Below are 140,042 nucleotides of genomic sequence, written 5' to 3' on the forward strand. Positions count from 1 at the left end.
GGATCAGCATGGTTTGTTGGCAAAACTCATATAGCTGATGACGGTGTATGACGCTCCAATGAAAAGCATAGAAGGAGCGTAGAAAAAGATTAACAAGTACTTCCGGAAATGGTTGGAAATCCCTCCAAGTTTTACATCAGGAGGCCTGTATATGAGATAAAGGCATCTCCAACTTCCTCTGTCATCCTTGGTACTGTGCAAAGTCATAATGACATACAGAGACTGCCAGGACAAACAAGGTAGACATGCAGGCATCCTCACAAAATCAGGACCCACTTGGGCAGCTGGCCCAGTTGTTGCACAAGTTGAAAGTATACTGAAGCTCCATGACATCATCGAAACTCCATTAACAGGAAGACAGAGTCTTGGGACTTCCCACTCTAAGCAATGTACAAAGGCAGGAACTGAAGAGCCATGATCCAGTACGATGTACAAAGCCTGGAGGAGGAAGGGCGAAACAGTGGAGCTCGCATCCTAGGGAGCATGGACCAAGAGGAAGATCAGATAGGGAGATCTAAGGCAATTGGAAGCGCTCCTCATCTCTTTCCTGCTAAGATCGGTTTATAACACACTTCCAACACCATCTACTTTGCACAAGTGGGGCTTAAGAGAGCCCTTTTTGCAAGCTTTGTGGAGAAAGGGGTACCATGACGCACATCTTGTCAAGGTGTAAAGTAGCTCTTATCCAAGTAAGATACAAGTGGTGCCACAATAAGGCGCTCACGATTTTTGCTTACACCTTGAAGCAGGAGCGATGCAAGAAACAGCAACTGCACAGGAAAACAATGCCGTCTATCAAATTTGTTTGAAAAGGATAAAAGCCTTTAACCACTATAACGAGAAGCAACCTGCCACAGAAGGTCCAATCATGGCAAATAAAGGTACAACTGGCGGAAGACTCCAAATTTCTTCCGGTTGTCCAGATGACCCTAAGGCTAGATGTTGTAATGTGGTTCAAGGAGGCAAAGTAGATCCTCCTCATCGATTTGACAGTTCCATGGAAAGAGGGTTGTAAAGAGGGGCCTGAAAGAAAGAGCGCTAAATATCAGGACCTCTTGGATGACAGAAGGGGGAAGGATGGCTTGGTTGTTCCCAGTCAAAGTTGGTTGTAAAGGATTTCCCGCCCATTCAGTGTTGAGGATGCCCACAGCCATGGGAATGACAGATAGGGAAAGGAAAATACTAGCTCGCAGGATGGGAGGGTAAGCAGAAAGAGCCTCTTGTCGGTTATGGAGGAGGAGGTTTGCTGGAAGCCAGGGGGAAAAGATGGGCAGTGATTTGCCAGCACGACAATGGCAGGGTGTTGTGGTTCAGGTTTGAAATACTTCATGATCTTGGTAATCACCAGATAACAACCATACCTCCTGGCCAGAGCTACCCTCGCCAAAAGTGAATAAAGTATAGGCAAAATTTGGATGTATTGACAACTTTAAATATATCCAAGGACAGTTTAAAGGTGGGTTCCTTGTTGTCTTCAAACATTTATTTGCACATTATTTTACAATTTAATAATAATAATAAATTATGGTTTATAAAGGTTGTATGAAGACCTTTAATCAAGAGACGTGCAATGACGGCATTGTCATGACAGGAAATCACAGAACTAACACTTATGACTCAACAGAATGCAATGTATCTAAACAGCCCAGGTGGTACATGTCAAATTCCTTGTAACGTAAGTACTCTTTCATCCTCGGTGGAAGAGGGAGGTAGCAGATGAAAAGAGGTGCTTTCAAACGTAGTCGGGTAAAGTGCTCTCGAATTTGCAGCCGGCACAGATGCTTCAGGCTCCGTGCATTTTCTAAGGAACAATCAGATCAGAAGGTTCAGCTGAAGACAATCATGGAAAATAAGAGCGAAGGTTGCAACTATAGGAGTGCAAACTTTGGATGAGACAGATCTGCGGCCATTGCTTCTGCTCCCGTAAGACTTCCCTCAGTTTGGCGCAGAACAAGACATGGTCAGCGTAGTCAAGCATGATTCTCACCACCTGAGCCGATAAGTGCTTGAGCCAAGACACGGTTATCACCTCACAGAACTAAGGAAAGAAGAAAAAAATCACTTGCGTTAGGACAACTGAAGTGGGTGTTTCCTCTGCAAAAGCAGTCTCCAAACTTCAATTTTCAGAGTTCAACCGACTGATTAATTTGCTTTCAGATAACAATCTAATATGTTCTGTAACCAAGTTTAGAACTCAAAAGTCATTAACCATTGACATAAAGCCAATTAGCTCTCAAAATAAAACCACATCATTGAAGATGGTGTATTTATTTTTGAGGAGCCCTTGAAAAGTTGAAAGTGGAATATGTTCTCTATTCAGTATGTGTTAAAAATTTCCAACCTAGTTCAAAGAGATTTTGATTTTTTCCCCATGCGCCTATCTGCTTTTATCTTACTTTTAGCACCACTTTTTAGACAGGCAACACATCAGGGAGAAGAAAAGGGGAGAACAGGGGTTGACAGTGATTTCATTCGTTTTTTTTTTTTGTTTTGTTTTTGTTAGTCTCGCCTGAAAATGGTGAAAGGAAGAAAAGGCCAGTTTCAAATACAGTCCAACCACCAACCTGAACGCCCAAAAAGATGGAAAAAAGAAGAGTAATTAGTATTTGAGAAATGAGCTGTCTAAGGCTGTGATCATGGCTTTAAGCCAGGAGATGGTGACAGAGATTAGCAAAATTTCCAATTCTGGATAGCACAGTTTTTGTCTTAGTGTCATCAGTTTAATGGACATTGGCTTCCCCTCCTCCTGGTCAAAGGAATGCTCAAATAATCGCTTATGGGTAGTGCCTGTCGAGCAAATAAGCCCAGCACAACATTGACTTCCAAGTAACTCAGAACTTTGGAATGGATGGAACGACTGCGTCCCCTTTTGGACAGTTCCCGAACGTACCAATTCACCATGTTCCATAATGAAATCTGAGAACATGAAGTTTTGAATTCAATTAAAAAATCCAAGGCTATGTATTGATAAAATAATGTTCTTACCGTACGTAATTTTGTTGATTAGAGGAGCATTTTGGAGTACAGAAGGTTATGCAAAATTTCTCACTCAATGGCTTTCTCACAAGTTTAGCAATTTCTAGATCGCTACTTGATACTGGGAGTATCTAAGACTACATCTTTGGAGGCATGCAATGGATAAGCAAGTATCATATATACTAGACTGTGCCTATAGCAATATGATCTGATCAAGTGTCACTGGTTCATGTGAATTTCCCTTCGGGGATGAACAAAGTATCTATCTATCTATCTATTAAAAGGAGAGCTGATTGATAGTTCTCCCTCATTCTACCTGAACTTTGATTACTGCCCTGCATGGTGGGAGCTTGATGTGACTGCAGGCTTACACTGTAGTCTTGAGTCTAGCACATGGGCCATACGGTGTGATTAATAGAAGTACGAGAGCAAATCTTTCCCCAACGACATGTAAGAGGACGGTTTCAAATTTAACATCATGTTTGCTGCTTCCTGGGAATGAGCGTTTTTTTTTTTTGACCAAAGGAATCTCCCCAAATTGACGAGCATTGTAGCGGGAGAATTTCTTTTTGCGTAAGTAACTTTCAGCGGTTGAAAACATAATCCCCGGCGCCCCCTTCCTTTTTTTCCATATCATTAATTCTCTTTGTTAATAAATTGTGTGTGTTATTTCCATCGGCCTGGTTTATTGAATCACTTTTCCTGGGATTTTAATTCATTTCAGAACTCAACCAGTCCGAGCCGACCAATTAACTTGATTTGAGGGACCAAGGTTGAAGCAATCCCAAATTTTCCTTATTGTATTTTTGAGGAGGGAGGGTAATTTTGTCTCTGACAATTCCCCAACAATTGGGGCGGCCAAAGATCTTATCTTAAATTTTGATTTTTTTTTAATGTAGAAAAAATGTTTTTGTGATGTCATTCACATTTACAACTAGATGCTACTTGTATGTGATCTCCTATAACATTTATGCATCTTCTTTGTGATCACAAGTGTACCGCATGTGCAGGAGAGGACACATGACGTCACACGGAATGCACTCAGTGTTTACGGAAGTACACATGGTTGCTAAGAGTGTAGCCTATCCAGCAATTTTAAAGTTATTGTACTACAGGAGGCTGAACAGAGTTGTCCCTCCAAATATTAATTTGAGTAAAATAAATAAAACTGGCCTTTTGTGATTTTCTATATTTGTTTTTTGATCTTGTGTTTGTGTGCTCTACTGGGTGATGAAAGACTGGTAAATAGTCTAAGAAATTCCTCCCCTTCGAGATGCCCTATCAATGCCTCGTGCCCAAGCGCACTTACAACACTGATGGCGGTTTGTGCCTCTGATAGCGGTGGGTACTTTCGATTTTCTTTTTTTTTTGTCTTATTTTATTCATTCACTATTTCAAAATAATGTTTTATGACGTAGCTTTTAAGACTGGCGTGGTTTTCTGTGGTAGCTTTCTTGCATGGTGTTTGTTGACTACAGCAATCACACAGTGTATGTATGCATGACAAATATCATCAGTAAAGTTCTGTTTGCAATAATTCTGAGGTTTAGTGTTTCTGGTTTTACTTGATTTTGAAGAAATATTGCTGCTGTCAGGTCAGCCTAACGTAGGATGTCTCAAGAGGATTTGCTGGTTGGTGGTTGGAGACTGCTGCTTTCTCTTAATTTTGACTGATCTCACCACCATATCTTTGATGTCTGATGTTGTCCAAGTTCCCGAGTCATGGCTGCTGTCACCATATGGACAGTCAAAGCAACGCTTGACATCGTAACCGTAGTTCAGAATCATTCTCAGCATGACTTCATCCTTAAATGCATACTGCAGCGCTGAGGGAAAGTGTGTAGTGTTGACTCGAGAGTAGTAGTTCACGTTTGCCCCGAACTTCAGCAGGGTGTTAATGAGCTCATAGTTGCCCTGACTCATCGCCACTTGCAAACAACTAATGGGGTCCTGGTTGACCATGGCCCCCGCCTCCAGCAACAGACGAGTACACTGAAGATCATTGTTGGATACGGCAAAAAAAAGGGCGGATTTGCGTTCGTCATTATAGTTGCGACGTACTTTGGGGTGTAGCATTTGATTTGGATCAAAGTCTGCTTTGAGCAGCAACTCCAAGCAATGAGCTTGTCCTCCGGCAGCTGCAGAGTGAAGAGGACTCATGCCGCTCTCCTTTATTGCAGACAGTTTAGTCACTGGAATGAGCCGCTGCAATGACCTGCAAGAGAACAAGGGATATGTGAACAAAGTACTGGATTCAACTGAAAATGCAAAAACACGATAGAACACACAGTATGTGACCGTGGTATGCCACACGGTGAAGCGGCAGGTGGCCACTGTACAAAGGAATATTTGCATCAGCTCCATGGTCCAATAGCAATGAGATTATGTCAGGGTTTCCTGATGCTGCTGCCTCAAACAAGATACTGCCAGATTCTGATTCACAATTGACATTAGCTCCTGCAAGAAAAAAAAAATAAACATAAGCCTTGCCTAATCCCAATTAAGTATTATCTCATCTCATTATCTCTCATCTCATTAGCTGCACTGCTTATCCTCAGTAGGGTCGCGGGGGTGCTGGAGCCCATCCCAGCAATCATCGGGCAGTGGGCAGGGGACACCCTGAACTGGTTGCCAGCCAATCGCAGGGCACACGGGGACGGACAACTCACTCTCTCATTCGCACCTAGGGACAATTTGGACCGGTCAATTCACCTGAAATGCATGTTTTTGGAATGTGGGAGGAAACCGGAGTGCCCGGAGGAAACCCACAAGCACGGGAAGAACACACAAACTCCGCACAGGAAGTCTGGAGCTGGATTTGAACCCACACAGGAGGTTCCCAAGACATGAACTGTGCCGCGCATGCGCTAACCACTGCGCCGCCGTGCTTATAGTCAGTTGTAAATCTGTCTAGTGAACCAGTGGTCGCCAGCATTGTCTTTACGTCGGACGGTTAGTGTCTGACTTTATTGTCGCGGCCAGGCCTAATAGTAACATTAGTACCAATAACAATAATAATAATGACACTAATAATAATGATAAGAAGAAAAAGAAGCCTAAATCCACTGTGTAATCAAGAGACCACTCGGGATCTAGATGACATAGGAAAAGGCATTCAATTTTAATCCCATCTTCACTCTATTTTGACAGCTCCCGTGTTATTTTCGATTGTTCTCAGTTATTTTCGATTGTTCTCAGCTTAGGGATGCTGCTGGAAAAGTGAATTTCCCTTCGGGGATGAATAAAGTATCTATCTATCTATCTATCTATCTATCTATCTATCTACTGCACCATATTGAGCAACGTTGTTTTGACTAAACTCTTTCCCATAACAGCTCCATTACCACATTGTACCTTGTGGCAAAAATAGATAGTGTGATGAAGGGATAAAATCGAATGCCTTTTCCTTCATCACCCTCAGTTCCAGCAGCCTAGTGGTTATGCTTTTTCGCTTTCTCCACCATTATTTTTGTTCAATTCGTGTTGCAAATAGTGCTGAGCAAACTTTGTCGGTGCTATTTGTTGTCATTGCTTAATTACGGTGATGCGCTACCGAAAAACCTCAGTATATCATCACCCAAGTTTTTGGAGTGAACAAAATATGTATGATTACGAATAAGTACGGAAAGTGAAAATACGGCATTACTTTTTTCCTTTCTGTGTGGCCCCGGTACCAACCGACCCACAGCCCGGTGGTGACCGACCACTGTTTGAAACCATACTATTAAGAATTCTGTTACTAATGCAAAGGCTCTCAATTACCAGTACCAAGGACGTAGGTTTGGTCTTGGCATTGGTGGAAACATAGGTCTCACTTCAAATAGGGGAAAGGAACAGCCAATCGCGTTGGTTCTATGCATCAGCACTTCAGCATAGAATGTGATCCAACCCTGTGCGTTGCTAGGTAAATAAGATGCCGAACAATCGATCTTATTTTCCGTGATCACATAAAATTGGAGGGGACAAACAAATGATTGCTCAATTTTGGTGGTGAAACATCACTTCCGTCCTTGTCAAATCTACGCCTTTGGCCAGTACCAATTTCAAACGTATCAAATTAATTTTCACAATTTAGATATTTGTATTATAAAATGGAAACTGCTCAAAGTTTACTTGTTATCTTGTACCTTTAAGCAACAAGTCTTCCATCACATTCAAATTCCCATTCTGTGCAGCCAGAGCAAGTGGGGTTTTATTTTTTATGTCACGCGTATTTGGGTTAGCACCAGACTCAAGGAGTAGAAAGACAAAGTTCTCCAAGCCCAGGAAGGCAGCTTCATGCAGCGCTGTTCTGCTCAGTGGGCCGAGCTGATCCACTCGCGCATTGTAGTGAATCAATAGTGTTGCCAGGTCATACTGGTCGTTCAGGATTGCTGAAATAAGAAGCATCAGATGAACAAAAAATATTTTGATAAAGAAATGTGTGAGTGGGCTTACCTGCCATTAATGGGGAATCTTGCTCATCATCCTGAAGATTGGGGTCACAACCATTCTGCAAAAAGAAGGTGGCGTTCTGTCTTCGGCCATAAACTACAGATAAGAACAACGGTGTCTCCCCTTTAAATGTGCGGCACTGCGCAGCGCCAAAGGCTGAAGCTGGAACCAAAGTAACAGTTGATCCTAATACTACAAATGTGTGAGGTTCAGACCAAGATAAAACCCATCATTACCTGAAAAAACCATCTTGAGTATGTGTATGCTCTCCTGCACAGCAGCTGCATGCAAAGGGATCCACCCATGTTCGTTGACTCGAGATAAAGCCTCTGGTTTTTCGGTTAATTGTTTTAGTGCATTCTCATCACCTGAAAAGACATTCATGCCATACATGGCACATTATAATGCAGAAGAAAGGGTATTATTATTAACCTTTAATGCAAACACTATTTTTATTCGTCCATTTCTAGGTAATAATTCACCCTTGTCAAAGGTAGTGTCCAGAACTTGAAATGTTACTACTCTCTGCTGCCATCTCTAGGCTTAAAGTTATGATCACAGCCTCATTCAGCTTTTTCCTTAAGTACTAATAGTACTAATAAACGCTTCTTTTTTCATGTTTTTGGGGGTTTGTATTTTTTAACACATAGTCAAATGAGAAAATGTTCAACTTTCAATTGTTTAAAGACAACTTAAACAATGCACCTTACGCTTAAGGCATTGAATAATTTAAGTCAAGTAACGTTTTACTTTTTACAATTTCTAGTTTTCACAACATAATTCTCCAAATTACAATTTTCCAAAGGCGCATTTTGAATAAAACTATGGTGATTAAATCTTTATTATTCTTAAACATCTAAAACAAGTTACCTTCAGTGACAATGACTAGGACTTAGATAATTGGAACCACGTGCCAAGCCATTGAAAATCTAAACTCACCAATGAACCAACCTCGCTAAAAACTTGTTGGATTTATGTGATCTCTGTGTCGTGTTCTTGACTAAGGGAGCCATGCATCCTCTTACTTCACTGTCAAAGGTTTTTCCACATCTGCAATTTTGTTTACATGATGTACTCGGCCATTCATCATGCTGATTGGCTATAAGCTCAAAAGTATGGATTGTTTTACGCTTTACTGTATCTTCGGCGGCCAGGAATACTTGTTTCCAACGTGACAGTTGCACCGCCAGACAGGCAACTGGATCCTCTTTGCGTACCACACTGATTTTAATTCAAAAATACAACCTCAGAACCTAGGCAGCACGGCGGCGCAGTGGTTAGCGCTTGTGCGGCACAGTTCATGTCATGGGAACCTGTCGTGGGTTCAAATCCAGCTCCAGACTTTCTGTGTGGAGTTTGTATGTTCTCCCCATGCTTGCATTTCAAAAACATGCATTTCAGGTGAATTGGCCGGTCCAAATTGTCCCTAGGTGTGAATGAGCGAATTAGTTGTCCATCCCCGTGTGCCCTGCGATTGGCTGGCAACCAGTTCAGGGTGTCCCCTGCCCACTGCCCGAAGATGGCTGGGATGGGCTCCAGCCCCTCCGCGACCCTAATGAGGATAAGCGGTACGGCTAATGAGATGAGAACCTCAGAACTTCAGTAAAAAAATCAGTCTGAAACGTAACAGTGTCAATAAAAAAAACATACAATTATCCATCCATCCACCGCTTATCTTCATCCCAGCCATCTTTGAGCAGTGGGCAGGGGACACCCTCAACTAGTTGCCAGCCAGTCGCAGGGAAATAAAACGACAATAGGTAAGAAATAAGGAAAACATCTTTTCTTTGTGTGTGTATAATGGCACCCAACAACCCACCGCCTGGTACAGGTAAGCGGCCCGGTGGTTAGCCAACAACTTATGACTCAAGCTGGGTCTTACATGACGCCAAAACTTTCACCACAACTTTGGAAAATGGGGGCAGACTGATTCGAATGGTCAGCGCAGCCTGTTGTTTAGAAAGGTTCTGGCAGAGGGTATAGGCTTTTTAAAGGTTTATCTCTTTTCTTTTACATCTTTAGAAAAAGGAACAGGAAGCATGTTAGCCTCTATAGCATTACCATACGTCATTTTCCATCAGTTGGGATTGCATGCATTTACTTCTCGACCATTTAAGATGGTCTAGACATTACCCAAAACCTCAACAGGTTAGAAATGTGTATCTTACCCTCTGCAATGGCTTTGAATATATCATCAGGGTCTTTGGTAACTTTTGGATGACTGCAGCAGGGAAATAAGGAGTAAGGGTCTTTAGATTTAAGATTATACACGGTTAACATTTACTGTTGCATCACCAGTCACCTTAGTTTCAGTCCTTTTAGCTTTCTGTATTCAATAAGACTTTCTTCGGTTATAGATTGGATTGTTTTGTCCTCATCTGAGTCATCTTCGGATTCAAAAATGTCATCTTTTGCTTCTGTGTTCATCTTTTTGTGAAGGGAGACATAAGGAGATTATAAAAGAATTAGGCACAGAACATGTAGTGTTCCTCCCCACAATAATGCAGTATGTTGTAAAATTATACACGTGCCGGGAGGTTTGAGAAATTTTTTCTCAAAGTTGACCGATTTGCCTCATATCCTCTAAAGCTGTAACGTCACCGGATGAAAAGAAAGACTCATATCAATGGTGGTTCCCGTTGAAAAACAGACAGTGAAAGAAAACAGCAATTGCATAGAGCTCATTTCTGCTTGGAGGAATTGGAATTTTGCTTACCGTGTGACAGGGGGACTTCTGACTGTTTTGTCTGGGTTGTGTGCTTTGATCAGCAAAAAAAAAAGGAAAGTGCGTCAAATGTATGTACAGTGTATGTTTCATTTCATGACTTCTACAGCAACTTTTTTTAAACATCGGGCCGATTAGGAGGTTGGGCACAGAAAGAAGCCTACCTCACTCGTATGGTTTCTCCTTCGAGCACAACTTGAAAATGATTTGTTGTTTAAAACTTTTTTTACAAGCTGTGACACAAAATTTACAACGAATTAAACTGGAAGCATTAACATTATTAAGTCTTGAGCAATAATAAAACTTCAGGTTGCTCTATACATTTTTATTTTGTGTTTACCTTCAGTTGAACGGCTGTAGTCTTCTGGGGCTTTAACAGTAGTGTAGTTGGACACCCTGAGACTAACACACTACAGCTATTTCTAGCTCGTCGACTATAAATAAGTTTGTGGTGCCTGTCATGCGGATTGCTACAAGATTTAATCCAAAACTGATATTTCAGATTACTTAACCAAAAAGCAAAATTTCGGGGATTGTTACTTTGTCAACGTACTAAAGCATTTTAGGTCAATCCTAATATTCAAATAGACTGCACAATAGACAAATAGTCTGTTGCAGTGTTTTTCAATCCTTTTTGAACCAAGGCACACTTTTACAGTGGGACCCCGCCACTTCGCGGTTTGACGTTCGCGGATTCAGAGCTTCGCGATCTGTAATGGTAATATATATATATATATATATATACATTTTTTTTTTGGAAGGGGCGTCACTATTTTGCAGATGTTCACTTTTTGCGGGAATCCCCCTCGGACGACGACCCTAGCTCGGCGCGCCGTTCTCGTTTCCCGGGGTTGTGCCCAAATCAGACTCCCGTACAGAATCCTCCCCCCCTCGCGCAAATGCGCATTCTGCTGCGCTTCCGACAAAGGCGATCGTATTCTATATAATACGCTTATTGAAACCATAAAGCGAGCTAATTAAAATAATTGGGCGATCATAGTCTATATAATGCGTTTATTTAAACAATAAAGCGCGATCGTATTCTACAAAATGCGTTTGTTAACGCGGATGAAAAAGTCACCAACGTCACGTCTCTACGGCTCTACATGGCGCTACACGGCCCTCGATGGCTCCGGGCGACGGATAGGGCCGCGGGAGAAAGGGGTAGGGGGGACCTGTGGGGTTAGGGGCCGGTGAAGCGGAAGCCGCACCAAAACCGCGCGCCGGTGTTGTGCCCAAATCCGACTCCCGTACAAAATCCTCCCCCTTCGCGTGAACACGCATTATGCTGCGCTTCCGACAGGCCGGTGTTGTGCCGAGAAATGCATCCCTGCCGAGATTTGCATCCCCTCGCTACTATAACCATTTTTACTTCGTTTTATCTCACTTTTGTATCATTTTTCGGGAATGTGATGGCGAAGATATAACCAAAACCACTTCGTCTTGCATTTGTTGGGAATGTATACAATTTAAACCATTCTGTCTTTGTATTTGTTGTGAATGTAATCGAACGGTAATGCACACCGTATATAAATCACTTTTGAGAACTGTTATGCACTCTACCATAAAGCTTATTATACTGAAATAAGCTTTATGCTAGAGTGCATAACAGTTTTTTTGAGAAGAAAAAGGCTAAATAAACATGTTACCTGCTCAAAAGTGATTTATATACGGTGTGCATTACCGTTCGATTACATTTACAACAAATACAAAGACGGAATGGTTTAGGTGCAATCTTAAGTCGCTTTGTTAAACAAACTAAGTCATTAAATGTACCATGCTAACTCATGAGCAGATAACTAGTATATAAAAAGTATATAAAAATCTACTGCCACCTACTGATATGGATGAATATTACAGTTCTTTGTCCGAAGAAAGCAAAAATACTGAATAATGGCCTCGTTTTTTTTTTGAAAGATAAAATTGGGCAAATTTCAGCGGGACACTAGACAACGTCTCACGGCACACTAGTGTGCCCTGGCACACTGGTTGAAAAACATTTTGCAGTATAGGACAAAAGTCACAAAACTGATTGCCAGCCAATCGCAGGGCAGACGGGGACAGACAACTCACTCGCTCATTCACACTTAGGGACAATTTGGACCGGCCGATTCACCTGAAATGCATGTCTTTGGAATGTGGGAGGAAACCGGAGTGCCCGGAGGAAACCCAAGCAAGCACGGGGAGAACATACAAACTCCGCACAGGAAGGCCGGTAGCTGGATTCGAACCGACGCAGGAGGTTCCCATGACTTCAGAAATGTGCCGCACACATGCTAACCACTGCGTCGCCGATACTGTTTTTTTTTTTTTTTTTTTTTGGGGGCCTAAATAATGCCATAAATGATGGATAATATAATTCTAAGTTGTCTGTCAGCTGCCTTTCATTGCTTTTCCTCTGCTTGCACTGCTTCCCAGTTTGTGGTGTATCCCAAAAGGTGAATGACAAAAGGCGTTGCGTCATTGGGAAAGATAATTGGGTGCATCGTTTTGGACCACATCGCAGGCATCCGCTTGTTTTTGTGCCTAACTGCAACACCATTCTCATTTCTACTCGCTTCACTTGAGCTACTGGATGGGTATTTTTCTATCACAGCATTGTTTTCTGAGCCACAAATAGTGACGTGGTGCACATTTGGCCTGCGGGCCACAAGTTTGACACATGCGAGCTACATTGCTACTAAAATGCTGCCGTTCAATACAGTTGACAAACCAGCGTTCAGATTGCGTGTGTGTGTGTGTATCCCTTAACCGCTAGGGTTAACAAGGGTTAGGGGCACCATTTCCTGTGGTGTGTAGGGCAATTACAGCCTAGTGGCACCCATCCCTTTCCAGGCCACCAAATGGTGTACAAGTTTAAGGCAATCCGAAAAATACCAAATTAAAAAATGGCACCCGGGAAAAGTTTAAAGAAGAAGTTTAAATAAGCTATAGCCAAAGTAAAAATGATGTCCCTATGTTCCTGCTTGGAGCCTTCGCTTAGGAATTGCTGGTTTACTAGTAATCCCTAGAGCCAAGAAGAAATCCACAGATTCGAGAGCGTTTTCCATTCGGGCCCCGGTACATCTGAATGCTCTGCCTTCTGAGATCCTAGCTGCAACCTCAGTGGAACTGTTAAAATCCAGGCTAAAAACAAACTTATATTCAATAACTTATAAATTACCCATATTCCATGTTGATGATTTCGGTGTATTGTTTTTTGTTGCCCTTGCAACATTCATTGAAGCCTGGTCACTCTGGTCACTGCCCCCTTCTCAATGTTTCTTAATTTCCTCATGATGATGTTTTTGAGTTTTTCCTTGCCCTCGTGTAGGTTTTGGATCAGGGGATGGTCAGATAATAGTCTGTAGTTTGTACAGACCTTTGAGACTTCTTGCAATTGAGGGCTGTAAGAATAACCAGCTCGGTAGCCTAGATGGTAGGGCGCCCGCTCCAAGACTGGGAGGTCGCTGGTTCAAGCCTCGGCCGAGTCATTCCTAAGACTTACAACATTGGTACTCATTGCCTCCCTGCTTGGCGCTCGGCATTAAGGGTTGGCATTGAGGGGTTTGGTCACCTAATGACTCCCAGTTGGGTCTAAAAACCCGGTGCCGATTGAATGTAACGCGTCACCTCAAGCAGTTAGCGTGTCAAATGATTTCCTGTATATATCATGTTTATGGTTAATGCTGGCTGAATAAATAAATACAATACAAAAATACAATACAATAAGACGTGTGCCTTCATATTTAAGCATCTAACCAATCACATTTTAGGATGACTTGTTGCTTGGCTCATAAATCTGCCCAGACATCTTCAACATTTTATGTGAAGGTGCCCCTGCAGCATAACATAGCTGTGATATTGCTTTTACCGGTACTTTAAGTTTCGAATTTGTTAAAATGGAAGGCGAAGAGAATGGTGATAGCTTTTGCACACTAGAGGGCAGTAATTCACTAAAACGATTGTGCCATAAATACCCGCATAAACGAGTAGAACTTTTGTATTTATTTATATACAAGATTGAAAAACCAAAAAGAATTTAAATCATTGCTGCACTGTGTTGTTGTCTTGTGGGTAAGAACCCTTGTGAGGTATTTGTTTACCGGTGTGCTTTACACCGTGATTCATTCCCGCCAAAATCAGATCAGTGATGGATTCAAGAAGAATTGTCCACTCAGCCTTATTTCAACACACTATCTCTCTGTTCGACAGGTTAGTCTGTTGTTTTAACACTAGCAAATTACACCATGAGCATTGACATGTATGCAGCATTATTCCGGACAGTTTGAATAAATAACTCTAATAGAATGAAAATGCGATAGATAGATAGATAGATAGATAGATAGATAGATAGATAGATAGATAGATAGATAGATAGATAGATAGATAGAGATACTTTGTTCATCCCCGCAGGGAAATTCACATTTCCAGCAGCATCCCTGAGCTGAGAACAATACAATAATATAGCAAAAAGAATACAATATACAAATACCCAATGTGACGTGCAAATGCCCACTGTAGCGTGTTATATAGAATATCTAAATAGTGCTACACAGAATACATATTGCAATAAAATTCGGTAATATGCAATGTAGGGGGTGTGGTTTAATGTGGGCTTTTACTCTGCCGGGTAGAGTTAAAGAGCCTCATGGAATGAGGAAGAAAAGATCTCTTCAGTCTGTCCGTAGTACAAGACAGTGACAGCAGTCTGTCGCTGAAACTGCTCTTCTGTCTGGAGATAATGCTGTGTAGTGGATGCGATGGATTGTCCATGATTGACCGCAGCTTTTACAGTGCCCGTCTCTCTGCTACTGTTGTCAGGCTGTCGAGCTCTGTGCCCACAACAGAGCTCGCTTTTCTCGCCAGTTTATTGAGACGAGAGGCATCCTTCTTCATGACGCTGCCCCCCCAACACGCTGCCGCATAGAAGAGGGCGCTTGCCACAACTGTCTCATAGAATATTTTCAGGAGCTTTTTGCAGATTTTGAAGGAGACCAGCCTTCTGAGGAAGTAAAGTCGGCTTTGCCCTTTCCTATATAGAGCGTCTGTGTTGGCAGTCCAGTCCAGTTTGTTTTCCAGCTGCACACCCAGGTATTTGTAGGTCTGGACAAATTCTACACATTCTCCTTTGATGGTTACAGGAACCGGGTGAGTTGTAGTTCTCCTGAAGTCCACCACCATCTCCCTGGTCTTGGTGGTGTTCAGGTGCAAGTGGTTTGCGTCGCTCCATCGGACAAAGTCCTGAATCAATATTCTGTACTCCTCCTCCTGCCCATTTCTGATACATCCCACGATCGCAGTGTCATCGGCAAACTTTTGCAAATGGCAGGACTCAGAGTTGTACTTCAAGTCCGATGTATACAAGGTGAATAGGAACGGAGAGAGCACGGTCCCCTGCCACAGTGTCCGATGTACAGCCCCCCTGTTTCACATACTGGGGTCTGCCTGTCAGGTAGTCCGTAATCCATTCTACAAGGTGTGAGCTAACTCCCATCTCTGTCAGTTTCCTACTCAGTAGCAGAGGCTGTATGGTATTGAAGGCACTGGAGAAGTCCAAAAATGTAATCCTCACAGCCCCCTTGGCCCAACACATGCATAACTTTACAAAGTAAAAATGTTTTTTATGGCTACATTGTTTGGAAATTTGTGTGGTACCTGGCGTAATGTGGAACCCAAAACACCCGCCGTTAGCCCACTGCACAGGCAAATAAAGTATAATGTCTTGATTTTATCGCATTTTTGTCAACCTGCAATGGCTGAAGGAGGAAAATAAAATGATTTGGTTGCAAATCTACTGTCAAAGCCATTTTAAAGGCAGACTTTGAGGAAAGCAGAACATTGCAATTTTGTGAGGTTATTATTGGTGATTGACAAAGATTTTATAGCTATAAAATAGTTAATGCCGGTTGGATTGATTGATATTAGTAGAAATTCCGGCTCATTTTAGAAAAGCAGCTCTTCAAGTGTTTTTTTGTTGTTGTTGCTTTTATCTTTATAGTACCAATTATAATGTAACATTATTCGCAAAAGGACTTGGAAAAGGAGGAAATAAATCAATCAGTATATTACCAATGATAATATCACGTGCACAAAATTATAAAAAAAAAAAAAAAATTCTACTAAATTTTAGCAGCCATTTATTTTTTCACTGGGCCAAAACATGTCACTGTGTAGTGTGACTCATTTGAAAAATTTTATATGATCTCATCTCATCTCATTAGCCGTACCGCTTATCCTCATTAGGGTCGCGGGGGGCTGGAGCACATCCCAGTCATCTCCGGGCAGTGGGCAGGGGACACCCCGAACTGGTTGCCAGCCAATCGCAGGGCACACAGGGACAGACAACTCATTCGGTCATTCACACCTAGGGACAATTTGGACCGGCCAATTCACCTGAATTGCATGTTAATAAGATACTTTAATCTCAAGCAACTCAGAATATCTGAAAAACACAGATCATGTAATTAAAATATATTGACTTTCCAGTGCAACAACAAATAAACTATGTAATCCAATAATACACTTTACATTTTTTTCTGTAAAACACAATGAATGAAAAACACAGGCAACATAAATTAATCTATTTAAAGATGTACAAAAAAAGATAAAATACAAAACAATTCTTATCTTTTTTACACTCAACAAATTTAAAGTCAACAACACAGAATGCCTGGAAACGGATGTGTCCTTTGTGAACTGACTGGAGTGAACACCCAAGTGTAAAATTCACAGTATGCCACTGTCAAAACACATAAACCATAGAACATTTTTTTCATTTGAAATGATGCTTAAAGCCATTCAGTTTATTTTACAACTGTACACAAAAACAAACAATAACTTTTTTTAACCACGCTAATAACTTCAATATTTCATGGCAATCAAAACATACAGTAAAAAACATTGATAAATATATCAAGAAAAATACAAACATTCACAATTAAACAATTTGCTCATTGTGATGTCCAGCTAGTGTGCACATTTTGGCCAGAATTGAGAGTTATAAAACTGAAGTAATAAACAAAGACAACAGCCGCTGCAGGCCACAGAAATATATAATTTCTCGTGACGACTAACGAGTGCATAATCCTGTTACACTGTCTGCAAAGTTTCCACTGAATAAAAATACATTTGGAAAATCAAACGCAAAATTGTATGCACATGCTAAGTCTTTAAAATAAATGGTAACATTTGGCGTTCAGTCATCAAGCTGACAAAGTAACGCTACGCCACGCTTAATCCAGTGTTGAGGGAGTTTTGTGGTGGGCAACAACATCGGGACGACAAAATTGGTAGAGTGACCCGTTGTCGAGAGGGTACCCCTCCTCTCGCTAGTCTTGTAGAGAGGAGAAAGGTAGCGGCCATCAGAATCATCTGGGATGTTTTTTGCTGGAGGATCGAGAGAGGAGCATAAAAATGCAGACAAAAAGAGACTTGTGATGCTATTGTAGCAAATGTACAGGGTTGCATACGTACTGGGTTTGATCCAGATGATGGGCATCGTGTCAAATAGGATTTTGGGATACTGCTCTGCTAAAACTCCACTGTTCATAGAAACAACCCAATTAGATGTTTATTTTTATTCATTTTTTATTTCTTTTAGGTTGAATAAGGGTCAATCAGTGTTTCCCATAGAATTTGTGAGTGGGCAGACTGGTTTGGTGGGTCCAGGGGCATGTCGCCCAGGTGAAAATTTTGTAAATTTTAAATTGAAATACATCGATCTGGTGCATTTTTAGAGCAAAATCAAGAAGCTACATCTATTATGAATGTGTGCCCTTGCAAATTATTGAATCATAAATGTACTAATTATGAGAGGCATAACATTTACCAGTGTAGCGTAGCAATATTTTCATTTAACGATGACCAAAAGGATCGAGGTTAGAGCGAAAATGGGCAAAACAATCAGTCTAACAAAAAATGATATTTCAAATGTTTTTTCACGTACATAAATTAATATAAGACGTACACAATTTGCAATAATCAAAAAACATAAAATATGGGAAAAAATGGATTGGTTATTATAACGCACAACTTATTAATGAGTCAGCTATTTTTAGAGACCCAGCATGCTCTTTTCAGCTCGGCTCACTACAAAGCCTCTCAAATGGCTCTTCAGTTATTACCGATAATAATGTAATGTTATGCATGAAACTAATTAATAAAAATGCATTGTATTAGTATATTATACTAGTTTTTTTTCACACTCTACAGTGAATTTTAAACTTTGAACCCCTAAAAAAAACAAACTACACTATAAACTAAACGAAATATATAATACTCGTAAGTGCTATAAAATACTAGTAAATTACAATTTAACTTTTAACCAATGTGGTTTGAAACAACACAAATCCTTCAAAAACACGCTAAAATATAAATTGTTGTGTAAAACAAAAAATAAAGTACCATAATTATCTACTGAATACAGGCATTTAGAAATAGTGAGGCACTTATTTGGGTTCTTCTGTCTGGGATATACAATGTACTCTGCTTTGGAGTCAACGATTTGTAATGAGTCCAAAATGGGATTATTTGCTTGTTAGACTCATTTTTTGAATGTATTTTCTTTCTGTCCTGTGCTCACTTGTGCTGCTGCCCCTCCTATCAGCAAACAAAGACGGAGACAAAAACATGCATATTAAACCATCAACCAATAAACCGAAGGGGAGTGAGAGGACAAAAAAGGATGCCAGCGAGCAGCTCATTACATTTATTTTGATTACCTTCACATTTGTATATATTAAAAAATATTATATTTATTTTTAATTGCAAGTTTATGAGACTCCGACAGGACAAATAAGACTCTGGCGGCCAGCCAGGGACTTTCAATGGTGTGGGAAACACTGGGTCATTATTACAAAAGTTGCCACTACCTTTCTCTATCCCACCGAGCTCCATCAAGAAACAATCCATTTGTATAGACACCGTCTTCTGGAGGTGTGGCTGACTGGTCAATAGGTAAAACCTGATGGATCAAATAAACAGTATTTACTGAATGGCTGAAATAAGTCAGTCATGGCTGTTTGAATAAGTACTTTTGTTTCATGGCTAGGAAAAAACAAGTGTGTATTGACCTCAAAATCAAAACCCAACAAGTCAATCGGAACATTGTATTTCCTGGCGTAGTTCTGCGTAGCTCCTGTTAGAAAGGCCTGGGTGAAGAAAAATCCTGACAGCCAGAACACACTGGGCTTGCCAACATTGAACCAATCCTATGAGAACACAAAATGTTACATTTGAAATACTATGAAGACAGGACATCCTCATGCAGAGTCTGTAGTGACTCACTTGCAAAAACTTGAGCCTAGTGAGAAAGTCATTGATGTAGCTGCCCAGGGGCTTGAGGCTCGGGTACGAGCGTTTGGCCCATTGCTCTGGAACTTTTCCCACAGCCAAACTGTTGGCAATTCCCTCCAACTCTGCATCCATCACAACTAAACCTTTGAGGGCTTTCAAGAGGTTCTGAAGACTCACACGGATAGTGCTACATAGCCTGAAAATCAGAGACAGGCCAGTTGAAGTGCTTTACTCGTCACCAAATCCAAAGTTTTTGTTCATACGTATTGTAGCGCTCCATTTCTTGAACCAGCACAGTGTTCATACTCTCCTTATAGAGCACCGGGTACTTTGACAGCGATAGTTCAATGTCAAAATTTGGGGGAATCTGATGAGAATAAATACAATTAATATACAGTGATACCTCGTTACTCACTTGACTCTGTGTTCAAACAAAATCAGTATTCGACCAAAAAAATGATGTCCTTTTTACTTCGTTAGTCAAACTAAAAAGCGGGACTTGATCCAACATGAACAAACCCCTACCAGCCGAACACAGCCAAACGTGTGGCCAAATGAGGTGGCATTCATCTTGGCTACCCTCGTCCGACAACGAGGATTTATTTGTTATTTAGTGGATTTTATTGTATTTTTTTGCTAACAAGGATTGGTCCTAATACAGGGTCGAGGGGGTTACTTTAAAATATTAACCCGATAGTTACTAGTCCCTCCAATACCGCAGATTCTAAACAATTTGCAAAGAAGAGTAGGCCAAAATTCCTCCAAACCCTTGTGAAAGACTGATCACCAATTATGGTCAACGTTTGATTTCTTTTATCACTGACAAAGGTGGCCCAACTTATTGTTAGGTTCTAGGGCAGACCTGGGCACTCCGGTCCTGGAGGGCCGCATGTTCTGCATGATTTTTGAGGTTTCTCTGATCCAATACAGGTGATTCCAATTACCAGTATCGTTAACGAGCACTTGCTAGCCTGCTAACGAGGTTATAATTTGTATCACCTGAGTTAAAGAAGAGCAAACTTCAAAATCTGGCAGGACGTGCGGCCCTCCAGGACCGGAGTGCCCCTAGAATCTAGGGGGACTTACTTTTTCCACATAGGGACAGATAGGTTTTGATTTTTTGTGCTTTAAAAAAATTGAATCAACATTAAAACTGCATTTGTTATATCCTTGGCTTGCCTCTGTGTGATATTAAAATTGGTTTGATGATGTGAAACCATTCTGATTGATAAATGTGCAAAAAACACAGAAAACAGGAAGGGGGAAAATTCTTTTTCACAGCAATGTATTTAATTACACTTAAATAATTAATCTTGTTTAGGTACACATTTTATTAATATTTTATTCTATTTGGAAAAATGGATTGCTCTCTCAGGAACCGTCCTCTTATGGTTCAGATCCCACCTCTCACATAGGACGCACTGTGTTAAATATGGTGAAATAACATCTGAGCCCTTTCGTGTCACCTGTGGTGTTCCGCAGGGTTCAGTACTTGGCCCCCTTCTTTTAAACATTGACATGCTTCATTTAGGTGATATTATTCGCATGTAAAATATCAGTTTCCATTGCTATGCAGATGACACTCAACTATATCTACCGATGGAGGAATCTGCCACACTAAACTGTGGAAATTTGAAGGCCTGCCTCACTGAGATAAAAGCATGAATGTCACTCATCTTCTTGCGCCTTAACTCTGAAAACCGAAATGTTAGTTATTGGTCCATCTAAATGCTGTGACTTGTTCTCAAAAACTACTCTGAATATTGACAAATGTAAAATCACCCAGAGCCACTAATTCAAAAATGTAGGTGTCATATTTGACCCCAATCTGTCCTTTCAAACACATGTTAAGAATATTACTAGAACAGTTTTTTTCCTTCTTCGCAACATTGCTAAAATTCGCCCTATGCTGTCTCAGTCGGATGCGGTGATTATAATTCATGCGTTTGTTACCTCCCGTCTCGATTACCGTAATGTACTACTCTCCGGTCTCCCAAAGTCCAAAATCAAGAGCGTGCAGCTGATACAACATGCTGCAGCGAGGCTTTTAACTAACACAAGAAAGTTTGATCACATTGCCCCGATTTTAGCCAACCTGCCTTGGCTCCCTGTTAACTTAAGATGTGATTTTAAGGTTCTGTTGGCAGTATACAAAATCATGCATGGACTTGCTCCTTCATCTCTTTCAGATTTAATTCCCCCCCTGTGTTGTGGTCCGGAGCCTTCACTCTGAAAATGCTGGTTTACTAGTGATCACAAGAGCCAAGAAGAGATCTGCAGGTTCGAGAGCGTTCTCCATTCGGGCCCCGGTGCTATGGAATGCTCTTCCCCCTGAGATTCGATCTGTAACCTCAGTGGAAATGTTTAAATCTCATCTTAAAACACACTTCTATTCTATAGCATATGAATAACCTATATTTTATGTTGACAATATCTGTGTTATATTTGTTATTGCAACGTCCATTGCAGCCTATATAATCCTGGAAGGGGATTACCTCATGGCAGTCCCTTTTCAAGGTTTCTTCATTGTCCTCAAGTTAAGGTTTTTGAGTTTTTCCTTGCCCTCATGCAGGTTTTAGATCAGGGGATGGTGTAATAATAGTGTTGTTTGCAATAATCTGTGGTCTGTGCAGCCCTTTGAGACTCCTAGTGATTAAGGGCTATACAAATACACATGACTTGACTTGACATGACTAGTTGCAATGTGTATGAATGTAGGAAAATAAATACCTCGTATGGGGAAAGCGTTATTTGGTTCTGGAAAAATTCTGTGCGCGGACTTCAATACCTGACGGATTATGTTTGAACACTGAGGTATTATTGTATTGTTTCTGATTATAAGATACACGTGGAAAAATATCAATATTTGTTGATTCTTATGCATGGACAAAATCAAATTCATCATACCTTAGTGAGGATGTCATTGGCTATGTCGTAGAGCGCATTGTCACTTCCAGAGCTTCCCCCTCCTTTAGAACCTCCTCCTTGGGTGAGGAGCAGTGAATCAAACAACAACTTGGTCTGCTGCAGGTCTTTCGAAATGTCCACGTTTTCGTGCATGCCAAATATTTCAGGGTGCTGGGAGAATGGAAGCTCCTGGTTTGCCACAAAGGTACTGTTAAGCCATCAAAGGTCTTACATAAGAAACTAAGATTCCACGTGTAAAGAAATCCTTTACCTTTATGAATCGGAGGTAGTCGTCATAGGACGATTTAGGGGGTGCCACATATTCACCACTAGGTGAGAAAGCATAGGAAGGTTTTTCCACAACGTCCGGGTTGTAGAAGTCTGCCAACATGGTGTTGAGGAGTCGCCGATCCCAGTTGTCAGTTACCCGGCCTCCATAGTTGCACTCTCCAGTCAGGTATGTTATGGCCTCAAAAGGCACTTTGTCGTATTGATTGATAAACAACTACAGAAGAAGGACAAGGACAATTACCACATGAGATGTGAGGAATATTGTAAGTGTGAATGAATACCTGGAGTTGTCTAATACTGATGTGAAGGTCAGTCTCATTAAAACCATAAGGAATATTCCAGCCAAGTGGGCCAAACTTCCTTCTCTCCTGAACAAGGGCATGGAAGAAGCAAAGACCATACAACAGCTTTTCCCAGATCTATAAGTCGATACAAATGAATTCGATCTCATAAATGACATGTAAACTATGGCCAAATCTTATCAACACCCACTTACGCACCAGTTCTTTACTAACACAGTTATTGAAGAAGTTTTGGTCACAAACAGGGTCTGTCATGTACGACTGCAGTATGTTTAATCGCAGTCCCGTTGGAGGCTCGTTGGTCATTTTTACTCCATTCTGTAGAAGGGTCACTGGAAACTAATTTAAAGACGAGGCAGTATCAAATCCTGGACTAGAAAAGGTTGAACCGTTGTACCAAATGTACTTCATGGTTCCACTTTACCTTGGGAGAAGGATAGCTTGTGAGCCAAAGTCGAAAGTCTTCATGGCATATCGCTGGACTGAATTCCTCACAGATCTTTTCCAGGGTGGACATCCAGGACACAGCCAGATGGCAATTCTGCAAACACACCCATGTCCCATTCTGCATTGCTGTGGTGATCATTTTCGAAGCAATTGGGCCTTGGCCTTGCCCCAAAGAAATGGACTGGAAATTGTTTCCACCCATGTCCTTGTCAGCGGCAAACTTCAGTAAGCCTGTGAAGTGTGAACATGTTAGGATGAATCTCTGAGTCAGCACTTCACGATATTTTAGAACAGTGGTCTCCAACGTGGTGCCCCCTAAGGACGACTGAGGTGCCTGTGGACCTGTTCTGTAAATTGCTCGCCAGTGCTGGGTTATTGCGATTTCTGTAAAAATTACTACTTAACCATACTTCCATAAATTTAGCTGATAAAAACATAGTAACAAGATAGTAATAACATGATTATTACCATTATGAGTTATTTTAGCAATGCATATTAAATTGTGTGCCCTTTGCAGTAATTAGTAACAAAAAGGAGCTCTGAGCTCCAAAGCGTTTTAAGACCACTATTTAGAAGTAAACTGCAGAACCTACTGGCCATTGGATCAGCACCAGGAGAAAGCACAAACACCAGCGGGATGGTGGCATTGGAGTCCAAGTAGCTCTTGCTTAGGTCGAAGGGAGGAGGCTGTACAAAGTTTTTCCCCAGCTTTGAGACAACATATTTGTTCACAGCTGGAACAATCTTGTCAGGCCTAAGACAGCGAACAATGATCATCTTCTGTAGTTCATTGAGCTTTTCGTCCCAGGGTGAGGGTAAAGGAACGTTGCTTGGTTCCTTGCTGTCAAAAATAGGCCTGAATACTTCTGGGCTTGAAATGAAAGAATCTCTGTGGGAAAATCACAATAAATCATTTTTAAAAAGGTGTTGCTAATCCTTTTAGCAAATACAATGTCGAAGAAAAATGTTTAATAGTTTTCTCACTTCACTCCTTTTAAGCCAGGAAGTTCGTTGGCTCTACAGATTTCATCCCAGCTCTTGTCTTGTAGCCAGGTGGGATCAGGATTAGCAAGGGTGTTTTGTAGGCCCACGCCTCCCGTCATCAAAAACATCAAGTCAGTGTACTCAATCTCACCTTTTGCTCTGATGAAAATATCATTATTTTACTTTGGATCAAACGAGTTAATTTTTTCCCCTCAACATTTAGTGTCACTCACAGGAGCAGATTACAACAGAGGATGAAGGAAAAGAGAAGTTTATCCTTCTCAAACAATGAACGACAAACATTGCAGAACAGATTATAGGTGAAGTGGTCCACTAGGTACATCACCCTCTTTTCCAGGATCTTGGACTTTTTACTACAAGAACGGGAGAGTATTTAATTTGTAAAAAAATGATCATTTTCTGGTAATGAGGTCGTTGTCATAAATTTTCTTGTGATCATAAATCAGCGTGAACATAACTCACCTATCTTGGATAGAGTTAATGTACAGGTTGACAAACCAGGAAAGAGAGTATTGATACATTGGGTCAATGTTGGTCAGGTCGGCAATAGTGAAGAAAAGAACAGACGAGTGCTTGGCAATCGATCTATAGCACTCTCGAGATTCAGCTATCATGATCTCAGTCTCCTCTGCGATCTGGAGGAGTTTGTTAGACATTTCAATCAAAAAATAAATCAATCACTTCAACACACACAACTCATGTTGCCAGTACATGCCTTTTGTTTTTTGGTTATCTCATTGGACATGATTTTTGCAGAGTCTAAGACCTGAATTGCACTCTCATCCTCCAGAATATTTCCTTCTGAGGATGAAAGTGTCTCAAGAATCCTGTCCTCAGTTTCTTTTAGTTGTCTGTTATTTGCAGCTGACTGCAGGATGAGTGCATTCCTCTCCTCTTCAAGCTCTGGCCTGCAAAGAGGTAGAAGGAAACTCAGAGAAAGACCAAAAGTTTGTGTTTAGAATCAGTCATATATGGAATACCTTTCCTTGGCAACCACAATCCCCAAAAGTTGGTCCTCCAAGCCCTCGGGGGTGATCATAAAATTGAGCAAAGAGACCTTGGTGGCAAGTTCTGGTAGGTAATGGGGGTTCCTCAGCTTGGTGGTGATGTAGAACCGGAATTCGCGGGAGTATTCAATCACACTCTCCCCCAGTTTTATGCATTCCACACCACCTGAGTGAATGACAGCAAGTGACATTTTCAAATGACATTTTCAACCTCAATTGCCCTCGTCACAACAGTGTTCCATTTATGGAACCTTGTTTGAAGGTTTGCTTAAGGAGAAGAGGCTCCAGGGAGGGATCCAGTTCTTCTCCTACATTTTCAAGAAGCAAGGGACTGCCAAACTGAAGACAATTCTCCAAAGTTCTCATGTAGTCATCATCCGTTAATTTGATAATGTGCAGTTTGTTTTCTTTCTCTGAATTCTTCACCCACTTGTTGGCCTGACCTTGAGGGTCTATCATCAGAGGCCTAAAAGAGAAGGTATACACGATGACGGTTTTAGGGTTAAGTTCTTGTCATATTTAACAGTATCATCACAGCAGAGAGGAAACATGTCTACTTGTGTCTGCCTCTGTGCTGCACATTGCAACACCATTGTTTGAATAATGGTTCTCACCATCGACGTGAATTACTTGTAATTACACCATTGTCAATAGAGAACGAGTCTGTGGGAAGGCCTGCGATGTTCCATGCCCTTATCTTAATGGGATCGCCCAGGGTTTTACTGAGAGAGAAGTCATCTGAAGATGGAATGTTCTTGGACTACAGAAAAATTGTAAAATCTTGATGTGAATTTCTTCAGTAAGTTTAAAAATACAAAAGGCAGACTTTGTGGACGAACAAAGAAAATCAAACTTACTTGACACAATTTAATCCAGTGACTGGTGCAATCTTGTCTAAAGTTGGCAGTAAAAGCACCCAGGTAGGCCATTACACCAGCAGAGATAAGAACATCCCCAGTGAGGTTGTCATAGGTGTTCTGCAGATCTTCAGCAGCCTTGGACCATCTAAGGAGAAATTACCTACTTAGTGGCACATTCTTATTTCTCTAATTTTCCAAATAAAAAACATGATTTGAGGCATTCATCACCTTGTCTTTTCCCCTCCCAGGCCACCGATGAGTTTCTCAGCTCTCTCTAACTTTTGTTGACATAAATCCCTTTGGGCTTCTAGCTTAGCCTTTTCCTCTGTCTTTTCCTCAGATATTCGTTGCAGGTCAGCCAAACGGTCCATGACCTCCTTTAGTTGAGCTCTTTTCTCTGATAATGTTGCCATGGCAGCAGCCAGGGTCGCCTGAGCCTCTGCTTGCTTGGCCTTTTTGGGAGCCACAATCTAAAAGAACAGACATGAGTATAACAGGAAGCAAAGCTACTGTTAATTGTGAAAGAAAAACATGTCACACCTTCACCACTCTGTCATAGGACTCCATTGCTTTGATCCACTTGCAAAGACCTTCTGCTGCTGAGGAAGCCTTTGCCACTTTAGCAGGGCTGAAATCAGGATTTGTCATGTATGTAGCACGAATCTTTGCCATAGATTCTTCCTGCCAGAAAATAGAGATCACTTTAGATTTTCTTTTTAGTGCATTGAAAATTGTGATATGACACTCACGGGAATGTTGTCTTTGTCATATTCTTTAAGGTCCCTTAAAAAGTTCATATCACCTAACAATTTCTTACTTGGACCCCAGTAATCCAACACCTGGTCAAGAAAAAAAATGCAAGAAAAAATAAGTAGAATTCTATTTTTTAAATATTTTTTCCCACTCACGATTGTTTCTACTTGAGGCAAACCTTTTTTCCAGAGCCAGCAGGATCTGCTACCTTATCTGGTGCCAATCCCTTCATTACACACACAGCTGACATCACCAGTTTAACACCATCAGGAGGGTTTTTCATAGACTTCACAACAGTGATGTCAGCAGGCTGCAATTATGAAAGTAACCTCAGGTCAACTTACATTAGGGTTATTGATGGGTTCAAGAGAAGTGTTACTACCTTTAAGGTGTTCAAAGCTGAGGTTGCTTCTTCCAGGGCAGGGATTGCCTCAGCTAGTTCACTGTCACACTCGTCTTTCAGTGCTTGAGCCTCGGCAGCTTGAACTGCTGTGGCCTCCTCTTCAATACCTACAAGTTTACTGGTCGCTTCCACTTCCACAGACTCCACTGCGATCACCTATGGGTCATCATAGTTGACTTTATAGTTGGCAAAAATGTTAATCAAGTCCATCAGGGCGACTTAAAAGAAAAAGTTGATTGAAAAAAGTTTCTTTCGACATTTTGCCGTAGCAATAGACATTGTATCAGAAATTAAGTTTTTAGGGGTCATAATAGACAATAAACTAAGTTGGAAAACACACATCAGACACATACAAACAAAGGTATCTAAAAGCATTTCAATAATTAATAAAACCAAAGTTCTTTTACATTATAATGCATTGTATTTGTTATATTGTTCTCTCGTTCTGCCATATTTAACATATGGTGCAGAAGTCTGGGGAAATAATTACAAAAGTTCACTACAGCCCCTTTTTATCCTTCAAAAACGTGCAATAAGAACCATACACAGGGTAGGATATCGGGATCATACCAATATTTTATTCATGCAGTCCAATTTATTGAAACTGGATGATTTAATACAATTTTTCACTTCACAACTGTTATTTAAAGTCAACAAAAACATAGTGCCAGAAAACATACAAAGATTATTCACTCGGAAAGAGGGAAATTATAACTTGAGGGGCTGTGGTGAATTCAAAATCCCAAAGGTGAGAACCACCAGGAGAAGTATGTGTGTGTCTGTGTGTGGAGTCAGACTTTGGAATAATTTGCAAAATGAAATCAAACAATGTCCAAATATCCATGTGTTCAAATTTAAATACAAAAAAGCATTACTGGCGAAATACAGAGATGAAGAAAATGGGATATGAGGGAGACTGGAAATACTGCACTTCAAACCATGGCTAACTTGTTGTTATTGTGCTATTATCACATCAGAACTGTTATAAATATTGTGTTTATTTTTATTGATATTATCACTGGTGCCGCAGTGACATTATGCGCATTATGACGTTGAGGGATGGGTATTGCGAAGATTAGTGTATAAAATATGTGATTATTGTAACTTATAATTATTGATATCTGACCTATGTAATAAGTATATCCATGAGATTTTGTTGTATTGTACACAAGAGGGAGCTATCTATAAAATGTATTTAATAGGGAAGATAAAGGGGTAGGAAAAATAAGCATCTGCTTCTGACTACCCCTTTTCGAACATTTTGTGGGACATTATTTCGATGTTGACTCATTGTTTTTGTCCTGTTTTTATTTTTATGTTCGAAATAAAATTTTCATTCATTCATTCATTCATTCCCCCCAGTCTTTTTATGCGGATGGAATCACTCAGTTGGCAGGAGCTTCCAAATAAGCTCGCACATTCCCCCAGTGTAGCTGTTACTAACGAGAAAATAGTAAAACTTTATTTGCAAAGACTGCATTGGCCATACAAAAAAAATCTGCATTAAAAAAAAAATCCTATTTGAATGACGCCAACACAGATCTTTTGCAAAACTCTCTATGGCAGTGGGGCTGCAGTCGCATCAGGTATTCATAATTGAGTAATTGATCACATAAAATGTGGAATCATAAATGAAAAAAACCCAGAGGTCGACATTGCAAATTTTGGTATATTTTTTCATATTATAACATCTGTGATTGTACAGTGGTGTTACCTTCATCATTTTTTCATTTTCTATTGATGCCTGTTCCAGTTTGGGCTGTAAGTCAACCAGCTCTAGTTTCATCTCACCGACCTTCAGGGACATAATGTTAAAGTGGACTCATTAAAGAAAATTTACAAATGGGTATTTTGATGGCCCTCATTCGGTATTTTCTAAAGCACATGTTTAAATAAAGATAGATTATCTGCTACACCTGAGATTCAGCAAAGGCTAGCTTTTCCAGACCATTGGTGTATCTCCTCTTTGCCTTCATGACAGCGTCTCTTTTCATGGTAAGGAGTTGACTGAAGGCTGCCATGAGCTCCAGATAGGATGTTGGTGTCACATAGTTGTGGCGACCTAAATCAGTAAGAAATCTGCAGCGGAAAAAAAAAGTGTCAAAGATAATACATGCACTGTCTCTTTTAGTACAGTCAAATGAGTTGTACCTCGCCGATAGTTCACTGGCAGAGGTGTGAAAGGTTTTGCAGATGGGTACGACATCCCTTCTCTCACTGTCTTTCATTCCTAGCGGCTGCAGGAAAGAGTTGGCTACCTTTTCAAGAGCTTCCTCCGGCCAAGGCTAGCAAATAAAACATTAAGAGCACAAATACTAAACTTGACTCCGTAATTTAAAACCAGAATTTATTTTTTCACCGAATATGTATAGTCCATACCTGAAACCAGTTAATGGTGCAGCAGTTGATGAGCGATGGAAATTGCCGTAGACGATTACGGAAGGCGTCACCAATTGGACTGAAGGCCACAACGATGTGAAGGTTTTGTTTGCAACGGGCCACAAAGTAGTTGAACAGAGTTAAAGAGCTCAACTCTACACTCTTATTCTTGGCTTGGGCAATAGGACGTACAGTCTAGAAATGGGAATTCAACGAAATCACATTGTCACAATGTTAAACTTCATACTCATAATCGTCAAAAAAGATAAAATGGTCCTCAAAAACCATAAAATGTCTTTGAATGCCGTGTTGAGTCTTGTGCGAGCACTTATAAGGAAAATACTTGAGAATAGAAATCTTTTTATTTCAACCCTTACCCTCAAAGGTTAGTGATTATGATTTAGTTTTGAGGCAAATATTCTAACGCAAATCTTACTGATTACTTTTAATGCATACCTCAATAATGTCCTGTTTTTCATCCATAGCAAACATATTGGGCACCTCTCCTGTGTTCAGGACACTGTTTACATCTTCAAGAAAAGCTTCATCTTTTATCTGAGCATCAGTGAGCAAAAACACAATTCTTTGACCCTTCACACCCGCATCCCTGAGCAGCTTCTGTAATTTCATGTTACAATGTGTTACATCACAGTCAGAGATCAAATTACATAACACTCATGATGTGCGAATCACAGGCAAAAGACTGACCTTGAGATCATCTCTCCATTCAACCATGCCGTAGCTCTTTGAGATCTCAGGCTGAAAAAGGTTCATCTGGGCGATGAAGGTGGCCAAACGAGTGATAGACTGGCGCCCGCTTCCTCCCACTCCTACGCAGAGAGCATTTCCTCCTGGCTGCTTCAACACGCGGCTTATCCGCGACAGGTGCTCTAATACATAGCTATATCAGATGCAGTTACTTTTAGGGCCGCAGAGGTTTCCATAGTAATAAAAAAATGCAAATTTTCATGCAGTGCACTGTAGTGTGGTTTCCCGAGTTAAATTGACTGTGCGGTGCAATGTGTGATTTACCGGAAAATGACGAGATACATGCGGCTCTTGTTCATCTGATTGTACTCAACAAGACACGCCTCCACCACCTCAGCAAAGCTTTCTACAGAAGGCACCTCAGCGTACAAGCGGTCATCAATGTCGAGGTCGGGGTTCATGTAGTCGCCAAACAGTAAAGTCTGCATGTCCTGCTCGACCAACTGACAAGAAATAGCAAAACAAGACTGCAATTAACTGTTCCATTTTTAAAAACATCACAGATTTATAATCTTAGGAAGTTTTAAAGTTAGGTATAGTCAACCAATATCAGAATATCAATTAAAACACTCTACAACCAAAGTCAATTTACTTTTGTGCCTTTTTTCAGATGATCAAACACTTGGTTAAAGGCTTCATTGAAGTGATCTTTTAGGATCTTGGACATCAACTGATAAAACCAAGCCCGATCCTTGTCATCCACCAGACGGTCGTAAAAGACTCTGAAGACCTCATGGACAAACAGGCGAATCATTGTGCGCTTGTTCTCCAGAGATTTGCTCTTCACAAGAAGGCATCCTTGTATTACGCGCGAGAAATCCCGTAGATTAAACGTGTAATGAGATTTGGCTGGTGTTGGAAGCAGGTTTTCCATGGCTTGCTTGTAGACCTTTGGAAGCAAATTCAGTCAAATCAAATACTAGAGAGACGAGTGTGAATGTCAGTGTGTCCGTCCAGTATAAAGGACTCACATCCATTGTTGCTGTCACCATTTGGCTGCCAATAGTGAAGTATTCCGGTGGAAATTCATTGTTCTTAAGATAGAATGCCACCATGATGGAGAAGATGCGAATCATAGTGTCGTCACTGAAAGAATTTATGCTAAAAAGGTTGAAGTGGCGTAGGAAGCGAGACGTCACCGCATTCCTTCCACCACCAGGAGGACCCATGGCAGCCATGATCTGAATGTCAACTAATTTGATGCCAGAAGTATCCTTTAGGTCATACCTGTCATGAACAAATGTATAGTCAAGCTCCGTTGCTTGGTGTCAATTTGTCAAACGCCCCTACCACTTTTTGTGGTCCATAAACTGTCGAAGAAGCTCTACAGGGGGCTGAGCTCCAAACTGCTCTAGCGCTGGCATATTTACATCATCAATGAAAATGAGGTATTTCTTGCCCATGGGAGGGCCAAACACACCCTTCCGTCGCTTATCTAACTTTGCCATGATGATGTTCTGGACAACAAAAATAGCTAAGAATAAGTTCACTCAAAGCTGCAAGAATTTTCACATTCATAAGTTGATCCAGCTAACCTGTGTTTGGTTGGCAGTGGTGCGGGCTGAAAAGTTGATTGAGAGGGGTAAAAAGAGATCCTTGTCAAGACCATTCATTAACTTCTCCATGACATACACAGACTTTCCAGTGCCAGTTGGGCCAGCCAACAGCAAAGGCCTGAACAGAAAAGGAGATATTAAAACATTGACAGTAACATGTTTATACAGATTCACATCTTTCATCTGTGTTTTTACTCACATTCCATAGGTGATGCAAATGTCCATTAGGAAAGTGTAGCGAACTAAGTCAATGGTGGGAACAATTATGTCCTGCACTTTGGTGGTCTTATCCCCCAGACTGACATTTTTAATGGCATCATTCCAGTGAACCCATTTGCCTTTTGCTTTATACTGAACAGGACATTGGATATGAATGAATAAAATAGATATTACGGTGCAAATTGAAGAGACAAAACATTTAGATCTATGCCACTTGCGGCTACCTCGTAAAAATAGTCATAGACCAGGCCTTTCTCATCCACCGGGCACTCCCATTTTCCCACAATTTCAGGAACTGGATGTTCAGCTAACTTTCCAGACTCTGCATCCCTGACAAACTCACTAAACATCTCCCTGCTCTTTGTATCGCAGCTGCCACCCACAGACCACACCAGGGCGAAAGAAAAAGCTGCCTGTAATACCAAAAAAAAACAGTTCTTGAACTAAAGTCAAAGTTATTGTAACTGAAGTAAATAAGTTCTTGGAGATGTGGATCATACCATGATCCAGGTGCGAATGATTTTATCACTTGTCTCTGTTTCTAGTGGTTCAAGAAGCTGCATCTCAAACAGTCTACATAAGGACACTGAAGTGTTCCAGTTGGTGGTGGGGACAACTTCCTGTCAGCAAGAAAAGCAAGCAACATAAACATTTGTTCTCAACTGTTAAAAATCCCCCTGGCCTTTGCACTTTGATGACTGATTGATGATGATTGGTTTTACTTACTCTGCAATTTTTACGAACTATCCTGAAGGCAGGTGGCATTAACCAGTGAAAGAGTTCTAATATTAGATTGTTATGGTCGGGATTCTTTAAAACTTCAGGAAGAGTGTTCATCCAGGAAAGTATTAAAGGCTCCCAGCCTAGCTGAGAAGGCTCCATGTATATCATACCACATCGACTTACAGTAGCAGGCTGCAAGTGAAACAAACAATTTTAATTGCTGGCAATTATGAAATCAGACGTTTGCTTTGGATAATGCTGATTCTCTTTGTTCAAATTATAAAAACATAATTACGCAGACAACACTCCAAACTTACGGATGCTTGTGAGAGATCCATTGCTTCAAAGATTAGACTCATCTGATTGGACATTTGGATAATTTCTCCACTCATCAGGCACAACTGTGAGATCAAAACAGTTTAAAAGGTAGAAATAAATCATGATTATATATATATATATATATATATATATATATATATATATATATATATATATATTACACACAATACGTACCTTTTTGTTGTCATCTAGCACAGTGTTCATACTTTCAATCCACAACGTGTCGATGGGACCATCAAACACTACCCATTTACGGTCTGGCGTTTCAGCTGATGCATATTCGCGAAACGTGTTGGCCACAATACCATCTGTCCACTAACACAAAAATATGGACGAAATAGGATAGATCAGGGGTAATATAAAAACATGGATAAAAGGTCATACCTCATGGGAAACAAGATCAAACTGTCCAAAAAGCTGTCCCATGGTGATTGCCTTAGGGTTCAATGTCCTGAAAATAACTTTTTCTTCTTCTCCATAGCCTCTTTCATTCATCAGGATAAGGGTGTCGGCAAGCACATGGAGCACTTTGGTCTTTCCAGAAAATGACTCTCCCACCAGCATAAACCTAAAGCAGATAATTGATAAAACTTGGGATGATACTTTAGTTTGTGGGTTAAATAACAGCAAATTTTAAAAAAACATTAAACAAAGCACACATTTTTAAAATAACATACCCGTGCCTGACTATCATCATCTCATATGTTTGGATCATCTTTTCTATGAAGATCTGTGTTGATTGTACATTATGCTTTTCACAGCACTCAACAGCAGCTTCCAAAAATAACTGTCAAAGACATAAATGCATGTTATATGCATCATATGCATCATATTTGGAGCATACTTTAGAATCTAGTATAAATATTTGTGACATTTACTGAAAGAGTGAAAAGGGACATTGGCAGATCTAACCTCATAGTCAGCCTCTGGAAGGGTGATGCCAGGGAACAAATCACTGGTGATTCCATTGAACAGTGGAATATCATGCGAAAGGAATTTGGGCTCGTTAACATCTTTTATAGACCTCAGAAGCTAGACATTAACACAGAAACCCATATAAAACCAATATTTTTGTGCAAAATAGAAAGCCGAGATTGTACAAAGCTAAGCTCACGTACCAATATGTCCTCATTTTCGTCTGGATACTTGAGCTTGAGGTTTCCTGCAGCAACAAGTACAGCTTTGACAGCCCTCATACCATAATCATAGTGAAACTGTGAGGAAAGCTGCTCTGAACAGAGCCTGTAAGTCATTGCAATCTTGACTGACAGAGGTTTGGCATTAAGGAATCCATAAGAATAGAGAGAGATCTCCGCTATTAGAGCATAGTTGGGCACCATCATGGTAACTGTTCGAAACAACACCTGTAGAACATGAAATACACCACGTTAAGCGCAATAGAAAAATGCACTTTGTGATGAAAAACAATTACCTATTTCAAAGTCACGTGTTGTCTATGCAAAATACACATTTGTGCTAAATTTCCCATTTGTTGTATTTGATTACATGAGCAGACCTTAAGGTTGTCGGGAAGTTCTGAGCGTCCTGCATAACCAGGATTCATTGTGATGGACACAAAGCAGTTAGGGTTGAGTTTGAGCATCGTTCCTTCAAAGTCAAAGTACTCCAAGTTCATCTCAATGGCCCTCTGAATGCAAAGAACCTGCTGGGCCACTACAGACAAGACCTCAAGCTCAATGCGGTTGAATTCATCAAAGCAAGCCCAGGCTCCAGAAGAAGCCAAACCTTTGAAAAACTGACAACATGCACGGGGAAACAGTATTTTAGAAGCAGAACATATGGTTATAAAATACTGTTTAAATCACATTTTACTTTGCCCATTGCAAGATAATCCAGGCCATCAGAACAGTTGAAGACCACACATTGCACAGCTAACGCTTTGGCTAAATCCTTGGTGGTTTCTGTTTTTCCAGTCCCGGCTGGACCTTCCGGTGCCCCACCCAAATGGAGGTAAAATGCACCAATCTGTAAAATAATCATTGCTTGTTACATCCTGAAAAATAGTGACAGATACACATTTCCACCCATTTATTATATATACCAGAGTTCTGTAGCATCTATCAGTCAGCGGGGTGATCACCAGACGAAAAGAGTTCCCCAGATACTCATAGGCGTACTTCACATCACAGTTTATAATGCGAACTCGAACGTTGTTGTTGTTCCAGTAGTAACGAAGCTGGGCTAGCCATCGGAAATCATCTTCACTAGCAACACCTGTGACACACAAAAAAAGAACATTTGCTTCATTTTCTAGAACAGAAGTCATAAATAGTCACAGCATTTTTTTTTAGAGTCCTTTGTGTTAATAAATACCATGCTCAATTAGTTCCATAACCACATCACGAGCATGGACATCAATTGTCACCAATGCTCCCAAAGTAATCCTTGTTTGTTTAGGTAGTTTTCCTCTCACCAACCCCACAATGTCAGCTAGTTGTTTCTGTAGGGTTTGGTAGTAATCTTTCACACCCTGTTGGAGCCATCGTAGAAATAAAATGTATTTTTACTGGGGTATACAAATTAGCATCATAAAAAGGGTTATTAAAAATGATGGACAAGCAAACTATTACAGTGGTTTATTTTATCTTTTTGACAATTATTTCAATTTATCCTTTTTACTGTAAAACAAAATGATTACTAAACCTTACTTGGGTCCCTCCTCTGATGGCTTCATGGACTTCCAAGGTCCAAAACATTTGTGAGGTACAGATCACCACCTGACCAGGCCACTCCTTCACCCATGTGTTCCTTATAGTTTCAGCATAGGCCTGTCAATACAATCATTCTACATGATACCCACAGTTTCAGTATTTGACAAAAATAGAAAGCAGCCCTTTTTGTAAATGTTTTGATCTACACATTCAGTTAATCAGATGACACTACAGATTTTTCTCCATGTTTTTTGGATCATCAGCCTGGATAATTAAGTGTCACTATAAATATAGTTTGTGTTATTGGTAAAATTAAATTCCAAATAAATTACGGGTATCCCTTGCCTTGTCACTGTTAAATCTTGTTACGTTTGATTCCAAGATGATAATTTTCACACATAATTTAACACATTCTATTTCGGCTTTGTGACCTCACCGTTCGAGAGCGATCAATTACATCTCTGACACTGCGGATCATTAAGTCTTCTACTTGTACCAGCCACTTTTCAACTGCTCCTTGGGCCTCTGCTGTGGATATGAGCCCGATGAGAGCTACACGCTCCCCTTCACTGCTGTACATGGCCTGGTTTAAAAAGAAAAAACAATCCACATCAAAGGAATGGTACAAACCATGCACACTTGCACACAGAGATTTCACTGTTTAGAAACCTACTTGAATATCGAGATTCGGAAGGAAGTCAAGCTTGGCAATGCCCTCAAAACACTTCCTGAGATGGGGCTGCACACGTAATGGATCCTTGGTCTCAGAAAGTATTTCCAACATTTCGTCATTGGACAAAAAGAAAAACCTGGGTGAACAGCAACCGTTATCAAAAAATGTAAAAACAAACTAAAATACAATTTTTAAAAAATTAAAAAAACATATGAGATGAAGTAACAAAAGAAAGCTTTGTTCACCTTGGGAAAAACAGACGCTTTTTCTCCAAATAGTCATTTAGTCCTTTCATAATGATGTCAAGGAACTCATTGGACTCGATCAGTTTTTCGAGTAGACCAGGCATCGAGGTTGCTGCAAGTAACTGAAAGAACACAATTTCATGATTATTGTTGCAATCCATAGACTCCTGATATATGTCCTAAAACATGTAGACCGCTAGCTACCTTGGAGTCCTTAACACAGTGCCTCATGACTTCCTTCCAGTTTTTGTCAACAATTTGAAAAAGTCGTCCCTCTTCTGGAATCTGCTGCATGATATCAGCAGAGCAGAAGATAGGCTCAAGGTAAAGCCATTGTGCCTGCACCTTCAGCCACTCATCAATGGTTTCCTGGATGCGGAGAAGGCGCTCCTCCCAAACCTAATCAACAGAGTTCAATATTTTGGGGAAAAGACAAGTCACAAAAATGCTGAAAGCCAAATACATTGTGCAGCTTGCCATTATGGTAATGTAAAATTGAAGCTTACCCTTATCTCATTTTCAAGGGGCTTTATGAACGGTGAGTTTCTCATTGTCTGAGTCTTAACAATCTGGTCATCAAGCAATGCCTGAATTTCATCCAAAGCAGTTAAGATGGACACACCAGTGTCCCTGTAAGGTTGATGGTGTAGAGAAACACCATCCCAAACAGTAACCATGTTTTTCATGGCTTTCTCCATTGAGAATTCCTGAAATGGGGAAAGAACAAGGTTTATAGTGGGTATTGTATTCATTTCTCTTTTGATATCGCTTCACTTATTGAGTCATCTCAGAATGGGCGCTCACACTTACTTCCCGAATTGACTAACAATTAACTTTCATAATGATGACTAGCTATCTATCTACTATGGTCATATCCCTCAAGAGGGGTGACCGACAGCAAGATAAACACAAACAATAACAAAAAAATAATAAAAGGGAAAAAAATAGCAAAAATAACACACACAAACATTTTTGGACCATGGTCAACCCAATTGCCCAAACACCCAAACAAGTTAGGCACCTCGGCACCCAAGTTGGTCATGCTTTCGTCCCTCCAGATGAAACGGGACACCAGAAAGCGGCCATGTCACTCGGGCCAGGGTGACACAACACACTCTTTTGTTCAACAGCAGGGCCCGACAGCTTTCACTGGTTTACCCCTGCCGCATCATATGGGTGGCCAGACCATCCTTAAGAACATGTCCATAATGATGTAAGAAGCAAATATGACATGAGGATTACTTGAAATGATTGAAATAAGACACGTCCAAAGTTATTTTGGGGACAGGTCTCATATTAGCCTTGGCTTTAACCTACTATCCCTACTTTTCATTTTGGGTTATTTGTGAATTTTGTGATGTGATATTAATTTAAAGATGTATGCAAATAAAAACACAATGTGAAAATAAAAAAATATGACAAGGCACAAACACCTACTTTACTTGCAGCAGCACTAATTGATTCAAACTCGTCCAAGTATGGATTTAAGTTTTGTTTAAGGACTTTGCGTAACGTTGTTCCAGCATCAGGAGTAAGGTCAAAGCCAACAATGTCTGACATCTGCTTCCAGTGGCGATCTCTGATGCCGGGATTGCACAGGACAGTCAATAAAGGAGTATGTTGCTGTCAACAAAAAAAAAGATTAGTTAGCAAATGGAACCATTAACTGCGTAACTTTCTGTGCTAAAGCGGCCTACCCTAAAGTCTTTGACCTGCTCTAGTACAGTGGAGCACAAGACAATTGTAGGGCTCTCCACTTCTTCTTCACCACCACCACCACGCCTTCGTCTGGTTGTTCCTCCAGTGATCTTCTTGGTTGCCTGTTCAGTCTTGCTCTTTTTCTGCTGAAAATATTTCAGTGTCTTGAAGATGTCCCTGAAGAACTCGTCAACTTTCACTTCCATTCCTTCACCATCTAGTTCCAGGAAAGAACCATCCATCCAACTGTATAAAGAAAGATATTTCATGACCTCAACAGGGGTAATCTTTTTAAATTACATTTTACATCAACCTGAAATCAGACCTGCTATGCGAGCGCTGCCACCTGAGTATAAACGAAAATAATTTTTGATACGGCTCAATATTCTGTCTGATGAGCTCAACCTCTGGGTAAAATGACTGGTCCCATTCGTGAAAAGCCTCATCTTTGTGAATGTCTTCAATTGCTTCTTCAGCCTCCTGTAGTAAGGTCTGAACCGTTTTGACATCTCCCATATACTGTACAAAGCACAAATAAAATGTCTTTAAGTTTTACATACTCTTCACAACCTCCATCCTGGAAAAAGGGTCTTTCTTTAATGTTATGTAGGATTTAACAAATAAAACTAGTTTTTCAAAACTCAATTTGTACTCACTGCTGCTGCTCAATAGACTGGTTAGAAATCAAAACAAAAGCACGTTTCTCAATTGAGAGCAGAGCCACAAAGGTGGGCATGCAGTTTCATCACATCAGGTATATTGGTGACAAATTTTACAGTTCAAATAATATTTGCTGCTTTCATTTTTCCCAAGCTTCTCATTGTGTGAGTTTAATTAACTACTTTATTTTATGGTAATTTGAAGTAAAAACAATGTGTACCTGCTGCATCATATCCAGCTCAGAGCAGTGAGGGAACTCATCAACCCTCCGTTCTAGCTTGGCAAGATGAACAATGACCCTTTCTCTCTTGGCAAGCATTTCCTTCTCCCCTTTGGCCTTAGCTTCTTGGAAAACCTAAAAGGACATGCATCCATCTTACCATCATACTTGAAAAGAAAACTATAGCGCAAGTAAAATTCCATTAATAGAGTGTTACTTTACCTCGTCGCTGAGTTCAAACACTTCGAGGATTTTCAACGGCCACTTAAATACAGTTGAATTGAGTTCGAGGTCTTCTGGTTCAAAAATGTGGACATCAAGAAGGTAGCTAAGTCTGTTGTAGGCTTTCTGCCACATCAGAAAATGCAAGACTATTATAGTTCTAAATAAAAGATCTGTGGTGTTTTATGAAAAATAATAGTACACAAGTAAAAACAACATGCAAAAAAAGTTCATCTTTACCTTTATCCTTTCATGAAGAAGTGCAATCCCATTTGACTTAGTCACTTCAATGTATGCAATCATCTGTGCCATTTCATCAGTAGTAACGGGTACATTCAATGCGGTTTCTTGAATGGTTTCAAAATCCGAGATGATCCTTTCAATAAAACAATTTCATGCAGCAAAATAACAGGAAAGAGACACATTTCATGAGAAATGATACTCACTGTAAGTTTTGCTGCGTGTGTTTGGATTTCATGTTGTTTATAAGTATTTCAGCACAAGTCTTTGCTTTTTGAGACAGTCCCTTGTTTAGGTCCTCACAATACAATTCGACCATTGGAAAGTGAACCTTTGCTGGGAGGTTACCCAGCTTCCTTGACAAGTCCCGAAACTCTTCCACGATCTAGAAATCGCCATCAGATTGCAAGTGACAGTCAACCGGGAGCAGTGGCCCAGTAACATTCTAAAGTTGAGCATCCTCACCTTTATATATTCGGTAAATGAGTGATTTTCATTCACAAACGTCTCGACTCGTTTGTGAGCAGTTCCGTCTACTAACCAATTATAATTTTCAACTAGAAAAAAATTAAATGTTAAAAAGCACATCGTGAAATGACTGAACAATTTGAGATGATAATTTAATTACCATAATTCTGAAAGTATCGGTCAGGCTCTTCCAGATGCTTGCGCACAGTTGCTGAGACAGTGAAGTGAGCCCATGCTAGGGTGTGATCTGGGGCCTTGGCATCTATGTACGCTGACAAGGATTCGTCCAGCCACGACTGAACTGTTTGCACTTTCTTAAGATAAAAATTATCGTTAAATATGTGTAAAGCTGCAGATTGGTGTAGGACAGGGGTCGGGAACCTATGGCTCGCGAGCCATATATGGCTCTTTCTATGAGTATCTGTGGCTCAGAGACCAATTTGATTGCATGCAAAATTTCTCCATCTTGTTCAAAACCGAAATTGTCTATCCTATTCAGGTACACGTAAAGCCAAACAAAGCTAAATTTAAAAGTAACACTTCGCAGTATATATAGGGCACGTTTTTCACTACAATTTACAGTCAAGGTGTCACACAAAAAAGGGGAAAAAAAACTCGTTTTGGCTGTACAACGCTAAAGAATCCTTTATTTAAAAGTTCACTAAATAATCTGTGTTCAGTGTTCAGATACCTTATGATGAATCCACAGAACTGTAAATACGCCAAAACACCGGAAGAGAACTTAGTCATTTGATTGGGCGAGTGGGAGGGATGGGTGGAGCTATGCAAAAAGTACAAGCATTCCCTCCCATCTCTCGCCAAAGGTAAGCACATAAGGCTCCCTATTCTCAGAATGTTGGGACGTTTTTACAAAATAAATGCTTGCATCTGGTTTTGAAACCAATATGTATGAAAAAAAAGGTCAAAAGGAGTTTAACCTATCTTGAGTAATTGCAAGAAAGAGACAAGTTTAAAGTGGTCTGTTTGTTGAATTTGGGACAGGGGCTCTGGCATTATTCTCTTTTCATAATTTTTATCAAATCATCAAAAATAAATGTGCTGAAGACTAAGCTTTTGTCTGGGGCGCCGGTTTAGCAATTTAGTAAATTTGTCTCATAATTTATGGTGTGGCTCTTTCCCAAAATAAAATTAATATTTTTTGCTTTTATGGCTCTTTGAGTCAAAAAGGTTCCCGACCCCTGGTGTAGGGCAATGTATTGTTCCCCGTAAAAGTATTGGCCCCACCAAGAACCTATTGTCATATTGCCACATTACAGGCATCAAACCAAAAGCTTAAAAGATAAACATATTTTCTAAGAATCAACATTTACAACACAATTTTGAAGTCGAACCAAATTATTTGGACACTTCACACTCTATTTACCACGGAAAAAACTGAAAAGTGGGTGTTGAAAAACATTTATCTCAATCCTTGTTCTCTCATCTCAACCGACTCCAAAAGTAACATGAAGACTTCTGAATGATCGAATGTCGACCTAACTGGCTAACAATGACAAACTGCACCTTTGTGTCATTAAGTCTCAGTTTACATACACCTAAACAGACAGCATTATGAAACTTTATGAAAGGATTATTAAGACCAAAGAACACACAAGGCAGGTCCGGGATAAAGTTGTGGAAGAGTCCCAAAAAGGAATGGGATGAAAGAAGATTTTAAAACATTTATACATGTGTGCGAGCAGTAATATTAAAATGGAGAGAGCACAAAACCACCGCAAACCTACCAAGACCTGGCTGTCCCTCTAAACTTCCGACCCAAAGAAGGGGACAACTAATCGGAGAAGCAACCAGGAAATCCATGATTTCATTGGATAACCTGCAGGCATACACATCTGAAATTGGATAATCTGTGCATAAGAGAACTGTTAGTCATAATCTGCATAAATCTGCCCTTTTGGATTGTGGCAAAAAGAAAGCCCTTTCTGAAAGAATACCATAAAAAGGCCCGTTTAGCATTTGCAAGAAGCCAAATGGGTAACGCAAATAACTTGTGGGACAAGGTGCTCTAGTCAGGTGAGACCAAAATTGAACTTTTTGCGCTCAATGCAAAGCCATTGAGCGCCATCCTGAAAACACTATCCCCACTGTCAAACATGGTGGTGGCAGCATCATTCTCTGGGGTTGCTTTGCTTCAGCCATGATGTAACTCTTTATCCTTGCAATAAGTTGATTATCTTAAAAACGGGCTTTGTGAACAGTACTTCCAACCGCAACAGAATTTTCTCCTATCACACCTTTATAATGTAAATCCTTTAGAACATTTGTGTAAAGGTCTGAAAAATGCTGAGCAAAAATGATCACAAATCAATCTTAATGAACTTGAGCCATTTTGTGGGAAAGAATGAGCAAATATTTATTGTTCAATACGTGCAAAACTTAAAGAAAGATACTCTTGTGGCTGTAATCGCAGCAAATGGAAGTTGTACAAAGTATTAACTCAATATTTTATTTGGTAGTACTCCTGCGGAGGATGAGGAGAGCCCACCTGCCCCCACCCACCCTCATCATATTCTACAGGGGCACCATAGAGAGCATCCTGACCAGCTGTATCTCTGTGTGGTGTGGAGGCTGCAGTGCCTCGGACTGAGGTAGTGTGAGGAGGGTGATGAGGACAGCAGAGAAAATCATCGGGACTTCTATCCCCTCCATTCAGGACATTGGCCAGAAGCGCTGCCTATCCCGAGCGAAGAACATCATTAGGGACCCCTCTCACCCCCATCATGGACTGTTCACTCTGCTAGCCTCTGGGAAGAGGTACTGCAGTGTGCGGTGCAGGACCACCAGGTTCTGCAATAGTTTTGTCCCCCTGGCCTGTTAAATGGTCAATCACACACATAGTAAGTCTACACTGCTGCTAATCTGTACATCTGTTTGTCTGTTTTGTTTTTTTGCAGTACTAGGAGTTCTTTATACCTAGCCACTCCTTTGCACATCTGTTCTCCTCTGCACTATTGTACTACAGTGTTATTGTTACTGTACAGTCACTTGTTTACCTGACTGCCCATTTTGCACATCTGGTTAGCTGCTACTCTTGCACTCTTTGCACTATTGTATAATAATATATAGAGCCATAATTATTTAGTATATTATTAGTACTTCAATACTCCAACTCAATACAACATTTTATTTATATCTGTACATTCAAGGAAACTGTGCGGGTCAGATGTATCGACATTTCGTTCTGTATACACGTGTACTAGAATGACAATAAAGTATATCTGAATCTTAATATGGCATGTTGAATGGATTTGGTTTCTTGTCATGATTGTGTCACACATGTTGTTGATTCTTAGAATATATTTTGAGTTTTTTTTTTAATCTATAAATTTGAAAATTGAAATATAACAATATGGCAAAAAGTTCTTGGGCAAAACTTTTGCAAGGCACTGTAGCAAAAAACATGTGCGCTTACCTGCAGTGTATTTGTTATGGCATTCATAATTTCAAATACATCTTCTTCAAGCTCCAATAAGGTGGGGTAGATTCCCATCTGTTCATCAATAAACGTCAGGGTCATATGAAAGATGGGTAAGAAGTGGTAGTTGTCTGGATGGAACGGGTAGACAAAGCCCTCCACACTCCTCTGAAGCAAGTTTTTCAGCTGGTAATTCATTGAAAAGGACAAAGAACTAAGCAACTGTTTCAATAAATTCTATCAGAAAATCGGCTGACCAAAGAGAAAACACTGAAATATAAGAAATACAAAAGTTGTTGGAATATGCAGAGTGGCTGAACTGCACCTGATTGGAAATGAGTGTGCATGCGCAGTCAAAGAAGGAGTCCAAGACGTCGTCTTTCACTGAACCCAGTGTTTTGGGGCTGGTTAATAGATTGATGACTTTCGGGAACCATGAATTCATGATTTGTTCCTCTACTGTCTCACATTCAACAGCCAGGTCTTTATTCAGCTCCTTGCCATCTACGGGCCCCAAAGCCCTACAGAACAATTGAGTTCAACTTGGTTCAACAACGTGAAAATCAAAATGCTCTTTAATTTGATTTCCTTACCGATATCCGGTAAGATCCACTAAAGCCATTGAAGAAAAGGTTGCCTGTCCAATTTCCAAAATTGTTTGCATTATGGGATGGACAATGTGCAAATTTACCCTCATCATTTTTCGGCTAATCACAAAGCTCTCGCGTCGTGATTTGGAGTATTCCAGAATACTACAACACAAACAACACACACACAAAACAAATGATTTAACAAAAATAACACACTATCACTTGCTGAGGACAAATCATACACTTGAAAAACATTTTGATGAAACAAACAAAAAAAAACACACGAATTGGGTCATAAAAGGAACAACTCGGATCAATTGGATGCAACTTTCGGAGTTGTTTCATCAAAAATGAATCTAAACTTGTCATGCATCCCAGTTTTGGTGAGTAACTTTGTACAACGTGATCCAATATCTTATGTTGTTTTTGGGACTTGTAGAAAAGCAATGGGCAAACCACAGTCCGTGGGCGAAACATGCACCCTGTCAGGCTTTTTAATCAGGCAAATAAAGATGGAAAAAATAAAAGGATAATATATGAAATGGTAAAATAAAATTCTACTCCATAACGATGTTGTTCTGGTGCCACTCTTCCCATTTGTGCCATTTTGTATTGTTCTCCATAAAATATCTAAATATCTGGCTACATATTTTGGTGTACTTGCATTTTCTTTTTAAATGTATTTTATTAATAAATATAATTATCAAACTGCATGCAGGACATAATAAAAATCTTCTGAGCTAGCACAACTGGATTTAATGTTTTTTAATGTATATTTAATACTTTAATACAAATTTATTTGAAAAGCACTTTCAGGCAAAAAAAATCCACTCAAAAACAAAGAAATAATATATTTTTGGGATTTGTTGTTGAGTGTTTCAAACCCAATTTGATAAAAAAAAGTAATCTAGTATTAAAGAAATATAAAATCAAACACATTGTGTACATGCGGATATCTGCATGAATATTTATTCTTGGCTAGAAAAAAGAAGAACTGCAAGTCTGTATTATCTTTTTTTGTCCTGTATTGCTATCGAAGAATTAAAAAAAAAGAAAATCAAATCAACCCTTTTTCCTTCTGCCCTGGGCGCTCTGACAATTTTCTTAACTAAATGTGGCTCGCATCTAAAAGAGTTTTCTTACCCCTATTCTTTTGTTGAGCCAAATATGATTATCTATGGACCCAACTGTTTTGAGAGTGTGTCATTAAAAACTCACTCAAGTGGAAGAGATGTCAGCCTTAGCGGAGGAGTTCCTTCACTTTCTGGATCCTTCAGGAATGAGTCCACTTAAACGAAAACCATTTTTTTGCAACTTTTAAATGTACAAAAAAAAGACTCAAACGTGTTAATATCTTCAATACCTGTATGTTTGATGATAACATCGTGGAAGTTTTCACTGACTTCCGCAAGGAGTTGATCGAGGATTTTGTTCTTCTGTGGATTGTCTTTAAGTTGAGGCGGTACTTTTCCGTCGATGGAATCTAACCACTCCTGCGGGATTGGAATCACTGGACGGCTTTCTATGCACTGCCTCAAAAATACGTAGTTCATCTGCACACAGGTAAACAGAGATCTCAATTTCTTAAGTGAACAAATCACTGAGTCTCCACATTTGCTTTCGGAAAGCGAACTCACCCTGTGCTTCCGATCTTCACTTTGCATCTTTGAGGCATAGTTTGAAACACAACACGTTATATTGTTGCAATATGATGTGCAAACGTGATTTTTTTCAAGAATATATTCTTACACTAGGAGGGAATTGAGGCTCTGGTGATGGGGTGCGGACAATTCTCCCACACTCTTTGGTCTGTTTGTAAGCTTTCACAGCTTGGGACACCGCCATTGCGTTGGCACTTTGCAGGAAGCCAATTGGCCTGCAAAAATGATAAATTGACTTAAGGTTGCTTTAGACAAGACTGAATAATCACAAAACAAACTGAAGACATACATGGGTAAATGGAGTCTCTGTTGTTGCACTTTCCTCCATCGTTGCTCCATAATTCTATTGTGAGAGGGCGGCTGCGTGTTCACATGGATAAACATTCACAATATACCAATTTATGTAAAAGTCACGATAAGTCTATCGCTGTACAAATTTTAGCTAACCCCCTAGAACAGGGGTGTCAAACTAATTTTAGCTTGGGGGCTTCATGTTTAAAAAAAAATTCTCATGGGGCGAGAACAGTAATGAATTGCATAAAATGTGAGCCTTAGCTGGAGGGCTAGGGTTCTTTTCAGAGGCTCTCAAAAATTAGGACTAAGGGATTTGATTTTAAAACATTTATAGTGTTTTTTCTTTCCTCAATATTTGTTTTCATTCACTAAGATATAATCATTTGTAGTGTTTGTCAACTGTGCGGTTGTAAAAAAAAAAAAGAAAATATATAATAATAATAAATTAAATTAATTTCCACTGCGGTTATTTAACTCGGGAAAACTAATGCTGACTGGAAAGTGACAAAAATAACAGACAAACACTCATATAATTTTTTTTATTTAATGATATAAAAGTATTTCTGACCTTTATTTTTCTAATGAAAATGCTAACTTCAATCTGGGAACTTCTGCAAAGACACTGAGGTGCTCTTGTCTTTAATTTTATATTTTTCGTATAGTTTTAAACAGCACGTCTGTGACTTTTATTAAATTGGGATGGCTTTCCTCAATCTACGGGTTTTATTGGGTATTTTTGTATTCTATATCTCTTATTTTATTTCATTTTTAACATGAGGATGCTGCTGGAAATGTGAATTTCCCTATGGGGATGAATAATAATGCATCTATCTATCTATCTATCTATCTATCTACTTATCAATGTTACCTTGTTTAGTGGTAGTCAGCAAATACAGCTACAGTGTAATGTGGGTGCTTTGCAAGTAGTGCCTTGCTTTGGGTTCGGGACTGCAAGTCATTGTTTGACAAGATGAAGCTAATTTTGTACTCCTGAACTTCTCTCATCATTGTTTCGCGGGCCACATATAATTATGTGGTTGACAGACATTTTGGAATTATTTAAAAAGTATCGATGGACATAATATAATAGACATCATATGATTCAGATATTTTAGGCTTGCAGAGAATGCCTTGCAGGCCCTCATAGCTCACCAATGTCATAAATAAAAAAGAAATTAGTGCAAATTAACAACCATTGTTCCTGAAAAATATGTCCAAAAAATATGACGTAATAATTGAAAAACAAACTTACCGCTTGGTCGCCTTCTTCCGTCTCCATCTTTCTGACAGTGTCTGATTTGATGCAAAAATAAAACGACTCTCCGAGAAGGGAAACTTTAATTAAGTGATACTATTTTTGTCTAGTCGAGCAAATGCGATCAGTGACGGTAAAGTTAACGAAATATTTTTGAGTAAACACTGACGAAAGACTCGTGTCTGTGTAAAGACGCAACTCGCCCTCGTTGGTGACTTCACACGTATGATCAGTCGTCGACTGAAATAAGTTTCAATAAGAACATTATATTTCTATCAATTGTTCGACAAATATCATCGCATACTGCACTGATCGTCAATATTAGGTGCACAAATATATGTACACTACGATCACAAAAATTATGGATTGTTCTTTGGTCATAATCGGGGTTGAGGGGGTTGACGTTTCTGCATGACTGCAGTGTTGACCGAAATCGTGTGATTACGTCACCCGAATCATCGGGCCCTGAAAAGTTCTTGCAAAGTTAATGCATCATTCATCATAAATTTCGAGTTCTTGCAATAATTTGTTATTTTGTGAGGGAAGCTCCCTTGTGCTTTTCGAAAGCATTGTTTAGATATAGGAAGTATTACATATGCAAAAAAAAAAAACAAAAAAAAAATAGCACCGACTGCTTGAAATGCATGTTTTCACAAATAGCCGTTTGTCTCAGTAGTTTTCTTGGAAACGAGTATTCACAAGAAACCTAAAAATGCTAAACTGTAGTAAACTATGGCAAAAGCTGGAAACATACAAGATGAGGGTTGAAGCTTTCTTTTGATTTGTCTCATGCCCATGGGCGTAACCAGCCTGTTTTTGGGAGTCCCCATGTTCCCCGAACACCCCCAAAAATAGCATTTGAAAAACTCTTTTTGCCCTAATATGATTCAGGATACGCTCAAATGTGATGAAACATGGCAGATTGAAAAAAATAAAGGAAAACAAAACAAAAATCTAACCAATGCCGCGTCAGAAATACTCCACTACCTTGAAATGGTACGGTCCATTTGATTCCTCGCACCGCTTTCGCACCCCTGCCCCTCTCGTCTTTTGCTCAGGTTAAGGTCACTTGAGGTCTGTGGAGGCTGTGGTGTGTTATGGGGAGAGTATGCATACTTGTCAAACTCCATGGCTCCATGCCCTTACTAACTGTTGTATTTTCCCTTACAAAATATAAAAAAATCTTACACCATATTTTTTTCAAACGTGTTTATGTAGTTTAACATGTTATCTTGTACATGTGTTTCGTTATATCATATATATTCTTAATTAACATGTTGTTGTGAGATACTGAGTTGCTCGACATGAATGAGGTTTATTATAAAAAAGGTAAAAAATGAAGTAGCTTGGATGTTCACTGTAGAAGGAAAACATACATGCAAATATAATTAGGTAGAATAATACATTTTCTTATTCAAATTATTAATTCATTATCTGCATAAAATTATTGTTGGTATTATACTGATTAAAGGAATAACCACAAACCTGTCTTTTTTCCTTTTATACTTCCTTTTTTTAAACTTCTTTATACAACATAATGATTCGTAGTATAATGCATCAAAGCAAGTGATCCGTTTGAGAGCAGTCTCTCTTTAACGAGTTGAGCCGAAAAAGACGGTTCTCTAAAAGGAGACGGACTTCCTTTCACTACACAAACTACCACATGAAATCCGAGGCGGCAGACGCATGCGCACAGTAGCATCAAACCGCTGGCTTTGTTTGCAACGGGAAAAAAACGATGCCGAGACAGAGGCTACCGCGGGGAACTCATTTGACTTAATTTATTTGCCGTTTCGTGATAGTCGGTGTACCCAGAATTGACAAATTTGCGTTTTTCCGTACAGATTTTCTTGTACGTCGTACACGTCTTAAAATGCATAATAAACGTACTTTCTACGGCAAAAACGTACAGGTTGACAGGTATGAGTATGTTACACAGTGGTTGTGTTGAACAACTATTTTACCACCCAATATAAGGACTTTGTTATCATCAACATATATTAGTCCTCATTTATGCTGCATTGAATCGAACGCACAAATGATCGGCCTAAGCTTAATTGCGGGTGTGTAAGTTATGTGTGTGGTCATCCTCCCATCACAGCATGGACATTTTTCTTGTTAAAAAGCACCATGTGAGTCTTACAAGAGAAACTGTAAAGAAATACACAACACATCCTCCTAAATTATTTGTATGTTTGTCAGAGCTTAAAAATGTTCCCCAGCCAGACACTCTGGTTGCTCAGCACCTCCAAAGCTCTGAACCTAAAATCAGCCGCGCATATGCCTATAGGTGCTTCGAGGTCCTAAGATTACCCACAATGCATTGCTGGCGCCCATTTTGGAAGTCCACAAAGCTTTTCACTTCCTTGTTATTGTTCAGCGAACCAGTTAGATTCTACATTGTAATGCCGAATACGTGCGTTATTGTTGGCTGTTGTAGCCGAGGGGAAAAGGGTGGGAAGGGCTTCTTTAGACTTCCGAAGTGTGTTTACGATCAGGGGATTGAAGCTCAGGAGAAAAGTGAACGGCGAAGACGAATGTGGCTGGCAGCTATCAACCGGTCGAATTTGCCAAAGCTTGACTGTGTTCGTGATTGTTCTGACCACTTTCTGACAGGTAAATTGAATTATTTATGATGTAGAAATAAATTTTAAAAAGGTTATGGGACATGTGTACTTCATGACAACAGCTTGACGACCCCAAACTACTTTTATAACATATATGTGAGGTATTTTGCCGAAAACGACATTTAAAAACCGAACAAAACTCCGTTTCTCATTTGTACACTATTTTGGTGGAGAAATTCAACGCGGTTTCAGGGAAAGGGTGTCTCCTTTCCTCAGTCAACTCACGTCAATAGAGGATTTAAAGCCCCCGAAAGCTAGGCTAACTTAGCCACCGGTGCGCCTTTCAGAGAAGCGTTGCCTTTCCCGGGTTGTTCAACATAGACAAAAGGGAAGCCACATGAGAACAACATTCCCCTAAACCTGCAACACAGTTGCAATGGGCACACAGAATCGATGATGACTTGTCAACAATGATCCATGGTTGTAAACTTGGCTGAGACAAACTCTGAGAATGTAGAACTTTCCCTTTCACAATCTTGTTTTCATCACCTTTGCTTGTGTGCACAGACACATCCCGAACCCAACCAGACACAAATCTGTCGTAGGCTTCCATACTTTTGTAATTTTGAAAATCCTTCAGTTCACAAAAGGGACTTGGGTGGAAAATAAGATAGTTAACAAGTTCGATGTAAGTCACACACGGCAACAAATCGGGATCAGACTTCCAGTCCTTGTTTTTAATTTTGTAGCGATCCAATTTTCCAATAAAATGCAACTTTGCAGCGTACCGCTCGCGTGCTTGCTTGTCTAAACTCTCCACGTAGTTTTCCATTGTGTTGATGGACAAAATCTGTACACAAACGAAGCTAGTTTGGGGCGGCAGTGGCTCAGGAGGTAGAGCGCTCGTCTTGGGATCAAGGGATCCCAGTTCGAATCCCGGCTTGTCCGTGTTACATGTCGAAGTGTCCTTGGGTAAGACACTGAACCCCTAATACCCCCAATAAGCAGGTTAGCGCCTTACATGGCTGCAAGGCCGCTATTGGGAAATGTGGAGCACATTGTAAAGCGCTTTGGGAAGTCATTGACTTGAAAAGCGCTATATAAATGCAGATCATTTCATTTCATTTATAAATAAATAGACAAACTGAGTAAATATTTGCTCCTCTCGCTATCACCGCTTGTAATCGACAGACTTCCAAGATGGCGGCACGAAGCCGTGTTACTATTTTTAGCACAAAGCGCGGAGCCCTCTATTACAGCTATAGAACTAAACTAAAAAATGAGTCGAAATGGTAAAATTGTCTGGAACCCGCTCTTCCCATTAAGGAAATGGCTGGCATTTGAAAAGTTAAATGCATGAAGATAAATTGGTTGGATTTAATTGGAACGATTGATAAATTAGGAGGGGCTGAAATAAATGACCAACTTAAAGCGGAACACCAAAGGGCCACTGTTCCGGCTAATGGACACCCATCGCCCCTCAGAATTGAACTGGCACTTCTTCTTTCCGACGTTAGATGGCGCAGATCTGCCGGTATGTAAAAACAGTGACGCTCGCGTCATGCTGTGGAGAAGAACGACGACGTCATTTTCACAATGGCGGAGGCAGGTTGAAGAGCGCCGTATGTATGTGAAGCAAGCGACTTGCATTACTTATAAGTTGGATCGCCCGAGCCGTACACGGTGTCCCGAAAATGGCCCAGAGCACCGGCGCAATGGGAAGAAGGGAGTCGGGAAACACCCAAGCGGGCATACTTAAGGAAAGCAACGAGCTCCATAAGACTTGGGCCGCCACTTCGGCTACTGCCAGTCAAAATGGCGATCAGTCCGGCGGTGGAGACGCTGCTATTACCGAAAAAGAAGCCCCAGAGCGGCATAACAACGTGCAGGCGGACCCTCGGAGCTGGAGTGGCTCCCCCACACCTGGCCACAGACGAAGCGAGGAGCGGCCGCGGAAGCCTTTTCAAATCCCGAGGAAGAAGGAACGGAAAGGTGCTGCCGTCGCGCTGCTATATGGTGGAACAAACAGAGCGTGTCCTGTCTTACTAGTTAGTGTCTTACTGCATTGGGGTAGCCTGCTAACAAGTCGGCTGTCCGTGCTAACTGATGGAATGCTTGGCGTTCTAAGATCAGGATGCTTAGGTTTGATACAACAAAGTTCAAATGGCGGCCTCCGTGTCTTAAATGTGAACAAGTGTGCACCAGTGCCGTAAACTCGTTTTAACGTTTCATTTGGAGAGTTGAACCGCCCCATTTTGTTCGGGTCGAGGACCTTATTTACTCCTTGCTGATCAATATTGCCACTGCGGTTGTCAATGACATTGAGACAATCGATCGCTATCATTCTTCCGACCACGAATACTCCAAACTGAGATCCCACTTTTCTTTACAGGTACAATACGTAGTGTCACTATTGGCCGCAGTGCCTCACGAACTTGCTTATGAAAGCAGAAACATACAAGCATAGTTGTCACAAAGCATACAGTGAAGAGTTACCTCTTTGTTTCAACTGAACACACAAGATTTCATTATTCTTGCCCCAAACCCCCGCCCCTTCTCAGTAACCAAACCCACATAATATGAACCTGGTCTTAACGAAAAAAATATCCTAACAAGGAGCCCTGTTCTTACATGGACGGAGGGGACGCATGCCCACCTATAATCGAGCAATCATTGCTTTGTCTGCACCAATATTTTATATTCCAACCTTTTAATATTAAAATTCCCTAGATTTGATCACTCATTTTGACAGATGAAACGCAATGATTCTACAGATTTAGTAACAAAACTTCATATCGCTAGTTTAAAACCTGAAGTGCCATGCTTTTACCTGAGCAGAATGCGTTAGTTGGGGCGGTTAATTCACGCACAAGACTTGTTCTTGGTTCAAAACAAAGCAACCATGGACTAAAGAAAGTCGTCTTAATCAAAGTTATTTCGTTTTTGCTTCAATTTGAAAGTGGTGTATTAAAAAAGTGGTAAGGGTTTTTAATGGGCGTAAAGCAGTAGTGTTGGTAGGTATGCTATGTGATCTCTTTAAAAAAATGTGCTATGTCCCTGCAGTATTGAGCAATCATGATTTTGTCCGACCAATATGTGATCTCTCTAAAAAGGTTCCTACTAATGCCAGACTAAAACTACACCCTTGCTTGAGGTTAAATGTATTTTGTATTTTTTTAGAGTCTTAATGTAATAAAAGGTTTTGTGATCCTTTAGTACCATTATCACTTATCTGTGTCATATGAATTGCGGAGAGAAAAGCTATATTATTTATAGTGTGGCTGGAAATTGCAGAGTGCATTGGTGCATATTCATGGAGAAATATTAAAAGTTGTCTGCAAAATTTGGCTATTTCACAGCTGGTTTTGTTTGTTATTGCTAAGATAAATTTGTCCCATTCATGTTTACAAATGAGAGTAAAACAGTATAACATAAGTCATTATTTCCCAATCTTTCTGATTGAACCCTAAACTTCAATGGCCCATACCACAAGCACATGAATCAAAATGAGCATACTTGTATTATTTGAGTTTTTAGAATGATGATTTTGGGGTTGTCAGTATTTGTCAGAAAATTAATGTAAAATGGAAACCACAAAATATGCTTAGAAAATATAAAAGTCCCAGAAATGTATATTGTAACTACCTGTCCAGAACTTTGATTATGACATTTTGAAGCAGTACCATTCTAAGTCTACCTGTCCTAATTTTGTGTTAAAAGGCATATTCCAGACTCTGCTACCTGACAGCCGAGAGTTTGACGACCTCGTAAAGCTCATCTCCTCTTTTTACCTGGATGCGTCATCAAGAGGCGCATTCTCGTACTGCAAAGCCAGGCTCATTCACAATGAACTTCTGGAAAAGGAGGTTGGTCCACATTTTGGATAATGGAAAGGGTAGAATGGAAACTTCATAACAGGCTTTGTAATTGAGGTCGACTTTTTTTTTTCCAGAAATGCGACATTTCGCTGTTCCAATTTAACTTCCTTTTGACTTTGTTTTCAGTTCATCGAGAAGCGTCGAGAGATGAAGCAAGAAGGGCGGACTGACCAAGAACTGACAGAATCATATTGTTTTTTGTATCCTGATAAATCAAAGGTAGTTTTGCTCTGGGTCCTTGTTCATGCGTCAGAGGATTATAAATGGGAATCTACTTTTTCTAATGACATGTTTCAGAACTCTTGTATGAAATGCAGTTGGTGGGCTGATAAAAGTAGCATTTCATATTTTGACAAGTATGATTGATTTCGGTAGCACACCAGTGTGCCATGATACCTCGTCAGTCTGTTGTAGGAAATCTATGAAAAAAAAGTCATTGCTCAGTATTGTTTTTTTCTTCCAGCAATCAGCCGAGTAACAGTTACATTCATATCAGATTTTTTTTCTGAATGTACTGTATAGTTATCTGCCCAGGAGGTAGTACAGGGAAATGTATTTAATTATTTTTGTTTGTTTGTTTGATGAAACGGTTACAAATTACACTGCGAAAAACAATAATTTAATAGAACTGAAAATATTGCTCATAGTTTGATGCTAAATTGCTGTTTATAATTGTTTTCTTGTTTATTTAACTAAAAAGTTTGAACGCAGTAAAATATTTTTTTCCTTTGGTTGATAATTATTGCTAATTTTATTGATTATTTTTGTTATTTTTTCCTGGATTCTTTTTTTAATGCCAATTATTTTATCCCTTTTAGTGAGAATTGATGACTTAGTTTCCTTTCAAATGTTTTAGGTCCAATGGATCTGTGAGAAAGGTTTAACCATGGGACATTCGAAGATAACAACAGTTGGAAACGCGTCAGTAGGTAAGTGAAATTTTGAATAAGCAACGGCCTTTTATGTTGCAAGGCTCTCAATCCAGTTATGTTTCGATGCAGGAGTTTATCTTTCCAGATTCTCGGATTTGTTACAAATAAATCCATTTGAAGTTGGTTCATCAGGTGACATGATCATTTTCAAAGTTATGAGGGTAAGTCCTCTAATATCACGATGTTTTTCACAATTCTTAAAGGGTGTGAAATTGTATTTGATCTGTCTGTCTAGGGACGAGTAAAGCACATCCACGAAAACATGCCAAACAATGCGAAGGAACCCACCACCAAGTTTGACTGTCATTTGTCTAAAAGTGCCAATCGAGTTACATCGTTGCTCTCCTACCGAGCGTTCGAGCTCACACAGGTACACATTTTGATAACTAAATTCACTCTTTATTTCCGTGTATTTTGACTTGAACATCTTTGTATTCCAGCAATATTTTTTCGAGTTTGCATTTGATGAAATCAAAGCGCGGCCTCGTCAAGTGTGTCCCTATGCTGTGGTTTCCTTTCATTACAAGGGCAAAGATGCTGCAGCTACTTCCTTATCATCACACAGGTGAAGCATTCCCGGTGAAAAATATGAGACGTGAACCTTGTGGTCTTTTGTTCTTTATCAGGCTTTTTGATTCTCTCAATAGGCTTGGCGTTTCCATTGAAGGTGGCCGAGGTAAAATTTTAAGATTTTCATTTATTTGTAATGAGATCTGCACAGATGACAGTTTTTGCTATCTGAGTGTTACAAGTCGAACTAAATAGGGATGAGAACCGATAATTATCTCAATGATTAATCACACAAAATACAATAAACAAAAGATGGAATGTTACACATTAGCTTCAAATTTCCAACAGGCTTCACAGAGAAACCCCCCTTTTTTTAGTTCCTCAAAAATAAACAGGGTTTGTACGGGTGCCTGAAATCCTTGAAAATGCGCGAATTTTAATGTTATCAAGGATTTAAACGTGCTTGAATTTTGGGTAATGTGCTGGTAAGTGCTCAAAATTGTTGCAATGTTTCACAAGTCTGCTTAAAAATGACGTAGACAATGCTCTCTGGTGGCTTCGCTTTGCCATTGCATTTCTTCTTCCCTTGTCATAAACAAAGCTAGCCTTGGTTTGTGTGGCATTGTAAAAAAAAAATCCACATTTTTTAATGGATTTGTAAAATACATGATTAGTAATACCATTTTTTTATTTTATTGGTACTGGAGAAATTTAAAAATTGCTTTTGAAAGTCCTTAAGTAGTGCTTGAATTTGGCCATGATAAAGGTGTACGAATCGTATATTATTGCAATTATAACTGCCTATGATTCAACTTGAGTTAAGAAATAAGAACCCTTTGTAGCCAGGTTGGATCATATATTTATTTTATGCAGGGGTAAAGGAATATATGTGGAACCAAATGATGCATAACAAGAATAGTTGATTTGTAAACAAATCCCTGAGCCCTGAAATGGATTATAATCCAACATTTGACTTTTTCTAAGTGACTTGACTTGAATATCTAGAAGAAACTCCCATAGCTACATTTTATGAAATTCACACAAAATGAAATTATATATATATTTTTTAAAATGTAATTAAAGCCAGCTAGTGACATTGTTGCACAAGGAACATCTGTTCTGCCAAAAGTTCTATACTTTACAACGCACTGCTGCATATTTTTTTATTTTGAAAGCCATTTTCATTTGTTGTTGCAGGCCGGCATTGCTATTCTGTTTGGAGCGGTCCACTTGTAACGAAGGGCAAGGAGATAGTTCCAATACGGTTACGATCATCCTCGCGGGCTTACCTTCCCTTCAAACTGTGAGTATGCAACATTTAAAATGGAAGCTCCCTTTTTGTATTTGATTTGTTTTGTTACTCTGTTCAGAAAATTGAAGATTCCAAACTTAATTTTCCCTATTTAATAGTCAATTAGACTATTGTTGTTGCAGAATGTTTATTTTCCCCCATTTTCCACTTATTGAAACATAAATATTTTGTTTGTTTGTTTGTACATGATTCAAATTGAATCGTTGCTGGAAATGTGAATTTCCCTTCGGGGATGAACAAAGTATCTATCTATCTATCTATCTATCTATCTATCTATCTATCTATCTATCTATCTATCTATCTATCTATCTATCTATCTATCTATCTATCTATCTATCTATCTATCTATCTATCTATCTATCTATCTATCTATCTATCTATCTATCTATCTATCTATCTATCTATCTATCTATCTATCTATCTATCTATCTATCTATCTATCTATCTATCTATCTATCTATCTATCTATCTATCTATCTATCTATCTATCTATCTATCTATCTATCTATCTATCTATCTATCTATCTATCTATCTATCTATCTATCTATCTATCTATCTATCTATCTATCTATCTATCTATCTATCTATCTATCTATCTATCTATCTATCTATCTATCTATCTATCTATCTATCTATCTATCTATCTATCTATCTATCTATCTATCTATCTATCTATCTATCTATCTATCTATCTATCTATCTATCTATCTATCTATCTATCTATCTATCTATCTATCTATCTATCTATCTATCTATCTATCTATCTATCTATCTATCTATCTATCTATCTATCTATCTATCTATCTATCTATCTATCTATCTATCTATCTATCTATCTATCTATCTATCTATCTATCTATCTATCTATCTATCTATCTATCTATCTATCTATCTATCTATCTATCTATCTATCTATCTATCTATCTATCTATCTATCTATCTATCTATCTATCTATCTATCTATCTATCTATCTATCTATCTATCTATCTATCTATCTATCTATCTATCTATCTATCTATCTATCTATCTATCTATCTATCTATCTATCTATCTATCTATCTATCTATCTATCTATCTATCTATCTATCTATCTATCTATCTATCTATCTATCTATCTATCTATCTATCTATCTATCTATCTATCTATCTATCTATCTATCTATCTATCTATCTATCTATCTTACTGCAGAGAAATACTCTAAACATTTCATAATGAAGCACTTTCTCAGTGTGTATTTAATTACTTTGCAATGTCTCAGAGCCTTTGTCTTACACTACAATTTACATTCAAAAGAGAGAAATGGTTAGGCCCAAATCTCTTACTCAAACTGCAATTTAATATGTATTTAGTTTTGCATATGGTACTATGGATTTGGGAGTGTGGTTATTATTTGCACTAGTCTTAGCCCTAGTGAAAGCATAACAATCCCTTGTGTTCACAGTGTACTAGTTGACGTTCTAAAAAAGGAATTTCTGAGGGTTGGCACTCTCAAATAATTGTATTTTTTCATAAACTGTTTAACTCATCAAATATTACTGTGTGCTTTTTTGTGCAATAATTGTAATGCACATCCTTTTTGTATTTTTTTCTATTGGACAGAAAAAATATTTCACTGATTACAACCAAGTTTTAACAGAACTAATATTAATAAGTTTGCTTTCACAAACATGATACAGGGATCTGTATTTTCCGCGCATCCGCGGATTTCCGCTGTTTTTGAACCCCAAAGGTCATTCCCGTAAATCGTCTAAATTCGATGAGAAAATATTTTTTTTTGGGGGGGGGGGGGGGGTGAGGTATGATACGTGACTGTTTCATCACCCCAAGTTAGCATTTAGACCATTGGTCGATAGGTTCGCTGATAACCAATCAGCGGAGCTTTTGTTCAGAGCATTGGCTTTCTCAAACATGGCGCTCCTTCCGGTCTTTTCAAACGGTGAAATGAGTGTTTGAAAAAGTAAATATGAAAATACTAAGAAAAGAAGACGAGGCTTTTGTCTCCGAGATTGATAAAGGAATCAAGAATAAATTTAAGTGGTCATGGCTGGAGAAGACTGTCACAGTAAACGTTAAAATCGGCACAAAGATCAAGGAAGTTACAGAAACTTTGAGCCAGTTCATCGCAAAGTGTGATGTTCCAGGGAAAGCAAAGTGTCTATACTGTGTCGATCTGATCAATTATGGTACGCGAGGTTGTGTGGCACTGATCGATCATGCTAAAATGAACAAGCACAAAGCAAAAATAGCTTGCCGGCGATCAAATTATGCACTTGGATCCGCATTTAAAATCGGCAGCCACCGGTTCAACATTATTGGCCGTTTCAAATCCTTCCACTTCAAATACTAGCAGCAGTCACCCACTGGTTCCCCTGTGTGACAGAAAATCCCAATCTGAGGTATTTATAAATCTATTTATTTATGAAATGATTTTATCTTTTGTGTTTATACAATATTTAGAACAGGATAAACAAAATTTAAAATTTGTTATAAACATGATTAAAATAGATTATTTTGTATCATCATGATCATGTTCAATATTACAAATGCTTTTAATGTCAATATATTATTATTTTTTTAATTTATATATGTATATATATATATATATATATATATATATATATATATATAAATACATGTTTTTTTTGTTGGATTTAATTCATTCTAGTGCAATTTTCACATAGCAAATAAGATAAATGCTGTTGACTTCAGGGGGGCTTCGCCCCCCTGAGCCCCCCACCGGGCTCCGCCCTGGACCCTGGCTATTTCAGCTGAAAATGAAAATCTCCATTCTGATCCCTGATGATACTTAGTATATAATATGAACTACTGTTGAGCAGCTCACATGTGTCAACTTTTTAAAATCATGGTCACTTATTACATGCTCGGTTAGTATTTGATTGACCGTTGATATTCATTTTGATGTCTAGTTTAATTTACCTTACTAACTCCTTGGTTTCATGTCATTCAATAGTCCAGAGAAGCTTGAGGTGAATCAGCGCATGCTGCTTGAGCAGGTGAAGAGAAAGATCCCTGCTATGCTTTTCTCTTGGGAGACCTACACTGCAGCCCGGGAAGGTTAGCAATCATCCGTACTCGTTTTAACAATAATGATGGATTATGAGGGGTTGTGGATTGAGAAAACTCCTCATTTATTTGACACTTACACCCAATGTGCTTTTCTATTCTTACAGTGATGAAGTATGGGATGTCTTGCAGCATTTTTGAAGTTGTAGAAGGAAAAGGAAAACCAACCAGTGGCAGCCTGGGAGCACTGATAAACAAACTTGAGAAAGATAGGATGGTGAGTCGCCTTATCTACCGGAGAAAGGTTGTAATGCTGTGTATCACAAAATGGGACTGCTTTCAAATCACCATTGTCTAACTGTTTATGCCACTGGTATATATGAATAAAACACATTGTTCAGATCAAGCGCAAGGTGTTGCTCAATGTATAGAATATTTCATGTTTTTATCTCACCTGAAAAAGGTATTTTGCTTCTCGCTTGTAACTAATGGTAACCGTTTAGAAATTTACAGCAAATCTCACAGGTGATGTAAGTTTTTACCTGTTGTGTATTATTTTGTTTAGGTGATGGTCAAATCCCTGTACGACCGAGGTTTTCTCTTCATTCTGTCCTCAGCACAGATGACAGAGCCCAAAGGTGCCAGCAAGTGTTTTTTTTTGTTTTTTGTTTTTTTGTTGTTATAATGTACTGTTGTTGGTCAACCTCCTACTCATTATCTCCGGTGAGGATTACGCATTCAACTGTTACCTTTTTTTGCAGAACGGCGGGGGCGGGTTGAAAAGAGTCTGCAAGCAATATTCCTTTTTCACGAGTCAAGGGCCGTTTTCAAGTATTGTGAGTTTTTCCTTATGTATCTAAATTTAATGTTAGCACTTGGAAGAAGCTTTAAAATTGTGAACTTTTAGTGTGATGAGGTAATTTACAGTCCTGGTTATAACAGGTCTGATATGGCCTTTTTCTTTGAATGGCAATCAGAACCTTCGGAACTCCAGACTGCTGTTATGTTCAATTATTTTTATGTTTGTCTGTTATAGCATCCCGACTGTCCGAGCCAGAGCCATTGACAGCAGAGCCTCATACGAGTTTCCAGTCTTTACAACGGTTCATCCCTGCCTTGCACTACGCCTTTTTTACGTTACGTCCAAATGCTGGCAAAGACCCGGGTTCCAGTGCAGAGCGACAAGCAGCGGACTATTTAAGTCGCATCGACTCGGGAAGAGTGAGGCCATTCATTCTTCCTGAGTACAAGTATCATGTGGATGACAGGCCATACACAGTTCCTTTACCTAGACCCAAAGGGAACATGGAAACTATACTGCGGACTTACATCCACAACTCCTCCAAGTACACTTTACCCGTCAACAAGGCAAAGGGCATCATTGAACGCATCAGCAATCCCGCCCCTGTCGCCGCCCCGGCTCCTCTCGAGTATAGTCCCGTTTCTGACTGGGGTGGCTCAGACCCCTCTGAAAGACTGTCTGAAAAGCTGCCGTCTGAGCTACCTGTGCAGGAGAAACTTTCCCCTGACGCCAACAGACAATTGCTTTTTTTGCCCCAATCAAATGGTGCTCAGTTGCAGTATGAACCACACACAGAATCTCAGCCCTCGCCACTGCCTGCAAATGTGCAGCTGTCAAAAAGCGAGTACGATAAGGAAAAAATGAAGCAGTTATTGAAACTGATCCAGTTCCACAAGCGAGCTCTTGTCAAGGATCCTGGACAGGAAAAGGACGATGGAGCCTGTCAGTACAACAACCTCAAAAGGAAGTTTGAAGGCGATGAATGGAAAAACAAAAACAAACATCCACGCACAGATATCTTCAGTAATGGTGAACCCAGCAGGGGGACGGAAAGCTCCGGTATGTTAATTTATGAATGTACTGTCCTTTATAGTTCAATGATGAATGGTAATCCTACATTTCACAATACAGACTGACCTTGACGAAGATTTCTGTTTAATAATTTTTTTGTAAGTGTTAAAGTATAGCATTCATACAAAACAAAATTGAAGGACAGTACAGATTAATTATTTCTGGATTCCTAGAAATAATTCATCCGTACTGTCTTATTTGGATAATTCATGAGGCAGCTTTGCGGCTCAACGAGCACTATTGCACAACATTCTAAAGTCACCTGTGCAAGACATGTTGGTTTGTGACTAGCGAATGTGGCTAAAAATATCTGGCTTAAATGTTTAAACTCTCTCAAGATGATAGATAAGCAAAATGTCTGACAAATACTGTTCCCAGAGATCCCAGCTAAATGTGACAACAGCCAGGTCATTGCCAAGTATTGTAATAAATAGAGAAGACAATGAATGTAACTTTTATTTCGAACATGACAAAACAACAAATCGAAAAATTAAACACCCAAAAAACACAATGTTATCGTACATGTTCGAAAGGGAGTGGGAAGAAGCAAATGCTTATTAAATACCACCCCTTAGACTTGATTAATAATTGTGTCTTACAGTTAGTTGTTTGTAAATACACAGAAGAGCTAACACCTCTCAACACATTATCTCTGTGGATGCACAGTCTCTTCATTATCATCAGTATCACCACTTCATTGTTTTTATCCTACCAGATTAATTTAATTTTACGCCTTTATTACCTCTATAATGGTAGTAATCACCTAATATAATTCAGTCACCAATAATGACAATAACAACAATTAATGACAGTTATAATTATGATTATTATTACCATTATATTAATAATAATAACAACGTTGATTTGCTTATATCCACCTTTTGCTATATCATTCAGACCCCTTTTTCTTCCTCTCTGTACTTTGCCAATATTGTTTTTTTTCTATCTGGATTTGAACAGGTGAATAATTTGACGTTTTTTCATTTAAAATGCTAAAAACTAACCTAAAATATATTTGACATGGGATCACAGAACACCAGATAATAAACTTGGCTGTAACTAGATGGAGCATGTACAGCTTTAAACAACAAATTAATAAATCAAACACAACTGACAAACTGCAAATGAGTTCTGCTTACAAATCTTCAGAACATAAACTTTATTGGGCGATGTAAACATTATATATATATATATATATATATATATATATACACACACACAAAAGTTGAGGTAATTCAGTTTAGTCTTGCTGAAGCAATTCATGTTATATGTTCATCTAGGATTACCACTTTTGTTTCAAGTCTTTGGGATTTATTCAAAAATCCCAAAGACTATCTCTCTGACTTTGCTCCTCAGGTAAAGCAATTCATAAGTTAATTGGCACTTTGTATATGTGTGGCTTTCAAACATAATATTAGGCATTATGTTTTTGGTTTCAAACACATTTTGTTCTTTGTTCTAGGGGCTCAAGCAGGGGAGATAGGAGAGGACGGCAGCCAGAGTGAAAATCTTAATGTGGTCATGGAGAGCATGGGCATTTATGACACTGACTTAAGGGCTAGCAGCAACACAAACACAACAGCAGTTCATGAGACACAGCGTCTTCTCAAGATACTGCTCTCCACGCTCAACAAAGCTGTTGTTCAGGGAACACTATCTGTGAAATCAATTCACAGTCAGCAGTCCTCTGGTTCTGAAAGGGTGGAGCCTGCTGTTTCAGCTTCCAAATTCAAGAACCAGAATGAGCCAGAATCACAAACTAACTACATAGAGGTAAGATGTGTGAACTTTGGTTTCTGTCATGTGTTTCCCTGCCATGCATGGTCATGTCAATATTTATGTTCCTTTGATAGGAGGATATGGACTGCAGCCTCGGAAGTCCTTTTTGCCCCAGTTCTCCAGTAGACAAACCCCAATGCTCACCCTGCACAGCCCATGCCATCCCATCGAATGAAGGTAAAGGAATTCTGTTGAAAAACATTGCAACAAAATCAAAGCCATAAATATTGACTTTGGAGGGCCTTTCTGGAAATCACTACAATGTATTGTAATAACCAAGAAGTTGTCAAGTGTTTAATTTCGGCTCTAATTTGAGGGTTTTGCATCCAAATAGTGTTCGCTCTGTAGAAATGACTGCAGGTTGTACATATTTCATCCAATTTGAAGAAACCATTATAGCTTAATCTAAGTGGTATTATATTGGCACTGATCATTTATGATTTGACATGTAGTTACACAAATAATTTGGCAGTAAATGTTGATTATCTCATCACAGTCCAATTAACTTAAGGCAACAGTAATTGAAGCCAACTACTATTCAAATAATAAAATCAGGTCAAATCAATAAACCTGCGAAGGAGTAGCAACTGGGTACTTTGAATGGCAGACTTTCATTGTATTGTTGTCACTCTTTTTTGGTTTTAAATTTGGTCCCTTAAAAAGTGGGAGGTATTTATCCGAAACTCTGTTATAGGGTTCCGTCAAAGCATGTGATCAGTTTTTTTCCATAGTGACGGGTTAAGGGCCAAAGGGATGATTGGGTTCTTATTTCAATAGATAAACTGATATCTACTTGTCTGAGCATCACTGTAAGAAGTCTTTATTCTGCACTCATCTAGAAAAAACACAGTCCCTGCCAGACCCTCTAATGACGGCAGTGATGGAGAGCCTGAAGCACAAGATGTCCTCAGCAATTGATGTGAAAAAAGCAATTCCACCAGCGCCCTCACAATTGGCTGAGGAAGTTTCTTGTAGGCCTTCTATTAGCTTGGACACCATACTCAACCAAGAAATGCACAATCTCACGTCTGACATCAAAAACATTATGCACAGTCATTGCATCATGTACTCTCGACAGCTACCTCCACGCAGACCTCTGCATGATTACTGGCAGCACAGGGCTGGCTTCTCACACTTTGTTGTAGAGCACATCACTCCTCCGACCATGCAGGAACATGTCAAAGCACTTAATGAACAGATGGAAAAGTTGATCCCTGTCTTACCTGTTGCACACAAGGACTTCTCAGAGCTAGCTGAGACGACGAATTTGCCAACACAGTCATCTTTGCAAACTCCTAAACCCAAAGTACCGCCCCCTCAGATTGACACCACCCCATCTCATAGTATTAATCATGGTCCTTTCAGAGAGGCTAAATCCAATTCTGTTCCAGCTGAGATAGTGGAAGAGTTTTATTTACCCTCCCAGATCCCCCCAGAGAAATCCCAAAAGGTCGTCCCTTCAACAAATGCCAGCACTGCCAACACTGCTCCCGGACTCATGTCGGGCAACCTAATTGGTCAGCTGAAACCAGAGGTTTTCAGCAGCTTGGTGGAGATCTTTAAGGATGTCACCAAGAACACAGTCAAGTTCTACACCTACTCCGGGGATGAGAATGAGGAGAGTACTGTCTGCAAAGAGATTAAGGTACTGGTCTTTGAAAACTTGACAAAAATCCCATTTTCAGCTTCATCCTTTTACTGTGAAATCAATATGAGGTGCCATTTCACTGGTGATTAAGAGCTTAGAGCCAGCTTGAGGGTTTTCTCACAAAATGCTGCCCTTTTGAAAGCAGGGGTGCACATTTTGGTGTCTAAATCATATCCTCTACAGTGTTTCTTTAACCTTTTTTAAGAGGCGGCACATTTTCTTCTTCCCAAAAAAAGCTTATGGCACACCACCACGAGTATTATTTCGTAACCTTTTTTTTACTCATTTTAGAGTTGGCCTTATTAAAATATAAATCTCATGTTCATGTCATTTATTACTTAGATATCTAGTTTGAAAGGAACGTTTTTGTTAGTGGTGTTTTTTTCATTAATGTTGTTTGTTCCTTTTGGTCATGCATACGCTATTCCTGTTTTATTTGGAGATGACGTAACGGCTTATTATGAACCATACATTTTACTACACACTTGACGCAACCGTTTAATTGAACAAATAGACAAGTCAATCTAAGTGCTAAACTGTTTTTGTTATTTTGTCTTACAACAGTGCCTTTGCATAAGCCATTTACCGCGATCTATCATTTGTTTTGTCTTCCACTGGTGCTTAAGCCTTCATCTGGGTCTAAATTTTTCCACAGTCAAGTTTAAAGTTATCTTTCATTTTTGTTTTCCCCAAAACGGCACTATCAACAATTGTCTAACAGGCTTACAACCACAGCTAAAGTCCCCAGAGTGCAGTGTGACGAGGCCTTCATTTAATGATCCATTTTTAGAGCATTACTGGGTGCCTGCATACTGCTTGTATTATACTCGTACCAAACTTTGAGGATGGGTACAAAAACATCAAATATTATCTACTGTAAAATTTGGTAACAAAGCGCACCTGATTATAAGCCACACCCAGTACATTTTTAAAAGAAAAAACACTTTGTACATTCATAGGCTGCCCCTAACCATAAACCGCATATGTCCACATTGAAACATGAAATATTTACAAAGAAAGACAGTACACAGAAAGTTATAATGAAATACATTATGTCATGCCACATATCATTGGAAAGCTTTAACTCCTGGGATTCAAGATATAATGACCATTTTAAAAGATACTCATCAGAGACGCATCACAATCAGTCTGAAACAAGATGCCCGGAAGCTTTAAAGCCGAGGGCTCATCAATACAGCCCCTTAGCCGTGTTCAACTTCTTTGAACATCCCCGAAAGTGGCTTTGTTATAGCAAAGACAAGCAATATAATTCAACCATGTAAAATATTAACTCCAAAACAAACAATGATGCTGAAAGATGAAAAGAATCAGCCTAAAATGTTTCTGTTTCATTGGACGTTGCTTCTCTTAATCCGTTCGTTTTGCCACATAGAGTTTAAGAATAAACGGACTCGAAAATTATTCCCAATGTGGTAGTCAGGGCTCCCTTTTCGATTGACACCTTTTCCCTGATGAGGGTTTGTTCATGCTAGTTTTATTCTTCCTTGACACATTCCACATGTATCCACTTTTACCTTTACTGCTCAGGTGGCCACATTGTTACATAAGCCGCGGGGTTGAAAGCTTGGAAAGAAAATTGCATCTTTTAGTCCCAAATTTATAGTAGTCAGTTGTGCGGATAGCAGTTCTTTATCCTGGTCAACAATGGCACTTTGCACCCATTGGCAATTAACAGTTTTTTGTGTCTGTTTGAAAGGAATACCTTAAAAGTCTTGGCAACACTGAGTGCACCCCGCAGATGTTTCTGGAGAACAGTAGCAGTACAGATAAACTGCTTATCATAATTCAGAATGAGCACATTGCTCCCCATGTGCACAAGGTAAGGTAATAGTAATAAAGCCTTACCATTGCTGCTGGCCGCTGCATGTTATTGATTCTTCGCTTTCTCTGTGTTGCATTTTAGCAACCATCGGCATAATTTGTTTTCACAGCAAATCACTCTTTCTGTGTAACTTGTAGATCCCTGCGCTAGTGTCTTTGAAAAAGTTGCCCTCAGTGAGCTTCGCGGGTGTTGACAGTCTAGACGATGTTAAGAACCACACATACAATGAACTGTTTGTGTCCGGAGGCTTCCTGGTGTCTGATGAGTTTGTTCTTAATCCTGATCTAATCACACAAGGTTAGTCCTTATTCTTAACCCTTTTGAATTCATGTGCAGTGCAATATTTATATTAATTCCTGTTCATAGATCGTTTGCAGGCTTTGCTAAAGTTCTTGGAAGAGCAAAATACACCCGAGCAGCCCTGGCAGTGGAAGGTGCATTGCAAGTCCCAGAAGAAGCTTAAAGAACTGGGACGGTCAGTTTAAATCCATTCAAACATATGAGTCTTCAGTCGAGTCTTCAGGGAAGTCTATGCATTGCTGAAACGAGGACATTTAAAAACCAAGTCAATGTATCATGTCACAGGTTGAACACCAATGCGATGGGGCTCCTAAACCTTCTGACAGCCTATCAAAAGAAACACCTTGTCGAGTTCCTTCCATACCACGAGTGCGACGCACAGTCACGGCAAGCTCCCGATCTTGAATGCTTGATTAAGCTTCAAGCTCAGCACACACAACAGCGCCATCTCCTTTTTGTCACAGGTACATTTGAACTACGCCATACAATTGAAAAATATTTAAATACATTTTGAAAGTAAAACCGTTATTTGCCTTTCAGAGCGGCCCTTTGAGATGTTCCTACATTATTCCAGGAATGGAATAATGCTAGCCAGCATTGACGATATTATGAGCGCTTTCCACAGCCTTATTAGCTCCATCAATCAAAACGAGCTTCCTACGCCGCCCTCTACTGGTAAGTTTTTATGCAGGAGTAATTTTGCTCTGTTCTCTTTGGGTAGTCAAGTTATGTTTATTTGTATAGCGCTTAATCACAAAGAGTCTCAAAGGGCTGCACAGACCACAGATTATTGCAAACCACAGTCTATTATGACACCATCCTCTGATCTAAAACCTACATGAGGGCAAATAATACACAGATATTGTCAACATAAAAGATAGGTTATTCATATGCCATAGAATAGAAGTGTGTTTTAAGCTTCGATTCAAACATTTCCACTGAGGTTGCAGATCGGATCTCAGGGGGAAGAGCATTCCACGGGACTGGGGCCCGATTGGAGAACGCTCTCGAACCTGCGGATCTCTTCTTGGTTCTTGGGATCACTTGTAGACCAGCATTTTCAGAGCGAAGACATAGACTGTAATAAGTCATTGTTTTGTTCCAATTAAGCAACATATTAATTCAAAAGCTTAGTTTTCACAAATTGATTATAAAACTAAACACAATTCCAAATTGAAAACGGCAGAAAATAATATAAGGCGCATTAAAAATCCCCAAATTGGCCAGAGCTTTGAATGTGCGCCCTATAATCCGGTGCACCTTTCTTGTGTGGGCAAAATTCGAAATGGCTCATCATATTTGTCCATTTATTGATCAGTCATTAGGAAATTGTGGTCAGTCTAAATATCAGGCAGTTAAGGACATGGATGGTTGTTCACAATTGCACAATATTGGATGCAATGCGAATCATACCCAGATTGCACTGTTTTAAGTCCCGGTACCAAAAATGAAATGAGAAAACTGGAAGTGATTAAACATCGGTATAAAATTTAGTTTGACTTTTTCTCAGCTCAAACCAAGTATTGTAAGTGACAAACGTTTTAAATACATGCAGCTATGAGACGACCATATTAGTTCCCACAATGCCTTTATCTTATCTCCAAAATCTCGTGAACTTGGTGAACACTTTGTGAGTTGTATTTCATCATTACGGGTTGCCCGATAATAAAATCAACAGTTTGGTAGCATGGCTAAAAATATTGCATGCATTCCTCCTACAGGGATGTGATTTTTCCGGCTATAGTCGGAATTCCGACTTTTTCACTTTCACTTTTTCACTTGCGTAGCAAACAAATTCAAAATCCGACTGTCTCACTCTTACCTTTATTGCTCTGGCGCACCCTGGCGGCCGTTAGAAAAATTGGCCGCATTGTTGCACAAGCTGCAGGGACTGAACTGCATTTAAACTTACCTTGCAGTATTTACAAAAAAATCAGTTATGTGGGCAAATTATTTTAATCTTCTAAAAATGTTACTTAAATGATAAATATAAGCATGGTTTTGGACAAGTAAATTGCCTAAAACCCAGGAGCTTGGGGGGGTTAGTCCAAACCCCCAGCTAGGTTTCAGACTTTTTCTCCTCACGTCAATCACATCCCTGCTCCTAATGGTCTACAGGATACAACACGCGCCCCTCCCTGATTCAAGTTTGATTCTTGGTGATCCAGTGTTATGCAATTATGATCAGTTGTATCCAATGTTGGGCAATTGTGTTCATTAGCCGAAAATACGGTAATTGTTGCCCCTACTACCTCATTGGTTATGTTTCAAGCCCCACATTCACCTGGCACAGAATCCCCTTAAAGTGTATTCTATTAGTCAAATGTATGTGTGTCATTGATTGTTATACTTCTTTTATCCGCGGGGTAGGGCGCACGTTAATTTGGAGGTGAGTAAAGGTAGGCATGCTTGTGTTGTCGGAGAGGTATCTGATCCTAAAGGGCAAAGGCATTTTACCACTATGTTAATGCAGAAGATTGTTGTTTTTGCCCCTTTGTAATCAGCAAATTTTAAAATAACTAAAGTATAATAGTGTTTTCCTAAGCGTTGTTACCTTAAATGACAGTAAAACATCAGTTAGTAGCCCCAGGTAACAACTAGCGTGTTTGTTTAGCTCCACCCCGTGTCAGAACACCTCAGTACTTCAGTACTGAACAGAACTCCTTTAACATGTGTTTTGTTTGCACACTCTTCACTTCTGACCTCCTTTCTATCTTCTCAGTCGTGAACGATGAGTGTGAAGGACCAGAGGACATGTCGTTGGACTCTGATGACGGTGAGACCCCTGCTGCTGACATTGACAGAAAAGAGCACAAGGTTGATTCGGGGGAAGCAAGGGTGTTGCAGCCGCCCTTGCCCAACATGGAAGAGTTCCGCCCACCACTCCCAGAACTGCAGCCCACCCCTGATGAGACGCCACCTCAGTCTGACCACAGCGCTCTCAAAACAGCCATCTCACAGTTCAAAGCTGCAAACCAATTAGGCATGGGCTCCACAGACGCGGGAAACTCGTCTCCAGGAGGTTTTGCAGTCAATCCGCACCAAAGTTTCCTGTGCCCCTCTGCTTCTTGGTCATCTTACACGAGCTCTTCCAGCTACGCGGCATCCACGGCCTATCCTGGTTCCCCCTGCAGCAGCAACCAAGAAGTGAACAACCGCCACCCGTCCACAGTCTCAACCATGACGCCCCCCCTTACTCTCAACGCCACGGTGGGACCGCTCGCCAGTCTGGCGTCCCTCCCGTTAGAGGTCAAACCTCCTCCTCCGCCTCACCTCATGAGGCTGGGTCATGCATACGGATCAGACCCCGCAGGACCAGGAGCTTCTAGGACTCCTCCGCTCATTCCTTTTGTAGACAACAGTGACCCAGCTACGCAAAGTTACTTGACAGGTATTACCACCTCTGCCAGTTGCACTCCAGGACAACAAGCTGACAGGATATTGAGTGGAGCCGGGGACGGGAGCTGGGTACCGCCGGGGTCCAGGCCTGTTGTTCCACCTAGCCCTGTTGACCCCACTGTACTGCCAAAGCGAGGGGAGACCCTTTGCCGCAGTAAACCTGCTTGCCCCAGTGGCAGGACTCAACTGAATTGCACTGACAAACCCAGAGTTTCTGTGGGTGTTCCCACAGTAGCCACCAGAGGGGGTACAGCACTCAGACCTAAATTCCCTCCACAGCAGATGTGTGGTATAAGGTATGACAGGATGCCCTCCCCAATGACTCATGGGCCAAGGCGGGGTGCTATGGGATCTGGGCCTTTCTGGGGGAGAGGCGTTCCCCCTGGTGCTGGTTGGCCGCGACCGGGACGGGGCCGAGGAAATGAATGGATGGACAGGCCCAGAGGTGGCCCGTGCACGAGGGGTTACCCAACTGGCCGGGGTGGGGCCCAAAATTTCTATAAAGACTTCATGTACTTTCACGATTTTGCCCCTGAGTAGACAATCAATTTGTTGCAAGGGGCAACACAAATGACTCCAGAGACTATTGAGGCTGGCTGAATGTGTGTATATGTATATATATATATATATATATATATATATATGTAAATATGTATATATGTGTGTGTGTGTATATATATGTGTATATATTCATATGTATATATATATATATATATATATATATATATATATATAATATGCATGTATGTATATGTATATAATTAATTTCTTTGTCATTAAGCTGATTTGAACTGGTAAATAATGATCCCGGTTTTATACATTGATAAAGATACAGGCAGTGCCGAGTGTCCTTCTGTCGTGTGAACTGTATGTATGCACACTTTTGGTGATATTTGACGACACCCAGTTCAAACCACTATATTTATATTTGCAAAAAATGCTATTGGCCTTACAGCTTCTCAGAATTGACCCTGCTTTTTTTGTTTATTCTGCCTTTGAAAAGGGGAAGGATGATTTTTATATAAGATATTGAAGTGAATATCACTTCACATGTTGTTTTTGTTTAGTGCAGTTGGCTGTCCTAAATTCTGTGAAATAAAACATTTCAAATTATGGCTGTTTGAAAATGGTTTGTTTAATCAATCGTTAAACATGCCGAACACGGTCCAGTAGTACAAATGTCTACATGTTTAGATAACGGATTTTCTTAACTTGAGTGAAGAATGAAATCTTAAATTGTGCTGTTTACTATTTTTTTACTTCTGCAGACCTTTTTGATAATAGGGGTTGAAATACTAAGTGCTTTAACCAAACATTTCCTACAATGCCTGTGGACTACAATATCTGCCAAGTGATGGGTCAGCACCATTACATGCTAGCATATATCGGTTATATCCGTATCAATAGAAAGTAGAAATGATAAATGATACTAGAAATCTCCAAGAGGATATGTTTATTTTGTTCTACATTGATACCGTTAGACACTACATTATTTTGTTCCCGGACTCGTGCTTGTATCTCAAGCAAATTTACACAATACATAATAACTGAAAAACAACCAATTTGTTCCCGGCCTCCCAAAAACATCCAAGTTAACCTTTAGTGATTAAACACATCTTCCTGATCATTAAAAACACATTCAAATAGTAATCAAACATGAAAATAATAAGATTAATAAGATTATTAAATTACTCTAAAGCCAATATCTCTAGCGGTAAAGTTAGGGATCTCATACCTTGGATGTTTTCTTGCATGCCGGACAACATCTTTGTTCAAAAGACATCTCATCCAATTTATCATAGCTCGTATTTAAAGTTATCACTCTAGTTCATGTCTAACATGTAACTTAGTAGCATTTTTTCAATGCAACTGTGATGTTTGTGGGTTAAATATTTATAATTCAGAGTTACTTTACACAAAAGAGTACTTGCCAATTACATCAAGTTACATTAGCTCCTACGGGGACAACCGTTGTAATAATGTAGCGCTCGGTGACAATGATCTTGATACCATGATCTTAAGTTAAAGTTGGGGTGTGTCTTTTGAGGTGTCCTTAAAAATTTGAAAGTTTAATATTGTCTCCTCAAAGGAATGTGAGGACAATGCCCAACTGAGTTCAAACAGCCTTTTTAAAAATGTTGCACACTGCTGATCTGCTTTTATCGACACTGATCCGGGACACTGAACATATTAGGTAGAACAAAAATGGAGGAGGTGCAGAGGGACTTTATGCTTGTCATCTATGATTTTTGTTAGTGTAGCATGAAAATGGTGAAAGTGAGAAAAGGCCCGTTGCAAATACAGTCCAAACGCCAACCCGAAAAGAGAAGAGTTTATTGGAGCGTGTCTAAAAAACACATGTACTTGATGAATGAGCTGTGATCATGACTTAAAGCCAGATGGCGGCTGAGAGTGACAAAGTTTAAATTCCGGACAGCATCGTTAAATAAAGATTTTAAACCCACTACCTCCTCGATATCTTATTTGGTTATTCATTTTCTTTATTTGTGCCGCAATAAACCTTGGGCTTGTAGCACACTACGCATTAGGAACGCAATCTCTGGCTTACTAGTTTAACAAGCCTCACATGAGTTGGTTGATTCCTCCATGACATTTTCTTTTTATTTTCAATCAAAACGCCATGGTAGTATCTATACATACATAATGCAGGTTGATGCTTTTGTCAAACAACTAATTAACCCCACCAGTAAGTAAACACAGGTTGCAGCATCAAAGCACACATTATGAGGACCCGTGAACGAAACTTCATTAATTGCGGTGTGTGTCATGAACAAAATCACCTGAATGTACAATATGGGTTGCTGTCAGGGCCATAATTCAGGATTGGTTCTCACACTTGCACTGAAAATGCTCTCATACATACAGGACTGTCTCAGAAAATTAGAATATTGTGATAAAGTTCTTTATTTTCTGTAATGCAGTTAAAAAAACAAAAATGTCATACATTCTGGATTCATTACACATCAACTGAACTATTTCAAGCCTTTTATTATTTTAATATTACTGAATTTGGCTTACAGCTTAAGAAAACTCAAAAATCCTATCTCAAAATATTAGAATATCATGAAAAAGTATACAAATAGGCTATTCAACTAATCACATAAATCATCTAATTAACTCGAAACACCTTGCGAGGGTTTCCTGAGCCTTAAAAACACTCAGCTTGGTTCAGTAAACTAAATCACAAGTATGGGGAAGACTGCTGATCTGACTGCTGTCCAGAGGACCATCATTGATACCCTCCATCAGGAGGGTAAGACACAAAAAGAAATTTCTCAAAGAGCAGGCTGTTCACAGAGTGCAGTTTCAAAGCATATCCACAAAAAGTCTGTTGGAAGGGAAAAATGTGGCCGGAAACGCTGCACAACCAAGAGAGATGACCGCAGCCTTAACAAAATTGTGAAGAAGAGCCGCTTCCAGAATTTGGGGGAGCTTCAAAGACAGTGGGCTGAAGCTGGAGTCCAGGTATCAAAAGCCACAGTTCACAGACGTGTCCGGGAAATGGGCTACAATAGCCGTATTCCCATGGTCAAGCCACTTCTGAACTCAAGACAACGGAAGAAGCGTCTGACTTGGGCTATGGAGAAGAAGCACTGGACAGTTGCAGAGTGGTCCAAAGTCCTCTTTTCAGACAAAAGCAAGTTTTGCATTTCATTTGGAAGTCAAGGCGCCAGAGTCTGGAGAAAGGCTGGAGAGGAGCAAAATCCAAGTTGCTTGAAATCCAGTGTGAAGTTCCCACAGTCAGCAATGGTTTGGGGAGCCATGTCAGCTGCTGGTGTTGGTCCACTGTGTTTCATCAAGTCCAGAGTAAATGCAACTGTGTACCAAGAGATTTTAGAGCACTACATGCTTCCATCTGCTGAAAAGCTCTATGGAGATGAGGATTTAATTTTCCAGCATGATCTGGCACCTGCCCACAGTGCCAAAACCACCAGTAACTGGTGCACTGACCATGGCATCACTGTCCTTGATTGGCCTGCTAATTCCCCTGACCTGAACCCCATTGAGAATTTGTGGGGTATAGTTAAGAAGAAGATGAAAGACACCAGACCTACAAATGCAAATGAGCTGAAGGCCGCTATCGAAGCATCCTGGGCATCAATAACACCTCAGCAATGCCACAGGCTGATTGCCTCCATGCCACGCCAGATTGATGCAGTAATCCGTGCAAAAGGATTCCCAACCAAGTACTGAGTGCATCAATGGACATTTTCAAATGTTTGATTTAGTTTTGCTGTTATAAAATTATTTTTCCCTTGGTCTGAGGAAGTATTCTAATATTTTGAGATAGGATTTTTGAGTTTTTTTCAGCTGTAAGCCAAAATCAGCAATATTCAAATAATATAAAGCTTGAAATAGTTCAGTTGATGTGTAATGAATCCAGAATGTATGACATTTTTGTTTTTTTAATTGCATTACAGAAAATAAAGAACTTTATCACAATATTCTAATTTTCTGAGACAGTCCTGTACGCTGCCAAAAGGTGTAGGCGGTCAGAAACCTTAAAAATAAATATATTGGTATTGACTCTGTGGGCAAACCGTCTTTTTAAACCTATGACTTCAACACGAAAATGAAAAAATATTTAATTTGTCAGATGTATGTACTGAACTTCACGCCATAAAGTCACATTTTTAGTTGAATTGGGATACTTTATCATTTTTTTGTTTCAGCTCTTTGTTTTATTTTGAAAACATGAGTTCTGTCTGGGCAACTATACAAAGCTTTCTCATACATGTCAAACGCGTTCCCTCAGTTTGGTGAAACACACTCATTCACAGTACTGAAATGCGTGAACTGATGATGGTAAAATGTTGACATAAACATATGTCCAACGCTTTCATGTTTTACTTTTCTTAATGAGCACAAACATTTCACCAGTGTGTGTGAAAGTGTTTGACGTATGTCTATGAGTATGTTTCACCATCATCCATGTGTACAGATCAGTACTGTGAATGAACGTGTCTCACTTAAATGAATGACCACCTCTAAGCTAGGTGACTAATAGAATTTGACCAGTAAGATAAAGAGTGTAAGCTTTTTTTACGTGGGTTTATGAAACCATTTCAGTACTGTGAGCGTTTTTGAGGAGCCTAAACAAAATCATTTGACCAGTACGTGTGAGAGATTCATGAGACCATTTCAGTAATGTAGGAAACCGTTATTGAAAGGTATATGTGTAAGGGGTGTAATAATAACTTTTGTTTTATTGAAATTCCTGCTGAAATACAGTGGAACCTCGGTTTTCGAACGCCTCACAGTTCGAACAAATCGGTTCTCGACCAAAAATTTCGAGACATTTTTACTTCGCTTTTCGTTCAAAAAAATCGGAGTTCGAATGCCGGTATGCTAGGGGCGATGCTGAGCGGCGTACGAGTGTAGATTGCCCCCACCCCTCGTGAAGAACTGTTGTCACGACAACGCGCACTCCTTCTCTGCTTTCGTTTTTCAAAAGCGGTGAAGGGAGTGTTTTAACTCCTAATTATGCCTCGGAAGAAGGTTGGTGCAAGCAGCAAAGTTGCTACAGGTGAAAAAAGAGGAGTAGTGCGTACAACTATTGCATTTAAGAAAGAAATGATAGCAAAATATGAAGAAGGTGTGCGAGTTTCCCTGCTTTCAGGAATACAACATGGCTTCTGCAGACAACCGCCAAGGTAAGAAATCCTATTTATTATTCTTTTCTGTATCCTTTAACCACTCACCACTTGGTGTGGAGACCCGGGTGCTAAATGACGAGTAAACAACCTGATTTTTTTATTTTTACACGTTCATGTTAGCGTAATCTTTCGTATGGAAGATTACGCTAACGCGAACGTACGATTAGCCTGGGTTTCATGTTTACCTTCGTGGTAAACATTTAGGGTGTTGGAACGGATTAAAACAATTTTACATTACTTTTAATGGGAAAAAACGACTTCGGTGATCGTACAAATCGGTTTTCGTACAAAGAAATGGAACGGATTATGGTCGAGAACCGAGGTTCCACTGTATGTGTATAGTTTTTGGTAAGTGTCCTGCAATGATGAGTCCAACAGTGCCGCCTGCTGGTTTGGAGTGGTGTTTGTTTTGGCTTTTGACATGTGACCAGAAGGCGGGGTTTTGTTCGCAGTCTACAGAGCGAGCTGCCAACGGTAAGACACAATACATTTTTACATCCATTTTAAAGATATACTTTTAACAAAAGATCGTATATTAGTAAGGTTTTTTTACGTTTACAATGAATTCAACATATTTTTCTTCAGTCTGAATTTTAACTGACATCATCCTTTTTATATATATGAGAAATTAGAAATAAGAACAATAATGAGTATAAAAACGGGTGCAATTTACCTGCAAATGAATGAAATGAGTCACAACATTAGCTTCTCTGCTGGCTTTGATCTATTTGATCTCTATAAGGGGAATTACATTTTAGCAAAACAGAAACAAAACGAAAATAAATCCAAACAGCCTGACAACATCAATCACATTACTGTGCATGTTGAGAGATTTGTCAGCGGTGGTTATAGTGTTTAAAATTAACTTTTTTTGTGGAGCACCAAAAGATGTGTCTTTTTGGACTGCTAAGCAAGAAAACAAGTCTGTAGATGTCCTAGTCGTAACTGATCATTTCTCCAAGATGGCGCACGACTTCCCTTGCAGGAATCAAACCGCCAAACAAGTTGCTCGCTGTCTATGGCAAGATTTCTTTCTTGTCTATGATTTCCCTCGGCGTATCCACTCTGATCAGGGAGCCAAGTTTGAGAGCAAACTGATCAAAGAGCTTCTAGAAATGGCTGGGGTGCAGAAATCCCATACGACTCCGTCCCACCCCATGGGAAATGGTATCGCAGAATGATTTAACCGGACATTGGGAGATATGGTCAGAACCCTTCCCACTCAGCCCAAAGCAAAGTGGCCACAAATGCTGCAGCAGCTCACCTTCTGCTACAGCTGCACAGAGCATGAGACAACAGGGTTTGCATCGTTCTACCTAGTGTTTGGGAGGATCCCTCTTCTCCCTGTCGATGTCATGTTTCAACATTCTAGTACCAATAATGCTGTTGTCAGCTACTCTGGTTTTGTAACCCATCTGAAGAAGGATCTACATGAAGCTGCTCAGATTGTACGGAGGAATACTCTCAGAGAACAGACTCGCCATGCCAAGCTGTACAACCGTAGGGCCAAAGGATCACCCCTCGTCGTGGGAGACCGGGTGTTGATCGCCAACAGAGGTATCCCAGGGAAAAGCATGGTTGCAGATAAGTGGGAGTCGACCCCGTATGAAGTCATATCAGTCAAGCCTGATCTCAATGTCTATAGAGTCAAGGATTGCCTGACGGGCAAAGAGAAGGTAGTTCACAGGAATTTGCTGCTCTCTGTTAGCTTCTTGCCCTGTGAGGGAGATCTGGCCAGCGAATCTGAACACTCAGGGTGTGACGCTGCTATGCACGGAAGTGATGTATGCCCTGATGTACCTGACTCGGTCGAAGACAGTGATGTCCGTACAGTAAACTGGGTGATACAGTCAGGTGAAGAGCAAGTTCATTCAGAGGTGGAGGATAACTCACTCGACAGCAGATCTGATGCCCAGTCTGAATCTCTCACAGTCGATACATCCAGTCAAAGAAGTCAGCACATCCCCAAACAAGATGTTGATCACACTGCAATTGACAATGCAGAAAACCCACCACGGTGCTCTGAAAACATGATCCTTTTGGGTATGGGCCCTCCAGACACTGTCCTCCGAGACGAGACCCCATTGAACACTGACCCCGGACATTGTTTCCCCTGATACTGACTGTTTAGACTTGACTGTCGCAGGCCCTCAAGCTCAGGTTATTTGTGCTTAACCTAACCGTTATGATCATAGGGTCCGCCAGTCCATCAGGCCTCCCAGTCGTCTTATTTGTCAGATGAATGACCAGTGGGTAGGTGACAATTCTGTGTCCGCAATATCTGCTAGTTCCTTGTTTAGGTTCTTTAGAGATGCACTTTCAGTTTGAGTAACAAAGCTTGAGCAAGAAACAAGAATTGTGCCTATGTGAGTACTTGAAACTAAGGGAACAATGTTTTATATTTCAGAGATGTGACAGGCATCTTTGAGTCTGTGCTTAGTTAGGAGTTTGATCGCCCCCTTTCTTTTCACACTCCTTTTCGGGAGAGTTTTAGAATTGACATGCACTTCAGTTGGTTCCTTGTAATACTGTACCAGTTTTTGTGTCCTTTTTTTTCAGCAGTATTTGCACTTTTGCATGTGATTTTTTTTCTGTTTAGTGTAGCACTCCCATATTTAGCAGAATTTCAGGGGGATGTATGTAAAGGGTGTAATAATAACTTTTGTTTTATTAAAATTCCTACTGAAATATGTGTATAGTTTTTGGTAAGTGTCCTACAATGATGAGTCCAACAGTGCCACCTGCTGGTATGGGGTAGGGTTTGTTTTGGCGTTTGACATATGACCGGAAGGCGGGGTTTCGTTGGCAGTCTACAGAGCGAGACATCTTTTGGTGCGTTTGTAGTACGTGTGTAAGCTTTTTGAGACCATTTCAGTAGTGTGAATGTGTTTGACCTGCATATTCGAACGCAAACCGTTGAGAAGTGTATATGAAAACATTTGACCAGTTCATGTGTAAGCTTTCGACTTAAGTACGAAAGCATTTCAGGTGCAAGTGTGAGAGCTAATCCTGAATCGTGGCCCGGACGGCACCGCAAAAAAAATGCTAAAACTTCATTAACTGCAGTGATTGACATTAATAAAACCATGTGACTTTTATTAATGTGTATATTTGCATAGTTTGTTGGAAATATTGAACTCTGATCTCGTTCCGACTTGTCACTGCAAAACAACCCCTGAAAAGCTTATGTTCCAGCATGTCCTCAAGCGAATATTTTCAGGACAGTGACTCATTAAAAGTGGTAATGTGTTTATTTATTTACTCTTTTTTAAGAGGAAGCTGTCAGACGGTCCTGCGAACCTACGCTTTTGCTAGGCAAGCTCTGTACCTTCCGACAATCTCCTGCCCTGTTTTCTCCTGCCTGATACTTGTTGCCGACCTGTTTCTGGACCTGTTTCTGCCCTGCTCTCCCGTCCCGGCCATCGACCTGTTTTGCCCTGTTGCCTGCCTGATACCTGTTGCCGACCTCTTTTCTGGACTCGTTACCGCCCTTGCTCTCCCATCCCGGCAATCGACCAGTTTTACCGCCGCCTACCACTATCCTCGCTTGACACGTAAGTGCCACTTCCGCGTTCTTGCCATCAGCTACCTGTGTCCGACGATCATAGGATCGTGGAAGCAAGCACTGCTCTTTTTTCTCAATAAAACTGAGTAAAAACAAATACAATTGGGTCCTGTCTCAGTTTCTGGCTTGTGACAGTAAACCCTGTCAAGCATATGTTACAGTTTAGCTGCACAGACAGATGGTAGTTTACTATTTTGATTTATGAATAAACACAAACTAAAAATAGCTGTAAAAACCAAGACAGATTGTAATTGGAAATTCATTCACTAGTATTATTGGTGTCATGGGATGTTGGACGGACCCAAATGCAGAACACAAAGAGACGTAAAATCTGGAGGCAATCAAACCTCAATAAGGAGTGTTTATACAAGAAACAAAAATAAGGGAGAGTGTGGGACCGGAACTTCCGAGGAGGGAAACTTGAAGAGGAGACTTGAGAGGTGGTTTTGAAATGGAAATTTAGAACTACCTTTAGAAATATGGCTGGAGTAGAAGATCTTGCGACGAGGAGGGAACTGAAGAAGAAGGATAAAATCTTGAAGGGGAGATTTGGAAGAACCTTTAAAAAAGAAGGTTGGAGTAATAAGTCTTGGAGTTGATGAACTTGGAACTAGGCGTTAACTGAACAAGAATGTCTTGGGAGAAGAAGCTGGTTGTCTAGGCGAGTGAATGTCTTCAGGAATCAAAAAGGTTCAGCAACGTGAGGTACAGGTGTCTAATTATATGAATAGTAGCCCCTGGGAATCCCCTTGGCAGAGGTATTATCTCCCCGTGCTTGCGTGGGTTTCCTCCGGGCACTCCGGTTTCCTCCCACATTCCAAAGACATGCATTTCAGTTGGATTGGCCGGTCCAAATTGCCCCTAGGTCTGTATGCGCGAGCGAGTTGTCTGTCCCTGTGTGCCCTGCGATTGGCTGGCAACCAGTTCAGGGTGTCCCCTGCCCACTGCCCGATGATTGCTAGGATGTGCTCCAGCACCCCCGCGACCCTACTGAGGATAAGCGGTGCAGCTAATGAGAGATGAGATGATATAATATAGGGCAGCACGGCGGCGCAGTGGTTAGCGCGGCACAGTTCTAAGGTCTTGGGAACCTCTGTGTGGGTTCCACCCCACAAACACTATCATTAAGTTCGCTGACGATACCACCTTGATCGGCCTCATCTCTGAAGGGGACGAGGCGGCATACAGGGATGAGGTTGAGTCACTTTCAACGTGGTGTTCGGAAAACCACCTCATATTGAACACCACAAAAACAAAAGAACTGAGTCCACTCGTTCAAATTCCTGGGCGTGCACATCTCCGACGACCTCTCCTGGTCTGCAAACACCAGAGCGGTGGTAGGGAAGGCCCAGCAGCGACTGCACTTCCTGAAATTGCTCAGGAAAAATAACCTAAAACAGCAGCTGCAGGTGTCCTTCTACAAAGCCACAGTGGAGAGCATCCTAACATACTGCATCACGGTGTGGTATGCTGGGTGCACAGCAGCAGACAGGAAAAAGCTCCAGAGGATCATCAAAACAGCCCAGAGAATCGTCGGCTGCTCTCTGCCCAGTCTGGAGGACATTGCCTGCTCTCGCTACCTTGGCAGAGCAGAAAACATCAACAAGGACTTTTCTCACCCCGGCCACCATGTCTTCGACCTGCTGCCTTCCGGCAAGCGCTACAGGTCACACAAAGCAAAAACGAACAGACTCAGAGACAGTTTCTTCCCCACAGCCATTACCACCCTAAACAGACACCGCACAAAAAACTGAAAACTGTTGCAAAGAACTACCTCACACGTATGTAAAATGGTACTCACGTACATGCTGTCTGCACTATGTTTGTTCACTGCTCAAACAGACACCGCACAAAAAAACTGAAACTCGTGCCAACACTACCTCATACGAATATAATGTTACTCATGTCTTGTTCTTGCACATGCCGACTGCACTACGTTTAATGCTCAAATTGCACAATGTCTGACCATTTCCTGTTTCTTGTACTATGATGTCTATGTTTGCACCAATGCATATGCTGACTATTTTTGCACTATGATGACTTTGCACCAAATGCAATATTGCACAACCGTTACGATACCAACGTTATCACGACAACCCTGTATGTAACATCCCACATGCCGACATTTCTTGTGTAAATACCATGTAAATTATAACTATAGCCTTATCCCCCTTGTCTTATAACATTATCTTCTCTGTTCCTTTATCTTCTTGCTCATACCTCACTATGAATGTGTAAAACTGGAGTGTCATGCCCAATTTCGTTGTCACAATATGTTAGCCCATTTGTAGCAATGACAATAAAGGTATATTCTATTCTTCTATTCTATTCTAAATCCAGCTACGGGACTTCCTGTGCGGAGTCTGTATGTTCTCCCCGTGCTTGCGTGGGTTTCCAGCAGGCACTCCAGTTTCCTCCCACATTCCAAAGACATGCATTTCAGGTGGATTGGCCTAGATGAGAATGAGCTGGCAACCAGTTCAGAGTGTCCCCTGCCCACTGCCCGATAATTGCTGGGATGGGCTCCAGCACCCCCGTGACCCCTGGTTGGCGCTTGAGCGGCACAGTTCTGAGGTCATGAGATCAAACCTCCTCTGTGGAGTTTGCATGTTCTCCCCGTGCTTTCGTGGGTTTCCACCGGGCACTTTGGTTTCCTTCACATTCCAATAACATGCAAGTGACTTGTCCAAATTGTCCCTAGGTGTGAATGAGCGAGTGAGTTGTCTGTCTCTGTGGGCACTGCGACTGGCTGGCAACAAGTTCAGGGTGTCTCCTGCCCACCCGAGGATGGCTGAGATGGGCTCCAGCACCCCGCGACCCTGCTGAGGATAAACGGTGCAGATAATGGATGGATGGATGGTTTCAAAACAAGGAGCAAGCGTAGTTCTCTTTAAAAACATCACAAAATACTGCAAACAAGGATACAATGTATTTAATTGTAGTGCAGACGGCGCTGGACAGAAAAAAGTGCGCTGTGTACACCCCTACCACTCACCCAATTAAATTGGGCTATGTGCTTGGCTGACGCTATGGATATTTACAGTTTGGTCCGAGGGTTCTTAACATAACGTGTCTCAACAATGCACCTAAATTGTTTAATGAACTTTCTTATAAAGGATTCCATAGCGCTGTACAGCCAAAACGGAGTCTGTTGGTGTGACACTTTGACTGTTAACTGTAGTGGTAGGTATGCTCTTTATATCTATTGTACTGAACAATCCTTACTGTAAATGCTATGTCGCCTATGAGCATACCAGACTCTCGATGTGCTTACTTGGAATTGGAATGCTCTTGATGAAATTTGCATGAGTGAAATTTTATCTCTGAGCTATATGTTCTCATGAAAAGAGCCATACCTGACTTGCGAGCCAAAGGTTCCCGACCGCTTCTCTGTCGGTTTCAGGTCTTTACTTTGGTTTGGCAATGTTTGACAGTGGGGTTGGTGTTTTTTGTGTTCCTCTTACGCCAAATGTGACAAATAAAATGATTGTATGAACTTTTTTTTAACAAACTTCTACTGTCTAATAATTGAATCATGATCAATGTGAACCGAAAGTGCAGAGACCGTATAGCGAATCTGAACGCAGACCACCGTGCACAATGCAAATTAGTAAAGTAGCGAGAAAGTGAAAAGTGAAGCATGTTGTAGCAAGGGTTCACCATACAATTATTACAACAAATATTGTGCAAAATTGAACGCTTGCCATTGGACCCATATTCAACTTTTTATTTAGAGATTGATGGCACCCCTGTTAAAAAGTGAGAAAGAAAAAAAAGTGTGATTTGATATTTAAAAAAAGAATTAAAATTTGATTGTCATGAACCAGAACGGACACTCGGATTTAATTGCGTCAGTTTTAGAGTTTTTATTGACAAGGATCGTTGGAACAGGCTTGGGACGTCGGCTCTTGCTGGACGAAAGCCTCTTCGGGCGGAACGGCAGCTCCGTGATGAAAAGCGTAAGGTGCAACGTAGCGGGTAAGTCGGTGGCCGGGGCGGGAGAGTAGATCGTAAAACTTGTAACAGAAATAGGTCAGGCAACGAGAAGCAGGCATGAATCAGGCAAGGGAATTCGTGGGTACCTTGTATGTTGGAGTCACACTCAGAGATACGAGGAGTACACTCGAACGTCCATCTCTGGACGCTGACAGCTTAAGTGGGGAACACCATCCAATCAGGAGGCGCACCAGATGATTACCCCAGGTGGCTCCACTTAGGTAATCACAACATTGATAGGAAACAGATTGAAGTAAATATTTAATCATATAATTAAATCATTCTGAGAGTCAATTGCTAACACAATAATAAAAAAAACGAATTAGATGAGTTTTGGTGACTTTTGTTTCTGTTTTTCTTTGATGTATTAAAACATTGCTATGATGCACTATGAAAACGTTGCTTGTGGTTACGGATTAAACCATTTAAACCAGATTTTAAATATATTGATATTTGTTGTCACTGTTGATGATATTTTTATATTGTAACTTGACTTGCCTAATTTATGTGTAAATTTACAAGTTATTGTAACTAGCTCGGGCACCCCGTTCATGTTTCTTGACACGTAGCCCAGATGGCTCAAGGTTTATTCTTGTGTTGGTCTTTTTCAAAAGACAGTTTTTTTTCGATCCTTACACAATTGGCAAGCTCAGTGATCTGAGTGTTGAGCTACCCCAGACCAAGAATTGAAACTAGGTTGCGATACATCAAAGAGCTCTGCATCAAGGTCGTGGTAGGAATTGGATTACTCCTTTGATCTTGACCGTGGACTCATGAACTTTGAGAAACCAGGAATATCATGGATTTATCATTCCCGCAATTGGAAAACAAGGACATTGTGTTTTCTTTGCTCATTTGATGACCCTTCTTGCCATTCATTTGAATTGTCATTCAAACTTAAACTGTATTGTTGTGTGACTTTAAATTCTGACAGGACACAGATTTATGTTGAATCTGAAACACTATCAATGCACACAAATTTTGCGACTGATAATACGTTATCAACCGGAATTAGAGTCAACCTGAAATATAAATAAAACAGGGTTAGTAAACCAAGATTAACTTCTTCACTGCCAGCCCTGGTAAGAATGGATCTTTCAGGTCTATAATTGTCAATGGCATTGAAAAGTTAGGTAAAAATGTTGATGATTCACAATATTTTCAGAAAATCTTAAATGATACTCTACTTAAACTATTGATTGACAGCCCTAGTAAAATAGATCTTTAATATTAATATGTATCTTTGCCCATCTTGGTTTTGAAACGGGTAAAACAAGCGCTGGAATTAAGCAGTTACAGTATGTTTACGTTTTTATCAATAATACTCTGTGCACAATTGAGGAACAGAAGAAAGTTGTATGATTCAAAATTGCACGGTTCAAATTGCCCGAGAATCACATTTATACTAGGAGGGCGGGTTATGAGAAAAACGTCACTTTAGAGGTAATCAAAAACTCTATACTTTACACCGCCCCTTTTCAAGTTTTTGTAATTTCCTCATGCTGAGGTTTTGAGTTTTTCCTTGCCCTCATCTAGGTTTTAGATCAGGGAATGGTGTAATAATTGTCTGTGGTTTGCAAGCATCTGTTGTCTGTGCAGCCCTTTGAGACTCCTTGTGATTAGGGCTATGCTCATAAACATGACTTGACTATTAATCTTACCACTGATCAAACCTAGAACTAGTCCAGTAGCTTTTCTTTCCTCTGCCCAAAAGCATAGACGCTACATTTAGTACCTTCTGGGAAGTTCTCCAAAACAGAAGTTTACCTTTGTTGAGCTGCCAACACACTTATATCCAGCTCACACATGCAGTACTCCAAGTGCATTGGAATAGAATTAAAGCACGAGTGATTTTAGTGTATTGATTTTGTATGTGAGTATCAAGCCTCGACGAAAAGTGCAAATATCCGCCACAGATGGCTGCGCCGACTCGGGGGCCCGGTGACAGTTTTGACAGTTCGGTAATTGGCGCCGTCGCCAGGCGAGTCAGCCCTCCTCACACGAAGGGAATCCAACTTGTTGTTTGCTGTCAAAAAAACTTCCCTTTCACCTTTAATTAGATTCTTGAATCAAATGATTTTACTCCCACTTGAGTCAGTGTCAGTGAGGGACAACAATTCCTGCCGGATGGCAATTGTATTTTTAATTGATGCTCGGTGAAGTGTGTGGCGCGAGGGGGGGCATCTTTCAGCATTAATGGGTTGTTGCCATACGTCTGGAACTTTTCTTATCTGTTCAGGATCATTTGGAGGAAGCAACCGTGATTACACACTTCTGTGCTTGTTACGCGCTCTAATGAGGATTTAAAGACCCTTAAAAAGTCGGTTGCCGCTTGAGTTCGAGAATTCAAAATTAAAAAGTTGAATCATTTATACTTTTGAATTGGAGAACAGGCTAAAACTCTGCTAAAAATAAAAACATTTCTCATTTCCTCTAAAGCAGTGGTTTTCAACCAGTGTACAAGCATGCCATTGTTTGGTATCTGTTATTTCTCCAGTGATAGTTACCCGTATTGATAGTTAGCAGCAAATTACTTTTTCTTTTTATAAACGGCTAATGAAGTGGTAGCCTATGGTACTTTTATTAATTTATATTGTTTGTTCAGGAATCTATTTAGGGTTGCACAACGAATAAATAACGAAAAATATCCAACATATTAAAAATATTTCAAATACTTTGGCTGGTTTCAATCATTTTCCTACCCCCTAAAAATAAAACAGTGAAAAAAAAATGATCGTTTTTGCTCAATCCAAGTGCATGCACGTTTGTATTTATTTATTATATTGTTTTTACACAAACAAGATACAAATACTAGTACAACTGAAAGGTCAACAAGTTTAAAATAGTAGATTTACAGCAAAAATAAACCAAAATTACATGGAGTGCAGAATTATTAGGCAAATGAGTATTTTGACCACATCATCCTCTTTATGCATGTTGTCTTACTCCAAGCTGTATAGGCTCGAAAGCCTACTACCAATTAAGCATATCAGGTGATGTGCATCTCTGTAATGAGAAGGGGTGTGGTCTAATGACATCAACACCCTATATCAGGTGTGCATAATTATTAGGCAACTTCCTTTCCTTTGGCAAAATGGGTCAGAAGAGGGACTTGACAGGCTCTGAAAAGTCAAAAATAGTGAGATATCTTGCAGAGGGATGCAGCACTCTTAAAATTGCCAAGCTTCTGAAGCGTGATCATCGAACAATCAAGCGTTACATTCAAAATAGTCAACAGGGTCGCAAGAAGCGTGTAGAAAAACCAAGGCGCAAAATAACTGCCCGTGAACTGAGAAAAGTCAAGCGTACAGCTGCCAAGATGCCACTTGCCACCAGTTTTGCCATATTTCAGAGCTGCAACATCACTGGAGTGCCCAAAAGCACAAGGTGTGCAATACTCAGAGACATGGCCAAGGTAAGAAAGGCTGAAAAACGACCACCACTGAACAAGACACACAAGCTGAAATCTCAAGACGGATTTTTCTAAGGTTTTATGGACTGATGAAATGAGAGTGAGTCTTGATGGGCCAGATGGATGGGCCCGTGGCTGGATCGGTAAAGGGCAGAGAGCTCCAGTCCGCCTCAGACGCCAGCAAGGTGGAGGTGGGGTACTGGTATGGGCTGGTATCATCAAAGATGAGCTTGTGGGGCCTTTTCGGGTTGAGGATGGACTCAAGCTCAACTCCCAGTCCTACTGCCAGTTTCTGGAAGACACCTTCTTCAAGCAGTGGTACAGGAAGAAGTCCGCATCCTTCAAGAAAAACATGATTTTCATGCAGGACAACGCTCCATCACACGCATCCAAGTACTCCACAGCGTGGCTGGCGAGAAAGGGTCTAAAAGAAGAAAAACTAATGACATGGCCTCCTTGTTCACCTGATCTGAACCCCATAGAGAACCTGTGGTCCCTCATCAAATGTGAGATTTACAAGGAGGGAAAACAGTACACCTCTCTGAACAGTGTCTGGGAGGCTGTGGTTGCTGCTGCACGCAATGTTGATCGTGAACAGATCAAAGCACTGACAGAATCCATGGATGGCAGGCTTTTGAGTGTCCTTGCAAAGAAAGGTGTCTATATTGGTCACTGATTTGTTTTTGAATGTCAGAAATGTATATTTGTGAATGTTGAGCTGTTATATTGGTTTCCCTGATGAAAATAAATAATTGAAATGGGTATACATTTGTTTTTTATTAAGTTGCCTAATAATTATGCACAGTAATAGTCACCTGCACACACAGATATCCTCCTAAAATAGCTAAAACTAAAAAAGCCCCACTCCAACTTCCAAAATATTCAGCTTTGATATTAATGAGACTTTTGGGTTCATTAAGAACATGGTTGTTGTTCAATAATAAAATTAATCCTCAAAAATACAACTTGCCTAATAATTCTGCACTCCCTGTAATTTTCATTATTAAATCCTGAGTGACCGTGACCACAAATGAAAGGAAAAACGTTATATTGTCATTTCAGACAACATAACTCAAACTAGAAAAAAAACACATGCTACTTGTGCCAATCATTCATTTTAAATACTTTAAATGGACATTGTCTTGAGATTTTTAAATTAAATTGTGCCTCGTTTCAAACACGGCTCTACAGCACAGTGTTTCTCAATGCGTGTGTCAGTACCAAAAAGTAGGTTTGCTATGGCTAAATAATGCTAAGAAGAAAAAATTAAGGAAAGAACATTGTATATAATTTAGCACCTCCCAGTGGTAAAAAAAGAATAATGATTTGAACAATAAGCAAAAACACATGAACTAATCAACAAACATGCATTTTTTTGGAATACTGAAAGGTCAAGAATGTTGTATTCATTTTACATAACATAAGCCTCACTTTGGGGGAACTGGCATGATTGTTTGTCATCCTGCTGATACAGGTACCCTCCTAAACCAAAGCATTTTGAAAGGTTTACAGGGACGGTCGGGTCTTGGTAGGACAACAAGTTTTTCGGTGGCCAATACTTTCACACACAATTTTTCCTCACAATACATCACATGAATGTTCTACAAAACCTTGTATTTTAATTGAAAAAAAAGATGGCTTCCTTTCATCAGAGGTTCCAAAGATGCAATGTGTTGAAAGTGCCTTGCCCAAAGGACAGTTGACACATTGTCATGAACCAGGATTGAGTGTGACACACAGGACTGTGAGATTGCGAGTTCAAAATGAAGAACCCCTGCCCAATCCCCCCAGACTCCATTGCAGGACGACCCCCTTGGCCACGGACGAACTTGATAAGAGAGAACGTTTCTTTTGTTTCCATTTAATGAGGATCTTTTGTGAAGTTTGACCTGATGTCCTTTGGACCTACAAGGCATTTTATTCACTCTGGCTAATATTTGATCTGCAAACTCTTTATCATTGGTTCCAAAAGTCTCCACAAAAGTAGATGCTTGTTCAAATGGCAGACTTTGTTGATATTAAGAACATAAGAAGTTACAAGAGTAATTGTGCAAGTGTGTGTACCCCCTAAAAATGGTGTGGCTGTGCTCATACTATAACAGATCACATAAGAGCTTATGTTAAATAGGAGTAAATACCACGTTTTACAACACCTCGGGTTAGACAACGCACACACCCGCTAACACATCCTGTAAAAGGTAAGCTCTTCTAGTATGCATTTTCAAATATTTAACTACCTTTCTAGCAAAGGCCTAGACGTAGTTGTTCTACCTCGTCATGTCCTTTGGGCAAATATTTTACTGGAAAAAATATGACTCAACATATGATACTGCTGCCTCAGTTTACTGTAAAGTCCAATTATAAGATAACAATCTTTCAATTTATTTGGTTCCCTTAGGGGAATTCATTTTCACCGACTGTACTTGGGGTACAGTCAGTGATGTCAGAGCAGAGCGGGCGCCAAATAAGCTATTTACAGCACCTGAGGCAGTCTCCACATACTTACCAGGGCCTCCCCTGCTTAACCTTCCTAGATTGGTTGTTCTCAGGTTGGTAAATTAGGTAATAATATTGCTAAGTCAACAAAAACATATCTGCTCGCGGGAGAATTTTGCTAACTCAAATTGTCTTTCTTATTTTATGATAAATTTTAAGGAAATAGTTTTGGTGAAACAAGCCAAACTATTCATAAATAATTAAAGGCGCAGTGCGTAATCTAAAACCTTTCTACCCGATGATGCCATCCTTTGGCTTAAAGTCATGATCGCAGGCTCAGTAAATTAATTCATGATGCACATGCAAGTACATGTATTTCTTAGACGTGCTCGAATAACCTGAACTTTTTCTTGTTTTTGGGGGGTTTGGGTTGGCGTTTGGACTGTTTGTGGAACACACCTTTTCTTACTTTCACCATTTTTATGGTAAAAAAAACAAAAAAAAAACTGCAGTGACGGGGAAGAAGGGACTCTCTTCTTACCTAATGTCATCTGCAGCTGTACAGTTTTGCTAAAAGTAAGACAAAAGCTAATAGGCACGATGGAAAAAAGTTGTAAGGGCTCTTTAAACTCTGTTGGTCATTGTTAATCACATACTTAACAGAGAAAATATTCTACTTTAAACTTTTTAAGGACACATCAAACGACACACTCAAATTTAATTTGAAAAGAATACTGCTATTACTCTTATAATGTGACAAATTTGTTGATAACATTTCAATAAATATCTCAATAAGAAAAATAAATTCAAAATGAGAGCAACTATCTGCTATCCATCTTATTGTATAATCTTCGTCAGAGCCCGAAACGACAGTGGACCCAAACGCGTAACGTTTTCACACCAAGCTTTATTTTACGGACGCGGGGCATTTATGCGCGGGAACGTAAACGACAGCGATTCGGCGATCCCTGGGCACAAGAAGTGGGGCAGAAAAGTCAGGCGCGGAAAACAGGAAGCCAGGGGCAAATGAGCAGGATACCGGACAGGACAGACAGAATCAATACCGGATACAGGATACCGGACAGGCCGGGACAGATGGGTTCAATACTGGATGCAGGATACTGGACAGGACGGGACAGACAGGATCGATACAGGATACACAGCTGGGATTGATACAGGATTACAGGATGCAAGAGCAAGATACCGGACAGGACGGGACAGACGGGATCGATACGGGATACTGGATACACGAGCAGGATACTGGACAGAGTCAAAATGCTTGCCTTGCATGCTGTTCGTTGACGGACTGAGTTTAAATCGGAGGAGAGCCAATCATGAAACGAGCAGCAGCTGGCGCCAAACAAGCGGGCACAGGTGAGGGCAATGGGCAATCGTGACAATATTGCTAATTTAACCAATTCTTGAATATATTTCACTCCAACAGCTATTCAAAAATACTGTTAGCGAAATATAAAAGGTTGAATTTATGTTTCCAAAATCATCAGCAACTAAAAAGATGAGAATTTTTGATTGATTGATTTGACATGAATGTACTTGACTGCAGTGCACAGTATTGTTTGCTTTATGGTAGTATAAATACAGTGGACCCTTGCTGTAACGTGGTTCACTTTTCAAGGTTGTGCATTATGTCTGCGTTCTTAATGGTGACACAGTCTCTCCACTTTCAATTGATGTTAATGATTGGATTTATTATTGATTATTTATTAATTGATAGCAGTGTAGTTGTTTGTAACCGGGGGTGCTTGAGCCCATCCCAGCTATTTTTGGGTAGTAGCCAGGGGACACCCTGAAATGGTTGCCAGCCAGGGCACACTGAGACAGACAACCATTCACTTACTCATTCACACCCAGGGACAATTTAGAGTCAGCAATTAATTAACCTGACATGACTATTTTTGGAATGTGGGGGGAAATCCACGCAGGCAAGAGAGAACATGCAAATTCCACACGGAGAGGCTGCGGCAGCTGGACTCGAACCCCGAACCTCTGCACCGTGGGATTGCGCACCAACCACCCATCCGCCGTGCCGCCCTTTTTTGTAACGTAACCATGTGGCCCGTGTTATATGTCAAAGTGTCCTTGGGCAAGACACTGAATCCCAAATGCTATTGGTTAGTTAGTGTGTGTAAAAAAATGTTTTAAAAAATTGAAAGTGTAAAGCGCATTGGAAGGTGATCATTGACTTGAGTAGGGCTATATAAATGCATGACATTTGACATTTGATGAATGAGGGTTCACTGTATACCTGTTTGCAATTGCAGCCACTTTGACATAAAAACAATCTCCTAAACCGGAATATGGGTTATTAAAACGGTAGTCATTATCTAGTTTTACTTCACTAAATCCGCTTAGGGGCTCTTTGTTCTTCAGCTAGTTGTTTGTGTGCTCTCCAAGCAATTTGCAGCTTTCTTCCTCAGTTCATCATCGAGACTTTCTCTCCCAAATCTCCAATGTAACGTTGTTTCGACTCATTTTATCAGTCTCATGCTGCAAGGACGGAGGTTAATCACCCGTCTCCTGTTTGCAATCAGTCCATCGGAGGGAATTGCTTACATCATATCTTTTCTCTAGCGTTCATCAGAAACAATAAATCCAGAAGCAGCTGTGTGCTTCGTGCCACAAAGCACAGGCAGATTAGAGGGATTAAAAGACAATGAAACATAGCACCTGCTTTTATCCCAATGTTAATCTTCCACAACCTTAGGCTAACTCATCACACAGGCAATGTTCGCAGAACACCAACCACAGCACACGCTGGCGCCCTACATAATGCAGGCTTCGGACGGGTGCTTGAAGTACTCAAAAAATCTTACATTTCAAAGTTGTGCGTTCAGGGATTGAAAAGTGCTTGACCTTTGGGAGAAGTGCATGAAAATGCTGCCATTTTACTCAACAAGTTTGCCTAAAATGACTTCAACACTCCTCTCTGGTGGCTTCTGTTTTGCCATACCATATCTTGTTCCCTCAAGATTACACGGCACTATAAAATGTGTATACGAGCAAGGATTAGGTATAAATTATGGACATTTATTGCGGACCACACAAAAAACAAAGTTACAATTTTACAGTGGTATATGGTAATGAGGAAGAACTTCCTGCAACTGAAAATGCAAGCTACATAAAACATCATTTTTACCTAGAGTATATGGGAATAAATTTAGTTACTTAAAATCAAAAAATCATTTCTTGCTGAATAATTCTTAAAAAAGTGTTTTAAAATGACCAGATTGATTTATATATACACACTGGTTTCAAAATATTGTTTGACTGGGCTGGGCTCCTTTCCACTCGTAGAGATTCTGCGGTATTAAATCGCATGTTTTCAATTTTCACCAGCTACAAATCTCATTAAAATTAAAACCATAGTGGGATTATTTGACAGCAGCGACAATTACATAAGAGACGGTGACCAGATTAAAAATTGATGAAATGATCTGCATTTATACAGGACTGTCTCAGAAAATTAGAATATTGTGATAAAGTTCTTTATTTTCTGTAATGCAATTAAAAAAACAAAAATGTCATACATTCTGGATTCATTACACATCAACTGAACTATTTCAAGCCTTTTATTATTTGAATATTGCTGAATTTGGCTTACAGCTTAAGAAAACTCAAAAATCCTATCTCAAAATATTAGAATATCATGAAAAAGTATACAAGTAGGCTATTCAACTAATCACCTGAATCATCTAATTAACTCGAAACACCTTGCGAGGGTTTCCTGAGCCTTAAAAACACTCAGCTTGGTTCAGTAAACTAAATCACAAGTATGGGGAAGACTGCTGATCTGACTGCTGTCCAGAGGACCATCATTGATACCCTCCATCAGGAGGGTAAGACACAAAAATAAATTTCTCAAAGAGCAGGCTGTTCACAGAGTGCAGTTTCAAAGCATATCCACAAAAAGTCTGTTGGAAGGGAAAAATGTGGCCGGAAACGCTGCACAACCAAGAGAGATGACCGCAGCCTTAACAAAATTGTGAAGAAGAGCCGCTTCCAGAATTTGGGGGAGCTTCAAAGACAGTGGGCTGAAGCTGGAGTCCAGGTATCAAAAGCCACAGTTCACAGACGTGTCCGGGAAATGGGCTACAATAGCCGTATTCCCATGGTCAAGCCACTTCTGAACTCAAGACAACGGAAGAAGCGTCTGACTTGGGCTATGGAGAAGAAGCACTGGACAGTTGCAGTGGTCCAAAGTCCTCTTTTCAGACAAAAGCAAGTTTTGCATTTCATTTGGAAGTCAAGGCGCCAGAGTCTGGAGAAAGGCTGGAGAGGAGCAAAATCCAAGTTGCTTGAAATCCAGTGTGAAGTTCCCACAGTCAGCAATGGTTTGGGGAGCCATGTCAGCTGCTGGTGTTGGTCCACTGTGTTTCATCAAGTCCAGAGTAAATGCAACTGTGTACCAAGAGATTTTAGAGCACTACATGCTTCCATCTGCTGAAAAGCTCTATGGAGATGAGGATTTAATTTTCCAGCATGATCTGGCACCTGTCCACAGTGCCAAAACCACCAGTAACTGGTGCACTGACCATGGCATCACTGTCCTTGATTGGCCTGCTAATTCCCCTGACCTGAACCCCATTGAGAATTTGTGGGGTATAGTTAAGAAGAAGATGAAAGACACCAGACCTACAAATGCAAATGAGCTGAAGGTCGCTATCAAAGCATCCTGGGCATCAATAACACCTCAGCAATGCCACAGGCTGATTGCCTCCATGCCACGCCGGATTGATGCAGTAATCCGTGCAAAAGGATTCCCAACCAAGTACTGAGTGCATCAATGGACATTTTCAAATGTTTGATTTAGTTTTGCTGTTATAAAATTATTTTTTTACTTGGTCTGAGGAAGTATTCTAATATTTTGAGATAGGATTTTTGAGTTTTTTTTTAGCTGTAAGCCAAAATCAACAATATTCAAATAATAAAAGGCTTGAAATAGTTCAGTTGATGTGTAATGAATCCAGAATGTATGACATTTTTGTTTTTTTAATTGCATTACAGAAAATAAAGAACTTTATCACAATATTCTAATTTTCTGAGACAGTCCTGTATAGCGCTTTTCAAGTCAATGACTTCCCAAAGCGCTTTACATTGTGCTTCACATTTCCCAATAGCGGCCGTGATCTGTGCAGCCATGTAAGGCGCTAACCTGCTTATTGGGGGTAATTGGGGGTTCAATGTCTTACCCAAGGACACTTCGACACGTAACACGGACAAGCCGGGATTCGAACTGGGATCCCTTAATCCTAAAACGGTCGCTCTACCTCCTGAGCTACTGCCGCCCCAAAATGATCTGCATTTATATAGCGCTTTTCAAGTCAATGACTTCCCAAAGCGCTTTACATTGTGCTTCCAATAGTGGCCGTGATCTGTGCAGCCATGTAAGGCGCTAACCTGCTTGTTGGGGGTATTGGGGGTTCAGTGTCTTACCCAAGGACACTTCGGCATGTAACACGGACAAGCCGGGATTCGAACTGGGATCCCTTAATCCTAAAACGATCGCTCTACCTCCTGAGCTACTGCCGCCCCATACTTTTGGCCTAAATTTCGGCCTATTTTACAAATTATAATCACAGATAATAAGTGATCTTTTATAAGCACAACACATGCATTTACAAAGAATGAGTTAACAATTTGTTTATTTTAATGTCACGGTTGCCCATTGCCCTCACTTGGCCCCGCCCGTTTGGCGCCAGTTGTGGCTCGTTGCCTGATTGGCTTCTCTCCTATTTAGGCTCAGTGCTCTCATTCACCCCTTGTCATTCCATAAACGAACCTCTGCACCCGCGAGACGTGTGTTTTGACTCTGTCCGGTATCCTGCTTGTGAATCCTGTCGGGTATCGATCCCGTCAATCTTGTCCTGTTTGATACCTGACTCCAGTCCCCAGTTTCGGGTATCGATCCCGTCTATCTCATCCTGTTTGATATCTGACTCCAGTCTCCAGTGTCTGGTATCGATCCCGTCTGTCTCGTCCTGTATGATATCTGACTCCAGTCTCCAGTTTCGGGTATCGATCCCGTCTATCTCATCCTGTTTGATATCTGACTCCAGTCTCCAGTGTCTGGTATCGATCCCGTTTGTCTCGTCCTATCTGATATATTGCTGCAGTCTCCGGTATCCGGTATCGTTTCCGCCTGTCTCATCCCGTCCGATATCCTGCGCCAGTATTCGGTATCGATCCCATCTGTCTCGTCCTGTCTGATATCTGACTCCAGTCTCTGGTATATGTTATCGATCCTGTCTGTCCCGTCCTGTCCGGTATCAATCCCGTCTGTCCGGTATCTGCTCGTTTATCTGGGACTGATCCTGGCTGTCCCGTCCTGTCCGGTATCAACCCCATCCGTCCGGTATCTGCTCGTGTATCTAGTATCGATCCTGTCTGTCCCGTCCTGTCCGGTATCAACCCCGTCTGTCTGGTATCTGCTCGTGTATCTGGAATCGATCTTGTCGGCTTCCTGTTTTTCCACGCCGGACTTCTGTCTTACTTCTTCCGCCCAGCGATCACCGCATTACTGGAATGTGTGTTCACGTGCATGACTGCCCCATTCCCGTAAAATAAAGCTTGTGTGAAAACGTTACCCATCTGGGTCCTCCCCCTGTTCTGGTTCTGACATTTAAAAGTTAATGCAGCCTTACGTCTGAAGCGATTTACCACAAACAACACAAACATAAACAAACTCAAATGGGATCTATGGATAAAAATATGCTCGCCTGAATTGTCATAATGCTTTGAAATAATTAAAGAAATTTAATATAAAGAGTTTTTGTAGTAAACGGTTAATAACATCAGATCAGACCGATAGGCTGGGCCTACTGAAGCTCAAAAAATACTGCATAATATTGTAGTTATTTTGAAACCAGACTTGACATCCGCTCTTTTAAACCTCCATTGCCCTCTAGCGGTGGGAGGGATAATTTAGTTTGTATTCATTGAAAAAAAAAAACATAACTTTTGATAGAAATGAGGAAGAGACTTTCTTTTCTGGAACATACCTAGGGATTTTCGACAAACCGGATTAAATCATCCGGTGGGCCATGTTTGACATGCTTGAAGTGGAAGATTTGTTCATTTTCTTAACAAAATTTGGTTGATTTTTTATCACCTTGTACTTTAATGTTGAGCTTCGGTAGCACCAAGATCACAACAGGCAATTATTTAAGCAAATTGTAAAAGATACCCCTCAGAAATAGCAAATTACTTCTTCAATGTGGCAGTTTAATGCTAACAAGAAATCCAATCTGCTTTTTAAACAGGCTGGAAGTTGGCATCAATATTTTATTTATTAGAAGCCTTGTAAGAAGAACACAAACAGGAGCAAGATGTGCAAACAGAAAACCCATTTTTACTTATAGCCCCACATTGTTTGGCCTCTGCAAACAATGACTATTGCATTTTCAACAAAATGTGCTGACTGCTCGGTCATCAGTCATTAATGCGGCTGCCCTGCTGTGCTATTATTGCATCCATCCAGAGACATGGCCAAACTCTCATTTTGTTTTCATGCTTGAGTGCACGTTGTTGTGCGGCAGATGTTGTTTGTGGGCGCTTGTACTTGTTGGTGCGTCAAATATCCTGAGTTTTCTCAGGACGGACAGCGCTAAACCTTGGATGAGGCTAGCAGGCGGGTTTAGAAACAGATGGAAAGAAAATGTTCACATTCTTTTGGTCGAGAAACAAATATAAAACTGAAAACATGATGCTAACCGTAGCTTGGATGATGCCTGGTCAGCAACAATGAGTGAATAATGGCCATCAGAAATAGACAAAGCAGGCTTGACTTGAACCAGTGGTTCTCAGGCTCTGTCAAAGGTGGCACAGGTGCATTTGACCCCAGGGAATTTGTTTATTATAACTTTACAGAGAATCAAGTGCAATCGCACTGCCACTGTAGTGACACTCTCAATGGCAGAGTGATTCCGTTACTTTTTGCCTCCACAAAGTTCATATAGCACACAGTAAGAGCATTGAGTAGTGTAGACACAAAGTGGAACGACTCTGGAGTGAGGCCATGATAACAATATTTAACACGGATGAGGAGACAGAAAAAGGGAGACAAGGTAAAGAGCAACCTCCAGAAAGCCTCCTTCAGAAAGCTTAGAAGAGGAAGTTTAACTTAGCACTGCGACCAGATTGTTTGTGTATTTTCTCGAGTGCTGGCAGGAACTGGTTCAAACATGTTGACTGAGGCAATAAAGACTCACCAATTTGAAGTCGAAAATAATATTTATTTAGAGAATATCGTGCGAGTGGAACACAAGGCACAGACAAAGAAACAAGGTGGTGGCAGGGCAAAGGAGGGCCGGAGCCCGAGCTGGAAGAGGACAGAGTGACAGGAGAAAAGGAAGAAAAAAAAGCCCCACAGCTTTTTTGACCACGGTTTTTATTACATGAAGATGTACGTTCATTCTGCGGTAGCGCTAAAGTCCGCTAGGGTGGGGCCCCCCACACAACAGTGGGAATAATGTTAAGGTATTTATGCGTATATCTATCAGAATTGACTTAATTTGATATGTTAAAACTGTTGGCAGCGGACAGCATGAAACCAAATAAATTACATGCCAATTACGTTGTTTAGACGCAAAACCTTTGATCAGTGAAAACGTGCCCAAAATATTGAGATTTGACATGGATCGAGGTGATTTGTACCACCAATATCGAGCAATCCCTACCAAAATAATGTGATTAATCAAAGCAGTGCAAAAAGGGTTATATTTCGTATTCTCTTGAAGAACTGACAAATGTATTGCCGGTGCCTCTGGTGCCTTTCCCCCATTTTATGTGAAACTTATGCTTTCTTATGAGTTGGTCCTGACTAAAGCCAACCCTAAACCAACGTCCTTGGTGCCAAATATTGTCAATAATCATCCCACCTTGGTTCTCCTATTTCATTTAACCAGGGGGCGTTGTTGAAATCAAATAATTGAGCCGGAGCTGAGATTTACTTTGTCCTGGTTCAAAAAGCGTTGTATTGCAAAGCATGTTAATTCATTCATATAATCAAAAAACAGCACTACCTATTTTTTTTAATTTCCCTTTGAATTTTTTTTTTATACTGTACACTTGAGTTAACGTTGGTGATCAGTGTTGAAGATTTTTTTATTTTATTTAATTGACTATAAGGGATTTAATATAATACAAATTGCATTTGCTGAATGCAGTGGGGATTTTTCACAGGGAAGGCTTGGGGTCAGGCTTGGGGCTTCGTGACGCACCGTTCAGACGAGGTTCCTGAACCCGCCCAGGGGGAGGAGTCAGCACGCCCACGGGAGGAGTCAGCACGCCCCATGGGGGCCCCCGACATGTCAAAAAGACGGAACACGGAAGACGGAGAGAGACAGCAGAGACAAACGGGGATCAGATCGGAGAACGGGAGATGGGAGGTTTGACAAGACTAATTAAACTAATTCGACAATAATTCGGCAAAATTCGATGAAATTCACAAGAGTATTTCTTCTTCCCTGGGGTAGTGTGAGAGATAATTTGGAAGCACTGACTTAAACCTGTGTGTAGAGCAGTGGTTCTTAACCTTTTTAAAGCCAACAAATCCTTCCAGTTTCATACGTGCATTCACCGATCCCTACTTTTTAATAATGTAAAATAACATTCTCGAATTCAGGACAGTTTACTGGTGCTTCTACAGGTGCACAAAATAAAACAAAACAACAAATTACAGAACTGCAAATCAGTATGACTTCTACTGTTGCTTTTGAGAGAACAGTTCAGGTACGCCTTGATTTACATTAGCAAGTGCTACTCTCATGTCATTTTCACAGTAAAGCGTGTTACTTTTTGTTATTTTTATGTCCAGCATCCTCTAAAAGGATTATTTGCAAAGATATTTTGTAACAAATAGCATAAAAAAAACAAGAGGTCTTCCCTTGAAATAAATGGATAATTTTCCATTTTTTGACAGCGAAATGTTGAGAGATTTGTTGTTCTGAGAGTTGCTTTTGAACATGGTTCTGCAATGATTTCCTCAAGGTATTTATCATTGAATAATGCTGCCTCATCATTAAACGTGAATGGCTGTCTCACCCATGTTAGATGTGAGGTTTGTGTCTGGAAGTATCAGTCGAAAGACTTTGCAAGCTTATTGAAGTGCATAGCAATTGCTTTTCTCCATGGGTTCATCTCACCAATTCCAGACACATCTTCGATCTTACTTACAAGTTGTCAAGAAGGGGAACATTTGCAAGTTATATGGAAAACATTTGTCCAATCAGTTACCCAGCTGAGGCTCCAACTAATCCCCGAGACTGAACCCTAGGGTTTGATCGAACCCGGGTTAAGAACCACTGGTGTAGTGTTAAGCTACACAAGGGGGGGTACCCTTGCATAATTACAGCTGCATTTATTTTATAGTTTGTGAATTCTCATGCCGTTCATTTAACAATATTAGTCTGGTTAAAGATCAAAGGACATTGTGAGGTTCCGAAATAATTACAGGCCCTGTCCAAAGAGCCAGGGCTCTCTCAGATGATTTCCATTTGACGTTAGTAGAAGGATTATACATACTGTAATCCTGTTGAAGTTGGACTCAGTGTTCATTTTAAGATTAAACAATCGGCTCAAAACATTCAAATGCCTAGAATGAAAGCGCTACTTTATGTTTGAGTTGTGCTGCATGATTCCCAGGCCCCTTTTGTATTTGTATTGTCTTGATGTGGTGACTTAATGCTTTTGTTGTTGTTCAATGCCACTTTTTTATTCTACAGAATTGTGAAAATGTCATCATTTCAAATCCATGCACACAAGCATCTAATCTTTGACCTTGAGAGACAACTATGTCAGTTCTGTTCACATGCTGTGATAGTTTTTACCAGGTCTTTGTTTTGCGATATCTTGTGTTTAGCCCTATTTTACACATTACCGTTTGGTAACACAAACCCAGTTTTTATTTTTATTTTGAGGAAAAATAAGTAAAAATGCCTAAAACAATCTCATGTAAAAAAACGGTTTCCTTTCATTCTTGTTTTGGGAATAAATATGAGATTATGACTTGAGATTGTGTTTTAGCAACACACACACAAAAAGCCTGAATAATGATCAAGCTTCTGTGATAGCAATATTTTCTCCATTCCATCATGCAAAATATACTGTAAAGGAAGCTATGATCTTGAATTATTTGATTCATTCATTACAGCTGGGATATTTGTAAGCAGAAAAGAAATTACGTGGTTTCATCCTTTGAAGTATGTATTGCTATTTATCACCAATGAATTGAATTGTTTAAATACACTTGCATTTCTTCCAAGAATCGCCTATTAACGTGAAGTGTCAATTTTCCGTTTTTTCTGGTTAATAGATCATTTCATTATCAGTTTCGAGCAGCCTTATTGATGTGCTGAAAACTTTTACAATCTACTCATCTCAACATTAACTTTGTAAAGTCTTCTGTAAGTTGGATACTAAAACACACCCATGTCCAATTGATCATTTGCGTGCAGCCCTAGATCTTTACGTGGTGACTTAAGAAGTTGAAGAAGCTCTACCACTGGTAAACACCATGACTAATACAAATTGCTGATCAGGTGAAACTCACGGCTGCTTTACTCCTATTTTTTTAGTCGCTGACTTAGCAAAAATACTTTCAAATGAAAATGCTTGACTTCATATCTGGTTCTGGATCAACTTTCACTTGTCTATTCAGGCCCTTCATCGGTCAACACCGGCTGCATAAACTCCACATTCTTTTCGAGGCGGCATTTTTCCATCTCTGATGTCCTGGGGTAGAAAACTGACGTGGTGTTGTCTAGTTCGTACGTTGCGACGGGGATGACTGGTTGGTTAGGCTGTTTGCAGCATCTGCATCGGCACGGGGTAAGGTAGAGGTACATGAGAATGACCACCAGCGTCACTGCGCAGCCCAGCAGGGTCGTGTAACCTGTGCTGAACGACTCCACTTCCGACAGGAGTACAGTCATGTTGATTTCTCGAGTTGCATTCATTGGTTCTTGAGTATCTGCCGCCATACACACATAGAGTCCGGAGTCATTGACCTTGGCTGCATGTATCTCCAAGGTGCCGTTAGCAAACAAGCTCATTCGAGCTTCATCGACATTGAACTGTGTTATGTATTCTTGATTAGGAGAGATCCATGCAAACGAGAGATTGGCCCCGCTTAAGGTTGTTTGGCAGTCCAGACGCACCCTATGACCCTCGGCAACCAAAACCTTGGAGAGGAGCACGGTCACCGGCAGCAACACGGCCCGTTTTACAGTGCAGTTGTTGAAAAAGCGAGTGTGTCTCAGGAATCGGATGGATGTTCGTGGTTCCCCGGAGATGGTACAAGTGTGCTCTTCCATAAAATCCCTTACAGTGTCGTATCCTTGGAGATCCCAGTGCCAGAACATGCTGTACATGGAGCAGTCGCAGATGAGAGAGTTGTTGTGAAGGTAGAGACCACGCTGCACCAAACCCGGCAGCGCTTTCACGTCTTGCCACGGTGGGCGGCTCATAAGGTTTGATGATAAGTCTAGCATGGTCAGAAAAGGGTGACTGCGGTCCTGGATAGAAAAGAAGGGGAATTGTGTGATTAAGTTGAGGCTAAAATAGGCCTTTTTCAAGCTGCTAAGACCTGCCAGACTACCGGCTTCCACCTGCATGATTTTATTGTTGAAAAGAAGGAGCTCTTCTAGCCTCCACAATCCCTCGAAACAGTGCTGCTCTACCTTCTCAAGCTTGTTGGAAGACAGGTCAAGATATCGTAGACTGGAGGCATTTTGGAATGTCCCGTAGGCCAGCTTGTTGATTTGGTTGTGGGCCAGCCACAAGTTCTCTAGTTTTGGCATTGTACTAAAGCTGCCGGGAGCCAGCCAAGACATTTGGTTGTGACTGACATCAAGAGTGATAGAGAGCAAGGGCAGTGACTTGGGTATCTTGGTCAGGCTGCTGGCGCTACAGCTGACTCTATCAGACGTGCAGAGACATATGGCAGGGCAGGTGGCCTCGGTGGGCGGCAGTAGACCCAAAATCACCAAGAAGGGAACTTTAATGATTTTGCCAATCATGTTTCTTCAGCCTATGATTTCGTCCAGCTTTTCCTGCATGGATAAGAATCACATCCATAATCACATTTTGACCAATGCTTCAGTCCATCCCAGTTGTGAACAAACTGCTCTTGAGGGTAGCAGTCCTGCAGGTTTTGGCTGTTTTTTTCAACATCGGTGATTTAAAAGACCACAGAATTTATTAATCTCCTGCAGAACTCCCTCGGGAGCTGGATTTGCGCATCCCTGGTACTAAATAAATGTAAGAGGTGGTAGCAGAGAGAAAGGAAAGGAGATGTGACTTCCAAATGCCTCCAATAAAACAAACCTAATACCTTCACACTGTGCAACCTGATATTTTTCTTAGTCACACAGACTACAAATTGTTACCGTATTTGTTGGAAAATTGGTTAGGACCTGTCAAATTGCAATTAAATGTTCAGTGACATCAAGTTTATACTTTCTTGCTATTAAGTTGTCTAGCTTATAGAAACTTACTACAAATACTTTACCTTAAAGAAAATTCTTCCTTTGCATCAGAATCTGTCCAACAAGTATTTTCAAATGAGTGAACTTGCTCATAGATGAAAAAGTTCCCACCTCGTGAAATGTGAGCATTTGGCCTCACTTAATCTCTATAAGGAAGAAAAAGCCCTGCGCGGATGTCAATTGGCATTAAAATCCAACTCAGTGCAGCTTTTTTCTTTGAAGCAGTGGCATCACCGTCTGTAAATGGCAACAAATGCTGCCATCTAATTTTTGTTTTATCAGCTTCTCCAAGCCTCAGTCCCGAGGTGGTTGGAGGAACTGTTTTGTTGCTCCCGCCCAATTCTTCTGCTCCAACTTTGAGGTCCTCCTTTTGGTTGCCTTCTGGTCCCAAACCGGATTGCTGCTTACTAAACATTCTGCATTGCTTTGTGGCGTGGAACAAAAATGACTGTACTCTCTTAATCTCCTGCAATCCCTCCTCCCCTTTCACGAAACTGCCGTGTCTCATTTACAGAGCAGCCTTGCGTCTCCTTCTCTCGTCATCGAGTAATGATACTGCTGTGGCCTGTTGTTGGCGGCTGGTGAGTATCAGCCATCCTGCCGCCTTCAAATAATATTCAGCTTCATTAAACTTTTAGTATTTTGGTTACTAACATATTTTCCTGACAGTTAACGATTCCTCATCAATTTTACTGCCTGGACAAAAAAAGCCAGAGTGCCCTAACCTCGCATAGCCCAACTATCGCTCCTTTTCAGGCTATGTATGTTTTCAGACAATTAGTTTGTTGCTTTTAGATACCTGCAAGATACTAATGCATTATTCCTTTTTCAAATACTGTAACTAAAAAGTGTCACACGGTATGGTTCTTACCTATTTCAATTCCTGATGTGCAGCTATGCACATAAACACACACACACACACACACATTTTATCTGTAAATGTCTCATTGTGTGCATTTCCCCCTGAGAAACAGTTGAGTGCATCTTTTACTCTACCTCTGAGCAACAATCATCCTCCCCCCACTAAAACCGCGGGTTTAACTCACTATGGGTTGCCTATGATGCTTGGTCACGGTGGTCCTGATAGCTCTGATTTCTGTCACAGTAAATTAGCTTTGCCTTCTAGCAGCCTCCTCATTGGTGCACCACCTCCTCCACACAACCATCAGCAACTCTCATCCCTATAGATACTGCAAGCTTTTGAGTGACTCCAACTCTTTTCTGAATTGATCTGGGTAGACTCAGAGGGGTTGTCTCTTGAAAGCTGGGCAGTGGTAGCCTACTTGGACCCTGTGGAAAGGTCGAAATTTGTTATGCTTTCATAACTGTATCTGTGTTACCTTTTGTTTGTTTGTGTTTTTATTTTTTTAGTGGGGATGGGGGACCGGATTAATCTTAAGTAGGCGCGTTGGGATGTATTTGTGTTCAAATGAAAAAATACTATCACGTCTGCCATTGTAGCATTTCCCACAATCCTCTCCCAAGGCAAGTCAACGGCTTGGCTGGAACATGCAGGAATGTCGTCGCCCACGTGCACGCTGGGAATATGTCAGAAAGTGATTCAGAACATAGCATCTGTTGTAGGTGTAATGTTTATTTCATGGCTCAAATAAGCAATCGAGTGTTGTTCCAGTTCGCTTACAAATTGAACTATATCCCACTGGATGGAAAACCTTGGAGCTTTTCAAATATTCATGCTTCATTGATTGCTTGGAAGTATTACATAACTCTCCTGTTTGTCCTCCTAGTTACATAAAACCTTCACAAGAAATACGATCGCATCAAACGAAGTGCTTATTTGCATAAGCCGGACAATATCTGTAATTTTTTTCCTCTGCAGTGAGAGCAAACAAAGCCTTTGTTAGTTCTTTTTCTCTGTATTTGTTGACTGCACAGGGTTGTGTGTTTTGCTGCGTCTCATTATTTCTTGCAGTGACTTCAACACTGTAAGTTATCGTTTGATTTCAAATGCAATCATCTGTCATTGTCAAAAAATGATTTCATTCAAGACATAATCAGGAAAGCAAAACCGCGCATGCTGCGCATACCTATCGACTTAAGTGTATGCTTTTGTTGTGCTCGTCCACAATTGAGCAGTAATTGAAGTGCACTGCAAAAAGCTCAATCATAAAATCAGAGAAAAATAATTGAAGCCAATAATATTGTTGGGGGTAATTTTATCTTTTCATTATAAATATCTTTGAGGGATACACCGATTTTTTTAAACACATAATTTTTTCCTGTCAAAAAAAAATTACATTTTGGTTTTCGTCCAAAAGGACAAATAAAACACGAATACAGTAATTAGATGCCGTTAATACATTGGTGAAGTAATATTGCAGTTAACGGGCACCAGAACCTCGTGCAAAAAGTAATGACACCCCTTCATGGGTCAAACTTACCTAGAAGTGATCTCCTTACCCGCTGATTTTATACGACTGTAGCAAATAACTTAAGATCCAAAAATAAAAACACAGAATACAGAATTGCAGTTGAATGAATGGTCTGTATTGTCATTATACACAAGTTTAATAAAATTGGACGGCTTTTCCATTCAGTGTAAAAAAGTGATGTCAAGATCAGCTGGCTATCTGCACGCTAGCATTGGGGCTCCTTGGATTGAACCATGTCCCCGCAATGACTAAAATACAACCGTCCCGAATGTAGAGGTTTCCCCACAAGTTGTAGCTCCCGTTTTCTGGATAATGGATCTGGCGTTGGTGAGATACAGGCTTGGCAGGGCTGGCTTGTGAGAGTTGTTACGTAGTCAAGTCAAGTCAAGTCACATTTATTTATATAGCCCTTAATCACAAAAATGTCCCAAAGGACTGCACAGGATTACAATGACACAATTACCTGATCTTAAACCAACATGCGGGCAAGGAACAACTCAAAACCTCAGCGTTAGGAAAAAGAGAAACCTTGAGAAGGGACCTCACAAGAGGTAATCCCCCTTTCAGGATGACCAGGGTGAATTACATTTAGCATTACAATACAGAAACATAATAAACACAAGGTAACATGTAGCCTAAATGCATAAGCCTGGACATGCTATCCCGATATTGCTTTCTCTTCCAGTGTGCTGCAGTCCGTTCCTGTACCCAAAAACATTCCACAGAGAACCCTCTGGTCATCACCATTTCTCTACACTCATCTTACTTTTCTCAGAGCCAGATTTATTTGATTACTTTATTTTCAATGTAACAAGCCGCTAAGAATTAGCTGTCGCCGTGATTTGCAGTTTCTTTGGGTGGCCATATTGACTTGCCCCGCTGCTTGACTGACAGCATTCACCAGCCTTTCACAGTCGGGCTCACCGACAGTTACGCCAACCCAATACACACAAACACAATCTGCCACGTGATAGCTTATGCTGTGTGCTGTTTGCTGAACACAATGCACGATACATTTATATATATATGACAATGAAGACAATTTAGATCAAATTCCGCAAAGCAGTGAGGCATAAATAACCAAAGCGCAAAGTAGCAAACGCTTACTGGCTTCAAAAAGAACAAAGTTGTGACGACTTTACAGCATAACGTGGGTGCTCATACTTAATTTTGCTCACGAAAAGGAAGGAATTTGAGGATGCTGTCAAAATGGGAACTGTGGCATATTTTTACCCACAAGACATGTACTTTTAAGTTTTTGTGTCCCTTTTCTCTCATGATTTTGGTAGCAGTTAGACAGTGTTAGACAGTAGTTATTCATCTACATCCGAGCAGTTATAATTTATTATCACATTTATGTGTTTTATTCCATATGTTCTTCCCTTTAGTGGATTGGCTGGAGCTAAATATGTGCTAGTTACTATTGTTTTATTTTTCTACTGTGGAGAATATACAAGGGTGACTTGTTGCATCAGGCTTAGACGAATACCACATCATGGTCATCATCCCTTGTCGTTTTCTGGCTTTTATTCACTCTCCTGTCCTTTAAAAACTAATACTCCCCCCAAATATGTACCTAAAAAAGGGGAGAGCGAGAGGGCAGTGTCGTATCTGAAAGCTATTTCATTTTAATTATAACTATCCATCCATCCATCCATCCATCCATTATCTGCAACGCTTATCCTCAGTAGGGTCGCGGGTGTGCTGGAGCCCATCCCAGCTATCTTCGGGCAGGGGACACCCTGAACCGGTTGCCAGCCAGTCACAGGGCACAAAGAGACAGACAAGTCTCCCGCTCATTCACACCTAGGCACAATTTGGACCGGCCAATTAACCTGACATGCATGTTTTTGGAATGTGGGAGGAAACCGGAGTGCCCGGCAGAAACCCACGCAAACACGGGGAGAACATGCAAACTCCACACAAGAGGTTTGATCTCATGACCTCAGAACTGTGCCGCACACGCGCTAACCACTGCGCCACCTTGCTGCCCCTATAACTACTTAAGTCAAAATACAATAAACTTGTGTGTTTCATTTGCATTTTCATTCTCTCTAAAGTCTTACTTCTCCTGTTGTTGTCTGGTTGGATTTGTTAAGCATTTAAATGCCCTTTTTGTTGTTGTTTTATGATTATTTGAAAACATTATAAACACTTACATTTAGCATCTAGTAATATGGCTGTCATTTATCTATCTTTTTTTCCCCGTCTGCTGGTTAATTCAGTGCAAAATAAGCATTAATTTTACTCTTGTTTTAAAGTTTTGGTGTTTTATTTTCTGTCATTCGGCCAAGAGTTTTCAATTTTGGGTTTTCAACTTTGGCCCCAAATCTTTTCGTTTAGTGGATCTCTATTATATTTTTAGATTTTAACATTTATTTTGAGAATTATTTGCAGAAAAATGAGAAAAACACAATCCCTAAAATAAACAACAATATTTTTGGAATATTGAGGGTTTTCTTTTTTTGTGTTTTGTAGTGTGTTAGCAAGAGGGCCATATTACTTACTTACTTTAGACAAGACTTAGGCTACTATAAAATGTCTCGTATAAAAGAACTCTTCACAGCCTGTAGTTTCTGCAATGTCAAACAGTGGCTAATTGGCAATAACGTTCCTGGATTGTTGTCTTTTCTTTAAATCTGAACTCAAAATCATTAATTTTGCTCTTTTGGGTTGAATACACTTTCACAGCCATCAGAAGAGCAAATATTATGTTTGTTTTTTCAGTACTATCTTTAACGTTCAGCCTACATTTGTAGCCTATTTTACGAACTATAATCTCAGATGATAGGATCTATTTTCTAAGCACAGCACATGCATTCACAAACAATGGAGAAAAATGATTTTCACGTTTGGCAAGGAATGAGTTAACACTTTGTTTATTTTAACAATTGAGCAAATGCAGCTTTACATCCGAACTACCTCTCCGCCAGGAATCACAAAAACCAAAATACTAAAATGGGAGACATGAATAAAAATATGCCCGCCTAGATTGCCGTATGGCTTTGAAATGAATTAAGAAATATTAGCAGTGAATATCCCTTCTGAAAATCCTGCACAATATTGTCTTTAACATGAAACCAGACTAGACATAAGCTCTCTTACACCTTTTCTACATTCTAGAGGCAGGAAGGAGTGTTTTTTTTTTATTCATAAAAACAAAAAACACAACAAGGCTAGATTAAATCCTCTGTAAATTTCACATGCATGCACTAGGGCCGAGGGCCATGTACTCCTTATCTTGCTGAAAGCTGAGAGTACCCCTCTTCTGCCCGGCACTTGCATTACTCTTCCAAACCGTGCCCAGGCCCAGTTGCTTCTAAAATATACGCTTGTTTTCTTGACTTTTGCGCTACGAGCAAAAACAATTTTTTTTGCTCGCCCGCTTCACATCACACGTACAAATTTACCTGTCATCATTGTTACATTTCACGGGGTGACTTCTTCCGTGGCATTCCCAAATGTGGATCCGTGCAATGCTTGGAAGAAAAATTATTGCATTCACAGTACCTCTTTTATTAGGACTATAGCCTCAAGCGTGGTTGGGCATGGTACGAGGGTCATAGTATGAACGCGTCTACAATGAACACCAGGAAGGATTTGGTTTTTCCGTCCCAACTGATTTGATGTCGAATCAGATAAGGAAAAAAAACAAGGTGCCAAGTTAGGTTTTCATTTATTCTCTGCCAGGAACTGTCAGATGCTCGGAGCATGATTTACAGCAGAGGTGGATGAACTCTTTAACCCGCAGGATAAAAAATTTGGCTCAGGCAGGACTAGAATGAAAAAAAGATTCATTTCTCTGTATCAAAACCAATACATTGGCAAGACATCGAATTGTGCAGACATCAACACATACATTTAGTATTTCAGTTTATGTGTATTTATGAATAGATTATAATCATCAATTTGGTTTTGAAACGCTGAAAATGAAATCAATTTATTTTATGATGTCCTGTTTCAAGCAATAAATTTGGTATTCATATGCATTAAAATGCGTTAAAGTTAGCACGGATTTTCTTTTCTTTCATGATGATAAATGAATATCTCGATGAATAAAATAAGTACGTGATCATGATAAAATAATAGCAAGAAAAGAAAAAGTTTCATACATTTTTATTACGAGGTGGGGTTCTACATCGAGGAAAGCTTGGGACAAGAGTAGCACCAAAACCGCAATTATTTATTTTATTGCCATATTGCTTATGTCATTTTTAGGTGTTTTGAGAAAAAATGCCTATTAAAGGCAAAATATTGTCTAAGTCAACTTCATAATGATATATATATATATATATATATATATATATATATATATATATATATATATATATATATATATATATACCGTATTTTCCGCACTATAAGGCGCACCGGGTTATAGGGCGCACCCCGGAAAAAATAGTTTTTGGTCCTATATTTGACATACATAAGACGCACCGGATTATAAGGCGCTACAATGGGAACATGGACAAAACAGTCAGATAGTTCAGTCAAACTTATTACCCCCTTAACATTCCGAAAGCTTGCAAAGAAGCAAATACGTGTCGAGAACACGTGCGGTGTCCGTACGATGACACTCAAATGCATCGTTCCAAATATCATTCGGAAGGTTAAAGTCTTGGGATTCAGGAAATGCCAACCATTTCTTAGTTTCTATTTTCTTTTTCGCTCGCAACTTTACTGTGCATATGACAATAAACACTTGGAATTGAGTTTAATTTAAAAATAAACACTCCATTCCATCCATTATCTGCACCACTTATCACAGAAACATCGAGTTCAGTCTGAAACAAGATACAGGGAAAATATATAGCTGGAGTAGCTCACCGAAGTTGTTGTGTTCAATAATAATGTGCAACCATGGTCCTCTTATATCAGTGAGTGTAGTAAATCCAGGAGAATAAAATATTTACAAATACAGAATAGTAAAAAATGCTTTCGCAATGCCGTCAACCCAACGTGTGATTAAAATTCATCTTTTTCGGCCAATTGCAGGCTTTGTTTTGCCGCTTTAGCCTATGCCAGCCTGTAAATGATAAAAAGGATCCGCCCCTTTACCTCCGAATAACTTTAGCCAATAGTGATCGATTCAACTGATGATTGACACGACTTTTTCGGCCAATTGCAGGCTTCGTTTTGCCGCTTTAGCCTATGCCAGCCTGTAAATGATAAAAAGGAACCGCCCCCTTTACCTCCGAATAACTTTAGCCAATAGTGATCGATTCAAATGATGATTGACACATTGGTTAGCCAATGAAACGCCGGTAAATTAATCCCAGCATACATCGCGGATTACTTGGCGTTCGGGAGAAAATCTAGTCGGCGGCTGCTGCATTAGACTTTGCGACTTACCGGTAATAATGATCCATAAATAAGGCACACTGTATTATAAGGCGCATGGTCAGCTTTTGAAAGAAATAAAGGCTTTTAGGTGCGCCTTATAGTGCGGAAAATACGGTATGTATATATATATATATATATATATATATATATATATATATTCCATAAAACATGTCCCTCGGTTTGAATGAGCGAGTAAGTTTTCTGTCTCCAGTTCAGGGTGTCCCCTGCACACTGCCCGAAGATGGCTGGGATGGGCTCCAGCACCCTATATATATATATATATATATATATATATATATATATATATATATATATATATATATATATATATATATATATATATATATATATATATATATATATATATACATATATATATAGGGTGCTGGAGCTCAGGCTCACACACAGGCTATATATATATATATATATATATATATATATATATATATATATATATATATATATATATATATATATACTGGACTGTCTCAGAAAATTAGAATATTGTGATAAAGTTCTTTATTTTCTGTAATGCAATTAAAAAAACAAAAATGTCATAAATTCTGGATTCATTACACATCAACTGAACTATTTCAAGCCTTTTATTATTTGAATATTGCTGATTTTGGCTTACAGCTGAAAAAAACTCAAAAATCCTATCTCAAAATATTAGAATACTTCCTCAGACCAAGTAAAAAAAATAATTTTATAACAGCAAAACTAAATCAAACATTTGAAAATGTCCATTGATGCACTCAGTACTTGGTTGGGAATCCTTTTGCACGGATTACTGCATCAATCCGGCGTGGCATGGAGGCAATCAGCCTGTGGCATTGCTGAGGTGTTATTGATGCCCAGGATGCTTCGATAGCGGCCTTCAGCTTATTTGCATTTGTAGGTCTGGTGTCTTTCATCTTCTTCTTAACTATACCCCACAAATTCTCGATGGGGTTCAGGTCAGGGGAATTAGCAGGCCAATCAAGGACAGTGATGCCATGGTCAGTGCACCAGTTACTGGTGGTTTTGGCACTGTGGGCAGGTGCCAGATCATGCTGGAAAATGAAATCCTCATCTCCATAGAGCTTTTCAGCAGATGGAAGCATGTAGTGCTCTAAAATCTCTTGGTACACAGTTGCATTTACTCTGGACTTGATGAAACACAGTGGACCAACACCAGCAGCTGACATGGCTCCCCAAACCATTGCTGACTGTGGGAACTTCACACTGGATTTCAAGCAACTAGGATTTTGCTCCTCTCCAGCCTTTCTCCAGACTCTGGCGCCTTGACTTCCAAATGAAATGCAAAACTTGCTTTCGTCTGAAAAGAGGACTTTGGACCACTCTGCAACTGTCCAGTGCTTCTTCTCCATAGCCCAAGTCAGACGCTTCTTCCGTTGTCTTGAGTTCAGAAATGGCTTGACCATGGGAATACGGCTATTGTAGCCCATTTCCCGGACACGTCTGTGAACTGTGGCTTTTGATACCTGGACTCCAGCTTCAGCCCACTGTCTTTGAAGCTCCCACAAATTCTGGAAGCGGCTCTTCACAATTTTGTTAAGGCTGCGGCCATCTCTCTTGGTTGTGCAGCTTTTCCGGACACATTTTTCCCTTCCAACAGACTTTTTGTGGATATGCTTTGAAACTGCACTCTGTGAACAGCCTGCTCTTTGAGAAATTTCTTTTTGTGTCTTACCCTCCTGATGGAGGGTATCAATGATGGTCCTCTGGACAGCAATCAGATCAGCAGTCTTCCCCATACTTGTGATTTAGTTTACTGAACCAAGCTGAGTGTTTTTAAGGCTCAGGAAACCCTCGCAAGGTGTTTCGAGTTAATTAGATGATTCAGGTGATTAGTTGAATAGCCTACTTGTATACTTTTTCATGATATTCTAATATTTTGAGATAGGATTTTTGAGTTTTCTTAAGCTGTAAGCCAAATTCAGCAATATTAAAATAATAAAAGGCTTGAAATAGTTCAGTTGATGTGTAATGAATCCAGAATGTATGACATTTTTGTTTTTTTAATTGCATTACAGAAAATAAAGAACTTTTTCACAATATTCTAATTTTCTGAGACAGTCCAGTATATATATATCATCATATATCATATATATATATATATATATATATATATATATATATATATATATATATATATATATATATATATATATATATATATATATATATATATATATATATATATATATCCATCCATCCATCCATCCATCCAACCATCCATCCATCCATTATCTGCACCGTTTATCCTCAGTAGGGTCGCGGGGGTGCTGGAGCCCATCCCAGCCATCTTCGGGCAGTGTGCAGGGGACACCCTGAACTGGAGACAGAAAACTCACTCGTTCATTCACACACAGGGACAATTGACTTCCTGTGCGGAGTTTGTATGTTCTCCCCGTGCTTGCGTGGGTTTCTTCCGGGCACTCCGGTTTCCTCCCACATTCCAAAGACATGCATTTCAGGTGGATTGGCCGGTCCAAATTGTCCCTAGGTGTGAATGAACGAGCGAGTTGTCTGTCCCTGTGTGCCCTGCGATTGGCTGGCAACCAGTTCAGGGTGTCCCCTGCCCACTGCCCGATGATTGCTGGGATGGGCTCCAGCACCCCCGCGACCCTACTGAGGATAAGCGGTGCAGCTGATGATATAGGCTTTTAGGTGCGCCTTATAGAGCGGAAATATATATATATATATATATATATATATATATATATATATATATATATATATATATATATATATATTTATATATATCTCATCTCATCTCATATATATATATATATATATATATATATATATATATATATATATATATATATATATACATATACACACACATACACACGTATATGTACATACGTGTACATACATGTATATACACGTATACATAAATATACATACATACACATCACATACTCTCAGTTACGCACACCAACACACCAACATACCTACCTACAAACCTTTGTCTAGATCTCTCTGACTCTCGTTACTGAATCAAATTCACCAGTATCTCTCTATTTTTTTTTTTAACCATTTTTTTATTGAACATGGAAAATACAAACGTAATTGGCATGGAATAGACTAGTAACAATACAAAGTTAACAATTTTCAAGAGAACAAATTGTGCTGTAGAAAAACAGAGAAAAAGTAAATAAATAAAGTAAAATAAATTTAAAATAAAAGTCAAAAATGAAATTATGACATGTTTAATTTAATGCTAGGGGGAGATTTGGTAGCATATTACATATACGTTGGACACTGGGAGTGTTCATCAAACTTAGAGATTCAACCCAAAAAATACACTTTTTGAAGCCAATCTCCCCTGGAGGTTGCTTGCCATTCCTTGTCACTTAGCAATTGAACATGGGGGGAACCCAATGTTCCTTCTGAAAACTTTTGCTCTGAAAATGCTGGTCTACTAGTGATCCCAAGAGCCAAGAAAAAATCCGCCGGATCGAGAGCATTTTCCATTCGGGTCCTGGTGCTATGGAATGCTCTGCCCTCTGAAGTTCGATCTGTGTTTATATTTGGGCTTTAAACACACTTACATTTCATGGCTTATGGATGATGTTGACCTTAGGAAGCTATCAAACAAACATTCTGTTATTACCTGGATTTCATGTTGATGATGTCTGTGTAATGTCTGTACAGCCTTTTGAACTTGGCGTGATTAAGGGCTCTACAACTCAATGAATTGTCTTGATTTCACCTCACGAGCAGCTCATGTTAGCCTGCAAGTACTTGCTCTCTGTAATTTTCATCTCTCCCAGGACCGCTATGACCCTCAACGTCTCCAACCCCCACCCATCAGAAAATGAATTTTTCCTCACCATCTGCTGCAGATGAGCACTGGTATGAGGGAAGGAAAGGAAGATTAAGGAGAAAATTCTGCTCTTATCTTGCCTGCCTTGAGAAGCAGTCAAGCTCACACTGTCCACATTCTGAATTCTTCGTATTCTCGGATGCACGGAAATTTCCCAGTCCACCGAATCTATGTTTAAGTGTCGTTATTCATCTCTTACTTGGACCGAATGAAAGAGAAGTCTGACAGCCTCTGTCAATTTTTTTCTCCTGATTTGAATCGATAGATTGAAAGTGAGGACACAGACATATATCTGTCAAGTCATAACTCGATTTTTGAAGGCACATTTGACGCATCACCGTTTTTACGAAGCATAATTCCCATCGCCAAACAGCGTGACCGAAGACATCTCGTGTTGTCTTTTTCTCTCTGGGTTGTGAACTCTCCAAACCTGAACGCCTCACCTCATTGGCAATTTATTATGCATTTTCTGGGGCACGAATGCTCTCAAATATGAATGAGTCACACCCAGGCGAAACGTTCAGAAGATTGACTTTTATTACTTGCTTTTCTCTACTTTGATTGATTTGTCCTTGCTTGTTGAAAAGGAGGATAGATAAGGGCATTTATGGGGTGTGCAGTAATCTCGTGATTGTTAAGGTTAATGGGGACCAGAACCCCCCTTGTGAAAAGTCAAAATCAGCCAGAGGTACGTATTGAAGAGTTACATTTACTCGGTTACATTAAATTGAGTACATTTTTTGACATTTTGTACTTCCAGGAGTAGTTCTCGATCACTGTGCTTTTTACTTTTACTTGAGTGGATTTGTGAAGAAGAAACTGTACTCTTACTCTGCTTATTTAGGCAATGTTGAACCCGTTACTTGAATCCCTTCCACGTAAGTGTGTATGTCTTTGCAATGATTAAAATGAAAGCATGCTGAATGTAGTGGTTTCCCACGAGTTGTAGCTCCAGGTCATCTGTTTCATAGGTAATGGATCTGGTGTTGGTGAGATACAGGCTTGGCAGGGGTGACTTGTGAGGGTTGTTACTTAGTTTAGCCGCAGTAGGCTGGACATGTAACCTCGATATTGCATTCTCTGCCGAAGCCATCTAAGTCGCTTCTTGGACCCAATAACAGTGCACAGAGCACCCGCTGGTTATCACCATTTCGTTGCGCTCTCTTAACCTTCCTCAAAGTGTGGTTTCAATGATTTTTTTTTCCTTTGTAACAAGCCGCTAAAATACTAGTGCAGCTGTTGCCTTGCTCCACAGTTAATTTTTCTTTGCGGGGGAGGAGTGTTGGTTGGGGGGTGGGGGAGGTGTCCTTGGATACGTTGACTTGTGCGCCGACCCCGCTGACAGCATACGCCAGTCTGTCATAGTTGTGCACATGGACAGTCACATCTACCCAACACACAAAGCCCTCTCTTACAAGCCCCCATGATTTGCATTGTCTGTCTGCTATCTGCTCAGAACACAATGCACAATATGTTGATGTCAATGACAATAAATACAATTCAATTCAAAATCCACAAAGCAGTGAAGCAGTAATAACCAAAGCGCACAGTAGCGAGGGGTCTCTGTATTGCAAAAGATTCTTAGTCCTCATATGTGAGAGGCTTTTCGGTGATGCATAATGTGGAATACAGCATTGCGTTCTCCTCTAATAATTTCTGGTGTGGCAGGAGTGTTGTTTTTTTCTCTTTTTTTTCTAAGAGCCATGTCTGCCACCTAGCGGCTCTAGACCTTATCCACCACTGGGTCTGCTATAAATAGTACAAAACCGAACCAGGGCATTTTAGCTGGCCTCACGCTGCTATAAACTGCAAATAATACTAAGTCAAAATTGAGGTCTGTTAGTCCGTTGCCAAAGTTCATTTGCTTTGTGGACACGGCACTGAATAATGAGCGGGGAGAGCTATCCGATAGGATATAAATAAAATAAATCAACGCCCCTCTCAAATAAAAATGAGCATTAAAATCCCCATGAAGGTGGTATTTATAAGAGGGATCTTATATTACAGTGCGTTAATTTTATCTTTGTGTCCCCATTAAATTTTACGTTCACTAGACACGTTTGCCAAGGTGTCTGCTGTTTAGATTTTTTTTCTCGGCTATTTGTTTTTATTTATTTCATGGACGGAGGATGTCACTAAATGACTTTAATGCTAAAACTTAGAGGTCATTGTCGATTGGAGATGTTTACTTGTAGAGATGGGCTGCAGATACGTTTCGAATCCAAAGAGGAGAGGTGAAATTAGGACATTATTTTAATAATTGATTATTTTGTCTAAATTGTGTTAAAAACATTTATTTCAGGCCATGAAAGATATTACTCATCATATTATTCCTTAATAGAATATTATCATGAATATAAACAAATTATATAAGATAAGCAGCAGTTTGGACCGTGGTGTTTCAGAAAAGAAAAATGTCAACATTTACTTTTCAAAGTAAAAGCAAAACCTTCCAACCCCACAACGATCTCATTTTATTTTCCTACTTCATTTACAATTGACCCCTGGCGAATTAAAATAATCTGTTCTGAGTTGGGAATCACAAATGAGATTACCTGTAGATGGGGTAGAAACCTATGGTAACGTGTAGCTAATGCAATAAAAAAAACAGTAAAATAACAAAAGTGTATATTGTGAGCACGACTCATGTGAAATTCAAGTGTATATGATTAAATAACATAATTAATAAATTTATATTCAAAGGAAAAATTAAATTTATTTTACGGGACTCAGCTGGTCGAGTGGAGTCGCGAATGCATGTAGAGGGGGATGAGACGGTGACAGCGGGTTAAAAAAGAGACTGATTTAACAATTTCCATTTTGGAAGATTGTCACACCCTAATTGTTTTAATCACCTCCTTATTTACATTTTTCCTGCCTATAGTAGATTGGTTACAGCCATGCAATTAAGCGAGGATGCCTTTTTTAATTTCTTAACAATGGCAAGGTTTCTTTCCATGGCTATAGTTTTTTTTTCATTCTTTAGCATCACTGCAAGCTTGGGGATCAATAATGAATGAACACAGTACAAAAATACAGAAACTTGAAAAGTTTTTACAAATCACATGAGATTCTAAACTGGATGAGGGGCAAATGCATTGTGGGACTGAGTTCACCCAATCGCATATCAACAATTTCATGATGCTGCGATGCAACCCAATAGCAGATAAGCATTTTATATTACGTCAGTTAATCGCAGTCAGGAATCTAAGAGACGCAACACGTAACATTTTTTGGCGTAACATTCTCGTTGATGTCATATACTGGATTGGGGAAATTACTGCAAACATAAAATAAAAATGTTGTAAGGAGGGGGTTGCCATATCTTGGGGATATATTGTAGCCCAAAATCACCGTATTTGAGAAAAAATAAGAATGAAATTGACCATACAGTGACCAATGAGGTTATACTTTAATTGAACACCAGATTCTAGATTGAAGATATTTGCATTGGTGTCCCCCTCACGTCCCTCCTGGACATCTGCAACTCCCGATTCACCTGCAAAGCCACCAGGATTGCAGGCAACCTCACTCACCCATCTCAGAGCCTTTTCAACCTGGTGTCATCAAGGAAAAGACTACAGAGTCAGAACAAGCAGGCCCAAGGACTGCTTCTTCCATCAGGCTGTCAGAACACTCTCAATGCCTTACTCACTCCCGCACCTCTGCTTTCTGCCAAATCTAAGCTAAAATGCTCCATTCATCCATCTATCCATCCATTATCTGCACAGCTTATCCAAGGGTCACGGGGGTACTGGAGCCCATCTCAGCTGTCCTCAGGCAGTGGGTACCCTGAACTGGTTGCCATCCAGTCGCAGGGCACACAGAAACAGACAACTCATTCGCTCTTTCACACCTAGGGACAATTTGGATTCTTCCAATTCACATGCATGTTTTTAGAAATATGGGAGGAAACCGGAGTGCTCGGGGGAAACCCACCCAAGTACGGGGAGAACATGCAAGCTCCGCACGACCCTAAAATGGTGTCATTACATGACCTCAGAACTGTGCCGCGGATGCGTTAACCACTTAACCGCCATGCTGCTGCCCTATTTCGACTCTGGCTACACTTTGCACATTTTTTATTCTCAACCTTTTACATTTTTATTTGTAATTTTTGTATTTCATCATATTTATTGCATGTCTGTAATTTGTTGGTTGTTTTCATTTATTCAAGGGTAAAAATTGTGAAAGTAAGAAAATGACTGGTTCAAATTTAATCCAAATGCCAACCCAAACGACGAAAATGATGAAAAAGAAGAGTTTATTTGAGCGCATCTAAGTGAGTCAAGTACGTGCACGCGGCACACAAGCAGCGTGACAGAGGCCGCATTGATAATTTCAGCCAGAAGATGGAGTCAGAAAGTAGAATATTTTGGAAGTTACGGACGCCACCTTTAAAAATGCCAAACACATTTCCTGTGCAACCCCATAGTACCATGTAGGCAAAAGAAGTTTAAAAACTAGGATACAGTAACCAAAAAAAAATACAAGATCATTTTTATTATGGGTCACGATAGAAATGAGTGAAAATTGGAATGTATTAAAAGTTCTTAATCCAACTCACTCGTTTCTTCACAGTATTTGATAATCAATATATTGTTGATTTATCGATTCTATGTTGCACCTCTAAATGAGAGGGAGCACCCCCCCAGCTCAATCAGCACAAATCAAATTGACACTTTTGATGACAGGCCGAGCATATTGTTGGCCTTTATCATCAGCTCTGATTGCTGAATGATTTTCAATTAGGACATTGTGGAGTTCAAATGATTACTCGTTGTTTACCTTTTTTTTCTTCTCGCCTGCTCCAGCGGAAGCCAATTACGCATGAGTAGCTGCAGATGAGCACTGGACGTTGCTAATGGTTCTGCCTCTCCCTTTGTGTTCACATTACTGAAGGATATGAGTTGTGAAATGAGATCACGACTGACTACTGCGCTATCAGCGATTGTACTATAAAACATTATGAGGCAGAACGCAGTAAATTGTGAGGTGTGACTGCAGGGTGGCACACTGTCTGCACGCTGTGCCCCCCTGTTCTTCTTTTGTCATTTCTCCTCATCTGTGGCATGGGCACTGCTGTCTTCCCACACACCTCTGCAGTGGACGTCATCGTTTTGTTCTCCGATCACTTCTTTCCAGCACCTTTCGATTTGGCCATCATCGTTTGCTGTTATCTCCCGGGACAGATGGGACCCAAGCCAATTCCAGCCCTATCACATATAGCAGGCGGACATGTCTTAAATTTCCATTATGTCAAACTCAATGAGGATTAATGTACATAATATAAAGATTTTTCTGATGAATCACAGCCATAAAATAATTCATTAGCATAACATCGGGGTCTTACGTTCATTTTTCATATGAAAGGGCCGACTACAAGAGCTTTTGTTCATTGTGTTAAAATATGTTCTCTTAATCACTTGATCTAAACTGGTCTGACCTTACACCCTATTGCAATGACAAGCTGCGACCCAAATCAAGAAAAAAAAAAACACTTCTCAAATTTATCGAATGAAAGGATCATGCCGTTTAAAGCAGAGATAGTAGAACATATTCACCTTTTTTCACGAAACAATGACCAGCAAAACCAGAATGACTATGCATATAAGCTTACATAACCTGTAAGAGAGCCCCTAAATCTGCTATAAAATCCAAAATATTAAAGGTGGGGTGCGTCATATTTGCTCTATTAAGTATGTGTTAATAATGCCCAACTTAGTTCAAAGAGGTTTTATATTACTTTTTTCATAGCACCTTTCTGCTTTTAATTCACTTTTATCATCAGTGCTCCGGTCACGGAGCGCAATAGGATGGCAAAATGAGGATACAGTAGGATACAGGGGACATAGCAGGGGGGTGGGGTGTGTGTGTGTGTGTGTGTGTGTGTGTGTAGATAGGGTGATTCCACGTGCGTGCCTGTGCTTTTTATTTAGTAGAGGATGGAAATGATGAAAGTAAGAAAAGGACTTTTTAAAATACAGTCCAAATGCTAACCCACCCCCCCAAAAAATAAAGTTTATCAGAGTGTCTGCGATACACATTTGTGCATGAGACACACAAGTAGGTGACAGAGGCTGCAATTATGTTTTCAGCCAGAGGATGGCATTAGCAAGTAGAATAATTTTTAAGTTAAAGACGCCACCTTTAATAAATCGTGTATCCAAGCAACGATCATTTTGTATGTGGTTAATAAAGATTAATATACTGATAAAAAGCCAAAAGTATATAATTTTTAAACCATTTACTGTAACTTATAGCAGCGCTTTGTTGACAGACATTAGTATTATTTGCGCATTTTGCAATTTTTTTCCTTATCCAACTTGATGTTTACTTTCCCTGTTATCCACTTTTCCTTCCCCTTATCACCTAATTTCTTGCGACCCATTATAATGGGCAGAAGAAGGAAATAAAACCAATAAGATCACATTGCAATGAGATGCGGTACCTCCAGGACATAACCAGGCCAACACTGATTGACTGAGCAGAAAGAAAGGATCACGCAGGGCGTTATTGCCTCTACTGTCAAAGAATGTAAATTTTTTCTCCTTTGCAAAGGCTTGCGACCGACTGAAAAAAGGTCTGCGACACAAAAGTCGGTCGCGATCCACCAGTTGAGAAACACTGCTTTAAATGATCTATTGATAAATGCAGCAAATGAGTGGTGATTATTTATGCATCGATCTTACTGAATTAATGAGTCATTGTTTTGCGGCTTTATGACTTTTATGTCCTTTATCAAGTCCTTTTATTAAAAAAAATCATGATTACTCATTGCACTCACCTGTGCTCGCTCGTTTGGCGCCAGCTTTGGCTGGTTACCTGATTGGTTCCCCCTCCTTTTTAAGCTCAGTGCTGTCGCTCGTCCTTGGTCAGTCCGTCAGCAAACCTCTGTTTACACAAGGCAAGCATTTTGACTCTGACTCCCGTCGGTCCCGTTTCGTCACTTGTACCCACTCGTCTGTTCCTAAATTCCCGTTTTTCTTCGGCTACGACCCGTTTTTGAATGCCATGTCTAATCGCGTTGTAAACAATGTTCACTTCAATATCAGTGACAATAAAGACGATTCTAATTCAATTCTAATTTCAGTTTGGCCTGTAATATCAGATATTAAAAATTGTGATTTTTGCTTTTCATAACAAAAGCAAATAATTTCAATATTTTATAAAAAAACAAAAACAAATCAAAGAATAATTGAAATGTTTTTTTAAGTAATAAAATACTTACATGTATATTTAAGATTTTTACCCAACACAGGGATAATCTGGCTTCTATCGTCGCCAAAAATCTCAAGTTCAAAAAATTTGTAGACCTACTAATTCGAAAGGTGTTCAACCAATCAATCGATTCGAAAAACTGTTGGGGGTTGAACTTAAAATTGATTGAAGATCACTTAATTATCTCCTTGTTGCACTTCTATGCATGACTTTTCTTTTTGAAACAAAGTTAAATGTGTTCAATTAAAATAAATTGCAAACAAATGGCAGCGTTTCCTAAAAAAACACCGTCCACGGACTGGCAATGCAGATTTGATCGGCCAAAAACCCCCATTAAAAATTCATGTTCAATGAAGATATGGAATTCAGACCGTTTTTAAAATGGGTCTGATGGAATTTCAGCTCTGATATTTATGAGCTTTTTATAGAAAGTGCTGAGTGAACTGGCTTTTTGAATGCGTACTATACATGCAAATCTATTTTATGTTAATGTGCTTCAGAACATACTGTACAATTTGAACATTCACTGTCTTCCTAGCCTGCAGTTTCAAATCTTCTATATCTCTCGACGGCCGTCAGCTTTACACCGTGGAACTGGGACTTATCTTAAAAAAGTATCCACTCCTATTCAAAAGGTTGGTGTGTAATATTTAGTATAAAAAACTTCTCATCTCTCATTTGCTGCACCGCTTATCCTCAGTAGGAATGCAGGGGTGCTGGAGCCCATCCCAGCAATCATCGGGCAGTGGGCAGGGGACACTCTCAACTGGTTGCCAGCCAATCACAGGGCACACAAGGACAGACAACTCATTCGCTCACTCACACCTAGGGCTAATTTGGACTGAAATGCATGTTTTTGGAACGTGGGAGGAAACTGGAGTGCCCGGAGGAAACCCACGGAAGCACGGGGAGAACATACAAACTCCACACAGGAAGTCTGGAGCTGGATTTGAACCCACGCAGGAGCTTCCCATGACATGAACTGTGCCGCACAAGCGCTAACCACTGCGCCGTGCTGCCCCTTTACCTGTAATTGTATGCATTAATTCATTTTTGTTCTTGAAGTCTGCAAATTAGAGTTCTGATATCTTGACGAATGACTCCTTTCAGTAATCACCAACTGTAAACGGTTTTTCCCTGCTTTACTATCTCCAGGGTTGCAAAAAATCCACTTCCTAAATCGTTTTTTGCGCCCATCTAATTTCTCCATAAGTGATGCAATTGCACTTTTTTATCCCACTTCAGACTAGGTATTCTGTAGCATGCTTTCTCTGTAAAGTTCTTTACACATTTTTTTATTATTCAATAACTTCTCTCTACAGAGGAAATATTCAGGCATTGGCAATAAATGCAACTATTCGGTCTGAGAAACATTGAATCCTCTAGTCTCCTCGGTTAGATTTCCCTTTATACCTCTGGGGTCCATCGCTGATTTTGTTGAAAACAGCCGCCTACAGACTGGTGACACTTCCCCTTCAAAAGGGGCGGGGCTTGGGCCAAACAGCCACAGGGGACAGTGCGAGAGTAAAGGAGCAATGCACGGGAGTTAAGCTTGTAGCCTGTGTACTTGTTGAAATGCAAAGACGGGCGTTCTTCCACATCCGGTTATGTCGGCGCTGCTTCTGTGTAACGTTCTATGCGTTTATACTGTCATTGGCGTCGGTTTTAAGAGTATTGTTAATTATTAATTTTACAATTCTAACCATTTTAACATAGTTAGAAGTAAAGCAGCCGAGTCCTGCCATGGCCGGGCATTATACCGGCGGGCGGAGACGTAACTGCGTGAGATTCTTGCTCAAAGATGTTGTGGCAATTTCGGAGGGAATGTCAAGGATGGATTTTATTAACAAGTTTGTTGAAAAGATTCTGAAGTTTAAAAAGGAGGAGGTACATGCTGTCATAAAAATGACTTCTGGCAAAGGCTTTGATGTGAGTTTTGAAACGGCAGCTCTTTATCAAGAGTTTTGGAATCGCTTTGAGGGAGTGAGGTCCCAGTTTTCAGGATTTACAGTGGAGAAGCTGACTGATAATGCTAACAAGATTGTCATTGTTAGAATGTTTAGTGAAATAATCAGTGCTGATGACGTCTGTTATTGGTTGAGTAGATACTGCTCAGTAAAAGGCCAGGCTATGAAGGTGAGGTGTGAGAAAGGCTATTGGACTGGTGCCTGGAGGGTACCAGTCCAACTACGGCAAGATCCTCAGGGCTTTCAGGGACTGAAACAAATCCTGTCGACTATATTCCTGGGGGAAAACCGTGGCTTTATCCACTATCAAGGGCAACCGAAACTCTGTCGCAAATGTGGTGAGCATGGGCATCTGGCTGAGGTATGTGAGTGAATTTTTTGTGGAAAGTGCAAAACAATTGGACATTCCTTTGAGGAATGTGACAATAGCAGAAAATGCAATCTCTGTGGAGAAACGAATCACCTCTTTAGAAACTGCCCGAATTCGTTTGCTAACAAATTGAAAGCTAGGAAGGCAGTTAACAAAGACAACAAAGACAATGAAATGATGTCAGACAACATAGATAATGAAATGAATAAATGTCACAAAGACAATGAAATGAATAAAGATAACAAAGACAATGAAATTAATAAAGTCATGGAAATACAAAATGAAAATGAACAAGAAATTAATGAAGTTATAGAAATACCCAATGAAGATGAACAGGAAATGAATAAAGTTATGAAAATACACAATGAAATTGATCAAGAAATGCACAAAGAAATTGGACAAGACAAACAAATTGAAAAAACAGATGTACCTACCAAAACCCCTGGAGGAGAGACCAGAGAATCAAAATTGAAACAGGAAGAACCTGGAATTTCGATTCGATTTTTCATAAAATACCTGAATTTGGACATGACAAACGAATAGAAAAAGCAACTGTCACTCCGAAAACACATATTAATCAGGAAGGGCCTGGAAGAGAGTCCAAATTAGCAAATTTGTTTGCTACGCCATTGCCGGGATTTGGAGAAGACAAACAAATCGGAAAGGCGAATGACTCTCCAAAAACCCATACGGGCACTGGAAAGAGGGGTAAAAGTAAGACAAAATTGGGAGTGGTGAAAAAACTAGAAACAAAGATAAGAGATTTAGAAGAAAGCCGATTGCCGGTGAATAAGCCCACAAGGGAACTGTATGAAGTTGAGACGGAGGAAGTCGGGGAGGGAAAAAATCTGACCCTTTGTGGGCAGGGAAGTAAGAGACCCCTTGATAGGTCCTCTGGCTCACCCCCTAACCCAGAAAAAAGGGGAAGACCTGGAACCACAGACAGAGAGTCAGAGGGTCCCAGAGTTTTCCCCGGTGAGTCTCAAAATGAGGTACTACTCTTAAGTGATGTGTCTGACACAGGTGACACTCTCGATGATCTCGATGATCACCAAAGAATGGACTCAGATCCCCCGGAACTAGTTTAAATACTTTAACAACAATTATGAACATTACATTCTCTACTATCAATGTGAGAAGTGTGAGATCAAAGGTTAAGGCTCACAGTGTTTTATCGTTCTTAAAAACTATCAAAACAGATGTGTTTTTACTACAGGAATGCTGCATCCCCTTTCTAAAAAATTATAAACAGTGGGAAGAGATTTGGCCATATCCGTCATTATGGAGTGGCTCGAATGAAAACCGTAACGATGGGGTAGCCATTTTAATAAACAACTCTCAACTCATCATAAAGGGGAGTACTGTGATGAGAGACGGACGCGCAATCTTAGCAAGACTTTCTTATATAGGGAATGATTTTAACCTCATTAACATATACGGCCATGCCGACAGACAACTCAGGTACGAACTTTTAGAGGACATCCAGTCGCATATGCTAGGCCATCAACCACTAATCGTGGGAGGAGATTTTAATTGCATCCTAAGTAGGAAGGATAGAAAGAGGAACGATGAGGAGTTTAAAGTAGATAAAACATCAACTTTATTACAAGACATGTGCCGGACATTTAAACTGGTGGACTGTTTCAAATGCATACATCCAGGAGAGGAGGGCTTCACCTGGTTCAGTAGTGACAATGCCAGAGCCTCTCGAATAGACTACATATTTACGAGGGGTTTAGCACAGAGTGATGCAAGATTAATTCCAGTTTTTTTTTCGGATCACTTGCTACTGTCCTGCTCTTTCTCATTTCCTTCAGGTATGACTGTTGGGAAGGGTTTGTGGAAGTTAAACTGCTCCCTGCTGGAGGATGAGGCTCTAGCCACACAATACAGGGAGCTGTACAAAGACTGGCAGACCCTTCAAGACTCGTATGATTCACGAGCACAATGGTGGGAAATGACAAAGAAACAAACACAGACCTTTTTTAAAAATGCAGGGAAAAACAAGAAACTTAAAGAGATGAAACGCATGTCGGGACTACAAAGAAGACTCCAACGCTATTTCATCCTAACAGAAAAGGGGATGGACTTTAATGATGAAATCAAAGAGACCAAACAAGAACTAAACGCTTTGGCGGAAATAAAGAGCAAAGGCATCATAATAAGAAGCAGAGAAAGAGAAATAGAAGAAGGGGAAAAATGTACACGCTATTTTTAAAAAAAAATTATGGGCAAAAATGAGCGGCTTTTTAAACTTCAAAACGAAAACGGGCAAATAACAAAGGAAAGTAGTGAAATAACCAGATTGGTCGAAGACTACTACAAAAAAGTATTTGAAAAGAAAGAAACATATGAGAATGAAATGGGGCATGTATTAGATCATATTTCAAGATCAGTGCGTCAAGACCCCTTTTTAACATCGGACTTTACCCAAGACCAACTGAATGATTGCATAAAGACTATGAATAAAGGCAAATCACCCGGGGAGGACGGACTCAACCTCGAATTTTACCGGACTTTTTGGGATATTTTAGCACCAGATCTGTTAACTGTTTTTAACAAATTTTCCAGTCGAGACCATATGCCAGACAGTTTCAGAATAGGGATAGTTACTCTCAGCTCAGTAGCCTAGATGGTAGTGTGCCCGCTTTGAGACTGGGAGGTCGCTGGTTCGCGCCTCGACCGAGACATACCTAATTGGTATAATGGCGGCGCCCTCTGGCTGCGGCTGCATCGACTCGCTACAACGGGTCAGGTGTATCGACATTTCGTTCTGTGTACATTGTTACAAAGAATGACAATACAAAGGAAATTATTATTATTATTATTATTACTGCACAAAAAAGGAGACAAAATTGACTTAAAAAACTGGCGACCCATAACGCTTTTAAACGTGGACTGTAAAATTTTCAGCAAGCTTCTAGCAACACGAATGTCTGTTGTCTTGGGAGACTTGGTTGATCCAGACCAAACCTGTGCCATTGTGGGAAGGAAGATCAGCGACAGTCTCATGCTGATCCGTGACACCATTTGTTATGCAAGAGACAGAAACATGCGACTAGCGGTCCTAAACCTAGACTTTGAAAAAGCCTTTGATCGAGTCTCGCACCAATACCTCTTCAGGGTATTGCAAAAATGTGGTTTTCCCCAAAAATACATCAAGTGGGTAGGACTGCTATACCGAGACATCTACAGCAAATTCATGATTAACGGGAATTTATCGGAAGCAATCGAGATCAACTGCGGTGTACGTCAAGGTTGCCCTAGGTCTCCCCTTCTCTATGTTCTTTGCATTGAACCTTTGGCACAAATGTTAAGAAAATATAGATTTGTCGAAGGCATCAATATCCCAGGAAGTGGGGGACAAATTACCAAGTGTGTTTTGTACATGGATGATTTTAATATTTTATGTACTGACCGCGCATCTGTTGGAAGAGCCCTTGACTTGACTGACCTGTTTGGGAGGGCGTCTGGGTCAAGGCTAAATAGAGAAAAATCAGTTTTATGGAATGTGGAAAGAGACAGAAAAGGCAGGACTCCCGCTGACGGTGTTAAAGACAGACCAGAAAATCCTAGGGATAAAATTCAATGCGGATGGAGGAGGCGAGACCAACTGGGATGATGTGACAAGGAAAGTTAAGCAAAAACTTGTTTTTTGGTCACTAAGAAAACTGACAATAGAGGGGAAGGTCCTAATCATCAAAGCGATCATCCTCCCAATGCTTTTGTCAATCAGTTTAATTTTTATGCCTAAAAGAAACGTGCTGTTACAACTGGACCGAGCCATCTTTCGCTTTGTCTGGGGCTTAAAGTGGGAAAGGATAAAAAGAGATACAATGAAAAAGAAAAAGGAAAAAGGGGGGAAAGGAGTGCCTGACCTCCAGCTTTTCCTGGGAAGCAAATATGTCTCTCTCCACTTCCAAAACGCTGTGGGCCCACCCAACAACCCGAAAAGTCAAGCAATGACCCGGTTTTGGATGGGCTCATATTTACGGAAGCTAAAGCTTGTACCAAACAATCGTTTGATTCCAGTTTCTTTTAACTTGCCACCAACACATCTCTTTATTCGGGATTTTTTGAAGAAGTTTGATTTGGAAACACAAGAATGTCACACTTTACAAAACCACAGGGCCCTTATTGCTATTGTGCAAGAGCGAGCAACAGTAAGCCCTGTGCGGGGGCTTGCGTTTGGCGAATCCACAACGGTTTGGAGCAACGTCAATCATCCTGCCCTCCCAAACAGACTACGAGACTTGTCATGGATGGTGGCTCATGAAGTTCTCCCAGTCAGAGCCGTAATGCACCACCGAGGAATGTCAGCGACTTCGACGTGCCCTCGACCTGGCTGTGGCGCCCAGGAGTCGGTGAGGCACCTTTTTTGTGAGTGCAGCGCTGCCCAGGTCTTGTGGACAATGGCCGAACAACTAGGAAAGTTCCCGGACTTGCCAGCAGGAGAGGTCCCTGATGCACAGTACGTGCTTTTCGGGGTGAGTCGGTCGAGGAGGCCTCGGAACGACTTTGCCAGGGACTGGCTCACTCTCGCCGCCATCAAGGACGCCATCTGGACCTCCAGAAACCTGCTGGTATGGAGGTGCAGGCAGATCCCCCCCGTGGCTGTGCTCCAAATGGCTGCAGATACCATACAATCTGCGAGCGGCGGGCCTAGGACGCAGCCATAAAGAAGAATCGTCTGCACCCACCCGGAGGGGGGAGCCGGAGCTACACTGTGGGAGTCCCGGCAGCAACGGCCTGGGTTGTGGAACCCAGAAGGGAGAGGACCCACGCAGAAGGGAGGGGACCCACACAGAGGACTGGAAGAATGCTGCTTGGGAGGGTGGGATGGCAGAGCTATGCCCTTGCACAATAGTATTGCCTTTTACACGCTGGTTAACTACTGTTAAAAGAAAATAACTCTGAAATTGTTTAATTGATGTTGAAAATGTCAGGAAAAATGTTAAAACGTCATATCGTCTCGTCATATTGTCAGATATAAAAAAATTGTGAATATGCTTGATGGCTGTGTTTTGCTGCTGTTGGTGTCGGTGGATTTGTTCAGACCGAGGACAATCGACTTTAGCCTGGACGGATCTATTGACACCAACAAAGATGTTATATAATGAAATTGTGAATATGTTTGATTGCTAATAAGATTTTCGAGAAGGTTTGTTCAAACCTCACTTTGTGTTTGCTGTTAAAACATAATATTGGAATATAATATTGTGAATGTGCTTAATTGCTGTTGAGATTGTCATGATTGTTTTCTGTTTTTAGTGTCAATAAATTTTTTCAAACCAAAAAATGAAATTGTGAATATGCTTGATTGCTAATAAGATTTTCGAGAAGGGTTGTTCAAACCTCACTTTGTGTTTGCTGTTAAAAACGTCATATTGGAATATAATATTGTGAATGTGCTTAATTGCTGTTGAGATTGTCATGATTGTTTTCTGTTATTAGTGTCAATAAATTTGTTCAAACCAAAAAAAAACTTAATTGCTGTTGAGATTGTCATGATTGTTTTCTGTTATTAGTGTCAATAAATTTGTTCAAACCAAAAAAAAAAAATCTATTGCATACATTTTTTCGGCAAACATGAAAGGTGTTTGTGTCATGTTTATCCTCCTACAGAAACTATATTGAATTAATCTTTTTCAATGTGGAAACATTGTTGGAAAGGCGTCAGGGAGTCGCTCGGCAGTGCTAAAGGGCCGCATTTGGCTCCTGAGCCGCGTGCTGCAAACCCCCGACAAAAGTTGCCACCATGTTTGCCTGGTATCCTGCTGCCACACTGTGCTCTTGGCTCTGGTTTTCGTTTGCATTAGACAATAGGGTGCCATCTAGTGGTCAAATATAACACAATTGGGCTTTAAAAATTACAATTCTGTCTTTTCCTCGTTACAGAGCTTAATACCATCAAGCCAAATGGCTGTTTTTTGCAAAACTCTGAATGTGCAGAAGACATATTATTGTGGGTTGTGTTGTGCGGTAAAACGATGAAAATGCCCCGCAGCAGGCAGAATGCTGGCAGGTGACAGGAATGACGATGCTTGAGATGTGACGTTTGAGGCGCCAGCGGGCCAAACTGTCAAATGTTTCCTGGAGACGTGGATATTTGAACAAGAATGCCTTGAAGGGATACCCCATTTTTTTAAGTCATATTCAGGGATTTATTGGCCTCAGGGTACGGCCCATTTTAATTGGGATGGATCATTCAAATAGATTTGATATACATGAAACTCCTAAGACTTGAACAACTTGTTTAGTGTGTGTTTACTTCCATGTATGTGGGCGCAATGTTTTGAAGATTTGTAATAGTTACAATTAAAGTAAAAACTAACTCCAAATCAGAACAAGAAACGTAAAATCTATCTATCTATCTATCTATCTATCTATCTATCTATCTATCTATCTATCTATCTATCTATCTATCTATCTATCTATCTATCTATCTATCTATCTATCTATCTATCTATCTATCTATCTATCTATCTATCTATCTATCTATCTATCTATCTATCTATCTATCTATCTATCTATCTATCTATCTATCTATCTATCTATCTATCTATCTATCTAATCTAATCTAATCTAATCTAATCTAATCTATTCTAATCTAATCTAATCCTTATCCATCTATATCTGCCTAAATCAAATTATACATGTAATCTATCTAAATCTAAACTACTTCAGAAATCATGCGCGCATGTGTGTGTTTGTGTGTGTTTGTGTGTGACTGACTCTCCAATTCGGCTGAACCTGTCATGAATCCTGATGCGAGGCACCTGTGCCTGTGGCGCAACAGCCCTACCTGCTACTTTTTAAAGCCCCCGGTTCCCGGTTACCAGCGCCAGACCGTCTGTGACCCTCAGCTCCTGCTAGGCCAGCCCTCCGACTCTGACTCCCTCCTGTTTTTGGCTCTCGTATGTTTCCCGGCTTCGACCCGTTTTTGTTTGACCACGTCTCTGCTCCTCCGTCCCGACAACCGACCTATTTTCCCCGCCTTTGACACCGCCATCGCTTGCCACAGAACTGCCACTTCCGCGTTCCGAGCGATCTGCTCCCCGCGACCGACGATCACCGGATCGTGGGTTCCAGCCTTTGCCTCCTTCTCAGTAAAGAGAAATGAACGCAATTAGGTCCTGTCTCAGTTTCTGGTTCCTGACAGAACCCATTTTCGTGAAAATTCACATAACTGTACTTTAGGCCTTTTTGAGTGTCTTTAGCTAGGTTTTTGTTAAGGCACTCACAATAAATACCTAGAAATTAATTATTTTGTGTTATTGGGGTCTCTAACACCCTCTGGCGGCCAAAAAGGGTACCGCAGCCTCTGACCGCCAACCACTCCAAGCAACCCAATCTAATCTTCAATCGACTTTTGCTTGTCGAATATAAACTACTTTATAAATCCAGATTAATGGGCGTGTGTATGTGTGTGTTTGTATTTGATTTATAGGCAACAAACGGCTGAACCAATTTTGTGAAAATTTAAGCAGTTGCATTTGCGGGCTCTGCGAGTGTCTTTTACTATGTTTTGTACCAAGGCACCCCCCAAAACTAGCATCAACATCTGCTTTAGTGTGGTCTGCTTTTGTGGGTTGTCTATCGCCCTCTGGCCGCCAAATTGAGTACTGCAGCTCCCACTCACGGATCACTCCAAGCAGCCGAATCCAACCTTCTATCATTTAGCTTGTCTTATATAAAAACATACAGGAGCTGCATCATCTCTTTTACACACTTTATTATTTAAACAGCCATTGTGTTCAGGACAGATTCATTGAATAGTTAATTCAAACTTGAAATACAATTGCTTGGTGTCTCTCAGCGAAATCGACTCGTATCTCAAGCATTACTGAGCCGTGCAAAATTCTTATATGAGAGCCATCATGAAGCATTAAATACGCAGAGGACGGCAAATGTCAGGCGCGGGCTGTATCTGATTGCTCTCCACGCTTGAGTCGGCGTCAAAAATCCCGCGGCGTTTGTACCCAGGCGCTTTCGTCGCGCGCCGCTCAGGAGAACACTGGCGGACAAGCCGGGCGACGAGTAGTTAGCGGCTCCATCAAGAATCTCCGGGGCCATCCCGGCAAAATGAAACCATCTACGGGCAGGTAACTCAATTTAACTTGTGACTGCTTTCTCGGCTGCAGAAAAAAGCGCAAACACTTTCCCGACTGATGGGAGGACGTACCGGAGCATAGCAGCAGCAGGTTCGTGCGAAACTAGGGGATGTGGTCAAGGGAGGTTTTTTTTATTTGGATTCTTTTTTGGGTTCCCCCAGCAGTTTCACAGTTGAAGATGTGCAGAATGGTCCCGGTGGCTAGTTCCTTTGCAAACTTTTCAATCAATAAAGAAGCGGAAACCAAGTGGCAATGCTTTTGGGTGTTAGAGCAGCAAGATTGAAACTCAATCTTGTGGAACCTTTCCCTAATTTCGCCGTAGCTCTCAATACAAAGGCTGAGTATCGTTTAGTTAAACGTGTTAGCATTGTTTAACACACAATTTTTCCCCCTTTGTAGGTGTCATTTTGTAAAAATCTAACAATGAATGAATGCTATTACCGGACTAGTACTAGGTTGAGTGGAAAAATTAATAGAATAAACACCATCCATACATTCATCCACTATCTTTCCCTTATCTGGGGTTGCGGGGCAGCAGTCTTAGCAGATAAGCCCAGACCTCCTTAATCCCCAGCAACTTCATCTAGCTCATCCGACAGACACCTGAGGCGTTCCCAGGCCAGCCTGTAGTACTCTTTCCAGCTGAGTCGTCCCCGATGCCTCCTGCCAGTTGGACAATGAGAAGCGGCCCTCCTAGTCGACCGAGCTTCTCACCCTATCTCTGAGGGAATGCCCAACCTCCATGCAGAGGAAACTTACTTCAGCCGCTTGTATCCAGGATCTTCTTCTTTCGCTCATGATCCACAGATCATGACCATAGCTCAGGGTAGGAATGTAGGGTTTTGCTTTTCAGTTTATCTCCTTCTTCAACAGACGGAAAGGATCTGCATGACGGCAGATGCTGCACTGATTTGTCTGTATATCTCCATTCTACCCTCTCCTGTGAACAAGACCCCAAGAGACTTGAACTAATCCACTTGGGGCAGGATCTCATCCCCAACCTAGAAAGAGCAACCTTTTCCGTCTGAAAACCATGGTCTCGGACTTGGAGGTTCTGATCATCATCCATGCCGCTTCAAAGCACCACCTAAACTGCAAGAAGCAGAGATGATTGCCCAGGCCCCCGTGTTGCACCTGGAAATCCTGTCCATAAAAGTTATGAACAGAATTGGGGACAACGAGCAGCCTTGGTCCAACTCCCACTGCAAACAAATCTAATTTATTGCCAGCAATGCGGACCAGACTCTGGCACCGGTCACAAAGGGACCAAACAGCCCGGATAAGACTGTCAGGTACCCTGTACTCTCGAAGCATCCTCACAGGGCTCCCTGGGCAATACAGTCAAATGCCCTTTCCAAGGCCATAAAATACATATAGATTGGATGGGTAAATATCCACGCACGCTCGGGCACTCTGCACAGTGTGTAGAGCTGGTCCACTGTTCTACGGCCCGAACAAAAATCAAACGGCTTCTCCTGATCCTGAGATTTAACTTCCTGCTGGACTCTCCTCTTCCGATGTTGATGAGCTGGCATAGGGGAATTTCACTGTTTTCATAAACTATGATTGGCTGGGGAGTGTTAACAGAAGTATTACATCGAAAAAATGAAAAAAAAAAAAAATGTTCTCGTCTCCACTGCTTCTGTCTAATGGACCTTTTCAGCTTTAAATTGTATGAAAACTTATGCCATAATTATAACAGGACAGGCTCAAGTTTCAGCATTAGCTTTGATGGCGATAGAGAAGAACTTCTTATTGGAAGTGAAACACACAAAGAAATTTGTGCGACAGAGTAATTCTAATCTTGAGGAAAGAACGGAATTTGTGCCAAAAAAAAAGTTATTTTGGGTGAGTAAAATGTGGCTATACACCTGAATAATTTTGCAATTTGATGAGGTTATTATTGATGCTTTTTTTTAAACAATATTTATCGCACCTGTAGCTGCAGTAAATGTTTTATTGTTGTAAAATTGGTTAAAATGAATCAGACGTAGCACTACTGAAGGCCTGTGTGGGAAATGCACGGCCTGCCACTTCATTATATATAACTGATTGACAGTATTATGTTTTAATATCAGATAGTATAAATTGAAAATCAATATAATATCGTATTTCTGTTATAACCCTCTTTGTGAGGTTTAGTAATGGTGCTAAATCTGTAGTCAAGGTATACTTTGAAATGTTTTCCTCAACTTCACATCGGCTTTTTCGTGTTCCATTTTTCTCGTTTACCTCGATACAATTTATGGAACAAAAAAGAGAAACAAAAGCATTGTTTTTAAATTGCCACCATAAAGATGGAGATGCCACTCCGCATGAAGAAATATCTCTTAAGAGTGTCACATAAATGTTCTCCAGCTAAGCCACGGGATTATCACATTGACCTTTTTATAGTTAACAGTTCAAATTGACGTGCTTTTGAAGATAAGACCAATTTTATGTGCAATTAAATGAGTGTTTCCTCGAATCCAAGATTCATTAAAAAATAAATGTTATCTCTATTATGATTATTGCAAATGTGCCCCCCCTGAAAATGCCAACGTGACGTGGGTGCCGGGGGGGAGCATGGCAGACATGACGCATTTGTCAAAAGTGATTGCAAATTTGTCTCCCACTAAAAAAAGAGTTTTCCAACTGGTGGGTCGCGGACCTGTTGGCACTGGGCCGTAAGCATTTCCCATTGCAAAAAAATGCCAAAAAAGAACAAATTAGCTGAGGGTCAATTACACTCCTTGACAGTGGATGGCAATGGTTCCCTGCAAATGCAAGTTGACACCTGTCATTTCACGGCACAGAAAAAAATAGAAGATAGAAGTCGAAGATACAATTTGTCACACATGTTGAACATGATACGTGAGATAATCTATGGGATGTGGATTTTATTTTATCGAAGGCAAAGCTACTAAATGGATTTGATAAAAAAATCTATGTTTGTTACATTTGATCACTGTATTGCGTTGTGCAACCAAAAATGGATACTAAAAAGTCAAATGAAGAATACAGACTGTCATGTCTGGCGCGGTTGCCATGGCGCCCAGCTAGTTCCAGCCGGGTGGCGCCGGATCCTGGGGCGGTTGCCTCGGCGACCAGTTAGCCCCGCCCATGAACACCGCCTGAGACGTATCTGACTGATTGCTTTTTGGAGTACTTAAGCGCGTTCCTTCTAACTGTGCTTTGCTGTCAAGTCAAGTCACATTTATTTATATAGCCCTGAATCACAAAAATGTCTCAAAGGACTGCACAGGATTACAATTACACCATCCCCTGATCATAAACCAACATGCGGACTAGGAGCAACTCAAAACCTCAGCGTGAGGAAAAGACCTTGAGAAAGTACCTCACAAGTGGTAATCCCCCTTCCAGGATGACCAAGGTGAATCACAATTAGCATTACTATACACCAGCATAGTAAACACTAGGTAACATGTTGGAACGTTTGTTAAACCTGGTTAACTCTGTGAGACTTCTGTGAGATTTCTGCTAGTTCTGTTTAATTCTGAGAAATGCCAAGACTGTAAATCTGCCTGTGTTTGATCCTGTTTTGTTTTTGGTCCGATCCGTTTTGGACAACTTTTCTTTTGTTTGGATTTCTAATCCACTCTGCGACCATCGATCCCCGGATCAAGTGTGCGCACCCTCCTCTTCCTCCCCCAATAAATTGTGAGTTTGTCTACCCGAATGGGTCAATTGTGAGTTTGTCTACCCGAATGGGTCCTTTCCTGTTTCCTGTTTCCCGCTCCGCTCCGTGACACGGACTATGGAGACTCAAAAGTGACTGAATAGAACATTATTCTCCTCATTATTTTGCCCAGTCTATTGCAGAAAAATAAAATTATATAAAAAATAAAATGGGGGGAAAAATCATAAAAGAAAGGTAAAGAGGAAGTAAAAGAAAAATGAAAGCAAAATAAAGAAAACCAAGCAAGAAAAGAGAAGAAAAAAAAGAAAAGGAAAGAGAGAGAAAAACAACAAAAATAAGAATAAAAAAAAAACAGAAAAAGAAAGAAAAAAGAAGATAAAAGATAGAAAGAAAGAAAGAAAAAAAAGAATAAGAAGGAAAGAAAAAGAGTAAAAAAAAATCGCAGATTTTAAGTAGGGTCCCAATTTAGCCTCCTGAAGTCCTACCATTTGAGAAGCAATGCACTAAAGGCAGCCTCAACGACTCACCACCTGGATGTCACGTTATTTTGCATGCGGCGCACGTTCCTCGCCTAAAATCTGTCAAGGTTTCCGGGATAACACAATAGATGAAATGTTTATGTTCCCTGTGGCTTTATAGCATCATTACACTGTCATAAAAATGGCAAATGCGTCAAGCATGTGCTTGTTTACTGTAGGCAGCCGAGCAGGGTCTGATGTCGAGCAAAATGTTTTTTTCTATTAAACATTTACTGTGACATTAACATTTAGAATTCTGATAAATACTGCTAACAGAAATAAGAAATTACATTGACTGGTTAACACAGGATTGGTGTGAATACATTTTTAAACAAACTTTAGAGAAATCTACTAATCGGCAATTCAGTTATAGCTGGTTCACTCCTTCGCCGATTTAGAATTGAATGGTCTTTATTGTCATTGGTATCAACATATTTTGCATTGTTTTCTGAGCAGACAGCACATAGCAAGTGGTATTAGGAGGTGTGTTTTGTGGTTGTGACTGTCTATATGTGCCACTCTGATAGGCTGGTGAATGGTGCCAGTCAAACAGTGGAACGGGCACACAAGTCAAAATGTTCGCCACTCAAAAAAAACTTCCAAGCAACATTTAAAGGAATTAATCAATTAAATCAGACTCTGAGGAAAGTCAGAAGAGTGCAAAGAAATGGTGATCACCATCCGGTGCTCTGTGGATTATTATCGGGTTCGGGAAGCGACTGAGACGGCGTTGGGAAAGAAGGCAATCGTGAGGCTGCAGGCCCGGCATACTGCTACAGTTAAGCTAACAACTCTCTTAAGCAACCCATGCTGAGACTCACCAACCCCAGATCTATTATCCATGAAACTGATGACCTGGAGGTACAAATAGCTCGATGGGAACCACTACATTAGAGGCGTTTGTATTGTAACTGTAGCCAAGGCGTGGCTCAATACGGAGATACCCGATGCTGGCCCTCCAATTTCAATGTGCCTTTTATAATAACAAGAAAGACAATTTTCAGTCGGTAAGGACATCATCTCAAGGTAAGTTTGCCCCTCTTGGGTGTTTTATGAAGTTGCTATGCTACTTCGCATATACTTTTATCTTTTTTTTACTTTTCACCGGGGTTTCTAATTGTGATAACCGAGAGATCACTGTATACTTAATCTATACAATCAATTTTTAGAGGGTTGACTGATGATCTGCTACAATATTACAAAAATCACACTAGTGTGCCGTGAGATCTTGGCTAGCGTGCCCAATTTTATCTTTAAAAAAAAAAACATGCCATTGTTCAGTATATTTTTCTTCTTCTAGTGACCAGCTGAGTAACTTAGAGTAGAGGTAAGATCTTGTGCCCAAGCTCCAAGTTCGAGCCGGGTTAGGGCATAAAATGTCTGTTATGATACGGAAAACAAGTGCTAAAAAAACACTTATTGGTAAGTTATTAAGGCTTTGTAGTTTTGGGGTATTTTGCTTCAAAATGATCGTGATGTTTATCTGATGAGTCTATTTTCTTCTTTGATCCTAAGAGTTCAAGCATTCCAATGATATGTGGCATGACGTATTTCTATGACTGGTGACATCGTACAGACACATATTTTTTTACAGTCTGAAAATTGCATTGAAACTGCAATACTGGTCTAAAAAGAGATCTTGTGATGTGACCATAACCCAGCGTTTTTTTTCTGCGCAGTTGACAACAGTTCTTCATGAAGTCCAGGTAAGATTTCCTTCACTTCCTGTCGGGACACAAATGTTCAGAAGATAAGGCGTCATTTCCTCAAAGTAAATATTTTCAACTAGCTCAAAAGTGATTTCTATAAAACGGTATAATTCTCTGTGCTTTACTGTTCTAGGATGTTTTCCCTAAAAATTAGATAGTGACATTTGGGCGAGTGACATATGTTGGGAGGGGGGGGATTATTTGTCACATCACCGCAAGCTTTAAATTATCAACACAGGGCGCCCTCTTGCAATTTAGAGTGAAAATAACATGTAAAATGATATAATCAGTAATAATGTGTCAAAAAAACTGCAACGCATACTCCGAAAATATGGTATATTCATTTGCGTCAACAATCCATATAACTCACCTGGCGTCATCATTCGATCTGCAAATAGATTTCAGCGTCATCGCCTTTGTCGCCGTCGTCTTTTCCAGCCTGAGTCACATCAGGCACAACACGTTTCTTCCAATCCGATCCAGCTCCGAAGCCACAGGGAGCCATCACTTATTGCTCATACTGTATTCCAGAACAAATCCTAAACTCTGCAAACATTGGGGACTCAGCCCGCCTGGGGACTCGCCATAAGGCTGGAGGAGGCTTCCAATTTGGCTTTCGAGCAATCGCACAACTGTTACCACCACTGTGTATCATCTACGCCCCTGCGCTATGGGAAGCTTTACCCCATTTATTACATGAAAAAGAAAACGACCACATGGCTATGTCGGATGTAAAGTGAAACCCCTTTTCAGCGGCGCGTTACGTGCGGGCAAGCGACTAACATGAACTCGGGCTCGTGGGATGTTCTTGTTTGCTTTCTCCAGCGTCGAGAGAAAAAAATAATCGCAAAGCAGGCATCCATCTGTATCGCCAGCCAGGTTGAAGTTCAGGGATAGGAAACTATTTGGAGAGTCAATCCGTATTTGGTTAAAACAGGGGTCTCCAACCTTTTTCAAGCTGAGAGGTGCTTTTTGTCACCAATTAGTGCAAAGAGCACCCAATTTGGTATACATTTCTAAAGAAAACAGCTTATCATCTTATTATTCTGGTTTTACTATGTTATTACCAGGTTCATTATTGAAAGTACGGTTAAATAGATTTGGTCAACCACTAAATTTTTCGAGAAAATCACAAAAACCCAGCGCTGGTGAGCTGGGGACAGACAACTCGATCAGTCACACCTAGAGACAATTTGGACCGGCCAATTCACCTGAAATGCATGTCTTTGGAATGTGGGAGGAAACTGGAGTGCCCGGAGGAAACCCACGCAAGCACGGGGAGAACATACAAACTCCGCACAGTAAGGCCGGGAGCTGGATTTGAACCCACGCAGGAGGTTCCCACGACTTCAGAACTGTGCCGCACACGCGCTAACCACTGCTAACCACTCTACTATTATATGTATTGTTATTATATTTTGACCGTTTTTGTCTGGCGGGCCGGATGAAAAGCCTGTAATTGGCCTCAGCCCGGACTCTCTTATAATACTGGTATTTTCTTATCGCTCTTTTTACATACTGAGAGTGAGTGAGAGTGACTCAGCGGATTGCTTCCGGGGCCATAT

The 140,042-nt window shown here is 40.3% G+C and overlaps 4 protein-coding genes across 6 annotated transcripts; 1 reads left to right on the forward strand and 3 right to left on the reverse strand.

The window, feature by feature from the left end:
- Positions 1-1,610: 1,610 nt before the first annotated feature.
- On the reverse strand, positions 1,611-14,751 carry asb14b (ankyrin repeat and SOCS box containing 14b). Its single transcript, XM_088330092.1, has 10 exons — positions 14,740-14,751; positions 9,713-9,837; positions 9,579-9,631; positions 7,647-7,778; positions 7,414-7,572; positions 7,104-7,349; positions 5,265-5,433; positions 4,657-5,191; positions 1,885-2,038; positions 1,611-1,801 (listed from the first exon to the last, which is right to left on the reverse strand). The coding sequence occupies exons 2-10, from the start codon at positions 9,835-9,837 to the stop codon at positions 1,611-1,613; spliced, it is 1,764 nt and encodes a 587-aa protein (XP_088186218.1). The 5' UTR covers positions 14,740-14,751.
- A 1,932-nt stretch (positions 14,752-16,683) lies between these two features.
- On the reverse strand, positions 16,684-48,018 carry LOC148370290 (dynein axonemal heavy chain 12-like). 2 transcript variants are annotated; one of them, XM_088332768.1, is made up of 74 exons: positions 47,702-48,010; positions 46,445-46,515; positions 46,244-46,370; positions 46,132-46,158; positions 45,858-46,047; positions 45,713-45,782; positions 44,498-44,656; positions 44,230-44,425; positions 43,902-44,090; positions 40,629-40,782; positions 40,466-40,557; positions 40,207-40,385; positions 40,001-40,136; positions 39,761-39,886; positions 39,539-39,673; positions 38,984-39,177; positions 38,658-38,904; positions 38,398-38,583; positions 37,467-37,667; positions 37,165-37,359; positions 36,961-37,082; positions 36,716-36,851; positions 36,479-36,625; positions 36,040-36,159; positions 35,705-35,861; positions 35,433-35,605; positions 35,204-35,356; positions 34,887-35,126; positions 34,489-34,734; positions 34,283-34,402; positions 34,048-34,157; positions 33,755-33,938; positions 33,545-33,685; positions 33,349-33,432; positions 33,035-33,223; positions 32,809-32,928; positions 32,533-32,721; positions 32,289-32,440; positions 32,069-32,207; positions 31,824-31,990; positions 31,505-31,760; positions 31,126-31,422; positions 30,798-30,976; positions 30,474-30,666; positions 30,222-30,383; positions 29,766-29,960; positions 29,538-29,671; positions 29,303-29,465; positions 29,101-29,181; positions 27,366-27,542; positions 27,162-27,293; positions 26,980-27,069; positions 26,771-26,911; positions 26,459-26,700; positions 26,228-26,375; positions 25,985-26,130; positions 25,622-25,836; positions 25,344-25,536; positions 25,079-25,271; positions 24,826-24,998; positions 24,576-24,716; positions 24,343-24,501; positions 23,952-24,247; positions 23,336-23,589; positions 23,110-23,250; positions 22,891-23,028; positions 22,590-22,823; positions 22,319-22,507; positions 19,675-19,778; positions 19,403-19,607; positions 19,189-19,326; positions 18,988-19,079; positions 17,591-17,658; positions 16,684-17,503 (listed from the first exon to the last, which is right to left on the reverse strand). In XM_088332768.1, the coding sequence occupies exons 1-74, from the start codon at positions 47,726-47,728 to the stop codon at positions 17,313-17,315; spliced, it is 11,850 nt and encodes a 3,949-aa protein (XP_088188894.1). In that variant the 5' UTR covers positions 47,729-48,010; the 3' UTR covers positions 16,684-17,312. The 2 variants fall into 2 exon arrangements, with proteins under 2 accessions (XP_088188894.1, XP_088188895.1); XM_088332769.1 differs by lacking the exons at positions 16,684-17,503; positions 17,591-17,658; positions 18,988-19,079; ... (1 more) ...; positions 19,403-19,607; positions 19,675-19,778 and having other exon boundaries at positions 22,335-22,526; positions 47,702-48,018.
- A 3,813-nt stretch (positions 48,019-51,831) lies between these two features.
- tasorb (transcription activation suppressor b) lies at positions 51,832-71,885 on the forward strand. The gene is made up of 23 exons (XM_088332770.1): positions 51,832-52,263; positions 53,992-54,137; positions 54,276-54,368; positions 55,006-55,078; positions 55,151-55,242; positions 55,317-55,451; positions 55,522-55,646; positions 55,729-55,757; positions 56,789-56,894; positions 59,878-59,981; positions 60,098-60,207; positions 60,496-60,568; positions 60,692-60,766; positions 60,967-61,791; positions 63,266-63,576; positions 63,657-63,759; positions 64,422-65,227; positions 66,948-67,070; positions 67,211-67,370; positions 67,440-67,548; positions 67,659-67,837; positions 67,914-68,048; positions 70,096-71,885. The coding sequence occupies exons 1-23, from the start codon at positions 51,966-51,968 to the stop codon at positions 71,310-71,312; spliced, it is 5,427 nt and encodes a 1,808-aa protein (XP_088188896.1). The 5' UTR covers positions 51,832-51,965; the 3' UTR covers positions 71,313-71,885.
- A 26,036-nt stretch (positions 71,886-97,921) lies between these two features.
- LOC148370292 (amphoterin-induced protein 3-like) lies at positions 97,922-103,782 on the reverse strand. 2 transcript variants are annotated; one of them, XM_088332772.1, is made up of 3 exons: positions 103,388-103,782; positions 102,558-102,929; positions 97,922-102,392 (listed from the first exon to the last, which is right to left on the reverse strand). In XM_088332772.1, exons 2-3 carry the CDS (start codon positions 102,894-102,896, stop codon positions 101,529-101,531), a joined length of 1,203 nt encoding a protein of 400 aa, XP_088188898.1. In that variant the 5' UTR covers positions 102,897-102,929; positions 103,388-103,782; the 3' UTR covers positions 97,922-101,528. The 2 variants fall into 2 exon arrangements, with proteins under 2 accessions (XP_088188898.1, XP_088188897.1); XM_088332771.1 differs by having other exon boundaries at positions 97,922-102,929.
- Positions 103,783-140,042: the final 36,260 nt, after the last annotated feature.

Source organism: Urocampus carinirostris, chromosome 3, assembly GCF_059441175.1.
Source record: "Urocampus carinirostris isolate Australia breed hairy pipefish chromosome 3, RoL_Ucar_1.0, whole genome shotgun sequence".
In the NCBI taxonomy this organism is placed as follows: Eukaryota; Metazoa; Chordata; class Actinopteri; order Syngnathiformes; family Syngnathidae; genus Urocampus; species Urocampus carinirostris.

Bases quoted from the DNA above. Each gene is read 5' to 3' on its own strand.
- LOC148370292 (XM_088332771.1), bottom strand. From the start codon at position 102,896: ATGATTGGCAAAATCATTAAAGTTCCCTTCTTGGTGATTTTGGGTCTA.
- asb14b (XM_088330092.1), bottom strand. From the start codon at position 9,837: ATGAACACAGAAGCAAAAGATGACATTTTTGAATCCGAAGATGACTCA. The intron at 7,573-7,646 runs GTAATGATGGGT...CTTTGGTTCCAG, and splicing joins ACTCAAGATGGTTTTTTCAG to CTTCAGCCTTTGGCGCTGCG. The intron at 2,039-4,656 runs GTGAGATCAGTC...TTCTTTCCTTAG, and splicing joins CAGACATCAAAGATATGGTG to TTCTGTGAGGTGATAACCGT.
- LOC148370290 (XM_088332768.1), bottom strand. From the start codon at position 47,728: ATGGAGACGGAAGAAGGCGACCAAGCG. The intron at 40,783-43,901 runs GTAAGCGCACAT...TTTTATCTTAAG, and splicing joins CCATAACAAATACACTGCAG to AAAGTGCAAACAGTTCAGTC. The intron at 38,584-38,657 runs GTAGGCCGCTTT...TTTTGTTGACAG, and splicing joins AGCAGGTCAAAGACTTTAGG to CAACATACTCCTTTATTGAC.
- tasorb (XM_088332770.1), top strand. From the start codon at position 51,966: ATGGCCCAGAGCACCGGCGCAATGGGAAGAAGGGAGTCGGGAAACACC. The intron at 52,264-53,991 runs GTGCTGCCGTCG...TTGTGTTAAAAG, and splicing joins GAGGAAGAAGGAACGGAAAG to GCATATTCCAGACTCTGCTA. The intron at 55,243-55,316 runs GTAAGTCCTCTA...CTGTCTGTCTAG, and splicing joins TCATTTTCAAAGTTATGAGG to GGACGAGTAAAGCACATCCA.